This window comes from Camellia sinensis, chromosome 14 (assembly GCF_055761805.1).
Source record: "Camellia sinensis isolate YWXY chromosome 14, ASM5576180v1, whole genome shotgun sequence".
In the NCBI taxonomy this organism is placed as follows: Eukaryota; Viridiplantae; Streptophyta; class Magnoliopsida; order Ericales; family Theaceae; genus Camellia; species Camellia sinensis.
In genome coordinates this window covers 84,693,723-84,837,901 of record NC_138974.1, presented here as the reverse complement: position 1 = coordinate 84,837,901, position 144,179 = coordinate 84,693,723, and the positions used below count along the sequence as shown (strand labels likewise).

Sequence of the window (144,179 nt, the reverse complement as noted above, 5' to 3'; positions counted from 1 at the left end):
CTCGCAACCGGATGGTCATGATGAACCAATCAATGATAGTTCGGCCGAGGTGGGCAGGCTTTCGCCTGATTCCAAGTTATAGGTCGGCGACACATAGCTCGGTTATGAGCATGTAATAGCGACTCTCCACAAGTGACAGGCCGGTCGTGATATGCCACCTAGGCCAATGGTGTGAAGGAGAGGACATCCGCTCCACGCACGCCACTGATACCGTTGGGCAGTCCTGTGTGTACTGGAGGGAGGACTAAGCCTTTACACGCGTAAGGTGGTGAGAGGCGAGCACTGCCACCTGTCCAGGGAAGGACAGCAGAGGTAGTGCGCGCACAATCTTGAGGCTGCATGGCCAGCCTAGAAATATGGAGGAAGAGGGACGTTGGAGGTAAGCGAATTCATCCTATCACAAACTCTCTCTCCAATAACCTTCTTCTTGAGCTAGTGGTCTGACTTGATCGTCGGAGGGTCTTTCCAGCACACCACCGCCGGGCAGCTCACCATTTTCGTGTTGCAGAGATAGATGTCGTCACAAGAAGCTTGAAGATCAAGGAGTACAGAGAACTGAGGATATTTCGCCCCCGTACAATTGGCGCCGTCTGTGGGAATTTTTTGATACTCAACCCTTGTTCTCAGAGCTTCTTCGACCATTTCCATGGCCAATGACGGCGAAGCCCCACTGTCTGTCGTCAATGGCGTCACCCCTGAGTACGTCCGCTTGAGAGAAGGTCCTCTGAATATTCCAGCCATGGTAGGCCTAGAAACTCCTTCGCGGAGTGCGCGAGACAAACGCGGAAGGAGTGCCGATCACTCGCAGAGTCCTGGGGGCCGCAGACGCCGGGGGGAGTCCCAAGCGCAGCGCCTGGAGCACAAACTCAGGGACCAAGACGCCGTCATTCGCAAGATGGCGGCGGAGATGGAGCTACTGAAACGCCAGATCAAAGGGAAGGGTGTTGCTGGAGAGGGCAACCTTAGTGAGCACACCCCGTCCCCTCGTTGGAGCAGTCGCCGCCAGGGGAGGACCCACTCTCTCTCCATCACCAGGAACTATGGGGTTGGGGGCTCCAACCAGGGGAAGAGCAGGTCCCTCTCTCGAGACAACACATACTGCCCCTCACGCCCGACACCGACGTCGGGATCCTCTTTCTCCACACGCTCCAGGGACTTGAGAAACGTATTGGAAGAGAGGGCGCGCTGTCGGGAGGCTCGAAGGGTGCTGGCATTGCAGAGGTTAAGCGCTCCAGTGCGTTACAGTGAGGAAGTGGCGATGCCGCTCCCCAAAGTGATGGCCCCTGTGCTGGAGGACAAAGAGCTGGCGCGACTTACAGCCACACCGCTGTCCCCGGAGATTGAGAGTACGCCACTCCCCGCCGGATTCCACCAGCCAAAGTTCACTTTGTACGACGGCAAAACGGATCCGTACATGCACGTGAGTCATTATCGGCAGGTGATGGCTGGCCACCGGCGCAACGACGCTCTGATGTGTCTCATATTCCCAGCAAGCCTGGGAGAGCTGGGTCTGAAGTGGTTTGAAAGGCTCCCGGAGGGGAGTATGGAGGGGTGGCAACAGCTAGCAGAAGCCTTCGTCACCAGATTCAAGACCAACACTCGAACGCCGAAGGAGGTCGACCATCTCCTGGGCATCAAGATGGAGTCTGGGTGTTCGTTGAAGGCATACAATGCAAAGTACTGGGAAACTTACAATGAGATCCTCGACTGCCCCACCAATCTGGCGATCACTCAGTACAAACGGGGTCTCCCAGTCGGACATAGGCTACGAGATTCACTCACGATGCATCAACCTACAACCATGGAGTCATTGATGCAGCGGATCAATGAGCACATTCGTGTGGAGGATGATACCGCCTCCGTGACCGAGAAGGTTAATCTGGTCGCGGCGGACAGGAGGGTCGCGGGGAAAGTTCACTCAGTTAGGCAGGAGGATAGCCGCCCAAACAACCGGTCGAAAAACCAGCGCCATGGTCCAAACCGTGATGACAGAAACAAGGGGCGCCGAAACGACCGGGCATACCCTCCCCGTGATGCAGTGAAGGATGCCAAAAGAAAATTGAAGGCACGGACTGGGATCACCAAGGTGTTTAAAATCCCTATCTACCGCATTCTGAGCGAGATTCGAAGCGAACCCTTCGTCCATTGGCTGGCCAAGTTGGGGAGTGCCCAGAGAGGCTTCAATTCAAAATATCGCTACACCTTTCATGAAGAACGGGGCACCGAACAGAGGACTGTCTGCTGCTCAAGCAACATTTAGAGGAGTTGGTAGCGGCAGGGCATCTTGACCAATACATAGATGGGGGCATCAAGGCCACGCCGGCAGACCAAGTCGAGCCAAACGGCCTGGCCGCCCTAGAAGCGCCTCCGCAAGGTGTAATCAACGTCATCCACGGAATCATTGAACCAGCCAGGGTTTGTGAGCTGAGGGGGATGATCAAGAAGGCCGAGCACATGAGGGAAGTGCTCTCTGTTCAGCCCGCTGTGAAGAAGGGAAAGACCGAAGAAAGGGACATCCTTTCATTCTCATCCAAGGACCTGGAAAGAGTTCAGATGCCGCACAATGATGCCTTAGTGGTCACTCTTCGCGTCAAGGACTTTGATATCAAGAGAATCTTGATCGACCAGGGGAGTTCGGTCGAAATCATGTATTATGACGCGTTCAAACAGATGAAGTTAGAAGACAAGGACTTGGCCCCTGCGACGTCTCCTTTGGTCGGTTTCAACTCACAGCCGGAGTGGCCAATCGGAAAGATTATTTTGCTGGTCAAAGCAGGTTCAGTAGTAAAGCAAGTGGAGTTCTGGGTGCTCAAAGTTCCTTCCACCTACAACTTGATCTTAGGTAGGGGCTGGCTGCACGCCATGCAAGCAATTGCCTCGACCTTCCACCAAGTCATGCGCTTTCCGGCGTCGAGCGGGCAAATAGAGGAAGTTTGGGGAGACCAGGTGATGGCAAAACAATGCTTCGTTGCGGTAAATGGCAGCCGAGCAGCCAAAGGGTTTGTCCAAATGATCGAGGGGCCCGAGGAAAAAGAGGTCCTTGAAGACGTGGGAAGGAAGGCCGAGGAAAAATCGGTTGAAGATTTGGTGGAAGTGCGCTTTGACGAAAACGATCCAACTAAATTCTTCCTCTTGGGGTCATCTTTGTCCAGCGTCGAGCAAGCGGATTATGTCAACTTCTTGGTTTCCAATTTGGAGGCCTTTGCTTGGACGCCTTACGACATGCCTGGCATCGACCCGAGCTTCATCTGTCATCAGTTGAATGTTTTCCCCAACGCACGGCCAGTCATTCAAAGGACGCGCCGTTCAGCCCTGCACCATGCTGAAGTGGTGGCGGAAGAAGTGAAGAACTTGTTGGAAGCCGGGGCTATAGAAGAAGTGCAATACCCTCGGTGGATATCCAACACGATGGTTGTTCCCAAGAAAAATGGCAAGTGGCGAGTCTGCGTTGACTACAAGACTGTTAACCGGGCTTGTCCTAAGGACAGCTTTCCCCTTCCTCGAATTGACCAGCTAGTGGACTTGACCGCTGGCCATCAGAGGTTTAGCTTCCTGGACGCTTATCGCGGCTACCACCAGATAGCCATGTATAAACTGGACAGAGAGATTACATCGTTCACCACCCCCAGAGGATTATATTGTTACAAAGTCATGCCGTTCGGGCTAAAGAGCGCCGGAGCAACCTTTCAGCGGATGGTTACTAAAATGTTCGCTCCTCTCTTGGGCCGAACAATGGAGGCCTACATCGACGATATGGTGGTAAAGAGTAAGAAGAAGTCAGAACACCTCACCGACCTAGCAGAAATGTTCGCCATACTTAAGCACCATAAGTTTCGTCTAAACGCCTCCAAATGCGCCTTCGGAGTTGGCACTGGAAAGTTTCTGGGTTTTCTGGTTACAAACCGAGGGATTGAAGCCGACCCATCCCAGATCAAAGCGATACAAGAGCTGGAGCGCCCGAATTCTACAAAGGACATGCAACATCTTGTCGGGATGGCAGCTGCGCTGAACAGATTCATCAGCCGGTCTTCGGATCGTTGCAGGCCCTTCTTCAAAACTCTGAAGTGCGTATAAATCGGTACTTCCCCATTATCTCGGTTCTATTTGGTTTAGTGTGTATCCCGGTCAAAAATGCTGGTGTATTTGCTCGGACTTTGAGCTCCACCAGTGGTAACGCTGAAGGGCTTGGTCGGTCCTAGTTTGTTCTGCATTGATTAAGAAAGAATTTCAAGGGTTAGCACGGCATAAACTGCACGGCTCACGCTGGATTTTTTAGCTCGGTGAATGCTTTTGGGTTTTTGGTCGGTCTATCCCTATCTCGGCTGGACGGCACGGCTGATTTAGCCTTCCTGGTCTAGCTCTGATTTTATCTATGGTTTAGTCAAGGCAAGTTTTTGCTCGGTTAGACCTGTTTGTCGATTTTATTAAGCATTTAGCTCGGTTGCGGCCTCAGCGAGCATCCACAAACCATTTTTGCTCAGTTTAAACTCTCTCTACGGATTTAAATGTGCATTTAGCTCGGTTTTGAACAGTGTTCATCCTGTTCATCTCGTTTATCCTATGTTCAAGGCTCACTCGTTCAAACTAAGGGGAAACAGGGGCACGAAAGCCCCCTCCACTCCACCAGTTCCAGTTTTCCTAAGGTATGGCACTATTGGACTAAAAAAGAGGAACCTTAAAGGTCCCAGGCAGGGAACACGAAGCACAGTGGCAGAAAAATGCAAAGAACAGGGAGAACTGGAAAACGGGAGCAGAAAATACAAGGGAGGGGTAGTGTGACTTACCAAAAATGATTGAGAAGTGAGTTAGGCCTCGAGAGCTCGACTGTAACGTCAGGAATGGCAGACACAGCAAGGGGCAGGAACGGTTGGGAGCTTGGAGCGATGGGAGGCTAGGGTTTGGAGCTTTGGAAGAAGATGGAGAGTAAAGGGTTCGAATGACCCTTGGTCTGTGCATAAAAAGGGGGGAAACCACCCAAACGGCGCAGCCGTTTGAATTCTGCGCGTGCAGAACAGCTGGCTGCACGACCCAATGGCGTGAAGCCACGTGGCACTGGAAACGCGGCTGTCAGTACGGCTGTACGACCCTTGACAAGACTGCAGACACGATGGCCGACCAAATGGGATAGCTCGGCGCCAGATATTTCCCCATGATGCTCTGCTCGGTAATGGCGCAATTCAACCGATTAGCTCGGTCACAGAGGTAAATCCAATCACGATAGCTCGGATGGGTTTAAGGGGCAATTGAGAGGGGAGATTTGCACCGAACTGTACGGCCGAGCTGAGATAACGTCAGACGTGACGGACCGCGTAGCGCCGAGGTAATCTCTGTTGACATGGCCAACGGCCTGCCTTGTACGGTCAGAAATATTGACCGGTCAGGCAGGCCGGTGCACCTTGGACCGGTCAGTCGATGTAAAGTGGCTTCGTGCGACGTAGATTGAAGGTAGACCGATTGGAGGCCGGCATGCCTCGCAACCGGATGGTCATGATGAACCGATCAATGATAGTTCAGCCGAGGTGGGCAGGCTTTCGCCTGATTCCAAGTTATAGGTCGGCGACACATAGCTCGGTTATGAGCATGTAATAGCGACTCTCCACAAGTGACAGGCCGGTCGTGATACTCCGGTTAAGTATGCCACCTGGGCCAATGGTGTGAAGGAGAGGACATCCACTCCACGCACGCCACTGATACCGTTGGGCAGTTTTGTGTGTACTGGAGTGAGGACTAAGCCTTTACACACGTAAGGTGGTGAGAGGCGAGCACTGCCACCTGTCCAGGGAAGGACAGCAGAGGTAGTACGCGCACAATCTTGAGGCTGCATGGCCAGCCTAGAAATATGGAGGAAGAGGGACGTTAGAGGTAAGCGAATTCATCCTATCAAAAACTCTCTCCAATAACCTTCTTCTTGAGCTAGTGGTCTGACTTGATCGTCGGAGGGTCTTTCCGGCACACCACCGCCGGGCAGCTCACCATTTTCGTGTTGCAGAGATAGACACCGTCACAAGAAGCTTGAAGATCAAGGAGTACGGAGAACTGAGGATATTTCGCCCCCGTACAGCAAGCATGCTAGACATAGCAACAATCACACTTATGCAACGTGCTAAAGCATAAAAACTTACCCCTTACTCCAAGCCAAAAGAGAAACTAGTTAAAAAAATGCATGATCCTAACTATGCAATATGGCTAATACAACACATACGATATGCAATTAAATAGGCTCGGCTACTAATATGGCATATGAGTCAATTTGATAGTATGCAGTTTAACATGTATTCGAAAAAGTATGTAATCAAGCAATTTAAAATGATGAACCGAGCCCCGGTGCATGCAAGAGGAGAGTAATGCAAAAGAAAGAGGTTGCAAAGTGGTGGCCGAGAAAGTTTGTAGGCTTTTGCTCTGCCTTTCTCTCTTACAGGCTTTTGCTCTGCCTCTCTCTTCCATCTGGGATAAAGTTTTACATATCCCAAAAGCAAACAAACCCAAGGCCGTGTTTTACGCGTCCTGAGATAAAAGAAAAACCGATCGGAATCATATTTCACACATCCTGAGATAAAATCCGCCCAGACTGCATTTCACGTGTCGTGAGAAACAAAAACTGCTCGAGGTTGTGTTTCACACGTCCCAAGATAAAACCTGCCCAGGGCCACATTTCACGTCCTCTGAAAAACAACAAAGAGGTTTGTGATAGATGCACAAAGTGAACGTATGCAATAGATGCACAAAGTGAAGCTATGTGCAAATGAAGCTGGTTGTAATCTTCGCTGTCGGGTTGCTGCCAGAGAAGAAAGAAGAAAAAGATCCCTCTCTCTCTCTCTCTCTCTTTTTGGTTTTATTATTTTATTCCTTTGTAGTTTAAACACTAACTTTAGATAGACTCGTTGTATTAGAAGACTTTTCTTTTGTTTTATTGCTTTGTAAAACAATAATCGCAGTTGGATCCACCAGTTTGAATGATCTCCTCGTATAATGTGTGATGAATGGCATGTGATGAATGGTAGCATTGTACAGGACTTAAAACTATGAATACCTGCTCTTGTATTCGTTCTTGAATCGGATAACGACCCATAACCGGACAAAATATGTAAAATGCAACTCGATAATAGGAAAACAAAATGAAAATAACTCAAAAATACTAAAAGACACTTGGTACAAACAATACTCAAAACATAGTCGCGACATGCCAGAACGAAGGGCCAAATTTTGTTACATCTGCACTGGTCTGGGCCACCACCTAGACCCGGCAGGGCTTCAAAGCCCGAAGACGACCCTTTTGACAAGGCCGTAAGATTTGGGAAAACAAACAAAATGCAATGCAGTGGTTGAACTAGAAGGTTGCCTACGTATCCCTTTGCAAGGAATCAAACCAGCGTAGTTCGAGGGCAAGATGCAAAATGACATGCAGGTAGATTTTGGGAACTGGACTTACACGCTAAGCGAAGCTGAGTAAATCAACAACCTAACGCGTCTCACGTGAAAGGAGGAAAGATGGTGTGAACACCAAGCGCACCTGATGTTTTTTAAACAAGGAAATCAACAACCTACGCGTCTCACACAAAAGAAGGAAAGATGGTGTAAACACCAGGCGCAGCTGATGTTTTTTAATCAAGGAAATCAACAACCTACGCGTCTCACGCGAAAGGAGGAAAGATGGTGCGAACACCAGGCGCACTTGATGTTTTTAACAAATTTACAATCCTAACGCGTCACACACAAGAGGAGGAAATGTGGTGTAAACAAACAGGCTCACCTACTGTTTTTAACCAATTGGCAGTCCAAATGCGTCACACGCGAGAGGAGGAGAGGTGGTGTAAACAGACAGGCTCACCTGCTATTTTTAACTGATTTACAATCCTAAAGCGTCGCATATAAGAGGAGAAGGTGTGGTGTAAACAGACAGGCTCACCTGCTGTTTTTAATCGATTTGTAATCCTAACGCCTCGCACGCGAGAGGAGGAGGGGTGGTGTAAACAAACAGAACTCACCTGTTGTTTTTAACTGATTTGCAATCCTAATGCGTCACACGCGAGAGGAGAAAATGTGCATACCGCACAAATGCAAGGGGGGCTGCATCGCATACAAATGTGCATACCGCACAAATGAAAGAGGGGGTGCATCGCATACAAATGTGCATACAACACACATGCAAGAGGGAGATGAACTCAAGATCCAAACGCGTTTCACGGGAGAGGAGGAAAGTGAACTTGAGATCCAAACGCGTTTCACACGAGTGGAGGAATAGTGAACTTGAGATCCAAATGCGTCTCACACGAGTGAAGGAATAGTGAACTTGAGATCCAAACGCGTTTCACCCGAGTGGAGGAAAGCGAACTTGAGATCCAAACGCGTCTCACACGAGACGAGTGGTGAACTTGAGATCCAAAGTGCATCCCACGCGAGAGGAGTGGTGAACTTGAGATCCAAACGCGTCTCATGCGAGTGGAGGAATAGTGAACTTGGGATCCAAACACGTTTCACGCCAGTGGAGGAAAGTGCACCTGAGATCCAAACGCGTTTCACGTGAGAGGAAGAATGTGAACTTGAGATCCAAATGCGTTTCACGAGAGTGGAGGAAAGTAAACTTGAGATCCAAACGCGTTTCACGCAAGTGGAGGAATAGTGAACTTAACATCCAAATGCGTCTTACGCGAGTGAAAGAATAGTGGTGTAAACAACAGATGTTCTTAGCTGTATCTCATACGGAGAGGGGGAAGGTTTTTACCAAGTAGAAAAATAATGGTGTAACCAACAGATGTATCTCAACGTATTTTATATGGAGAGATGTAAGGTTTCAACCAGGGAGAATAACAATCGTGTAACCAACAGGCGTATCTCAACATATTTCATACGGAGAGAGGGAAGGTTTTAACCGGGTAAATATCACATCCTAACACATTTCACGTAAAAAGCACAAAGGTGAATTCAAAGTCCAAGTGCGTCTCAAGCGAGTGAAAGAGGTATAATAAAATGATTTCTTTTTCTTTCTTTTTTTTCTTGTTTTCAAAAAAATGCCAAAAAGAATTTTTTTTTTATAAATACCAAATACCGCATATAAAATACACACAAATATATACATATACATATTCGGGAATAATCTGTTTGCTTGAATATTCTGTTTGTGGCCATCAGTGGGAAGATGCCGTTACTGAGAAGGCATATTCCGTTTGCTGACGTCAGCGTGCGTACGCACAACACGCAAAAAGAAAGGAAAAACACAAATACATGGATACGGGGGTCGAACCTCTGACCTCAGGCTTCTCCGAGTCCTCAACCACTGAGCCAAACCACTGAACCAAGCCACTTTTGTGACAAAATATTCAGATAAGCATATATATAGGTATACGAGACATATATACATAAAACCAAAACAAAACAAAAGAAACACTCGTTGCTATGGGGGTTCGAACCTCTGACCTCAGGCTTCTCCGAGCCCTCAATCACTAAGCCAAAGCACTGAACCAAGCCACTCTTGTGACAAAATATTAAGACAAATATGTATATATTACATAAATATACACAATATATGCACATATATTTATACAACTCTCCCGCCTCTCTCTCTGTTTTTGTCTCACTCTCTCTTCCTTCATCTTCTTCGAGCATCATGTCTGGTGCGCGATTTCAACAATCGCGGTGCTTGACCGACAGACTATCCAATCCTGCCTTGATTGTCAATGATCGTCTCGGCCTTTCTCCCTCTTTGTCTTCTTCTTCACTCTCTTCTTAAGTTGAGGCCTGCGAGAGAGAGAGAGACAGAGCAAAAGCCTGCAAACTTCCTCTACCACCACTTTGTAACCTCTTTCTTTTGCATTACTCCCCTCTGCCATGGCTTCTTCACACGGTTCTCTCACTCTTTTTCCAGACCTGAACGAGTCCACGATAGAGATGACCGATTTTGACTCCTTTAAACCTCAACCACGGGTTTCTCCTCCTTCCCCTGTTTTCAATTTTCTAGCGATGTCAGTTGAACAAATAATGGCGGCACAATCTGACATCGAAGCAAACTTGTATACGCCGAGGTCATGTGTGAAGACCGTGACTGCAATGTCCAACTTGTCCTGTCGACTACAGAACAAGACGTGTGAGGTACTTCAGTTAAATGCACAACTCTCCCACCTTCAACGTATGTAAAAAGATGCTCGAGTAAAAATTAGTGCGCTAAAAAAGAAGAACAAAGAGCTGAAATGACAGGCCACCTCCGTGGCTCGATTTGGAGTTTCATTGCACAACCCATTTGATGGCTGGCGAGGAATAATCTCCTTCGGAAGCTCTTCCAAGGCTGAGGCAGAGTCTTCAAGAGTTTCGAAGGAGTAAAGATGAAGCGAGACAGCTGATGGTAAAGTCAGGCAACGAAGCTATGTGCAAATGAAGCTGGTTGTAATCTTCGCCACCAGGCTGCTGTCGGAGAAGAAAGAAGAAAAAGATCCCTCTCTTTCTTTCTTTTTTTCTTTTTTTTTTGTTGCTTTTTTTTTCGTTTTTCTTTTATTTTTGTATATATGTTTGTACAAATTTGATCGGGGTTAATCCCTATTAATAAAACAAGTTTTTTTTTTTTTCTCTTTCTCTTTTTGCAAATCCGAATGGCAATTAGTTCCGAGGTAAAAATTAAGCGTCTCACTGATTATAACACAAATCAAAACTTGATGAAATGACAAAACTTGATAAAATAGACGCAAAATGGACGCAAGACAGAGTAATACCAGCCAATCACCTAGTCGGTCGCTCATCGGAAACGCATTCCGGCGATAAAAACTCGATAGTACAGGTATAGGACAGATTACCAGCACACAATATAATAGAACATCTTACGAATTATCGGAACAAAACAAAACAAAAAAAAAAACAAAGTTCCTCCTCTCTTTTTTTTTTGGTTTTATTATTTTTTTCCTTTGTAGTTTAAACACTAACTTCAGATAGACTCGCTGTATTAGAAGACTTTTCTTTTGTTTTATTGCTTTGTAAAACAATAATCAGGGTTGGACCCACCAGTTTGAATGATCTCCTCACATAATGTGTGATGAATGGTAGCATTATACAGGACTTAAAACTGTGAATACCTGCTCTTGCATTCGTTCTTGAATCGGATAACGACCCACAACCGGACAAAATATGTAAAATGCAACTCGATAACAAGAAAACAAAATGAAAACAACTCGAAAATACTAAAAGACACTTGGTACAAACAGTACTCAAAACATAGCCGTGACATGCCAGGACGAAGGGCCAGCTTTTGCTGCATCTGCACTGGTCTGGGCCACCACCTAGACCCAGCTGGGCTTCAAACAGAGGTCGGTCAATGCTGTCTAGCTGTCATGCACTGCTCTTTCTATGCCACTAGTTTATTGCTTTGACCTTTCTTTTCAAGTTTTTTTTTTTTTTATTGTAATAAAAGCAACTTTGATTTGTATTAGAGATTTGGAGAACTTAAAGTTTGAAATCAATGAAATTAAAGTTGTGAGCGCTGAAAATTTTCCTTTTGGTCCAAAAATGGTCTAAGTTGGAAAATGTAAAATTTGAACAAAATCAACTTTTATCAAAACTTCTCAAAAATCATTTTCCAAAATGATCACCACTTGACACGCACGGAATCAATCCTTAAGATATATAATGCCGGATCAAAAGATCATAACTGCCCCTTAATTGAACACCACTGCTCTGCATTGTACCCAACTCTTCTCTCAGAGTAAAGATCACAATCGAACCCTCAAGTAAAGAACAGACAAAGATGACTTGATTAAAAAAATGGGCAGGACAATTGAGCTGGAATTGATTACAACCGAACTTCAGGATGAAGTTGCCTACGTATCCCGAAGATGGGATTCAGGCCTTACGCAGTTCGGTTCAGGTTCACTCGAGTATTAACTCTCTCCTTTTGCACTCTAACTTTTGCCAAGGTCGCCCTTTAGGGTTTTCAACCTTACGAGCTCAGTATTTCCTTTATTTCTACTTTTTTATGCTCTAACTTTTGCCTAGGTCGCCCTTCCAGGTTTTCGGCCTAGCGAGCCTCTCAAGGATAGTATTTCTTCAACTTGTTCATGTTGATCGGTTGGGAAAATTCCAGACCATCTAAGTCCATGAGAATGACTGCTTCTCCTGACCAGATAGACTTGATGATGTAAGGGCCAGTCCAATTGGGTCTGAACTTGCCTCTAGGGTCATGGATGGGAGCTTGGTTGTCTTTGAGCACTAGATCTCCTTCCTTGAGATTCCTAGATTTAACCTTCTTGTTAAAAGCCTTAGCAATTCTGCATTGGTAGCCCTGTATATGATACAATGCCTTCAACCTTCTTTCATCAAACAACATTAACTCCTTAAATCTACTTTGTTGCCAGTTAGCTTCTGCTATTTGACACTCAGCCATAACCCGCAATGATGGTACTTCAATTTCAATTGGCAGAATAGCTTCCATACCATAAACAAGAGAATAAGGAGTTGCCCCTGTAAACGTCCGGATTGAAGTTCTATAGCCCTAAAGTGCGAATGGCAATTTATGTGGCCAGTCCCTATAGGTCTTAACCATCTTCTGCAAAATATGTTGGATGTTCTTATTGGTGGCCCCAACAGCTCCATTGGTTTGCGGTCGATATGTAGACGACTTATGAAAAGCCACATTGTATTTCTCCAATAAGTCCATCGCCTCCTTCTTGAAGTGGGAGCCATTATCTGATATAATCTCGTTTAGGACTCCGTATCGACAAATGATGTTGTTTCTGATGAACTTAGCCACATACGTTGCTTTCAACACTGCATAGGACTAGGCTTCCACCCACTTTGTAAAGTAATCAATTGCCACTAGAATGTATTCATGCCCGTTCGACCCTTTCGGTGTGACTGCACCGATGACATCGATTCCCCAGACTGACAAAGGCCATCGTAAAGTCATGTTATATAGTTTTGACGACGGGATATTCATGCGATTAGCATGAATTTAGCATTTGTGGCATCGCCGAACAAAACCAATGCAATCCTCCTCCATGGTGAATCAATAGTAACCTTGCCTGAGAATCTTTCAGGCTAACATTACTCCGTTCATGTGCACTCCGCACTCTCTCACATGGATGGCCTCCATTAGGCGCTTCAATTCCTCTTTCTCGACACACAACTTGTGCATTCCCAAATGACCTCTTTTATACAGTTTACCACCGCAGATGATAAATTGGATGGCCATTCGCCTTATTTCCCGTTTGTCCTTGGCATTTGCCCCCGGTGAATACGCCTCCTTTTCCAAGAAGTTCCAGATATCGAAGTACCAAGGATTTTTGTCTTGTGCTTCATTTATTAAGGCGATAGTTTCATAGGCCGGTATGTATTTCTGCTCAATGAGGATTAGACGCATCTGAACTCTAAGGGAGATGTCTATCATGGAGGATAGAGTTGCTAAACTATCAGCAAACCTATTGTTCTCTCTCAATAGATGCGTGAAAGTCAACTTTTCAAACCTAGGAATTAGAACATCCAGAGTCTGGTGATAGACTTTCATCTTTTCTTCCTTGACTTTCCAGCCTCCATTTGCTTGAGAAACAACTAAATTCGAGTCCCCGATAATATCTAACCTTTTTGCCCCTAGTTCCAGGGCGGCTTCTAAACCAGCGATACACGCTTCATATTCTACTTTGTTGTTGGACACTTTGAACCGGAGTTTGAAGGCTAGAGGTATGTGGGAGTCATCGGGTGCTATAAGCAATACACCTATTCCATAACCATATTGATTGGACGCTCCGTCGAAGTACATTATCCAAGTCTCCTCTACAACTTGCAGAATAGCTTCATCTGGGAAGAGGTATTCTACCGCTTTGTCCCCTTCTACCGGGTGATCTGCCAAGAACTCTGCTACCGCTCTCCCTTTGACCGACTTGTTAGTAACATACTTCATATCAAATTCGGAGAGATGAAGCAACCAATGAGCTAACCTACTCGTAAGCGTTGATTTCTCAAAGAGATATTTGATAGGATCTAATCTCGAAACCAGAATTATAGAGTGAGCTAACAAGTAGTGCCTCAATTTCCTGGTAGCCCATACCAAGGCTAGGCAAGCTTTCTCTAACGGGGTGTAGCAAGTTTCGTAATCCAATATTTTCTTACTCAAGTAATAGATGGCTTTCTCCACCCTATCCTCAGATTCCTGAGCAAGCATGAATCTCATTGTGGTGTCTGTTACTAACAGATACAAAAGCAAAGGCTTCCCGGCTCTGGCGACGACAACACAGGCGGATTCTAGAGGTACTGTTTGACTTGCTCAAAAGTGAATTGACATCGATTATCCCATTGAAATTTCTTCCCTTTCTTCAAGAGACCAAATAGTGGTTCACAAGTCAAGGTTAATTTGGAGATAAACCGTCTTATGAATTGCACTTTACCCAGAAAGCCTCGCACTTCCTTTTCAGTTCTTGGTGGTGGCATTTCTAGGATGGGCTTGATTTTGGAAGGATCTACCTCGATGCCTCTCTGTGTGATCAAAAAGCCCAGCATTTTCCCTACCGTTACACCAAAGGTGCACTTCTGCAGGTTTAACCTCAATCTGTATTCCCTGTTCCATTGAAAGAATTTTTCCAGAACGGTGTAGTGGCCCTCTCAGTCTTTGGACTTGACTAGCATGTCATCCACGTACACTTCGACCTCTTTGTGGATCATATCATGCAGAATGGTGGTTGCAGCCCTCTAATAAGTAGCCCCAGCATTTTTCAAGCCAAATGGCATGACTCGGTAGTAATACGTTTCCCACGGCATAGTAAATACAGTTTTCTCTCTGTCTTCGGGAGCCATTAGAATTTGATTATACCCGGAAAACCCATCCATAAAGGAAAACAATGCATGGTCTGCAGTGAAGTCTACCAACTCATCAATATGCGGTAGAGCAAAGCCATCATTCAAACTGGCTTTGTTTTAAAGATTAGGCATATATTATTATATATTATTATATTATATGTTTTGGCTTATATAAAGAGGGCAAGGCTCAACAAAACAAAGAGAGGTTTTTGATGAAGGAGAATTAAGAGAGTTAGAAGAGAAAAGAGAGTAATTTTGTCTACATTTCAAACTTGAGCCAAAACACTTCCAAGCTTCCGTAGCTACTAAGGATTTAAGAACACACTTCCTACAATTGAGGGTGATCAAGAGGGAGTCTGTAAACTAAGGAGTTCATCATTTCCTTGGAAGGTGAATTTCACAAACCTTTCATTTTCTTGAATTTCTAACTTATTTTGCTCTTTTATTTTGATTTATTGTTATATTGCATATTGTTGTAATCTAATTGAAAATGGCGAATTGAAGTCTCATATATGTTGTTTTTAGCATGAGAAGGAGATCTTCCGTGCTAAATGGTTTAATCTCTTCGCAGGTTCATTACCAGTGCATTACATCTCTCTCATGCCATGAACAACTTCCTATTTCGGAAAAATGGACTAAAAAATGGAAATGACTAAGAAAATTGATGTAAAAGCAATCAACATACAAAAGAAAATTAGTCATATTGCTTGGGCTTGGCCGGACGTGATGCCAAGTTTATTGTGTCAAGGCTTGTCTAAACACCAATTCATGATGTTTTAGACGAATCTTGAAGCATCACCTATCATCTATTTCTTTAAATTGACAATGATTTCAAATGGTTGATGATTATTCAAAATATGAGCTAGAGATCTATGCTTAATGGCTTAATCTCTACGGAGGTTCATCGCCAACGATATAATCTCTCTTTCATATTAAGAATTGCTTCCTATTTGGCGCACTTCTCATTTAGTGGACATAATCGTCACCTTTGACTTAATGAATTAAAGAATGGAAAGGACTAACAAAAATTGCTAAAATGAATCAACCCACATAAAGAAAATAAAGTATATTGCTTGGATTCGGCCGGACGTTATGCCGAGTCTATTGTGTTAAGGCTTGCCTAAACATCAATTCATGATGATGTTTTAGATAAACTTTGAAGCGTCTTCACCTCCCTCTTTGACTTCAATCTATGATAGGAATGAGGGTTGGTTCTATTCATTTATTAATTTTTGTCCAAATTGTACTCGAAATCATCAAGCAATCAACTTGCTCATTAATTATTTTAGAAGCAATGCCACCCTTCTCTCGAGGCTTTCCAATGAGAGAGAAGTGTGAAAGGGACAAACAGAATTCGGAACACCCTGTCTGCATTGTTTTCACCTCAGGCACGAATAAACATTGTCAGATTTATTGAGCTCAAATCGATTGCGGGTCAGCCAAACCCCAATATATGGCAAACCGTACACTTTTGGTTAGCAGTAGTGATTGCAATAGTGACTGAAGGTGAAACAGAACAGTTTCCAACAAGGCAAGGCAGACAGAGTGGCTTTCGAGGAGCATTACGCGAGCATTGCATATGTATCGTTGTTATAATAAATTAGACAGCCCTTTTAATTGTTTATTCATTTAGATTTGTAATAAATAGTTAATTTGGACACTCAGACATTCGAACCCTCTTGTGTGAGGGCGCAATTCGACAAACCGTTCAGGAATAGCTGATGGCAAACACAGTGACTTAGACATACCAATGCAAATGCAATGTAAAGAAACATATAAATGTAGATAAAATTTCACATCATGAATTTCAAGTCAAGTTCTCTATTTTCCCCAGCAGAGTCACCAGGAACTGTAGCTCGACTTTTTCGCACCCCTTTTCGAAAAATAAATAAGCCTTTATAGTATCGGACTCTACCTGTGGTTCTGAATCTGATTTCACAAGTACAATGTGAAATAGTGAAAACACAAAAAGAGTCTAAATCCGACAATTCTTTTTGAAAAATCGATGTTTGAATCAAATGTCAAAAATTGACTGCTTTGCCAGATTTACAGAGTCGCTACCTGAATATTTTGTTTTGGGAAATTTAGGAAACCCATGACTCGTGCCGAAGGCCACTTATCCATCATCACCAAGATTGTCTCGGTTCAGGAACTTAGGTACGAGAGGGAAAGGTCATGAATGCATTTGAGCACCCTCGGTCACTCGATCGAAGATCAGCCTTTACTAATCATGATGCAATTCTTATTTACATTATATGCTCTTTTTTCGATTATTAGGCTAACTTTACTATGTGATACATACAAGTATAGACTAATTTTGTAAATATTGGAATACTTTATTCATGTTTTTTTTTAAAAACAAAAGTGCTTTGAATATATACCACTTAAAAAAGTGATCGCATATGAACATTATTCAAATTATTCCAATTTAAGCAAATAGCCTTCATCCACAGGCATTCATGCAGTTTATCAATTAAGCATTTAGCCTCATGGCAAGCATGCTAGACATAGCAACAATCACACTTATGTAACGTGCTAAAGCATAAAAACTTACCTTGTACTCTAAGCTAAAAGAGAAACTAGTTAGAAAAATGCATGATCCTAACTATGTAATATGGCTAATGCAACACATACGATATGCAATTAAATAGGCTCAACTACTAATATGGCATATGAATCAATTTGATAGTATGCAGTTTAACATGTATTCGAAGAAGTATGTAAACAAACAATTTAAAATGATGAACCGAGCCCCGGTGCATGCAAGACAAGTGGATGCAAACATGAATAATGCTAAATAAAGCATGATGTCCCTAATCTAACCATTATAAGCGATTAAATAAAAGGGAGAAAGACGTGGGGTTGGAAGACATACACATTATTACAAAATTGCGCCCTCACACAAGAGGGTTCGAATGTTTGAGTGTCCAAATTAACTATTTATTACAAATCTAAATGAATAAATAATTAAAAGGGCTGTCTAATTTATTATAACAACAATACATATGCAATGCTCATGTAATGCTCCTCGGAAGCGACTCTGTTTGCCTTGCCTTGTTGGGAACTGTTCTATTTCACCCTCAGTCACTATTGCAGTCACTACTGTTAACCAAAAGTGTACGGTTTGCCATATATTGGGGTCCGGCTGACCCGCAATCGATTTGAGCTCAAATAAATCCGACAATGTTTATTTGTGCCTGAGGTGAAAACAGTGCAGACAGGGTGTTCCGAATTCTATTTGTCCCTTTCACACTTCTCTCTCATTGGAAATCCTCAAGAGAATGGTGGAATTGTTTCTAAAATCATTAATGAGCAAGTTGATTGCTTGATGATTTCGAGTACAATTTGGACAAAAATTAATAAATGAATAGAACCACTCCTCCTTCCTATCATAGATTGAAGTCAAAGAGGGAGGTGGAGACGCTTCAAAGTTTATCTAAAACATCATCATGAATTGATGTTTAGGCAAGCCTTGACACAATAGACTTGGCATAACGTCCGGCCAAATCCAAGCAATATACTTTATTTTCTTTATGTGAGTTGATTCATTTTAGCAATTTTTGTTAGTCCTTTCCATTCTTTAATTCATTAAGTCCAAGGTGACGATTATGTCCACTAAATGAGAAGTGCGCCAAATAGGAAGTAATTCTTAATATGAAAGAGAGATTATACCGTTGGCGATGAACCTCTGTAGAGATTAATGAATCTTCGTAAAGATTAAGCCATTAAAGATAGATCTCTAACTCATATTTTGAATAACCATCAACCATTTGAAATCACTCTCAATTTAAAGAAATGGATGATAGGTGACGCTTCAAGATTCATCTAAAACATCATGAATTGGTGTTTAGACAAGCCTTGACACAATAAACCTGGCATCACGTCCGGCCAAGCGCAAGCAATATGACTAATTTTCTTATGTATGTTAATTGCTTTTGAATCAATTTTCTTAGTCATTTCCATTTTTCAGTCCATTTGTCCAAAACAGAAAGTTATTCTTGGCATGAAAGAGATGTAATGTCCTGGTAATGAACCTCCAACGAGATTAAATCATTTAACACGTAAGGTCTCTTTCTCATGCTAAAAACAACGTATATGAGACTTCAATTCACCATTTTCAATTAAATTACAATAATATGCAATACAACAATAAATCAAAATAAAATAGCAAAATAAGTAAGAAATGCAAGAAAATGAAAGGTTTGTGAAATTCACCTTTCAAGGAAATGATGAACTCTTTAGTTTACAAATTCCCTCTTGATCACCCTCAAGTATAGGAAGTTTGTTCTCTGTAGCTATGGAAGCTTGGAAGTGTTTTGGCTCAAGTTTGAAATGTAGACAAAATTACTCTATTTTCTGTTCTATCTCTCTTAATTCTCCTTCATCAAAAACCTCTCCTTATTTTGCTGAGTCTTTTCCTCTTTATATAAGCCGAAACATATAATATAATATAATATATAATAATATATACCTAATCTTTATATTATATACATATAATATAATAATAATATAAACATAATCTAATAACATATATATATATATATACATACATGCCTGATGTTTGATGTCGGCAGCCGAGGGCTAATCGACATCAAACGATTTTTTATTATTTTATTTTATAATATATATAATATAATATAAAATATATAATTTATACCAAAATACTAAACATATAATATAATAATATAACTATATATAAAATACTGAACAGATAATATAATAACATTAAACATATAATATAATAGTATAATTTTTTATTATTTTATTTTATATATATAAAATATATAATTTATACCAATTTATATAAAAATACCAAAAATATGAACAAACATATAAAATTATGCAAAATTATAAAAATACTAAACTAATGAAATATTTAGTAATTTAAAACAATTTGACCATAACGGTGAAGGTAGGGATTAAGTTCAAATTCCATCTCTTTTATTGAAAATTCTGTGAGAAACACATTCTACTTGTCATCATCAGGTAATCAAAAGAAAGCGTCAAAATCTTAGGGCCGGTCAAAATGGGGTGTCTACAGTTACTATTCATAATTTTCTCCAAAAACAAGTCACCAGTAAAAGTCCTCTTCATTGAGGCTGAAAGAATTTCAACACAATCGCTTGACAATTGATTGGCAATTATAACTTCTATAAGGACTAATTGATCTGCACGCTTAAATTTACACTATTAACTCTTAAAAGCTAAAAAAAACCAACAATTTGGTTATTAAAATAAAATATAATCAAATAGAATGGATTTTACATTTTTATAGAATGATTATTCCCTTAGTATAATGAAAGGTTTCATTTATAAAAAATTTATTATTAATCTTCTAGTCTAATCAAATATAAAAATAATTATTTCAGTAAATCAAACCCCACCTAAAAGTTCCTTTCAAGGTTCATCTATTGCTTGCCTCTTTCTTGTTAATATTTTTTTGGTCTTGGAGCAATGGTTGATGTTAGGGGTGGCATACGTCGCCTGCAGTCACGGAACTTCTAATTCGTTATTTGTTTGTCAGATTGATAGATTAAAAAAAATTAATTCGCATCTGTCTGTCAATTCAGCAGATGTGAATTGAGCGGATTGACAGATTGTCGGATAGATGCAAACCAGTTTGGCAGTTTAAAATTTTATAAATTTTTAACATAATTCAACTTGTATACTTCCTCAACAAAAAAATAATAATAAAAATATTATATTCAGTGACTTAAAAAAGTTTACAATTACTATATGACTCATCTACATATTACAATCATAGCATGCCTCCATATAAAATATTACATAAAGTATTACGATCTGTGATTCTTAAAATATAAAAACAATTCAAACTACCAAAACTATGAACAGAGCAATAATTGAGATTGTATGTCTCTGTATTATTACATCTATACTTGTTTTTTAAAATAAAAATCAATTAGCATATATCATCTTTTTTATTTATTATTTTTAGAGTTTGATTTAAAAATTAAAAAATATAAATAAATAATAAATTTATTTTTTTCAATTCAAAAAATACATTCAAGTTGAAAACTCTTTTTTAATAGAATATTTTCAACAAAATATTTAAACTCTTTTTCAATTAAAAATATAAATAAAATATCTAAATAAATTGAAAACACAATGTCTTACAAATTATTAGGGTGCTCGCGATTTAGCGGTTTGGTTGCGGCTAAAGAAACTCAAATCCGTCATCCGTCCAAAACTAGACGGATTGAAAAAAATTAATCCATAACCGTCCGCTCATTATCACGCATCCATCTAAAATACGATATATTGATTTGATTCAATTAATTTAAATAAATCGATATATTCCCCACCCACTCCTAATTAAAATTTGTGAGTGGAGAGTCACCAACCCTCGAAGACCTTGAATTTTACTATATTAAGCCATAATATTTTGGGAAATTGGTAAAAAGTTGGCTTTTGGCTTTTTATCAAGTTTTTTGGCTTTTTTGGTAGTGATTTGGGAAGTTGGTAAAAAGCTAGCTTTTTGCTTTTTAGTTTAATATTTATTTATAGTGTCAAATCAAATTAAAATGACCAAAATACCCTTACCCAACATAAAAGAGTTATTTTTTTATTTATTTTTCATAGGCCCTAATTTGTAATTTTAGGACTGCGTTTTTGGCACTTGCCAAATGACTTTTTTGACGTTTTTGGCAGCCATATTTTTGAACATTTTATCCAAAAACGTGACTTTTTACCATGTTCCCAAAATGGCACATAATATACACTTCTATCTTCTTGTTTTTTCCACTAACAGCATATCACCATTTTTTAGATTTTAATAGGGAATGCGTGTCCCTACTTGCATAGGAGAAATTGTTTGGTGGGTTTATACTATAAAACATAGTGTGTACGGTCAAATAATAGGGCATATGATTACCTTATCCCCTCCGCTTCCAACAATGCACAGCATGGCCATGTAACAGACAGGCTACCAAACAACTCTTTACATTATATCACCTTTATGTTTGTTGAGATCGTAAATAAATAATTTATTATTATTAATAACTTGTAAGACACGTGACACTCTTTTACTTATTTAAAATTTATGAAAGATTATGAATCATTAAATATATGTAAAAAGATGATAGAGAACGTGGAGGATCATAGAATATGAATTGGAAGTTAAAGGAAGTTATGGAGACATAAAAATGAAATGAAAGATTATGGAGTGTAAAGTGTGGGAAATTGAAGAATGTAGTAGTTATTGTTGGACAATCTTCACTGTATTTAAAAAGATTAAATTCTATTGTGTACAAAACAACAACTAGAATATTAAGAAATAAAGAAAATGAGAGAATTTGTTTGATTACAAAAATCAAACTTGAAATAAAAAATAAATAAATAAAAACAGATTTTATTTTGTTACAAAAATAAAATTAAAATATGATTTAAATAAATAAAACAGAATAATAAATTAAACAACTTACTTGATTAATTTCTTTAAATAATTATCCGATCAAGTTCAGTGTTTGACACTGTGTCCTTAAGACAGATTCATCCTCTCCACAGTACTTTCAGAATTTGGACGTCTATCTCCCAAGATAAAATGATCTACTACAAACAATAGCAGCACTACAAATTGTTTGCCTAACGAACACACTAAGTGTTTATACTCTCTCTGACAAGAAAATAATGCAGCAAAATGAAGAGGATGTTTGCAGAATTATGAAGGACGAAAATTTGAGTTCTCTAAATCCAAATGAGGGCTGTCCTATTTATAGATGGAATGGTGGCTCTAGGTTTTGAATTGAACATGTATGAAACCTGTTGGTTTTGAAATCAAACAGATTTGAATCTGTTGTGTTACAATTCAAACAGATAACAAAAACGGGAAGGGCCTTGTTTGGGTGTACAGTAAATCCGGATCAGATTATTTTCGGTTTAATACGGGAAGGGCCCTATTTGGATGTACAGAAAAACCAAACTAGTTTAATTTAAATTCTGGATTTTATTTTACCAAAAATAAAATTAAATTCAAATATTTTTTACCCAAAAAGTTTAGCATTGGGCCGGACAAGTCCAACCCAACCTCACACCACGCACCCACGCCCAGGCTGCCCAACAGCGGTGGCGGCGCGCATGTGTGGTGATTTTTGGGTCCAATGGATCTAGCCCATTTTGTCCATAACTTCTCCCTCTAAAACACTTAGGTACCCTTTGGGGCACACCCGAAGTACCAAACTCATGCCTTATAAACCCATTCAAAACTTCCCACCAAATCAATATGGGACAAGCCTTATTCAAACCTTTAAGGGTTTTCCACCAAAACTCCATTTCCATGGAGCACACTTTGGCTTCAATTTCCTATTCACTCGATAATGGTTTTGAACAACCAAATATACCACGTAAATCACAACGCGAAATAGAACACGTTACCATTTTGACCCGTGAAAATCGACGCACGGGGCCCACTTAAAAAATAGACCAAACTTAGGAAAAAATTCTGATTTTACCCAGAATTTTATAACCATTTCCAACAGTTATTAGGTAGATTTTTCCTACAAATGTTTGCCTATACATACCCATTCATGGCTACATTGTAAAAGGATTCAACTCAAATGAAAGATAATTGATTTTTATTTTTTCTTGTCATTTATATTTCATGCACTTTATTTTTAACACTTCCTTTTTAAAGTATAGGAGTAGAGATAATTTTATGCACTTTCTTTTCAAAGCATAAGAGTAGAAAATATTTAATTGTTCACTCAATCACCCCGATTATTTACTCAATCATCTTTCTCCGTCTCCCTCCTACTTTTAATTTTTCTTTTATACACTTGTCAATTTTGAAATCTTTTTCATTGAGGTAAAAGAACTTTCAACACAATCATTTGATAATTGGTTTGAATTTAATTTGTAAGGATTTTTCAATCCTTACTGGTACACTCGCATTTATGGTATTTTCTTTCGTAGAAAAAATAAGCCAATAATGTTACAACAATTCAAACTCACACGATTGCCCTGAGTACCAGTGTCCACTCTGAGTTTTTCAAAACTCAAGGTGAACGATAAATATGAAATCTTTCATACATATTAAAAAAAATATGATGCTCATAAAAGTTTAATAAATTTTACTTAAATATATAACAAAATATATAATAATTTAATTTCCTAAAATTTTAATTGGCATATTTTATATAATTTATCAAAAATTACTAATATCATTGTTATCATAATGCTAACAGTTAACTTGATCTTCAATCATAACAAATCCAATAATCAATTAACATAAAATAAAATAAAAAAATCATGTAATTATTATAGTAAAAAAAATTATAATCATCATCAAACAAATATTTCATTAAGCACAAACTTGAAACCTATTTTATATAACAAATACGATATGAGACAAATAGTAAAAAAACATTAAAAATATATAAAATGTTCAGTAATATAATAGTTCTATATTAATTTCAAAAAATTTAGATGAATAGTTTCATAAAATTAATAAATAAACAAAATAGAGAAGAAAAGAAAATGTCTTCATTGTTTGTGATAGGTGAAAGTCGAAAGAAGATTAATAATGTTTGACTTCAATTAATCTTTGGGTGCTGTGTGTGGCTTTCTTTGCTCTAGGGCTTAGAGCTAAATCTCTGTTTTTTTTTTTTTTTTCTTTTTCGATTCTGATTGCCACGCAAGGAGGCAACGAACAACAAGAAGTATTATAAATTGGTTGGGATTCAAATTATTTACACTTAGGTCTTGTTTAAGAGTAAGTTATTTTAGTAATTTTTTTAGAGTAAACTATTTGAGAGTAAGTTATTTTGGTAAGTTATTTAGGAATAAATTATTTTAGTAATTTTTTAGCTTTTTACGAAATGATATTCAGAAAAGTAGAGAGAGTGATGTGATAATTTATAATAATTTTTTAATTTCTTGATTAAAATGTACAGTTGACAAATAAGACCTTAGTTTTAAGAGTTTTGAGAATATATATTGAGGCCTCAAGTTTTATATTTTAGATTTGGCCTTTTATTCATTTAGTACTTTGAATTTATAATATTGAATTTGGCCTTTTTTAATTGCAGTAATGATTCAAACTCTCGCAAAATATCATTCCCACAACCCCTGCTCACTTGTGATTGGTACAAGTAAGAAAGAGAAAAAATAAAATAAAATAAAATAATACAAACACATCATTGATCCACATCACTATCAGGTGAGGGATCTCTCCAAAAAGAGGTCCCAAACATTTTCCTTCTAATAAATACTTTTGGACCCTATTTTTAGCCTCTCTTTTTTTGGGCCTAAAACGACTTCTTTGTGGGCTTGCTTCCAAAACCGGGCCGGCTGTGTACTAACTTATTTTGAAAAATGAAAAGTGTATGAAAAGATTATACTATTTTTTTGTTTTGGTTTGTCTATTTGTTTCCTCAGCACCTTTAAAAAAATTGGATATATAATTACTCACATCACATCCATCAAATAATGAAAAGTGTATTATTATTATTATTATTATTATTTATTTTTTTAAATATTTTTTTGGGCAATAATATTCTCCGCGTGAAAGGAACAGCTGGGAAAAGCACACGCGACAACCATGCAATTGCCAGGTTGTCCAAATAAGCTCCAAAAACAATCAATGCGAAATTGCCAATGTAGGTGGTATTCCCTTGAAAAATTATCCAAATAATCAAAACAATCACAGAAGAGAATTTCTAGAAAGCCATTGAAAAATAAGACCCTGTTTGGTTTCAAGTCAAAAATAGTGTATTCATATATATATGTATATATTATTTTTTGTGAAAAAATAGTTTTTGAGAGTTTAAAAATTAATTAAAAAATAAAAAATTGGTGCCTTTAGAAAACTTTTTCAAAAGTAGCTTTTAGAAACAGTTTATCAGACAAAATTTTCAAATTGCAACCTAAAAAAGTCTTACCGCGGGAATAAATTATTTTAGTAATTTTTTGATTTTTTATGAAAAAATATACAGAAAAATAGAGAGTGGTGTGACAACTTATAGTAACTTTTTGATTTTTTTACTAAAATAGTTACTCCCCAAACGAATTTATAATTTAAAATTGCAACCAAACACTATTAATCAACTTATTTTAAATAAGCAAAAAAAAATACAAATTATAACTTAAGAAAAGTTCAAATTTTTTGGTCAAATAAGTTATAATTTAAATTTATAACCAAACACCAATCATCAATTTTTTTTAAATAAGTTTTAAGGGACATTTTTGTCTTGTCAATTTATTTATTTATTTTTGGCTCCGCAAAATAAAAAGGAAAAATTATTTATAAGTCCTATTATGGGAACTTATTTAATGTGAAGTCCTGTGTAATTTCTTATAGAGTTTCAAGTCCTATTTAGATAAGAATGTGTTCCATAAGGTCCCATGAGTTATAAATAAATGGTATTAGTGTACTATTATACCCCTTATTTTCATATTATAGGTCGAATGTTGCCTTGATCGTGGATTCTAATGGATTTTGAAAATGTTGCTTGTTTGGATGTGGATAAGACCAATATTGTTGTTAAGGTTGGATGTTGTGTTTTGTTTACTTCTATTGATTTGGACTCTAAGTGGTTGAGGGAAGGAGGTATGGTTTTTGCTTCTCCAATTGGTGAGATTTGTTGTTGTGTGGTGCTGATTGTTCATGTGTCATGCCGATTGTTCATGAATTTTTTTATGAAGTAATTGTACACACCTGTTAGTGTTCTAACATGAAAATTATTCATATGCATTATCGATTTGGGAAAATTATTTATAAGTCCTATTATGGGAACTTATTTAATGTGAAGTCCTATGTAATTTTTTTATAGAGTTTCAAGTCCTATTTAGATAGAAATGTATTCCAAAGGTTCTATGAGTTGTAAATAAATCATATTAGTGTACTATTATACCCCTTATTTATTTTCATATTATAGGTTATTGAATCATTCAGCATATTATGTTTTTTGAGGTTTTTAGGAAAGTGGATTGTGTAGGCTACATCCGTGGGCGTGAATGTCACCTTGGTTGCAAATTCCAATGAATTTTGAAAATGTTGCTTATTTGGATGAGGATATAGCCAATACTGTCATCAAGATTAGAGGTTGTGTTTTGTTTACTTTTGCTGATTTGGACTCCAAGTGGTTGCTTCTCCAATTGGTGAGATTTGTAGTTGTGTCGTGCCAATTACTCATGTTTCACTGTCATCTTATCTGATATGACTTTGACAATCTATTACAGCCATCTATTGGCCACTACTACAAAAATAGTTAAAGATCACACTTTGACAAAAAAAAATATCTCATTTTTATTGAAAGTGTGATAAAAAAAATTAGTTTGATATGTTAATCATACTTAATTTAATTGAGTGTGATAATATTCATTTTTTATGTCACTTTTCAATTAAGTGTGATTATATATATATTTTTTTAATCACATATTCTAATTAAAGTGTGATTATATATACACTACTACTTTTTAATCACACTTTTTAAATAAGTGTGATTAGATATATATTTTTTAATCACACATTCTAATTAAAGTGTGATTATTTATATATTTTTTAATCACACATTCTAATTAAAGTGTGATTATATATACACTACTACTTTTTAATCACATTTTTTTAAATAAGTGTGATTATATATATATAATTTAATCACACATTCTAATTAAAGTATGATTATTTATATATTTTTTAATCACACCTTCTAATTAAAGTGTGATTATATATACATTACTACTTTTTAATCACACTTTTTAAATAAGTGTAATTATATATATATATATATATATATATATATATATTTAATCACACTCCACTACAAGAAAAAGCATCTTTGGCGACTAAAAAAGCACATTTGGTCGCTGAAAGTATAGGTTTTGGCGATTGAAAAAGCATTAGTAGCCAAACGTAAAGTTTTTTGGCGACTAAAAAAATTTAGTAGCCAAAAGTGTAGGTTTTGGCAACAAAAAATCTGTTTGGTTGCCCATATATGGCTTTTACCGACTAAAAAAATTTTAGTAGCCAAAAGTAAGGCTTTTTGGCGACTAAAAAAAAATTAGTAGCCAAAAGTGAGGTATTGGGTGACTAAAAAGATATTTGGTCGCCAAAAGTGAGGCTTTTACCGACTAAAAAAATTTTAATAGCCAAAAGTGAGATTTTTTGGCGACTAAAAAAAATTTAGTAGCCAAAACTGAGGCATTAGGTGACTAAAAAGATGTTTAGTAGCCAAAAGTGAGGCTTTTTGGCGACTAAAAAGAAGTTTAGTTGCCAAAAGAGGTAATTTTAGCCCGGGAATTAAATTTTTTAACGACTAAAAAATAGTTAGTAGCCAAAAGTATAGAATTGGCGACTAAAATTATGTTTAATCGCCAAAAGTGGTCTCTTTTTTTTTTCTAGTAAATAATTTATTTTTACACAAATTATGTTCAATAAAAAATAATTATCTTTATATATATACTTTTATATTAATACGGGTCTATGTACTATATAAATAATATATGTTGCATATATAATCATATGGTGTTATAGAGGTGTAGTGGAAAGAGTGTGTTGTATAAAGTTTATGGTGTGGGAGGGTTGATGGTTTGAATCTCCACAAGAGCAAATGAGAAGCGTGAGTGTAATATTTTTTTTTTCACATCTAAATATTTTTAATCACACTTAAAATGTGTAATCTAAATGTTATTATCCAGTGTGATCTAAATACTATTAATGATCTAAATATTTTTAATTACACTTAAAATGTGTGATCTAAATGTTATTAATCACACTTAAAAGGTGTGTGTAACGCCCTCAAAATTAACCCATTATATATCATTGACATGCATTATTTAAAGAAGACAATTTATTAATTCATTCATCAGAGTATTACTAAATAAAGCATTACATGTAACATCGAATAAAATGCCCTACAGGCTTACATCTTTCCAAGCCAACACTTGGATACAAAAATATGAGTTCTAACTCAATACAAGAAAAGCCCTAGGCTTGAATGTATACATGTACTAATAAATAAAGACAATTAACTAAAGGTAGTCTTCTTCAATCCAGAAGCCAAACCCTCCCAAGCTATGTCCTTGGAGGTAGCTTATCACCTGAACCTGAAAATGATCTTCCCATAAAGGGTGAGCCACAGCCCAATAGAAATATACTAAACCACATATAAGCCATGAATAAAGCAATAGCATTCAACAGATGGTTAACCAAGATAATCAATTACTTCATTTTACAGTCTCATGACACTATTGTCTAAGATACGTTTTACTTTCCAATTTTATCAACATGGCTCAGAACCTGGCCAAACTTACAACAGTGAATCACATATATCATATTCACATCCTTCCAATATCAACAAACAAATGAGACTCAAGCTCAAATCAAACACTTCATACTTCCAGATTGATACACATTTTAATGCTGTATCAATAAAACACTTCTATATAAATAAGCACACATAAAAGTGATGCTAATGGAGTCCATCCCCTATCTCCTCCCAAACAAAATCCGGTTTAGAGGTCCATCCCCTATCTTCCCCTAAACCGTGGAGTACATCCCCTATCTCCTCCCACACACAAAACAATGTATGCAAATGCAATGCTCAATCAATACACGTATTTTCTGTATCAATGCCATAGTCAAAATTAATGACTTAACCAATGTGATTAGTTTCAGTTATTCCTAATCCACATGCAATGTCTACAACAATCACGACTATCCCCCACCGATAGCCCAAAACAGTTATTTCTAAACTGAAAATAACTATGTCAACAATTCAATAGACAAATGATTCCAATTACCCAATTACGCCATTTAATCAATGAATTCCCCAATTCCATGAATTTAACCATCTTTTCCCAATTCCATGAATTAATTATACAATTTAATTTAATAATAAAACCAGGGTTTTTCCCAAAATTTACCAAAGTATCCCCAACATGTTAAAATACCAAAACTTAGAACAAAACCTATAAAATGGAGTAGGAAATCCCTACCTTGAAGAAAAAAAACTCAAATGGTGAAGACAGAGATGAGTGCCCAAATACCAATGTGCTCCAAATCGCCAAATGCTCAGATTAAATGAAAGCCCTCGACTCCCTCTATATATTTAATAAAGCAACTAGGGTAGAAACACCCTCTAAATAGATCAAATCTAAGAAAGAAGGTGAGTAGGGAGAAGGAGAAGTCGGACCTAGGGTTTGGAATCAAAAGAAGATGAAAAAGACTGATCAAAACCCGCTGCTGTGTATATAAACTGGACAGGCTCGCTCGAGCGAAGACTTGGTCGCTCGAGCGACCAGACACAAGAAACTACGCTCGAGCCAAGGAAGCCTTGCTTGAGCCAGCAACCCAAAAGCTCGCTCGAGCGAAAGAAAACTCGATCGAGCGAAGAACTCAAACCCTCAGGTCTGAACCCAGACACACGCTCGAGCGAAGAAACTATAGCTCGAGCGAAGGATGAACTAACTCGCTCGAGCGAAGAAAAGCTCGCTCGAGCCAAGAATGCAAAGCTACAGGTCCATACAGGACGCCATTTCTCGCTCGAGCGACCAAACCCCAGCTCGAGCGAAGAACCAAAACGACATCTCGCTCGAGCGACCAACTCCTCGCTCGAGCGAAACACCAAAAACCTGGACAGCAACACTTGGTTTCTAAACCCAACCCACCTGAAACAAACCTGCCCAACACATCCTATAATTCCAAAAGAGAAAATAAAGGACAACAACAACAATTATACAATGACAGAATCTACGGAACCTAAGTCCGGATACAATAATCAAATGGGAAAAGACCGGGGTCGCTATAGTGTGGTTAAAAATGACCCCTTTTAATCACATTCCAAAAGATCATACTTTAATAAAACTTAAAAGGTGTGATTAAATATCATACATCACACAAAAAAAGTGTGATCTTTATCTGTTTTTGTAGTAGTGGGCATACTTTCACTAACCTCCAATGACGTTACATTTAGGTTGTAATGCTAACCCACATCAACAACGTTATTATGTCTTTTGTGTGTTACGTTCGATTGTAATTTGTCTTTGAATGGGTGTTATGTCGTTATTGTATTCAATGTTTACATACGTGTCACATTACATTACGCAAAATTACGAGGTTTTTAATTTTTTAATTGAATGTGAGTTGAACCCCGTTGTATGATGTCGAAGTTATGGTGGGTTAGAGGTGATGGTGGTTCAATACATGGGTTGGGTTGGGATGTTATATGTTACATTTAGGAGGTTACATTATTCATAATTCAATGGTGGAATGTTGGAATGTCACATTGGGTTTGGGATGCGAAGTATATGGGAATGTCACGGTGAGTTTGAGATGTTACATGTTACGTATACATTGTGTTTGGAATGAGAAGCATATGCAAATATCACATTGAGTTTGGGATGTTACATGTTACATTTATATTTTGAATATCAAATTTCCAAACATATAGATTTAATCACAATCTATGGTAACATTGGATTTCCTATATATGGTATTACTATTAATCAAGTTATTTTGAATTTCAGAAGCATATGGAAATGTCACATTGGGTTTGGGATGATACATGTTACATTTATATTTTGAATTTTAAATTTCCAACTATATAGATATGATCACAATTTATGGTAACATTGAATTTCACATATATGGCATTGCAATTAATTAGGTTATTTTGAATTTCAAATTTCTAACCATATAGATATGATCACAATCTATGGTAACATTGAATTTTCATATATGGTATTATCATTAATCAGATTATTAATCAATTAAGACTGGGGTAGATGTATCAATAAGAAAATCACAAGACCTATTAGATTCTAAGTTTTTTCATAAGACTATATCTTGTATAAGTCTTTTAAATAGGACTTATAAATAATTTATCCAAATAAAAAGGCAACCGAGCTCATAAATTGTACCAACTCCATGACATTTTTTATGGTGATATATTTGGCGTGTTTCAAACTTTTATACAAACAGATATTACACCTCTAATACAATTATTTTATAACCATCTTACTTATTTATAATAAAAAAAAAATTAACAAAAATTCCCCCTAAAATGTCAACAAATGTTACACCTCTAAGACAATTATTTGATTACTATCTCACTTATTTAAAAAATGTATATAAAAAAAATTTCACAAAAATTTCGCCTAAAAAGTCTCTTTTAATTTCCTTCTTTTCTTCAGAAAAGCTCAACAAGATTTTTGATTGATTCCCAACTAAAGAGATAATTGTAACAAGATTTTAAAAAAGTTGTATTTCTACTAAGGCCTTGTTTGGGGAGTGACTATAGTTAAAAAATTAAAAAAATATTATAATATGTCATATCACTCTCTTTATTTTTTTACATAAAAAATCAAAAAAATATTTAAAATAATTAATTTCCAAAGAGGTCTAAGTAGGGTCATCATGTCACCTTGTTTGAATATATAATCACGCTCATCTGTGTGTTTTTGGGTAGGGGTGAGCATGGTCCGGATTGGAGTAAAACCAGAACCAATCCGTTATTTACGGATCCTGAAAAATTGGAACCAATCCAATCCGTTTAAATCGTGGAACCAATCCAAACCAATCCATTTAAATACGGATTAGATCAGTTTAGGACCACGGATTTATATAATTAAATAACAAAAATATATATAACACTTTATTTTCATAAAAATATGAATATAGCACCATATTAGTTTCACAATAGCAATATGTCTTTTCATAATAGCGACAAACTGTTCTAAAATTTAAACAACCATAAAGAAACTAGTTCCACCATAAGTATTTAGACCATTACAAATTAACACTAAAAACTAGCAAACAAAAGTAATAAAAGAAGATACTATGCAAGTTTAGGTTTGGATTTAAGTTTTATATGAAATAAGAGAAGATACTATACAGGAGGGTGTATAATAAAAATATAGACTATTTGTATACGGTCCGGATCGGTTCCAATCCGGAACCGTGGGATTCAATCCGGAACCAATCCGTGAACTACGGATTTTTAATTTTTCAATCCGGAACCGAACCATAGATTCAAAAAACCAATCCAAACCTACTAGATTGGACTGGACTGGATCGGATTACGGATTTCACGGATTCCTTGCTCAGCCCTATTTTTGGGTAGCATATGAACAAAAAGAGGAGTTAGGTATTCGGGTTGCATTTTTGCTCCCTTTAATTTGATTTTTATGTAGTTAAAAACAAAAACAATAAAAAAATTATAGGGTCCAAAACCAACAATAATAACAATATCACTTAAAAAGGCAAAGTTATGTTAATGAATTAATGATTTGGGTTAATCGAAGAGTGAATAGTCAGGTGAGGGTAAAGCAAATGGAACAGGAGAAGGAAAATGGTAGTGCAATCAAATAGACAGCGTATGTTCCTAATCCTCAAAACATTCTCTCTTGAATCTTGGGAATTAGGCCATATTTATAAGCTTTTCCTTGATACTAGAATATCGTGGCCAAACAGTGTAGCAACACATGTCGCGAGATATTTCCATCCTGAACCACCAGGCCTTGATAAACACGTATCCCTTGACATGTACTACTTGTTTGGCATAAAACCTCGGCAAGTGTCACTGTACTATCTGTTTGGCATGAGTGTCAGCATATACCTTTTTGGTACAAACCTCAGCAGGTGTCCTAGTTGCCGCGGTACTTGCCTTCTCAGTTCGATTTCCCAAAACATGTTATCTCAGGACTTATGACTTGCCATCCGCCATACTAGTGTCTACCTCAACAACTTTTCCACCCTTAGCTACTTAATCACAAACTTCTCAGTTTTCTAAAGTGTGGGCCACAACAAAGGTTGTGTCTCGTACCAAGTCCAAAGGGGCTTCTTTAGTCCTACCTGTGCAACCAAAGCAGGTCCTTAACCTAGTATATGGAAAGGAAATCCCTTGTTTTTCGGGCTATCTTACTCCCATCTTCATGGGGTTGTCGTGGTATACTAGCATCCTCGATACTTGCGATCAACTCCAACCAGTAAGCATTAGAACCTACTATCAGCCCTTGGCTATTAGTGCCTTGGCGCCTGTTGTTAGCGCCAAGTGTCTGCGTGTTATCTTGTATGGAGGAGGCCTATCTCAAAGGATGTTGTGCCTCAGGAGATAGTTGCAGAGATTAGAGTTGACATGGCTCATTTTCCTTTAGCAAGTGGACAAGGTGGTGCTGTAACAAAAATAGCGGCACTGAGGTAAGGTCTGCCTCAGTAACTTGACCTCAGTAAGTAGTACCTTAGCAAGTTCTCTTGGACTTCACTCATGGCCCATTTGGCCCAAGCAGATCGGATCTAGTTCGATCCTTTAGTTGACCCATTTCTCTTAGGTTTTGACCCTTATCCATTTAATGATTACTTATTCGCCCAATTGAGGCGACTTTCATAATTAAGTCTCCGTATTAATTTCTCCTCTTCTACAAAGTTTAATTTAGAACTTTTATCTTTCTCTTCTTATTTTTTCTATTGACTTTATGGTATTTCTTTAACAATGAGTTATTTTCGAAAACATAAACGAGTGTTCTTTGTTTTATGAAAAAAACAAAAACAAAAAGCAAATGAACAACCCTAATTTAAGACTTATAAATCACACCTAAACAAAAAACAAGTTACTTTTATTATTATTTGCACTTAGGTACAACTATCAATTGCACCTCATAAATTTACAATTATTTTTCGGAGTTGGCACAACAAGCTGTTATGAGGTTCATTGAGGGCATGTCTTGCAATTTTTTTTTTTTTGATGATCTAAACCGTTAATATTGTAAGGTTCGTTGCATAGATCATTCATGTAAAAAAAAATAAAGTTAATTGAACATCTGTAGCTCCATAACAAGAGTGCATTTTTACAAAAAAATAAAAATAAACGGTTAACATGATTTTAATAATTTTTTTAAAAATAATTAATACTTGATCTTGGAGTTACATACGTCCAATTAACTTGATTTTTTATATGGATGATATATTCGACAAATCTTACAATTTTAACGGTTCAAATCATCAAAATAGGCTCAGAAAAAACTCAAAAGTGCTTCACAGTAGCAACCCTTAGTCCTTTTTTTTATATTTTTCCATTTATTTAAAGAATTAATTACACTAATTTGACTGTAAATTAATCTCATTTTGGTACCTGCACTTTTAATTATGACAATTCTATCTATCTACCGCTAATAAGGATGACAAAACTTGTCATGTTAGTTTTTTTTTTTTTTTTGGTCTCATTGGTGCCCTTTAGGGGTGTAATAATGGCACAACCTGGGCTTGGGCCAGCCTGTGGCAAGCCTTGAGGGCTCCTACCAAAATTCGGGTCGGGTCGGGTCGACCTACGACACAACAAATTAGGCCCAAGTCCATGAGTATTCGGGCCTTGGGAGGACCTGAACAAATTTATTTATTTATTTTTTTTTCCCTCTAAAATTTTATTTTTTTTCAACCAAAAATGACACAAGGCCTCAAACGGGTTAGGTCTCAAGTCAGATTTTGAGTAGGTCTTGAATTGGCCAATGGGTTGGGCCACAAGCCGAGCCAAGCTTCATAATGACGGTCCAAACTTAGGCTCAGGATACCGGACCGGGTTCGAGGTTGGGCCCATTTCGAGCCGCAAGTAAGCTTCAGGCCATCCATAGGTCGCGGGCCATTTTTACATTTCTAGTGCTCTTATACTTTCATAAAAAAATTCACTTTAATCCCTAAGCTTTTAATTATAATAGTTAATTTCCTATACTTCAAATCAAATCAAATGAACCAAAATAAAATACAATAAAATGTAAAGGTCCTAAATATAATTATGCATGGTTTGAGACTAAATATTTTACTTTAAAAATTAAAAATTTATTATAAATTATCGTATCATCCATTTTATAGTTTACATATTTTTTTTTATAAAGAATTAATCCTTTGTTGGAAGAAGTATAAGTGATGTCCCTTTCTAAACACAGGATGAAACTACATATAGCACGCAATCCCCTCATATCCTCCGGGGCCCACCGATTACCATTTATACCCACCTCCCTTCAATTCTTTCACTACACTACAGGTAAGTAAATCCTATTTTCCCTAAAAACTCCGCTGAATTCATTCATTGCACAATCAGAACAGAACCCCCCAAAATTGCAACTATAGCCTATAGGCTCTTTATCCTATAGAGTAATTATCATCATTACTCCCCAACATAATTAGTAGTATGGTATGAGTCTTAATCATTATAATCTCTTTACCATTTTCTTATTCCACATCTAGCATTACACCGCAAATAATTAAAAAATAATATTAATATTAAATAATAATTAAAAATATTTTAAAATGTGTAAGAAGAGTTAATTTGAGCCTATAAAATTAATTGGGTCTAATCATCCAAGGTTGATGGGCTCGAATTTATTTCAAGTCCAAGATTGGTGAACCCGGATTTATCGCCATCAAATGGGCCGAATCACTCTAAGCCTAGAAAGGTTTCGGATCTACAAACTTAGAGACGTACACGAGATCGGACTTGAAAGGGTTCGAATCCATGAACCTATAAATCTGAAGCACTTGGCTTCGAACGGATTCAGACACAATTTAGAAGCCGTTCCATTAATGAGTCCCAGAACACTTGCGGATTCGAAACTTTCCGAGATCTACGTACCAGAACCATGATAATTATGAAATTTGAAATGTATTACCATAAGAATTTAAAATATCAATAATTATAATTAAAGTGAAATGACCAATGAATTTATGACACATGTATTTTTATATTTTATTATTTAAAAAATATATAAAAAATTGGATTTAAAGTTCTAAATTTAATGACGGAGCAATATTTTTATATAATAGTATAGATATATATAGATTTCATACCATAACAATTGAAATTAGAAATAGTAATTATATCATTGTATATTTTGAAATCACAAAATTTAACAAAATAATATTAATGTATTATTGACAATGATTAATAAGATTTAAAAATTAACCAATAATATTTTTATATAATAGTATAGATATAAGTATAGATATAGATTGCATACTATAACTATTGAAATTAAAAATAATAATTACATCATTGAATGTTTTGAAATTACAAAATTTAAGAATACTACTAATATATTATTGACAATGACTAAGAGTATTTAAAAATTAACTTAATTTATGTAAATTAGATTTTAGATTGATTAAAAAATAACACGTGTACTTTAAGTATTAAAAATTCAAAAAATATAAGAAAATTATATTGAGATTTTCAACCTGAAATAGGTCACAAAATTTTTGCTTATGTTATATAATTTGGATTACAAGTTTTAAATTTATTGATCTAATAATATTTTTATATCATGGTATAGATATAGATATAAATTTCATAACATAGTCATTGAAACTAAAAATGGCAATTATATCATCGCATGTTTGGAAATCACAAAATTAAAGAAAATAATACTAATACATTATTGACAATGATTGAGAGGGTCTAAAAATTCGAGTGGTGCTAATTGGTATACTAATTGGTGCGTATAGGTTTATTCTAAAAATTAACTTAATTTATGTAAATTAGATTTTAGATTAATCAAAAAATGACATGTATTTTAAATATTAAAAAATTCAAAAAATATGAAAAAAATTATATTGAGATTTTCAAGCTGAAAGAGGCCACAAATTTTTTACTTCTATTATGTAATTTGGATTAGAAATTTTAAATTTATTGACCCAATAATATTTTTATGAGTAAATTACGACAATAGTCCCTATACTCTAGTCCTTATGTCAATTTTATCTTTATAATTTCAATTGACTTGATTTTGACCCCACATTTATGGCTTTGTCTCAATTTGGTCCAATTAATTACTACTCTTAGTCTTTTTTATGACAAAAAAAAAACATATATAAATAGCACATGTCATAATTTTAAGGAAAAATATAAACTTACTCAACTAAGTGAGTTAATTTCAACAAATTCAATGATAATTTTTTGTCAAAAACACTATTGACATTATCAATTGGATCAAATTGACACAATATTTAAAATTAAAAGTTAAATTTGAGTCAATTGAAAGTATATGGACAAAAATGATATAAGGAACAAAATGTAGAGACAATTAGAGTAATTGCCCTATTTTTATATTTTAGTATATATAAGTGTAGATATAGATATAAATTTTATACCATAACCATTGAAACTAAAAATAGTAATTACATTATTGAATGTTTTGAAATCACAAAATTTAAGGAAATCATACTAATATATTACTAGCAATGATTAAGAGGATTTAAAAATTAATCAATAATATTTTATATGATAGAATAAATATTGATATAGATTTCATATCATAACTATTGAAACTAAAATAATAATTACATCATTGCATGTTTTGAAACTATAAAATTTAAGAAAAATGTTTGGGAGCACTAATTAGTGCTCCCACTAATTAGGTGGCAGTGAGTCCCGTCATTAATGATGTGATGTTTTAACCTTGGAGTTGTATTTTTTTTTTTTTACTTTTTTAATGCATTAATGCTATTAGTGGTAATGTTTTTAGTGGGATGAATCATTGTTGAAAATTTAAAGAAATAATACTAATATATTATAGTATAGATAAAAATATAGACATAGATATAGATTTCATACCATAACCATTGAAATTAAAAATAGTAATTACATAATAACATGTTTTGAAATCATAATATTTAAAGAAATAATAATAATATATTATTAGCAATGATTAAGAGGATTTAAAAATTAACTTAATTTTTAAGCCCAGTAATATAATAATCAATTAAGATATTAAATGTAACACAGTCTTTCATATCTTCTCAATCATTAACTAATCATATCACTCACACTTTATTAGGTCTATAAAATAAATTTAAAAAGTAAACTTGTGTATAATTTCATTTTTTTTAAAATTGGAATTGTTAAATTTAAATAAAAAAATATTGACCAGCTTAAAAGTTAATTTTTTAATTTTTTTTGATTTTTTTAAAAAAACATATAAAAAAAAGAGAAATAATATGATCAAAAAAAATTAAAAAACTAACTTTTAACCCAAATGACTTTTTAAAAAAGTTTGTGTATGATAAGAATGCTAAAACTTTTCAATCATAGCCAGAGACATATATATACACATGAGTTCAAAAGACGTAACACACACTTTACAGAAGTGTGTACGTACATCCCATCTGACAAAAAAAAAAAAAAAAAAAACTAAATTACAAACACACCCTCGACTGTTTACTTAAATTATAAATTATTTATTATGATTTTAAAAATTATATTATGCCTCTTAAAGTTTCTAATTTCATAACAAATATGTCTTTTTATTAATAAATCATCAAGTTAATTAACAATTTTTAATAATGTTAAAATTTTATTTCAATTAATAATTCAGATAATTTTATTATTGTACTGGTAAACAATTATAAATTTCATTTTTTGAATTGATTCTATTAAATAAGAATTTTGACAGAGAGAAGTTATTTGTAATTTTTCAAATTACAAGAGACAATTCATATTTTAAATAAATCTTAAAAAATATATTTATAATTCATAAAAAAAATAAATAAATAAACAAACAAACGAACGAACGAAGAATTGTGTACACAGAATTGGTCACAGGAAGTAGATGCCATGCCCTGACCGTCTTTCAATTTCTCTCTCTACATATTTATATCTATATTATTGTTTAAAATATACAATTTTGTCATAACCATCTAAAAAAAACAACCTATTTTGTCATACAACTTTAATTCTCAAAAACCCCAAAACAATAGTATATTTTTGACAACTATTTATTTGCCTGAAAATTACTGTAATAATGTCTAAAGGGTAAAATCGATAAATTAATAACTATTATTCATTACACATGATTTGGTATTCACTCTCACTTGCATAACTATTCCTATAATGTTTAAAAAATGAAATCACTAATCTAATGATTGCTATTCACTATGCATGGTTAGGGTTACAAATGAATTAAACTGTTTATGAGTTGACTTAGCTCGACTTGTTAACGACTCGGCTCGGCTAATGAGTTTGAGTTTGAACTCGAATATTAAACTCATTTAGTAAACGAACCGAACTCGGGTTTGAATAAATTCGCCTCAGTTATCTTTATTTAAATTCTATAATAAATATATTATTTATATATTAAATAATAAAGAAAAATTTTATAGAGTCAAATTCGAGTTTCATAAATATTATTGAGTCGAGTCGAGCTAAAACACAATTATTTATCGAGCCGACCTTAAGTTCAATAAATGAGCTCGACAAGCAAATGAGCGAGTTTGAGCTCAACAAAATTTGACTCGACTCATTTGTAGCCCTATGCATGACTTTGTCTTCACCCTCACCCGCTTAGCTGTTCTTATAATGTCTAAAAAGGAAAATTACTAAACTAATAACTGCTATTCACTACACATGTCTTTGCCTCTACTCACCCTACTTAGCGGTTATTATAATATCTAAAATGTAAAATCACTAAAAATTAAGGGGAAGATTATAATACACACCCCTCAAAGGGCGTGTACTATATGCACTTTATAAATAAAGAAAAAAATGGTATAAATTCAGACTTTCTGAGTAATAACTAAAAAAAAAAAAAATAATCATAACCAAACATCACATGAAATATTATAAAAAATCTCATGAATCATCACTAAAATATTATCATAATTAAAAATAATAATTATAACTAATAAAAATGTATATGATAAAATTTGCTAAAAATTAAATATAACAGCTATTCACTACACATGACTTTGTCTTACCCGTAATTTTCTGCACACGTTATTGTTAACTTCTTCACTCTATCTTTCTATAAATATATATATTCCTCACAAACAAATTGGACAGATAACTGAAGTTTAATCTGAAAAGTCAAAGTTTGTGATTTCTTTTTTGCTGTACCACATTTTTTTGTTGTTGTTATTTATGTTGCACACATAACCAAATGAGAAACATCAAAATTCAGTCACTCACCATGCACATATACTCTATATAGCCCTTCCCCATCATCTCTGCAATTACTTTCCAATCTGTGAGTTGGGTATTTCTCTCTCTCTCTCTCTCTCTCTCTCTCTCTCTGTTTTTCAACATGGAAAAGTTCTATGTTGTTTTTCTTGTTTTCTCTGTTTTCTTCTTTCTTCCATTCTTTCATGGTGGATTAGAATTAGCCATGGCTAAAACAACCCAAGATGGATCTGAACAGTGGGGTTATGTTCAAGTCAGACCCAGTAAGCCAAATCCTATTCTAGTATTATTTTTTATTACATATTGTCATTAATTTTGATATTTAGACATGGAAATTCTCCAAATAATATACTGATCATGGCTTCTTTTATTGTGTGTTTGGGTTGTACCCAAAAAAAAAACAAAAAAAACAGAAGCCCACATGTTCTGGTGGTATTACAGGAGTCCATACAGAGTTGAAGATCCAGAAAAGCCTTGGCCAATAATTCTCTGGTTACAGGGTGGACCAGTAAGTATATGGGTTCATAATTATATCCCAACAACCCTGAATAGAACCCAATTTTGTGAATTTGTTTTTTGTGTTTTTGAAAACAATTTTCTAAGTTTTTTTTCGTTGTGTTTGGTTCAATACAAAATTATTAGGGTGCTTCAGGGGTTGGGATTGGAAATTTTGAAGAGGTTGGACCATTGGACACTGATTTGAAGCCTAGGAATTCAACATGGCTGAGAGAAGCTGATCTCTTGTTTGTGGTAAGCAATTTTCATTGAGCAATTATAGCAACACAGAATATAGATCACAGAATGTGTTTTTAGCATTAGTGATTTTGATTAAATTGAAATTGTTGGGGTTTTTTTTTTAATAGAGAGATTTTTTTTTTTATAATTAATTTAATTTTTAACATTTTAACCTATATAGGATAATCCAGTTGGAACTGGATTCAGTTTTGTGGAGGATACAAAGCTGTTTGTGAAAACTGATGAAGAGGCAGCAACTGATTTGACTATGTTGTTGATGGAGATCTTCAACAAGAATGAGTCTCTTCAAAAGAGTCCTCTATACATTGTAGCAGAGTCCTATGGAGGAAAATTTGCTGCGACTCTTGGATTGTCTGCTCTAAAGGCTATTGAATCTGGAAAATTGAAGCTTATTCTTGGAGGTGAGTGCTCAAGCAATAATTTTATCTAATGAAAAGATTATAGATTTTGAATTATAGCAGACAACTCAGATGGGTCATCTTTATATTGTTGGACTGGGACTTGGATGCAGTTCTGTTTTCATCATCATTTTTTTTGACAGGGGCAGTGATATACAAAGAAAAATTATCACAGATAATTAATACGGAATGGTTGGCAATCTTTGATTTTATTAATTTAAAGCGAAAAGTCCTTCAAGTTTGGTTTATATTTTCAAGAATGTCATTAATACATGGTATACTGATCAAGAATTACGTATAAAAATTTTGTAAGAAAACATCATTTTCCTTCAAATAGAAATCATTTGTCAACCAACACGGACTAGCTTAGTTGGCCACAACCCATGCGCCTCACTAGGAGTTCTCAACATTCAAGTATTGCTAGGCAAGACTTCCTCCTCCATAAGGCTATATAGCCTTCAATGTAACCAAAAAAGAAACCAGGGTTAATTATACTTTTTACCCCTGTATTTATTTTTAATTTCACTTTAATCCTTATGCTTTTAAATTAAACAATTTGACTCATACACTTTAAGCGTTGTATCAATTTGGTCATTCCGTCCAAATTGTAGTTTCAATTTTCTAAGGTGTACATGTAGACAAAATTAATAGAAATTTAGATAGAATGATCAAATTGAAACTGGACTTAAAGTGTAGAACCAAATTGTTTAAATTGAAACAACAGGGACTAAAGTAAAATTTGAGTTAAAATAGAGGGTTGAAGAGTTTAATAAACCCAAAAAACTATTTTGTCATTGAAGTACTACTAATTTCATCCCTATGTGACAGTGTCTAACTCTGTGATTTTGAATTGTTTTTGAATATGTAGGAGTTGCATTGGGAGATAGTTGGATCTCACCAGAAGATTTTGTGGTGAGTAGTTTTGTTGAATTTGATTATTGGATTGTAATTGTTTTCATGCAATCATTATAAAATGTTTTCCAAAAACAAAATGCAGTTCTCATGGGGTCCTCTTCTCAAAGATGTGTCAAGACTTGACAGCAATGGTGCCCAGAAATCAAACAGGTCTTTATTTCTAACTTCTTCAACTAAAAAACAATGAAGACTTCTATTGTCTAACAATCCCATTTCAGAAAACAGTTTAGCTCAGCAAATTAAGCAGCAAATCGACAATGGCCAATTCGAAGACGCCACAAACTCATGGAGTGCACTTGAGGATGTGATTAGCTCCAGCAGTAATTCTGTCGTACGTGTAGTTCGCACCCCCAAAAAAATGAAATTAATTTCTTAAAATAATCTCAGAAGTGTTTGAATCGGTTAGCCTTTTGGGGACAATTTGCAGGATTTCTATAATTTTTTGTTGGATTCGGGGATGGACCCAGTGTCATTGACAGCTTCTGAGCTATCCATGGGAATTGCTATGAAGCGATACTCGAGATATCTTGATTCCTTGAAGTCTTCTTCTCCTGGTGGTGGTGTTAATCTTGACAGCCTCATGAATGGTGCCATTAAAAAGAAGCTAAAGATTCCAGAAAATGTGCAGTGAGTCTTCTTGTTTCTTGTAAAACAAAACAAAACAAAACAAAAAAGATAATTGAAGGATACTTTATGTGTTAACAAAGAATTGATTGGTTTTCATAATTTTATAGATGGGGAGGACAGTCAGATCTTGTTTTCACAGCACTTGCTGGTGATTTTATGAGGCCAAGGATCAGTGAGGTAACAAACTTAGCATATCATTATCCCTTTACCTAGAAGAATTGTCCAGTTTTTCTACTTATATAGAAATCAATTACAGCATTAGACACATTTCTTTTACTTGACTGTATGGCCCACAAGAAAGAAGAGAAGAATTGTTCAGTTTTTTTACTAATACAAAAATCAATTACAGAATCAGACACATTTCTTTTACCTAAGTGTACGACCCACAAGAAAATGGGACTCACTTCATGTGAGAAAATTGTGTCTAATTTTGAAATTAATTTTTGTATTTTTGAATTTGAGCAAATTATATCAGTAATCCTAACATTTTTTCATTTGTATCATTTTAGTTCTTATAATTTCAATTGACTTAATTTTGATTATTTATTTTAAATTTTGCGTCAAGTTAGTCCAATTGATAACACCATTAGAATTTTTGATAGAAAATTTTCACTGAATTAGTTGAGATTGAGTCACTAAATTAATCAAAATTTATAATTTTGCTATTAAAAGTATGACACTTGTCATTTATGTATGCATTTGCTATAAAAAAATGCTACCAATTGACATCAATATTGGGACCAATTTGATACAGTTAAAAATTCATAGTGAAAATTAGAGTTTGGGGATGCTGCTGCGCAGGGTGCGCAGCAGTATCTGTTGTGCAGTAAAATGGGTTCATTCCGAGACCCATTTTCATAATCTGAACCGTTCACATTTTAAAATACATTAAGTAGAACATGCCTGCAAAAAATCAAATTAATTGGATATTATTTATCTATTCATTCACTCACATTTGTATTCATTTTAATACTTTAAATTACAATTATTATTTATTTTTGTAGATAGAAATGTGAGTGGATGAATAGATAAACGATATTCGATTAACTTGATTTTTTGCAGACGTATTCTATTTGATGTATTCTAAAATGTGAACGGTTCGGATTATCAAAATGGGCTCCGAAATGAGCCCATTTTGCCGCACAGCAGATGCTGCTGCGCGGGGTGCGCAGCAGCATCCCCAAGTTCGTGAAAATTTATCTAATTAGAATTGTAAAGACCAAAATGATATAAAGGTCAAAGTATAAGGAGTAGCAGTCTAATTTTGCCTTTAAATTTTTTCTTTCTCTATTCTTTCTTGCACCCATCCCTACCACTTGTTCAAAAAAAATATATTGTCTTTCTTTTTATTTTTTTTATTTTCTTTTGGTACATTGTTTTTGAATGTCTTGGTCTCGACGGACCTTGACCTCTTATTGAGGTCATAGTTAATTTTATGAATAATGTTAGAGATGTTAAAACTTTTCTAAATTTTTTTATCGAATATTTCATATGAATATGGGACTCACATGGTGTGGGTCTCATACCTATATGAAACATTTGATAAAAAATTTGGCAAAACTTTGGAGATTTTTGATGTTTTTCTAATTTTATTTTATACTTCATTTAATTGCTGAGAAATTGTGCAAAATAGATTGATGACCTAACATTTCTTGTCCCCACTTCTTTAAAAATCTTCTTTTGCTTTGTTTTCCTAATGGTTTCTTCACAATCAAAAAAAAAAAAAAAAAAAAAAACCATTATTAAAGGGATAGACGAAATTATTATAGAATATGAAACATTGTTTTGAGATTTACTTGATGCATTTATTGGTTTACAGGTTGATGAACTCTTAGCTAAGGGAGTCAATGTGACCGTATACAATGGGCAAGTAAGATTCCTTTTTGGGCTTTTATTTCAACAATGTCTGACTATAAAACCCCATGAGATCAGACTTTTCTTGAATTGGAATGGCGTTTTCCATGTTTGACGACATAATTGTACCTTGCAACTCTGGCATTGATATTCTAATGTTGACAAAATACATTATAGGTGAAATTGATGAATGGACACACACACACACACATATATATATATATATATATATATGAGTGTTTTGGAAAAATGATTAAAAGCTGTTTTTTGATTTTTTTAAATTTTTTTTTTGAGAGAGAGAAGTGGATTAAAAGCTGAGAAGTGACTTTTAATCTACTTCCCAAAATAGCCCATATATATTTATATTACTCAAACATATCAAAAATACTTGAGAGTTCTAAACCAAGAGCTCTAATAAGTGGAATCCGTCTATTGATTTGATGTTTTGTTTTTATTTTTTTGTTGCTATCTCATTAGAACCCTTGTTAGAATTCTAAATTTAAAATTATGTATCATTGCTCCAAACAAATACTAGTTATAGTTGTTCAATGATTGTTAATATTGTTTTAATTATTGTTTATGGGTGTTGTCATCAAGTGTGATAAGGTATTGGTTAATAATGTTTTAAATAATTATATATTTTTTATGATATATTTTTAATAAGTGCTCTTAGAGATTCTACTATAGTTTCATCTTGCTAGTCTTGTATTTAATGATTCGAAAGTCACACATTTGTATAGGTCCGACACATATATAATGATGATTCTACACAAATGCTTGTCTATAGAGAACATTAATAATTTTTGGATAAATAGCCTTGACTTCCCTTGAAGTTGGTAGAAAATATATTAATAAATTATGTAATTTTGACATAATTATACCAATATTTTTTTAGTAAAGTTAAAGAGATTGAAACTAATGTATGTTCTATAAATATACATTTCAAGATAAAAGATATGATAATGTATTTTTTTTATTCATACAACTAAGGAATTTTTTATGAAAATAAAGTCAAGTATTATATGAATTAAAATTTTAAGAGAGTCAAAAAAAAATTTATGTATCAGCAATAATTTTTTTTGATAGTACAATTGAAAGTAATTTCCCCTATTTTCTTTGGTGGTTGTAGCTTGATGTCATTTGTGCAACCAAGGGGACTGAAGCATGGGTTGAGAAGCTAAAGTAAGACTCTCTCTCTCTCTCTCTCTCTCTCTCTTATTAGAACCATCACATTTTTACATTTATTTATTTATTTTTAAAATTTCAGGTGGGAAGGTCTCAAAACTTTTTTGAGCATGGATAGAACTCCCATCTACTGTGGAGATGATAGAGTGACAAGGGGGTTCATGAAATCGTACAGAAACTTGCACTTCTACTGGATTCTTGAAGCCGGCCACTTTGTAAGTCTAAACAAATCATTAACAATGCTAATTTTTTTTTTTTTTTAAATAAAAAAAAACAATGCCATATACTAGTATATATATTTAAAATTTTAATCAAAATTACTAATATGTGATTCAAATTTATTTTAAATGTAGGTTTCATTATACAAGATTTGGATCTAAATCACACGTGATCAATCTAAATAAAAAATCATAGTATAAATTTTAGGCACTTAGGTCAAGTTTGGCTATCCTAAATAAGTACACACTTTTTATCTTTTTTTCATCACATCATCTCTCCATTTTTCTACACATTTTTTCATAAAAAAACAAAAAATACACTTAGATCATCCCAAACAATCTCTTAAACCAAGCCCACAATCACATTTTGATTTGGATTTCGCTTCTCCATAGTGGATTCGACCCTTTAATGCATGATTGTTTTATAGAGTGCACTGAATTGACTAGCTCATTCTTTATTAATTCCTTGATAATGATTTCTCTCTAACGACTGGAGTCTAAATACTGGCCTTGTTTCGCAAGTGGGGTTTTGATTTTTGATTTTTTTTTTTTAGTTAAAATTTATAAAATGATAAAATAGGTTAAAATCATGAATAAGGTAAAATGTTATATCAAATTTATAATTATTTTATTTTTTTTCTTATAAACATTGTATCTAACAATAAAAAAATTCAATCATATTACAAAACACAAAAATTTTAATCTATTAAAATAATTAAAAATGAAAATAATTTACTAAATAACCAACTTTTTAACAAGAAACAAAATTTAAAACCCTTTGAATATGACCTTCAAATTTGTTTGGAATATCCTAAATAAGCGTATTTTTTGATTTTTTGGACTAAAAAATTGATGAAAAAAATATGGTTGTTTGGGTTAATTTTTTGACTTTTTATGGAAAAATGTGTATTAAAAAATTGTATAAATTAGTGTGTAGAAAAAAATTATGATTGGGAGTTGTGCAGCAATACTGTTTGACTTTTGATAAATAGTGATAACTTTTTAACTTTTTGAGTAATTTTTTGACTTTTTTTCAACTTGTCAAACTTGGCCTTACAATCAATGATCTAGATTATTTAAAAATCAATCACTTGTAATATTAAAGAAAAATTTATTAATCATATTTTAAGAATAACATTTCCAACAATGTCTCAAAATATTGAAAATGAATTTAAGTGGTTTGAGAAGGCAGTAAAAAATTAATTTTTTGATGTTTTAATATAAAAAAATAAAGAGGTGATATGACTCAGAATAATAAAAAAATCAAAAAATTAATTTTTTATCAACTTGCTAAAACGTCCTAAGAATCACTAAGAATCACGTTTCAAAAGATTTTACAATATAGGGTTTCCTCCTAATACAATCACAGATTGAAGGGTATTATTGGGTCCGTGGAGGTCTACCACACGTCTCGTTTTTATAATTCAAACTGCAATGTGTAGAAATCGTCGAGTACTATATGTCTGTAAAAAATCACATTGATCGAATATCGATAGTTATGTGATCAAATCAGTTTTGTACGAAAAAAATGGACTGTGAAAAATAAATGAAGTACAAAAATCTGATTTGATCACATAACTATCGATATCCGATTAACGTGATTTTTTACAAATATATAATACTCGACTACATATTAAACAATTCAAATTGAAACGAAACTTATAATATGTTTTCACTAACCTAATAGTACTCTCTAATCCGATCACAAACGGGAGGGAATCCGTTCCCTTACAATATTTTCTAGAAGATAATATTGGTGTCATGTCATTGTCACCAAATGTGTTTCTATCATGATAACACTATCATGGCGTAGGCGTAGTTGCTCAAATGGCCATTACCCATCGTGAAATGTCCATATTGTCCTCTGATATTAAAGTTTGGCCTCGAAAGACTTTGATGAGTTGTTGAAGTGTCACAACCCACCAGAGTTGTATTTGTACTAGAAGGATTTGCAATGGTATACCACGTACATTCCTTTAAAGCAATTTGATCACATGTTAATGGGTCCCAATATTATAAATTTCAATGTTAAATGAGTACATAACAATATTAATAATTATATATTGATACTATATCAATAATTATGTATTATAATTATATTTATTTAAAATAATAATAATAATAATTTATTTTAAAAAATTTATTTGTTATTCATTGTAAACAAATGGTTACTAATATTTAATTAATTTAATTTTATATAAATAATTTATTCAAAAAATAATAAAAATTGAAGAATTTGAATTATTTGAACACCCAAAATGTCATACACTAAGCCTAGACAGAGATTTTATAATTAGGTGGGGTTTTTGGAGAAATTATGGGTTAGTCCAAGGGTATCGCATGGCTATATCTCTGATAAACAATTATGCTTTTACTATGTTTCTCAATCATTTAATACAAAATTAAGAGTCTTACTCTTTTTACCAATCATAATGTATATGGAGTAGCACGTGACGCTATATTGTACCAACCAATAACTTCTCGGGTTTCTTTGCCTGTTTTGGGAACCTAGCTAAAAGTAAGTTTTTTTACTTTTTAATTTTTCTAGATTATATTATCTCTTTATTTTATTTTTTTTACATATTTTTCAAAAAAAATAAAAAATAAAAATAAAAAACTAAAAAATCAGCTTTTTAATCCACTACCTAGTGTACACTTTGGCGTACAAAACACACATATGCGTCTATCATCACCATCATGCATTTAATTAGGGTACGTTGCAGAGCATGCATTAATGGTGAGTCATTCATATTGTCAAAAGATCGTAGGGCTTTCCGTGCGGGGAACCCAAATCTGACGGTGATAGAGAAATCTGACATTTTCTGATGATGAAATTGTGCAGGTACCCGTTGATCAGCCATGCGTGGCATTGAACATGGTAGGTACGATCACACAATCACCCATTTCATTACTTCCAAGTAAATGAAATATATAGATGGATAGATTTAAATCAGACGGAGAGTGAGTGAGTGAGTCAACGTGCAAATAAATACAGATTGATCAGACGCTGCTGCTGTGATTCATCACCATCATCAGTGATGGTTGCAATTTATTATGATAGGATGTTTCACACCGAATAAATGAAGTGTGTTTCATTAGGTATCAATCTATTTTATGAAGAATTAGGAAAGTATTTCAAAAAAAAAAAAAAAAATACATTCAAATAATGGAAATGAATTGTTCGGTGTCAATTGAATTGTTCGGTGTCAATTGTTTTTTTCTTTTTGAAAAAAAAAAAAAATTGGTTTTTTCTTTATCTTGTGTTTATTATTAGGGAAATTCCAAGTGATGGAAACTAGAAAAGTAATTACAAAAATATAAAGGTGAAAGGAGATTTGTGCTTTGGTAGTACAAGTGAAAATTTTTGACATCACTTGCATCTGTATATTTTTTATGATTATTTTTTCTTTTTTCTTTTTACTGATTTGTATCCCCAATTATGTCTGTGGAAATGTAATTTTTCCCGAAATTATGGAAAATGTCTTTGTGCCTGAGCTTTCCTGTTTGTTTGTTTTGTTTTGTTTTGTTTTTTTTCACTTAAAGTTCATTTGGAAAGTAACTTGGCTTTTTAGCTATTTTAGCCTAAGACTAAAAAGTCTCGTTTGGAATAAGTTTGGATTTTTTTGACTTTTGTGAGAGAAAGAATGTAATGATTATGGATTGAATGAGATGTTGTCTTATTGGGCTAAAAAATTTATTTTATCTTTTCATGGCTAAAATAGTTCCAAACCCAATCCAACCCTTCTTCCCAAACAAGTGTTTACTAATCAGTCATATTAACTAGATTTATTTACTTACAGATTGTGACTGATAAATTTATCACTGTAAATTTATTTATAAAAACAAGAAATTGATAAATTTATCAATAAGAATTAATGAGTAATAAGTCTCAAAAGTAGAACCTATTGGTAATTTATTTTTATTTATTTTCCATGTGTGTTTTCATTTCTTCAAATTTTAAAATAACATAAATACTTATCAATTTTTAATAAAATTTATATTTTGGATTTTGCAATCCCAAAATATTTCAAACAAGAATTATATTAATTATGAAATTAAAAAAAAAATTACACCATACAAACATTTCGACTTCGCTTTCTCTTTTAATTTTAATTTTTTAATCTAATTGGCCAATATAATTACACAATTTATAATTTCACAAAATGAGAATTAAATGAACACTTTAATGTAAAAATAGTAATTAAAGTGGATAATTAAACATACAGTTAGCCACAGTTAGACTTTACTATGCATATGGTAAATCAAATTGTTTGTTTAATTATCCTATTAAATTTCAATCTAATTAACCAATATAATTGTGGCCCATTTTGGGAAATGGGTTATAATCCACTTTTCGGATTATAACTCACTTCTTCTCTCACAAAAAATTGCTTATAAGCAGCTTTTAACCAAAAAACTGATTATAACCATCTTCTCAAAATATAATTTCGCACAAACTTCATTGAGAAGATTAAATAAGTAATTTTAATATGAAAATAGTAATTGTTACTTTGATGTAGAAATTGAAGAAATCAATTTGTGAAGTGAGACGAAAAGAAGCACTAAAAACAATCAATTTGTGAAGTGAGACGAAAAGAAGCACTAAAAACAATTATTCAATTAAAGTCTCTTGACTCGTGAAATTAACACAACCATCATCCCACAACCATGAGCTCATTACAAACATTAGCAGGGAAAAGATTTTGTGGACAAGGAATGCTACCAAATCAAATTTTAAGTTCCGTCAAATATACGAATTGAAAAAGAATACAATATACTTATGCAGAATAACCGGGCACCATTACAAGCCTATCATTTTTAAATAAAGAATTCATCAAGTCAACTATTAGGCCAAGTTTGACAACTCTAAAATAATCTATTTTTTTTATCTTTTTATCTTTTTTTCATCACATCACCTCTCTACTTTTCTGCATATCTTTTCGTAAAAAGACAAAAAATACACTTATTTAAGTCAGTTATATAAATGTTATTGCCACATCATTTTTCTAACAGATTTTATATACATTTTCTGTAAAAATATATCTTTTCCCTTTCATGATTTATGTAGAAAATTAATCCAGTGTGTCATGGGAAGTTCCTGACATTGCAACAGGACAATGTAAACAAAAGGGCAAATAAGTAACTCAACAGTTATGTCAAAAAAAAAAAAAAAGGTGATAAAAATTATAAATATTGATAATTAAAATTAGTTATCAGTAATAATTTTTAAACATTTTGGTACTTTCCCAACATGTACAAGGCACAATAGTGCATATTCAACAATAAAAATGCATAGTCCCTTGCACATAATGAAAAGTATTCTTATTTATACCAAAAAAATAAAATAAAAAATGAAGGTACTCTTATTCTCACCCAAAAAAAAAAAAAAATATGAAAAATATCTTTGCAAAACTTTCTAGTAGAATAAGTGGGGAACCTTCTAAACTATTTTTCCTTCTCCATTCATGATTTTCAATGAATTCAATGGTTCAAATTGATACACACACCGTTCAAAAAAAAAAAAAATTAATACACACAAACAAAACTTTTATGCATGATATATATATATATATATCCAACCCGTGAACCTTTTTTTTTTTTTGGTTAGTTTTTAATGAAGAAAACGCTATCTTGTGCTGTTCTTTTTGAGACAAAAAAACACGGGATTGCGACTTCAATGCGCTCATGTAAAATCATTATTTCATGTATGATGTGATCCGAATTACATTTGATGTTTTCCATTGAAGGGAAGGATTATATTACAATCTCAGACACAGAAGATATACAACCTTGTGATGTTTTCTTTCTGAATAATGGGAGTTTTAAGAGACTATCCAATTTACATCAAAACCATTTATGAGGACAGAAAAGATTAGGGTAAAAGAAAAATGGAAATTTTTATATGATCGGAATCTTACAACACTAACAGAAGCTACAGTCCAGCTCCCTCTATCTTTTCTATTACTTCCAACCGTGTTTTTCTTTTCCAGCCTTTCATTGTCGCTACAAGGTTGATCAACCCTACAATATGACTTTTACTGTATTCCTGCAAGAAAAAGAAATTCACATGCCCTGGTGGTTATAATCAAAATAGTCATACTGAATAAAATAAATAAAATAGGGTAAATTACAACTATAGTCCATGTAATTTGTCTCTATTATTTTTGCCCTTGAATTTTTTTATATTGTGTCAAATTTAGTCCAATAACATTCTTTTAGAAATTAAATTGAAATCAAGGGGAAAAATAGTCCATTCACTCACCCCAAAGTGATTGAAGTTGGCATCCAATTTGAAATGGCCCATTCCCTTTTGAATGGATCATTTGACCCTCATTTCTATCAATTGGACTAAATTGACAAAATATTCAAACTTCAAAGGAAAAAATTGATACAATTGGAACTACCGGAACCAAATTGAAAAAATTGGGAAATGATACAGAGCTCTAATTTGAGCTCTAGTGATGTGGCAAAGCACAAAAAAGAAAAACAAACAAACAAACAAATGTGATTGAGACCCCTACTCTACCCCCACCCCCCACACACACGTGGGGGTTGGTCATTGAAAAAAAAAAAAAATTTCCAGCCAGTCACACCCACTGGGGGTCCTGGGGGTCACCCCCAGTGGGGGTCTGGAACATTTTTGAAAAAAAAAAACAAAGAACAAACATCACATCATGGGTGGGGGACAGCTCATTAGAGCTCTAGAGCAGCTCTATATTTAGAGCTCTCAATCTTTTTCCGACAAAATATTCATGTGTATAATTTTCCAAATAAAATATCATATGTGAAAACTTCTACCACCCAAGGCAAAATTTTCTCACCGGATGAGCACGTGACCAGTGCACATATTCAGTTTCTGGAAGATAGTATGCCTGCACGAAGAAAGCAAAAAATGGCAGTTAATAATCATGATAGTACATCAAGTTCCATGCATGGTTACAAATGAGTGATATGAACAAGACCGACTTCAGATTGCAACCAACTTAATTGGCTCTGAAATTTCCAGTGATTTCATGTCCCTAAGAACTGCTCTTTTGTTTACCTTGATGAAAGTTTCAACCGTTTGTAATTTTGGTTTCACATTTGTGGGGACAAAATGCTGTAGGCCATTTATCAAAACCTGAAAGGAATACATGAAGCAAGCTATCAAAAAACTAAACCCAAAAAAATAATAAGAAAAAAACAAGCAGACAAAAATATATGGTTTTCTTCTATAGTTCAATGAAAACCTGAAGATCTAATGACATAAGAGCCCGTCCCTCATCAGAACACCTCTTTACTCGTGATAGGCCTTCAATGAGAGTTTCAGCAACAATTTCAACTCCATATTCTAAGAGGAGGTCCTGAACCTGTGATTACAAGGGGAAGAAATAGTAGTTACTCATTTTATTCCCTTTTCCAAGAGATACATTAGTTGATCACATCGTCATACTCAAGTCAACTCCAACTTAAAAAATCCCAAGCGTAACAATTTACGGATGGTTCATATGGTTTAGGTGTTCTTGCCAACCCAACAACAAATGCCCAATCCATGAATGCATAAAAAATAATTCTACTCAAAAGGCTTTGGAGCAACTTCTACCAAGCCTTCAAAGGAAGCACATGGTCAAGCTAAGAAGCCTTGGAGAGCCTTAAAGAATTCATGGAAGGAATGCTAAAGAAGCTTCACCTACATGAAGACTACTCTCAACAAGGCAGGGCCCAAGTGAAGACCAAAGAGATCAAGGCCGAGCCAAAAAGTTCAAGTTAGGTCAATTTCGTCAACAAACACTGGATTTGGTAGACCAAATCTGAAGTTTGATCACTTGGTCAACCAAGTTAGGTCCTGAAACTTGGTTCTAGCCCTGAGTAAGTTTGGTCAACCTCAAAAGAATACTATACATATAGGGTTAATTACACTTTTGGTCCCTAGCCGTGGTTGTGTCATTTTAGTCCCTAACATTTCAGTTGTAGTAACTTCATCCCTAAAGAATTAAATGCAAATTAAAGATGACGCCATCAAATATTAATCGTTCCAAATCAGTGGTGTTTTTGCAATAAAAAATTATACCTCAAAAAAATAAACAGGGTTAATTACACTTTCCGTCCCTATAGTATGTGTTTTGTGTTATTTTGGTCCTCAACATTTCAATTATATGTTTTCTGTTATTTTGGTCCCTAACATTTCAATTGTGCCAAATTTTAAAACGCTGACATTTTTCCGCTAAGGTGTAAGTTTTTGTTCCAAAAATACCCTCTGATTCTGACAATAATACTGATGGCATCAGACATGGGGACCACTTTAACACACATTTAAAACTTTGGGGACAAAATTAAAACAATTGAAATGTGAGGGACTAAAAGTGTAATTAACCCACATATATATTGATAAATAATCAAACTTTATTAATAGTTTACAAAATGTATATTACTGTAACAACTATAAAAAATGATAGTTTACATAGCAAAACGACCTTTATAAACATGCTTCGTTTACTCTAAGCATGTTTATAATACTCGCATAATATATTACCTCCTTTGGAATTCCACCATGAGCAAGTCTCGTCTTGTAGTGCTTAAATTCTCCCAACAGCAAATCAACATACCTATTAACAGAAGTCAGAGCATCAGTCAAATGTTGTTCATGTTTTCGCTAGCAGGACAGAGTGGGAATTTTGAGAGGATGCCATTGAAAATATAATACATATATATAATTCATCAATAGCCAATGCAAGTATTTTCAATGGAGAAGCAATCTTAATTACAAATATTAAAGGAAAAGGTGTTCTTACTTGTATCATTTTTATCTTACAGATATCAGACAGCTTTGGTGTTACCATTGTTGTCAAATCGTGACGCATATCGCATATTGGATTCAGCTATCATGAGATACATCTAATAATAAATGTCTAATAAACAAGAAAGGTAATTCACAAGAAATCATGTTCATGTACATTACAAATTAAGAGTGGAGAAAAATCTATAATACCAAAAAAGTTTAATGTTCCCTATTGGTTCACTTAAGAAAAAGTACAAAGAAAGAAAAACTAATAGTTGCATAAGTCAAGTCACTGTGTTTGCCTTCTGTAGTATCTGAACATATCATGTATAATGTGTTAACATCAATCTGTTTTCAGAAGACACTACATCAATGATGTCAGTTTTCCATAACAATGGATACTTTGAATCATACTGTTGCTCAAACTAAAAGAGCATTTTGTAGGGGTGCAAGATTGCTTATATGTCATTAATTAAATAACAAACTTCTAGGTTAAAAAGAAAAAAAGTTAAAGAAAAAGGTAGTATATAGAAAATTACCCATTATGCTCTAGTCCAAGCTCTTTAACTTCCCATTTGGCATTGGAAATCCGATCAACATACCTGTTAAAATTGCATAACAATGAAAAGTGCACCAAGTGTTTCACAAAAGAATTAAGATTGCAGTTCAATCAAAATGAATAAGTGTGTACATATGTGAATGTGTCAAATTGACGCTACTCACATCATTTTCCTCCCACCGTTCTTGACCAAGTCAAACCACTTCTTACTGATATCTTTCTTAAACACTTTACTGACAACTGCTAGCCAACCAAACTGTGTTTTCTCATGGGTAAGGTAATTATTGGGTAACTTAATACTTCTTCAGGATTTGTTTTAAATAGGTATAATTGGATCGTGACTGATTTTAACCCAATATCTAAATGAGTTGGGATTTTACTTATCCACAGTGGGTAGTTTCAAGAGGTTAATGGGATTGGGTAAACATTGCCATCCATATTTGACATTGCCATCTGTACAATTAGGCTCCATTTTTCCCTCAATCAATAGTACACGAGGTCCCTCACACTGAGTAGGCTTCCACTAGTTAAAATTTTGGGCAAAAATCTGGAGGCTAGATCTGCATCCAGTTCACCATACCCAGCATTCAAACTTAATTTTGGAACAAACCTAGGTCGTGAACCTAGGTCGTGGCCTTTTTCGATGGCCTCAACAATTACAAAGCTAAAGCCAGCAACAGAGTACAATGTCGAAAAGTAAAAAAATTTTGTTGGCAATCACTTGAATATAAGCTCTAAGGTAGAGAGCAGCTCCTGCTTCCAAGGTTAGTCAAGTAAAGGCGAAGAATAGAAATAGAATATTATTCCACCCTTTTGGAAGTTTGAGTTAAAGTGCAAGAATAATATCAGTTTGAAGCCAACATGCCCCTAGAATTTCATAAACAAGGCAGGATTTCCTAATTTGAAAACAGTCAAGGGTCTGTATTGTTAAAATGAAGATCTAAAAAGTTAGGATGAGAACAGAGTCACGGAGATAATGTTCTAGGTTTAAACAATTAAAAAGTGGAAAACAATGAGCACAATAATACAAACACATATCAAGAAGAAGATTCCAGGCAATCACATCTACAAATCTTTACAGCTGCAATCAAGGATTGAGATGGCAACATATAATGCTTTAAGAGGTTAAACAACTAGAGAAGAATACTCAGGAGTCTTCTTCTCCATCAAACTGATTGCAAGGATTTACAGCTGAAGGTTGTCTTCAAGATATGAATGTACAACTCCAAAATTAGAAACTAGGGTAAAATTAACTAGACTAAAACCACTAGAAGGCACATGAAGGCCCATCAACACAACCAAGTCAATTGTGTAGAGGAAGTCGACAGGTTGCTGAAGCCTGAACACAGTGACATGAAATTCCAACTACATATCCTGCAAATATTCAGCTCAACTTCACTTCTATACCACTAAATTTTAAATCCGTATTTTACTCTTTTGTGGAAGATCTTGGATGATCCTCAATTTGGGTCCCATTTTGGTAACTCTTCCTTTCCAATTGTTAAATAAGTCAATTCTGGTTATTTGGTTTCAAGAATTATTACTTAGGTAATATTGTTAAGTTCTTACCGTGGTTTTATTTGTCTCGTTTAAGAATTTCAAGCTGATTTACATGTCAATGTAAAGCATCGAGGTTCAATACATTTGCACTCCAGCAACATATACAATAACTAACATGAGAAAAGCACAAAAAGATATTAATAGATAGTCAAGTGAAAATGAAACATGTAATAATATGTGAAAGGCAATAAGCGTCTTAGTTGACCCATATTAATCAACATAAATCCAGTTAAAATATCCTACTCACTTTAATCAAAAGTAGAATGCTTAATTTAAAATATAGACCAATGGTGGTATCCAGTCTTATTTCGTACCCATTAATATGAAGAAGTAATCTTGCAGTAGTTCTATGAATATGCTGCACAAGATCTGGTACAGAATCCACCTGATAAAAAACCAAAATACTTTCTCCCATCAGCTTTACTAAAACCTGGGGACTAGTTATAAAGATAATAACCAGGTAATGAAAACACATCCTTCAATGGAATGAACACTGAATAATAATGTCATTGACCAATCCAATTAAGAAACAGTTGTACCATACCAGCAATTTGGCGACTTTTCCCACTGAATTAAAGGAATTAAAGTGTAACAAATTTTTATAAAAATAAATAAAAATTAAAAGTTCATTACTTTATCAAAAAACTATTTAATAGTTCATTCAAAATAAGTTAAACTCAATATTACAGATTAGAAGCCAACAGATTAAGTAGGAAAAATAAGCCATGGCAAAGTCAATATTTTAAGATGTTCAGACATGTCTGCTCTCACTCTTTCTTCAAGCACATCATTCATGAAAAATCAGTCCACCCATATACCTATTCAATTTGCTTTAGTCTATTCACATAAAAAAAAAATCTAGTAACATGTACATGAACATGCAACTGACCATGTCAATCTGTATAATTGTATTGACCATCCACAATTTAACCAGTGAAGTTTGGATAAACAACGGTGAAATAATCTACATGCAGCATAGATAAAAAAAACATGGTCTGCATGTGCCTCGATGTGCGCACACATGTGTGTATGGTTGTGAGGACTGTCTAGGGTCGAAAAAAAAATTGTTGTCTGGCAGGTATAGTACCCATAGAATGAATCAATTTATAAATGAATAAATATGTTGTTTGGATTTAGAATAAATCATGAAATAGATTTACCAAATATGCCATATTTCAACAACAACAACAAAAAAAAAAGAAATTTGTCACTTTTCCACGAAAATCCACATTTTTGGGTGAATAATTTTAACAGTATTACAAGCCAGCAGACCAAACTTGAATTCTTTAAAAGAAGTCGCATAAGAGAAACGTACCAAATGTGCATAGAAATCTTCAACTACAGCAGCATTATTTTGCAAAAGCATCAATTGAAGATGAGCTTTAGATCTAAGCAATAATCGAGCAACAATAGATATAGTATCGGCACCTGCACATCTTTCCTGCAGCATGATATAGAAATTGTTACTCTATTCACACAATCGAAGATGGTGTAGCTTGATCTCATAGAGCACCTTAGTTGTATTAAACAATAAATAGTTTCATCTAAGCAAGAAACCACAATAAGTATAATAAAGGCATGAAATGACTTGAATCACCTATCTGATATGTTTCTCCATATCACAAGAATATTTTCAAATGACACAAGTAAGCAAGCTCCTCTGTCTTAGTGGTGCTTCAAACCTCAAACTTCATAATAAGTTGATTATTTGAAGCATAGTTGTCAAATTGAATCACAAGTAGATTATTTGAAGCATAGTTGTGAAATCGAAATCCTAATTTTGCGAACCATGAATCAGATCAAATCGCAAATCGTAGTATTCAAAATGAACTATAAAAAAATGATGTTAAAAATCGTATATATGAAAAGAGAAATAAATTGATTTTGGCACACTTTTTATTGGCAAAAAAATAAATAAATATATATATTGTACTAGAGAATGTACCAAGGGGCACAAGCCTAATACAATCAAAGCAAAAAAGAAAAAGGAAACAGGTATAAAACAAAGACCCCACATACAACAATCCAGACATTCCAACATTCCTAATACAAGCCATGAAAACCATCCACACCCAACAACAGAAATCATTTAATATTTTGCCAACTTCACATAAGGTTCCTTATCAACTTCTGACAACGATTTCCATTTTTCCAACTTGCTATTCCAGTAACAGCAACATAAGTGATTTTCATATGCTTCTCCTTGAATTGCCTCTTGAAATCTTCCATGAAAAAAAAAAAGCACTAACAAGTTTCTTAGGTAATATCAATCCCCTAGAATGGGACAGTTCAATTGAACACCCAACATTAATCTTCTCCTCACACTGGCCAACTAAAGGCCCACTATCCTTCTGTATACAATAGTACTTATATAAGGATATGATTACATCGGGTAATTGAGAAGACGTTTGCTTCCATAGCAAGATATGTAGGTCTAAATCCCACCAATCATAAAATTATTTGAAAACCATAATATATTATTTCTTTAAATTTAAAAAATGAACTTAGGAACCGTACATAGGGTACAAGAAGAATGAGTAAATGGGAAGTGACATCCCTTTATTTTAAAACTTAAAACACTTTAAGAAGATGTGTATACTTATTGTTCAAAAATAAAGAAAAAGAAAAAAACAAGATATAAAATAAAAACAATTGTGAAACCGTTACATCTGACTAAATTGATCCATATCATATTAACCATGTTTATTTCACCGAAATAACAATAGATAATTCATTGGGTGCAAGTTACTTTAGCCTTAAACATCCTTAGAAGATGTATTTTGACATTTTTTTAAGAAAAAAAGGTTAAGATTCTGTTGAGTTTGACTGGATCTTGTTGGATCCTATTAAAAAATTTGATTACCAAAAAAACAACAAATCATGCATAGATATTGATTATTTTCATACTAAACACTTTTAGAAGAATTCTAACATTTTCACACCAAACAAAAAAAGGGGATAGAATCTGTCAGACCTAATAATTCCAAGAATCACATGAATCATAAAATATGAATTGAAATGTAAATCTAATTGTGAATCATGCAATTCACCATCGGTTCTATTCCATGATATATTCCCCCATAAATTTGCATGGAGTTATGCAAACAATAACACTCCCCCTAGTGTTAATCACCCATAATTCTAGTGTAAGGGAAACAACACTTCCTCTTGAGCAGGAAATAGCCAATACAAAGAGGCACACTTGCAAGTTCAGCAACCAAGTTGACTATAATCAGAACAATGAATATCAAAAAAGAATAAGCAACCAAATACCCAAGGTTATACAATGGATGATTAGACCATAAAGGAAGCTGTTAAAATCCACCTACTCTCCACCTACTTCACCCACTTAAACCTACTCCACTAAACCTAACCCACTACACCACTACCACCTCACCTACTCCACTAAACCTAACCCACTACACCACTACCACCTCCACTTCACCTACTCCTTACCTACTACACACTCACCCTCTTCTATATATAGGAATCATGAATCATTGTAATATATATCAATACATCAATCAATAATATACATCAATTTTAACATGGTATCAGAGCGGGTTTAGAACCTAATATTTTCGCTTCACCGGCGGGCGGCAACCCGCCCGCCGGACCTCAACCTATTCCGCTGTCATCTCTATCAACCTATTACGCAAGGAATTACTTAGCCGATCTACTCGAGACCTGTGTTCGCAGAGTTATATACTGACTCTGATCTCGTAGTCGTCGACGATATCTGAAAGCTCTGGAGTACAAGCTTGGGAGGTAAGACCATCGGAGCTCCGGAGTACTGTCACGCCAACTTCAGCAAGTATTACGGCGAGTTTTTGGTCTGACAATCGGTTTTCCGGCAGTTCGCCGGCCAGAGCCCTTGCTACTTCAACACCGGAGTGATGGTGATGGATCTGGAGAAGTGGAGGCGGTTCGGGTACACGAAGCGGATCGAGAGGTGGATGCAGATCCAGAAGAGTGGTCGGATCTACGAGCTCGGCTCGCTCCCGCCGTTCCTGCTGGTCTTCGCTGGACACGTGGCGGCCATCGAGCACCGGTGGAATCAACACGGCTTGGGCGGAGATAACTTGAGAGGTAGTTGTCGTGACCTACACGCCAGTCCGGTGAACCTCCTTCACTGGAGCGGGAGTGGCAAGCCGTGGCTCAGGCTCGACTCCAAACAATCGTGCCTATTGGTCCTCTTTACTCTCTTCCGATTTCTCCCAATTCCCCCCACTCTCTCTCTCTCTCGGGTTAGGGAGGGAGAGGGCCATACACACCCATTTTCAGAGACATCCATCCACACCACACCACAGACTCATTATTACGCATCCCACTATCCCTTTTATTTATTTTATTTTATCTTTCTTCTTTCATAAAAAAAAAAAAAAAAAAAAAAAAAAAAAAAAAAAAAAAGCACCGCCCATGACAGCAATCATGCTGTTCTTATCTCCTTTCACTTTCTTTATTTATTTGTTTTTTTAACAGCACCTTTTGCCCACACCATTTCACACTTTTCTTTTATTTTTCTATATTACCATCATGCACCCTACAATCAACACCATGTGCTGGTTCCACCCACTTTCCTTTTATTATTATTATTATTATTATTATTATTAAAACAAAAAAATAAATAAAAAACAAAAAAAAAATACCAAACCCCATTGCACCCATTTTACAAATTTGCCCAACCAACCATATTTTATTCATCTCAGGGATCAACCCTGATTACACTTTTACACAAAAAAAAAAAACAAAACAAAACAAACAAACACATCCATAGGCGGGATTTGTTTTTCTTATCTACTCTGCCGCCGGTCTCTTCTTCTTGCCTCCGTCCTGGGCGGCCCTTGACGGTGCTGCCTCCGTGTTTCCTACGCCGCCGAGCACGTTCACTACTCCCTGCTCCTCCACTGCAGCATATGGCGGACCTCCAAAACGGAACATCACGGTGGCCTTCCGCTTCAGCTCCTTGTTTTCTGTCTTTAGCACACTTATCTCTGCTCGCGCATCCTTATACATGCGTTGGAGCAGAGCCAGCTGGGAGTTTAACTGTTGCACCTCATTTGTCCTGCTCTGCAGCCGGTGCGACAAGTTTGTGACCGCAGTCATGGTTTCCACACATGACTTCAATGTATACTGATTGGCTTCAATGTCAGTTTGCACTGCCATTTTTTGCTCCACAGACCGCATAGGAAAGTTCAACAGAGCAAACCCTGGGGCGCTTGGTTGAGGTTCACTGGCCCCCGCACCAGTTATCTCTCTTGTTGACTCGTTAAGGTCTGGAAAAAGAGTGAGCAGACCACGGGAAGACGAAGCCATTTTCTGGACAACAGAGTGTTACAGAGTGTCTCTCTCAGAAAACAGAGTGTTACAGCGTATCTCTCTCAGAGATCTCTCTCAGAAAACAGAGACACCAGAGTGTTACAGAGTATCTCTCTCAGAAATCTCTCTCAGAAAACAGAGTATTACAGAGTATCTCTCTCAGAAATCTCTCTCAGAGAACGAAGAGGTTTCCACTGGTTAGTTATGCTTTCAAGCCTCAGCCTCCGCTTCGGTTTATAAAGACCATGATGAAGAGGCAGACACGCGCATCGCGCGCCACTTGACGCCAGACGACAAAACGGGCGCGCAAGCCAATGTGGTCACGCGTCTCGCCATCATGTCCGGCACACCTTTTTATGGAATGGGCGCGCTTTTTGATGGCACGCCTTTTGATGGCACGTTTTTTGATAGATTGGACACCTTTTGAGGGTGCGACTTTTTAAGGGTCCGACAAGACTCTGTAAACTGTCCCGACATTGATTCCGGTTAGCTCCTTTATGGGTCCGACAAGACTCTGTAAACTGTCCCGACATTGATTCCGGTTAGCTTCTTTATGGGTCCGACAAGACTCTGTAAACTGTCCCGACATTGATTCCGGTTAGTTTCTACAAGGGTCCAGCAAGACTCAGTAAACTGTCACAACAACTGTCAGAACATTGTCTGCTACAACGGTCCGACATGACCCCATAAACTGTCTTCTACATCGGTCTGACACCGCCATCCAGTGTCCTCTACACCGTTATGACACCACCATACAGTGTCCTCTACAACGTTATGACACCCCCATACAGTGTCCTCTACAACGTTATGACACCACCATCCAATGTCTTCACCAATGGTCTGACACGACCATACAGTGTCACCTATCCTCTTTTATTTTTATGTATTTTCTTGTTTTGTTACTCTCTCCAAACTCAAGTTGGTTAGTTCCTATCCCCCTTGAGTTTGCGGGGGGCTGTTAAAATCCACCTACTCTCCACCTACTTCACCCACTTAAACCTACTCCACTAAACCTAACCCACTACACCACTACCACCTCACCTACTCCACTAAACCTAACCCACTACACCACTACCACCTCCACTTCACCTACTCCTTACCTACTACACACTCACCCTCTTCTATATATAGGAATCATGAATCATTGTAATATATATCAATACATCAATCAATAATATACATCAATTTTAACAGAAGCAGATTTCAAACTGGAATATATCAAGACTAAGATCCTTTGTAATGCCTAAAGGGAAGTTACATCATCGTTATATATGGCGATGGAGCTCTTCGAAGATTCTTCACTCCAACAATTGACGGAGCATTTGATCTCAATATGCTATAATATCAAACATGGCCATTAACATCAGAATCCTACGTAGGATTGGTGAGAGGGTCTCGTGGATTGCATCGAGGTTCTATAAGATTCTCCTTTCTATTAAAATTAAGGTAAAAATGCAAATAAGGATGATGCATATTAAATAAGATGAAAAATCACAAACCCGGCAATCGTACTTGCGATCCTGCTATAACACCAATTCTACAATGATTTGGATTGTTTTGACAATCTAGGATCGTACGATCCGGATAGCAATTTTGATAACCATGATATCAAAGTTGTTAAAAACCATAATGTTTGTAAGAAAGGAGGGAATATATATATATATAAGGAGAGCAGCCACAACTGTCATAGACCTCTCTTCCCAATATCTCCATAATAAATAATGTCAATTCAAGAATATCTAATAAAGCCAATTAGGCTACCAATCAGAGACTGAACAGAGAACTATAAATCACTGTGAACTAGAGAGACAACATTTATTAGGAAAATGGAAATAAGTAGAGCGTTACTTCATTTATAAATATACCTTGAGCCCAAAAGATGTGCTAAGTGGGTGACCAAAATTGGTATTCTGTGGACTAGCAGGCATCAGTTCCATATGAGTGAGGGATGTATTCATCGACGTTGGGGAAGAGGAAAAAAATGATACAGACTGGGGTTTTATCCATTGATCACAATCTTGTGTTATTCTGTATAATGCTGTCTTTAGTTGATCTGAGGATCATGAAATATAGGGCAATTTATAATCTTGAAATCCCTTCATACAAGACATTAAATAAACATATACAACTTAATAAGCTTTAAGAATACATCATAACAAGAAATAAAAGACAAAGAACCAAAAAAGAAAATTAAAAAAAAAAGACTAAAAAATGAAAAATAAAATAAAATAAACCTGAGAGAGAGAGAGAGAGAGAGAGAGAGAGGGGAGGGAGGGAGGAATACTTACAACTAAGCGAGTCACCCAAGCCCTTTCCACTAGGGAAAGTGTTCTGCTGACCAAATGTCTCAAAAACAAAATGGAAAAAAATCCCAAACAACTGATAAATTCCCTGTAAGAACTGACAGAGTCAGACAGAAGTACAGCAGAACAGAGAGCATCTTTAAGATTGGAACAACATACAGATAGGCAGAAGAAATCAAGGGGAAAAAAGGCTAGGAGCTACCAGTTTACCTTAAAAAACTCAACATTGACTATCTCCAGTTTCTGCATAAGCCTTGCATATTTATCCATCAACCTATCGAAAAACCAAATTCAGTTCACTGCATCTATGGACATATTTAATATTATAATGTCGGGGAAAGAGTATTTCACCTTAGAAGACAGAGTGATGATCCTGTTTGTGCGGTCATTTCTTCATCATTGCAATGAGAAGAATTATTTCTTGAATGATTGGGCTTAGAAATCCGACTTGGGAGTTGACTATCTTCATCAATGAAGTCTGCATGAAGATCTTCATTTTCATCTTCCGAGACAGAATTACTACCATTTACATGATTTGCATCATTTGTTTTTGGAGAAAACTTGTCACTTTGAGAATTCTCATTAATTTTTCCATCAGATTCTCCAGAGTTAGACCCATTTAGTGAAAAGGAATCATGGTATTCTTTGGAACTTAGTTTCACCAAAAATGGGTTTCCGCTTTTAAGCCAATAGGAAAATCCACTCTTCTTAGGACCAGTTTCAACTGAATCTGCTGATTTATTGGAATGCAGCACCCTTTTATTAGAAGAGTTACGTTCAGATGGAACAATCAGGGCTGCTCCATCACCAACAAGCCCAGCAAAACTTACAACTTGTATTGTTTCTGGAGGTAATTTTAGCCAATTCTCCTTTTCCAGAACCATTTTCAGTGCCTGGAAATTAAAAGTTTGATTAGTCATTTTATAAATGCATTCTGACTGCTATTCAATGCAGCACGAGGTATAAACAAAACTGGCAAAAGAAGATTAAACAATGTAAGCAATCATAACATTGAAAAAGATATTGTCACAAGTCAACAGACAAACAAGTGTACTGGAATTGAAAATTGATGGATTTAAAAAAAATAAATAAATTATAAGAGTATGCAACACAATATATATATTAAAAATAAAAATAAAAAGAGAGGGAGGAAGCAGGAAAAATAATGAACGGGATCAGAAAAAATTATACCAATGTGGATAGAAGGGTAAATGGATATTGCTTTGAGTTCATGGACGTGAAGTGCTTAGGGAGTCACCAACCAAAACCCACACCAATTCACATTCGTAGATGAATGAGCACATGGAATATAAAGTGTGTGAAGCAAAGTAAAAGACTAATTTAAACTAACTAGGGCTAAAAAATTGTTCAAGGTAAAAGTTCAACAAATGAAATCATAAAACTGATTGGCATTGATCTAATAGAGGAAGCCCTAATTGAATTAAAGAGCGCCTCCAAAGCTCAACTCAACACTTGACTCAGGAGAGGGAGCTTGTAATCCATTCAACCTAAAACTTTTAAGTATGTGTCGCAATAGGGATACATTTTAAAAGCTAGCACCATTTCTTCGTACTTTTAGCCATAGTTCATCATATCAATTTTATACTTATCCCTCTGAATCTTGGAGCGATTGAATGTTGGCATTTTGTGTATGGTTGGATTCTAAAATTCATGACTATTTTTTTTTTTTCTTTTCATTTTTCAAGAGTTCGACACTGTTTTGCATATATTTCCATTTTCTTTTCATTTATTACTTTTGGTATTTATACACACGATCTTCATCTATTTTAGGCAACAATGAGGTACTAACCATTTTTTGTTGCTTAATTTTGCTAGAGGCATTCATTTACAATAAACTTCTGTTCATATTTAGAATTAATTTATGAACTATTTTCTATTTTTACTACAATTAAAAATAGAAAATGTGATAAAGGTTGTTAAGTACCATCTAATATCATTATAAGAGACAAAATGCAAGATGGAAGTGTAAAAACAGGTTTTAAAATGTGATTGGTCCTTGTACTGAGTCATATTGTTACATTAGCATAGTGTAATGATACTGCCATTAAAAAAAAAAAAAAATCTGCATTATTCAACAAGACAAAGTGAGGCATCAGTAAATCAAGAAAGCATTACCCAAAAACATCTTTTGATAGCATAGCAATGGATATAAAATGAGTTAAATTGCACACCAATCTTGCTATCATTTCTCTCATTCTTTCTTCCTTTTAATGGATATTGTCATCTTTCTACTTCTCATCTCCTGCATTATCTCTTTCCTTTGAATCAAAAACCTTATCTAAAGACACAAGGATAAACAAAGAAAAATATAAATTTTAGTGTAACGGAGATGACAACATCATTTTTCCATCCGTATGACTAATGAATTATTGATGAAAAAAAGGCTAAGTGTTATGTGAATTAAAACCTTAAGGGAATCCAATGTAATTATGCCAAAGCTGCAAGGCTTATTGTAATTTCTCAAAACCTTAGGGGAGGTCAACGTAATTTACCCTAAAATTTATGAACCCATGCAAACGTGAATATGTATATATATAAATGTATATACACGTTATATAAATGCAGACAAATTCCAGAGAGTATGAGCTCTACAAAAATATTATTTACCTGAAAATAAAAAACACAAAAAATAAAAAGGAAATTTTAAAAAAATAATTGAAGTGGAATAGAAACATTTTTTACTAAAGTGAACTGAAACAACAAACTGTGCTTGCAAAAACAGCAGATAATTTATTTCAACAAAATATAAACTAAAAACTTACATATAAATAACATGAAAACAATGCGGACTTACATATATATTTTGCCGATGAAAAGCAACAAAATAGTTTTCACACACAGCCTTCACTTTCTGCCTGAACTCAACTGCTTTAGCTCCACAAAAAGCTTCCCCAGCCAAGATGAAGATGTTCAGGTCTTCATAATTTATCAAAAATTGATGAATGCTGGATGAAGAAACAGCAGCAGAAGAAAGCAACACTGATACACGGCTTGTTGTGAGCTGCCAAAGATTTTTGCGACCTCTCTGTAAGGTCTGCGAAACAAATACTGTAGCATCTTTCCTCAGTTGAAACCATGGAGACCCACTACTTGATGCTTCACTCCCACCATTCCTTGACTCATCAACTGAATCAGAAGAGTTTATACACACAGAACCATTAGTTTCAGTAGCATTAATTGAAGAGGTGGTAGCTGTTGTATGTACTCTGTCCATAGACTCAGAGAGCAAACCATTGTCTTCATTTGAACTATAAGAATTTCCTTTTACTGTATCAACATGCTGAACATCCCCAGAAACACCAGGAACATCACGTTGCTTCTGCTTTATGTGTGGAGCATGGCATGCTGAAACCTGTAAAAAATATATAAAAACCCATATAAAAAATAATAAATAAATAAAAACTACGATATTTTGTGGTCTGTGGGATTCTTGATAAATAAAAACTTACAAGATTCTTAGTTATTTTAAGTACACAACACTCGGGGAAAGTTTCCACATACATACCGTCCATCTTGTTTTAAATGGATAGGAAATGTTCTCATTTCCCCTTCCCTATGGACAAATATATCTCAAAAGCACAATCAAATTAATGTGGGAACAAGAAAAATAAATAAAAAATAACAATTTTTTAAAATAAACCTAACAATTGATAAGTGTTTAGGACTATACATCTGTTAAGTGTTAGGGGTAGTTTGGTCTTTATGTCTTCTTCTTATTATTATAAATAGTTATGTGTAAGGGGGGAACCCAAAGTTTTTGAATCAATATCATATACAGTAGCCGTTTCTCTCTCTCTCTCTCATTCTACAACTTCTGCTTCTCATCTATACATTCAATACATTCAACATGGTATCAGAGCAATATCTTCCTCCTCGAAGATTGTTCCATTCATTCTTCCCTCCTTGTTTCTTGTATCCTGGTACATGTATCAATTGTAAAAAAAAAAAAAAAAAATTTGCACTATGCTCGAAATCTAATGGGTATATACCCTATAATCTTCTTTTGATTTTTTGCTTATTATTGATTGTTTTTTCCAAAATTTTTTGATTTTTCGTCCAAACTGGGTGATTTTTCGAAAGTCATTGTTTGAGCTCTTTTCGGTTGGTTTTTTCCCTTTCCCTCACATCTTGGGGAGCCGATTGGAACCCTAGAGGTTTTGTTGTCCCTGTTTTGATGTATTTTGGCCCTACCTTGGATTTTTTTCTGTGTTTTGGATGGTCTGCTTCGGTTTTCGAGCTCCTAATTGATTTGTTTGCTTTGTTCTGGGATTATCTTGCACTGTTTCAGCCTTAGAAGGTGAGTTGTTGTGCTGGTTAGGTGTTTTTAGGACTTGTTTGATATCATGCTTGTGTTTCGTCACCATCTTTCTCTCATCTCATGGCTAAAAGTGAGGGTCAGGACTCTAAGGGCAAGGAAGAGAGTGGACTAAGCCGTAGAATGACTCTTGGTGACAGTCCTTCTCTCCAGATTAGTCTGGTCAAGCTTAATGGTACCAATTACTTGATTTGGTCCCGCTCCTGTAACCTTGCCATTGCCACCCGGCGTTTGACTGGCTATATTACTGGTAGTACCAAGCAATCTACTGAAGATGATGCTTTATCTGCTCAATGGATTTCTGAGAATGCTTTAGTTATGACCTGGCTGATCAATTCTATGGAGTCTACCAGTAGTCAGACTTTTCTTTTGATGGATACTGCTCACAAGATCTGGATAGCCGCATCTCAAATGTATTCTCAAAAGGGTAATGACGCACAGGCCTATGAATGGAGAAAGAAGATTAGTAACTTGGATCAAAAGGATCATTCTCTTGCAGTCTACTATGTTGAGTTGAGTGGTTTATGGCGGAAGCTAGATTACTACTAGAGTTTCCAACCAGTTTGCTCCACGGATGCCACTATGTTTCAACAGGCTGTGGAGAAAGAGCGGATGTATGACTTTCTTGCTGGCCTGAATTTGGAGTATGATCATATACAGGTTCAGGTGTTGGGTTGCTCTCCGTTTCCCACATTGCGCGAGACTTATGCCCTGGTTCAGCAAAAAGAGAGTCGTCGTAGTGCTATGGTGCTTGTCCCTATTCAGGATCAGTTAGCGATGGTTGCAACCCCAAAGTCACGTGATACTCAGCCTAGTCTACCTCAGGGTGGTGGTGAGGGTCCCTTGGTTGATCAGGACCGGTTAAAGTGTGATTATTGTGGGAAAGATAAACATGATAAAGAGCACTGTTGAAAGTTCCATGGTCGGCCTACTCAAGGCTGTGGTCGTGGTGTTCGTCCTCAAGCACATGTTTCTGAGACTACTGCTCGTGCCTCGGGTAACACTGGTTCTATTTTCCAGGATGAGCTTCACACTCTCAGGCATTTGATGGCTCGACTTGATTTTTCCTCTATCTTAGCTCCTTCCTCTTCTGCCTCTTCCAACTTTGCCTACACAGGTATTTCTGCTAGTGCACTTAGTACCTCTTCATTGTCGCCTTGGATCATTGATTCTAGTGCTACCGATCACATGACGGGTACTTCTAGTCTTTTTCATTCTTATTCACCTGGTTCTAGGCGAGATAATGTTAGAGTGGTTGATGATACTTTATCCTCTATCTCCGACAAGGGTTTAGTTCATTGCACCTCTTTACTTTCTCTTTCATCTATTCTTCATGTTCCTAATTTTTCCACTAACTTACTTTCTGTTAGTAACATTACTACTGCTCTCAATTGCTCTGTAACCTTTTTTCCGACTCATTGTGTCTTTCAAGAACTGGCTACCGGGAAAATGATTGGTAGTGGTAGAACATAAAGTGGACTACACTTTCTGGATACCGTTCGTCATGCATCAACTTTGGCCTCTCAAGCTCTTCAATGCACTTCCGACTCCTCCCTTCGTCTTCTTCATCAGTGGCATTGTCGTTTGGGATATCCTTCCTGTTAAAACCTATCACCTACTTCACCCACTTAAACCTACTCCACTAAACCTAACCCACTACACCACTACCACCACACCTACTCCACTAAACCTAACCCACTACACCACTACCACCTCCACTTCACCTACTCCTTACCTACTACACACTCACCCTCTTCTATATATAGGAATCATGAATCATTGTAATAAATATAACATTATATCAATCAATAATACAATCAATATCTATACAATTCTCTATTTCTCTTTATACATTAAAATTTCTACATGGTATCAGAGCAAGGTTGAGCCTAGCATTTTCGCTTCACCGGCGGGCGGCAGCCTTGCCTTGGCCGCCTGCCGGACCTCTCATCTCTCAACTGTTTCTGCATCACTTCCACTACGCCGCGAAGCACCGGATTCAGCTCCTGGATTCGGTTCAGGTAGAAGTCAACGAGCTGTCTTGATGTGAGCTTCTTGCCGTTTACTTGCTGGAATTGGAATTGGCATCTCATCTGCTATTGTGCCACTTTACATATCTGAGATCTCACCAACTGAAATTCGTGGCACACTTGGATCTGTCAACCAACTGTTTATCTGTATTGGGATTCTTGTAGCATTGGTGGCTGGGTTGCCCTTAGCAGGAAACCCTTTATGGTGGAGGTCAATGTTTGGTATTGCAATGATACCCTCTGTTCTATTGGCATTGGGAATGGCATTTTCTCCAGAAAACCCTCGGTGGCTTTATCAGCAAGGAAAAATTTCTCAAGCTGAAATGTCTATAAAAACTCTATTTGGAAAAGAAAAAGTTGCTGAGGTTATGAATGACTTAAGTGCAGCTAGTCAAGGTTCTTCAGAACCAGAAGCTGGTTGGTTTGATCTTTTTAGTAGCCGCTATTGGAAAGTTGTCAGTGTTGGTGCAGCACTTTTCTTGTTTCAACAGTTGACTGGAATAAATGCTGTTGTATATTATTCTACGTCTGTATTTCGCAGTGTTGGAATCGCATCTGATGTTGCAGCCAGTGCTCTCGTTGGGGCATCAAATGTTTTTGGTACAACAATAGCATCCTCTTTGATGGACAAACAAGGAAGGAAAAGTCTTTTAATGACAAGCTTTGCTGGAATGGCAGCTTCAATGCTATTGCTTTCCTTGTCACTCACTTGGACGGTCAGTGTGTGAGAAGTAAAAACAGAGAGCAGTGAGTCAAGCCTGAAGAAGTGTAAGACAGTAACCTGCACAGTTTCTATTTCAGCACAGAAAGCAAAGTCTCTCTCTCTTCCTTTTAATTAAGTGTTTAAACACCCTACACACCACCTCCACCCACATGGGTTGGTTCCCACTTTTCATCGTCAATATGTTCACACTCTCCTCCATTTGATTCCAAAATCCATTATTTTTATTTATTTTCTCCAAACCACTTTCCTTATTTCCCCCATCTTTCATTTTGATTTCAAATATATTTTTATTATATCTTTCTTTATTTTTCTTTCACATTATTTTTAATCGTTTTCAAATTCCATTCATACCATCTAGCTTTGCACACCAAACCATATTTTATTCTTCTCAAGGATAAACCCCGATCACATTTTTACACACACACACAAAAAAAAAAAAAAAAAAAAACACAAAACGATTTGTTTTCTTTTCTGCAGACGGTCACCCACCGACCTCACTTCCTCTATTCTGCCGCCGGTCTTTTCTTCTTGCCTCCGTCCTGGGCGGCCCTTGACGGTGTTGCCTCCGTGTTTCCCACTCCACTGGGCACGATCACTCCACCCTGTTCCTCCATTACAGCATATGGCGGACCTCCAAATCGGAACATAACGGTGGCCTTCCGCTTCAGCTCCTTATTTTCCGCCTTTAGCACACTTATCTCTGCTCGCGCATCCTTATACATGCGCTGGAGCAGAGCCAGTTGGGCGTTTAACTGCTGCACCTCATTTGTCCTACTTTGCAGCCGGTGCGACAAGTTTGTGACCGCAGTCATGATTTCCACACATGACTTCAATGTATACTGATTGGCCTCAATATCCGTTTGCACTGCCATTTTTTGCTCCACCGACCGCATCGGAAAGTTCAACGGAGCAAAACCAGAGGTGTTTGGTTGAGGTTCACGGGCCACCGCACCAGTTATCTCTCCTGTTGACTCGTTGAGGTCAGGAAAGAGAGTGAGCAGACCACGGGAAGAAGAGGCCATGTTCTGGGTAGCTGAACGGGAAGAAGAGGCCATGTTTTTTGGGTTGCTGAGTGTTTCAGAGAAAGGTTGGTTACAGAATGGCAACAGAGTGTTCCAGAATCTCTTTCTCAGAAACGGAAGAGTTTTTTCAAAGGATTTTCGGCGGTTTCAGACTGGTTTGCACAGCCTCCGCCTCAACCTTGGTTAAATAGCCGAGGCCGACACGCCACTCTGTCGCTCACGTGCCTCGCCGCGTCTCCGGCTCACCTTTTGATGGCTCGACGCTTTCTGTCAGGCACGCCTTTTGATGAAGTGGGCGCGCCTTTTGAGGGCGCGACTTTTGAGGGCTCACTATATATATCCATATATATATATATTTGGGCAGCCTATATACACCATCATACAGTGTATTTTTTAAGGGTCCGACAAGACTCTGTAAACTGTCCCGACATTGATTCCGGTTAGCTCCTTCATGGGTCCGACAAGACTCTGTAAACTGTCCCGACATTGATTCCGGTTAGTTTCTACAAGGGTCCAGCAAGGCTCCGTAAACTGTCACAACAACTATCACAACATTGTCTGCTACAACGGTCCGATATGACCCCATAAACTCTCTTCTACATCGGTCTAATACAACCATCCAGTGTCCTCTACAACGTTATGACACCACCATACAGTGTCTTCACCATCGGTCTGACACGACCATACAGTGTCTCCTATCCTCTTTTCTTTTATGTATTCGTCTATTTTCTTGTTTTGTTACTCTCTCCAAACTCAAGTTGGCTAGTTCCTATCCCCCTTGAGTTTGCGGGGGGCTGTTAAAACCTATCACCTACTTCACCCACTTAAACCTACTCCACTAAACCTAACCCACTACACCACTACCACCTCACCTACTCCACTAAACCTAACCCACTACACCACTACCACCTCCACTTCACCTACTCCTTACCTACTACACACTCACCCTCTTCTATATATAGGAATCATGAATCATTGTAATAAATATAACATTATATCAATCAATAATACAATCAATATCTATACAATTCTCTATTTCTCTTTATACATTAAAATTTCTACACTTCCTTAGTATTTTAGCGAAACTTTTTCCTTCATTAGTTCAAGATTGTCCTAAGAATAACTTTGTTTGTGATGCTTGTGAGCTTGCTAAGCATAAATGTACTTGTTATCCTTTAATTAATAAAAGAAATGCTTTTCCTTTTATGCTTATTCATACCGATGAGTGGGGTCCTTCCCCTGTGGTTTCTGCTTTTGGTTATCGGTGATTTGTCATGTTTATTGATTGTTATTCTCATGTGACTTGGATTTATTTACTTTGAACTAGAAACGAAGTTTTCTCGTGCTTCAAAATTTTTCATAGATGGTGTCTAATCTCTTCAATGCTACTATCAAAATTCTTCAGAGTGATAATGGGACGGAATATGTTGATAGAGCTTTCAGGACATATCTCGAGGAGCATGACATTCTTTATCAGACTAGTTGTGTTGGCACTCCTAAACAAAATAGAGTGGCTCAACGCAAAAATGGCCACCTCCTTGAAGTTGCTCGCTCTTTCTTATTTACCATGAAAGTTCCCAAGTCTTTTTGGAAGGATGTTGTTCTTACCGTTGCTTACCTTATTAACCGTATGCCCTCTAGTGTCATCAACTTCCAAATTCCTCTTGAACTTCTTCCTGTGACTTATCCCACTTCTTCCCTCCCGCCTCGGGTTTTTGGTAGTGTCTGTTTTGTTCATCTTCAACGTCGTACTCGTGGGAAGCTTTATCCTAAGACTGTCCGGTGTGTCTTTCTTGGTTATTCTGCTACTCAAAAGAGCTACAAATGCTATAACCCTCACACTCGTAAGCTTTATGTTAGTATGGATGTCACCTTCCGTGAATTTGAGTCTTTTTTTCCTTGTCCTCCGCTATCTCCTCCGAAGGAGTGTTATGGATGAGATTGCGGATGAGGAGGCATCATATCAGCATGAGTTGTTTTTTTCCCTTCCTAATCAGCGAGCTGTTATTTGTGGTGAGGGGGAGCCTAAGAGTTCTGTTGATGAGTCGTTTGATATCGGTGGTCGTTTGGACAGAGCCGATCTTAAGACTTATTCAAGACGTCTGAAAGAGCAGACTTTTCTTGTGTCACCAGGTCAACCATCATCTCTCATGCCAGTTGAACACCTACTTTCCACTGACTCTACAAGTAATGATCCCCAGCCTATTTCTCCACTAGTTGTTGATAGTCCTGTGTCTCCTTCACCAGTTGTTGATAGCCCTGTTGCTGATGATTTGAGTCTTCCTATTGCTCTTAGAAAGGGTGTTAGAGCCTGTACTGGACACCCCATTTCTAAATTTGTGTCATATGATTCGTTGTCTTCTACATATTGTGCCTTTGTTTCATCTCTTTCTTCTGTGTGTATTCCGCAGGGTTGGAAAGAAGCTATCAACGATCCTAAGTGGAAGGTAGCTATGGTAGACAAGAAGAAAGCTTTGAGTAAAAATAACACTTGGGAGTTGGTGTCTCTTCCTAATGGAAAAAAACTAATCGGATGTAAATAGGTGTTCACTATTAAGCACAATGCAGATGGGACAATTGAACAGTACAAAGCAAGACTAGTGGCCAAAGGATTTACCCAGACATATGGAATAGAATGTCAAGAAACTTTTGCCCCTGCAGTGAAGATAAATTCCATTCGAGCTATTCTTTTGTGTGCTACTAATTTGGGATGGCCTTTACAGCAACTAGATGTGAATAATGCCTTTCTTCATGGGGACTTGAAGGGGGAAGTATATATGGATGTACCTCTAGGATTCTCATCTCAATCTACAGTTGGAAAGGTTTGTAGATTGAAGAAGGCTGTGTATGGTTTGAAACAATTTCATTGACCTTGGTTTGGTTTAGGTATAAGCAAAGCAATGCAGATCACACCTTGTTTGTCAAACGCAATGTACATAAGGTAACAGTGCTTATTGTATATGTGGATGACATAGTTGTAATAGGTAATGATGAGAAGGAGGTGACCCATCTCAAGATGCAGTTAGCCAAAGAGTTTGAGATCAAAGACCTTAGTTCATTGAGGTACTTTCTTGGGATTGAAGTTGCCAAATCTGATAAAGGCATCTTTATTTCTCAAAAGAAATACATTCTAGATCTTCTTGAGAAAACGGGCATATTGGGATATAGACGAGTTGATTCACCGATTAGGACCAATCATCATCTTTGTAGTGGGGTTGGTGAGCTTGTAGAGAAGGAAAGGTACCAAAGACTTGCGGGAAGACTGATATATCTATCTCATACTCGTCCAGATATTACTTTTGCAGTTGGGATAATGAGTCAATTTATGCATGATCCTCGTACAACTCATTTGGATATAATCTATCGCATTTTGAGGTACCTTAAATCTGCCCTGGAAAAGGAATTTTGTTCTCTAACATGGTCACTTGAGTTTGGAAGCATTCACAGATGCAGATTGGGCAGGCTCTATAGGTGACAAACGCTCTACCTCCAGTTACTGTGCTTTTGTAGGGGGCAATCTAGTCACATGACATAGTGAGAAGCAGGAGGTAGTATCCAGATCTAGTGCTGAAGTTGAATATAGAGCTATGGCACATGGAACATGTGAACTAATGTGGCTTCAATCTTTGTTTAGTGATATAGGGCTTGATTGTAGTGATCCCCATGACTTTGTATTGCGACAACAAGGTTGCTATTAGTATTGCACACAATCCTGTTCAACACGACCGGATTAAGCATATTGAGATTGACAAACATTTCATTAAGGAGAACTTGAATAAAGGTGTGATATGTATGCCTTTTGTTAAGTCTAAAGATCAACCGACGGATGTTTTTACTAAGGGTGTTAGTAGTAAGGTCTTTCACCCCATTTGTTGCAAATTAGGCATAAGAAACATCTTTGCACCAACTTGAGAGGGTGTGTAAGTGTTAAGGGTAGTTTGGTCTTTATGTCTTATTCTTATTATTATAAATAGTTGTGTGTAAGGGGAAAACACTAAGTTTTTGAATCAATATTATATACAGCAGCGTTTCTTTCTCTCTCTCTCTACAACTTCTTCTCATCTATACATTCAAAACATTCAACAACATCCATCCACAGACGAGGAAACTGAGTGCAAGAAATAAAGATGAATGTGAAGAAGTCGTCAAAATAATGTCAAACTCAAACAGCTCCATTCTAGTAAAACCAAGATAGGACAATATCACTTTTTTTTAGCAGCAGAACATAACGTTGATATTGACATTTTGGCACAAGTAAAATAATGTAAGAATTTATGTATTATTGATTGATGTCTTGATTGATAGATTACAAGATTGATAAATTACAATTCCTATACAATCTATATATAGAAGAAAATGTGGTAGTAGGTGTAGTGGAGGTGATAGTGGGTTAGGTGAAGTGGAGTGTGTAGTGGAGTAGAGGTAGGTGAAGTGGAGTGTGTAGTGGAGTAGAGGTAGGTGAAGTGGAGTGTGTAGTGGAGTAGGTGAAGGTAAAGATGGGAAATTCTAACAGCCCCCCGCAAACTCAAGGAGGAGAGAAACTAACCAACTTGAGTTTGGAGAGAGTAACAAAACAAGAAAATACATAAAAATAAAAAAGGATAGGAGACACTGTATGGTCGTGTCAGACCGTTGGTGAAGACACTGTATGGGGTGTCATAACGTTGTAGAGGACACTGTATGGTGGTGTCAGACCGATGTAGAAGACAGTTTATGGGGTCATGTCGGACCGTTGTAGAAGACAATGTTGTGACAGTTTACGGAGTCTTGCTGGACCCTTGTAGAAACTAACCGGAATCAATGTCGGGACAGTTTACAGAGTCTTGTCGGACCCATAAAGGAGCTAACCGGAATCAATGTCGGGACAGTTTACAGAGTCTTGTCGGACCCATAAAGGAGCTAACCGGAATCAATGTCGGGACAGTTTACAGAGTCTTGTCGGACTCTTAAAAAGTTGCACCCTCAAAAGGTGTGCCCAATTTTGTCAAAAGGCGTGCCATCAAAAAGCGTGCCCAATTCATCAAAAGGCGTGCCATCAAAAGGCGTGCCATCAAAAGGCGTGCCAGTTTGTCGGGCGGCAAGAGGGGCGCGATACGCGTGGCTGCCTCGGCTATTTAACCAAGACGAAGGCTGAGGCTGAGGCATACCATTCTGAAACCTCTGAAACCAACCCTTCGCTGAAAAAACTCTGCCTCTGCGGAGAGAGAAACTGTGGAACACTTTGTTGCCATTCTGTCACCAACCCTTCCGAACATTACCAGTCTGAAATTGCTATTTTCGCTGAAACACTTAGCAACCCAAAAACATGGCCTCTTCTTCCCGTCCAGCTACCCAGAACCTGCTCACGCTCTTTCCAGAACTGAACGAGCCCACAAGAGAAATAACTGGTGCGGTGGCCAGTGAACCTCAACCAAACACCTCTGGTTTTGCTCCATTGAACTTTCCGATGCGGTCGGTGGAGCAAAAAATGGCGGTGCAAACTGATATTGAGGCTAATCAGTATACTCTGAAGTCATGCGTGGAAACCATGACGGCGGTCACAAATTTGTCGAACCGGCTGCAGAGTAGGACAAATGAGGTGCAGCATTTAAATTCCCAGCTGGCTCTGCTCCAACGCATGTATAAGGATGCGCGAGCAGAGATAAGTGTGCTGAAAGCAGAAAATAAGGAGCTGAAGCGGAAGGCCACTGTGATGTTCCGATTTGGAGGTCCGCCGTATGCTGCAGTGGAGGAGTATGGAGGAGTGAACGTGCTCGGCGGCGTAGGAAACACGGAGGCAGCACCGTCAAGGGCCGCCCAGGACAGAGGAAAGAAGAAGAGATCTGCAGCAGAGTAGAGAAGAAAAATCCCACTGTGGGTGTTGGGTGTGTTATGGTGGTTTTTTTTTTTTTTTTTTTTTTTTTTTTTTCGTGTAAAATTATGATCGGGGTTGATCCTGACATGAATAAAATAAGTGTGTTTGGCAAACTCGAATGGTAGGTGTGGTAAGGCAGAAAAATCAACTGGAATGAATTTTTTTTTTTTTTTTTTTTTTTTTTTGTGAAAATAATAATAATAATAATAATAATAATAATAATAATAATAATAATAATATTAATATGGAAATCATGGAGTGGGCGGTGGTACAAAAATATTGTGTAGAAAAAGAGGGAGATGGTGGAAAAGAGAGGCCACTCATGTTATTAAAATAAATTAAGGAATTAAAAAAAATGATATTGGTTTTGTTTTCAAAAAGATGGATTAAAATAAATATAAAAAAAGAAAAAGAAAGTGGAGACCATGATGAAAGGTGGGAACAAGTGTGCTGGTGCTGTGTTGTAATGGTCAGAAAGAGAGATAAGAAAATAAAATAAAATAAATTTCAAGGTGCTGTGTTGTAATGGCATTGAAATATCCACCATCATAAAGAGTATCAGTGGTGCTGCATATGTTTATGAGCATTATTTGAGGCCTTTCTTTCTTAACCCACAGCAGACTGTTAACGTCTAGTATGTCCCAAGGAAGAAGGACATCTTCAGTAAGCCAGATGACATTCTAACTGCTGCTGAGAAGTACATAGAAGAACATGGCCCGGAAGCATTTGAGAAGCTTGTTAGCAAGGATAGGGAAACCAAGTTCAGGAGTAACAATTACACGTATTTTGATGAGGACCACAGCTATTGAGCCTTGTTTGGCTGAGGGAAACACCTTTTTTCCGCTGCTGTTAGGAGTATCTTTCCGGTGGAGAAGCTGCTATGGACTATTTGGGGAGAGTGATGTCGAAAGCCGGAGCCTTGGATCTCGCCACCAGCGTCGGCGGAAAGATCGAGAAAGACGATGTTCTCTCCGCTGTCCAGAAGTATGAGCAGTATCACGGCTACTATGATGCCGAGAGAGAATGAGATGTTATGAAGATATGATGAGGAGGTAGGTATGTAGTAGACAATTCTAGCGGACTAGGTTGAGGTCCGGCGGGCGGCCAAGGCGAGGTTGCCGCCCGCCGGTGAAGCGAAAAAATATTAAATTCTTAACCTTGCTCTGATACCATGTAAGAATTTATGTATTATTGATTGATGTCTTGATTGATAGATTACAAGATTGATAAATTACAATTCCTATACAATCTATATATAGAAGAAAATGTGGTAGTAGGTGTAGTGGAGGTGATAGTGGGTTAGGTGAAGTGGAGTGTGTAGTGGAGTAGAGGTAGGTGAAATGGAGTGTGTAGTGGAGTAGGTGAAGGTAAAGATGGGAAATTCTAACAAATAACAACATAAGTAAAACAATCAGCAAGCTAAACTTTAATAATCAGCAACCTTAAGATTAAGATTAGCTTAGCTCTTCTCTTACCTACTCTTCATCTACTTCCTCTCATCTGCTACTTCTTGGAGAAAGCAAAGATATATTAGTACTTCCTTTTTTTTTGGCTGCATTTTATGGTTTCAATTTCAATAATTTATCCCCTTTTATGAAACTAGATTGTGTCTTTTATTAATCTTTATGTTTATCAAAAACATAAAAAATGAAAAAATATTTTTGATTCTTTTATTCTTTTTTTTTATTCAAGATTCTTTTATTCAAGTATAAAGAATGTCCTATTTAAACCTAATTCTCCCCTTGTTAACATGCTCTGCCTGAAATTGTAGAGTAAATCCATTTACTTGAAGAAAAATATTAAGGTTAGTTATATTTTAGCATACAAAAGTTGCAAAACAAATTATATAGATCTGATTTTTAAAGTAAACATCCAAAACTAATTATATGATACGAGTAAGTCTATGTGAACAGAAACCAAACACGGAATGGGACACAAAACTCTGTGTTCCTAGCATGACTGATATGATACAGATCAATTACAGCACCAAATTTCACAAGCAGCAATAGCTAGAAAATGTTTAATATCAGTTGAATCAGCACAGACAGTGAACTGATATGTACCAATGATAACAAATGATTTAGGAAGAGAATTTTAAAATTTGTAGACAAAGTAGAAATGTATATATATAATCACAATCTACAATATAAACAGAGTAATTAACACCAAATGACCCATAATACAGTGATGACGATAGTTTTTACCTTATCCGCTAGTTGAAAGCTCATGATTGCATGATATGAACTCATCAATTTAAAAAGGGCAGCTAGTGTTGTCAATAAACATTGCCTAAACTTGGATTCAGGTATTTGATGGCATAGATCACTGTAGGTAAGTCTGGAACTGGAAGATATTTAAAAACTAAATCAGAATCAGCATGGTTTATGCTAAAACCAAACAATGTATGCAGAGACATAAAAGTAATACCTACTACTTTGCATATTGGAAGTTTCCAGGTCCTGCCAAATTTAAATAGTATCTCAGTGAGAATGTCGTTCAATGAAAAAGTGTGTCTGCGTGTGTGTGTGTGTGTCATTCAACCATTATTTAATTATCCACTCTATCAAGGGCTATATGCTCACATAATTAAATAATTCATATATTCCGCTTCTACCATTTCCATTTACGGTGATCATCATCACTTGTAGATGACTCAAGGTTATAATTTTGCATGTAATACAGTGGCATCAAAATGATAAACATAATGATATACTTGGTTCTATTGATCTTAAGGAAATGTAACACACAAACCACGCCTAGGCCAAAGAAGTCCAAATCCACAAACTATCTCCAAAAGGACCTGACTCACGAAAGAGTGATGGAGACTTATTGGCTCACTAGGGTGGGACAACTACTGGATGTGGGCCGAATACACTTTTCTGTCCTTCGATCTTAAAGAAGTATAAAAGAAACAGAGAGAAACCATATCGGAACAAAAATAAGTCCAAACGCATGCACTACCTCCAGAAGGGCATAACACTAAGATGACTGGAGAGTTATAAGACCCACTAAAGTGAGACAACTATGCGATGAGGGAGGGGATACACTTTTCTTTCTTTTGTTCTTCAGGAAATCTACAGACTGACAAACTACACCTGGCCCAAAGAAGTCCAAACCAACACAAACACAATGATATGCAAGTATCTTGTTTCTTTTCACTTTGTTAATCTCCAGCTGCTTCACTAATGAATTCAATTGATAATAGAATGCAGCAGCATACCTCCTGCAAAATATTTTTCAAGACAGAATGGGTTACTGAGAGAACCTCCTGCATAAAGAAGCTTTGTATCTTTTCAGCAAGACCAGAAACATCCCCAATCAACGCATAAGCATCAACCACCTACAAAGCATTGAAACGCTCGTATCAAGAAAAAAATGAAAACAACAAGAATGCTGAACAACAAATGCATTACAATCTAAGAAGCAAGAACACACCAACACATCAATTTTCAAAAAATGTAAGACACGACACATGAGGGACATGCACTAAATATATGGTTTTATATATTTATTATATGTCATATATATGAATATTTCATTCAAAGATAATAAAAATTGTAACACAACACTTTATTCTAAAGTTTAAGGGAAGAGGATTAATAGGTATAAATTGTTACTTTCTTTTTTCTTTTTACCATTGTATTGGCTAAGTTACTTATACTGTGTTTCGTGTGTGTGTGTAAGCAATGGACATGTGTGTCCCCCATGCATCAGAAGTGTGTCTTGGTCTAAAACTAATAAAAAATAATAATATAACACATTTGGCTATATGCCCAACACATGTCAAGAAGTGTCCGATGAGCATTGGTGTTGGACATGGACATGCGCCTTGGAAGTGTCCATGCTGGTAACAAGTCCATTGAAAAAAACTAACCACGTAATGAATGCATAAAAAGATGTCAGAGAGAGCAGAACACATCAAACATTGCAACAATGATTAATCTCCAATCAATAATTACTATGGTGATCTTGAAGAGGAGGTGTTCATGAGCCTACCGCCGGGATTTGAGCAGAGACTTGGAAGCGACAGAGTATGCAGATTGAACAAGTCATTATACGGACTCAAACAATCACCAAGAGCGTGGTTTGAACGCTTTGGGAAGGCAGTTATCAGTTGTGGCTTCTCGCAGAGTCAAGCAGATCACACAATATTTTATAAACATTCAAAAAACAGTAAAATTGCAATTTTGATTGTTTATGTTGATGACATCATTTTAACTGGTAATGATGAAGCAGAGTTAGCAGCCCTCAAAGAGAAACTCGCAAAAGAATTTCACATTAAGGATCTGGGAGCCCTCAAGTATTTCCTCGGAATGGAATTTGCAAGATCCAAGGAAGGTATATTCGTTAATCAGAGAAAATATGTTCTTGATCTCCTTGGAGAAACAGGTATGCTTGGTTGTAAGATGGTGGAGACTCCGATCGAGCCTAACTTGAAGTTACAAGCTGCTAAGGCTGAAGAAGTCAAAGAGAGGGAACAATATCAGCGACTTGTCGGGAAATTGATTTACTTGTCTCATACGCGGCCTGATATTGCCTTTGCAGTCAGCATGGTAAGTCAGTTCATGCACTCACCAGGGGCAGAGCACTTTGAGGCCGTTTATAAGATCTTAAGATATTTGAAAGGAACTCCAGGGAGAGGCTTACTGTTCAAGAAACATGGACATCTTCAAGTTGAAGTATACACAGATGCAGACTGGGCAGGAAGTGTTACAGACAGGAGATCAACATCCGGATACTGCTCCTTTGTAGGTGGGAACCTAGTTACATGGCGGAGTAAAAAACAGAATGTGGTAGCTAGAAGTAGTGCAGAAGCAGAGTTCAGAGCTGTTGCCCATGGAATCTGTGAAGTAATGTGGATTAAAAGAATTCTTGAAGAATTAAAGCTTTCTCACCCGACACCTATGAAGGTCTATTGTGACAACAAAGCAGCTATATCTATAGCTCATAATCCAGTTCTACATGATCGCACAAAACATATAGAAGTGGATAAACATTTCATCAAGGAGAAAATCAATGTTGGCATAATCTGTATGACCTACCCTCCAACAGGTGAACAATTAGCTGATGTGCTTACGAAGGGACTACGCAAGAAGCAATTTGATAAGCTGACTAACAAGCTGGCTATGGAAGATATCTTCAAACCAGCTTGAGGGGGAGTGCTGGAAATTTGTGTTAATGCATATAATAAGATAGTGGCATATGATAGTGGTGTTGGTGGTAGATAGTGGCATGTATAGAATATGATAGTGGTGTTGGTGGTAGATAGTGGCATGTATAGAATATGATAGTGGTGTTGGTGGTAGATAGTGGCATGTATATAATATGATAGTGGTAGATAGTGGTAATATATAATATGTAAGTGGCATATAATGGGTTATAATGATGTTTGTAATATCTCCTATATAAGGAGTGTCATTTGGTCTTGTAAAATAAGAAGTTTTGAATATAACAGAAATATATTCCTTCTTCCTCATATTTTCGGAGTTCTTCTTCCTCATATTTTCTAAGTGAATTGTAACAATTATTTAATAATACCCAGTTTTGACTATTGATTAATGATATCTAGTACTGAATACTGATATGAACAATAAAATATTCCAAAAAAAAGTAAAACCAAAAGAATTTTAACCTAGAATGATTGAAGCAGAAATTGCATTCCTAATGCAAAATCCAAAAAATCAAAAATAAAAAGACCAACATGCGGCAAACAGAGTATAAAAGCAAAGAAAGAATTGAGAACTGTAACCAATTTCCCCAAGAAATAAAATTGATAAGACCAAGCATCTTCTGGTTGATATAAAGTATACGGATCATTATACAGGCCGACAAGTTGAACATCTCAATAACAATACCAGATGATGCAGTTAAATCACCATACATGTTCCATATTGGCCCATGTCTAAGAGATATGATAAACAGAAATATCCATTTTGGAAAGCGACAACATGAGAAGGAGATGGGAGAAGTAGACTTCTGTGCACTACATTCAAGTATAATATAGCATTACACTTGACTAAGAAAATAATGATCCAATACAAAGCAAGAGGCTGGTGTACTGACAGTTATATAGCCATCCTCTTTGAAGTCTTGGCACACCCCTAATAAAAGTGAATCCAGCTTTTGAAGAGTTTTTCCCAGCCAAACCTGCAAGGATATTACGAGACCCAAAACATTAACAACTTTTGCATATGAACTATGAAATAACAAATGTTCGTCCTATCATCCCATGGCCAAATGGTTCTCAAGAGAAAGCTTAAACGAAGCCTACATATACCACAGGAAAGACATAATCCAAAATAGGAGAAGGCAAACATAAATGATTTTTTACTTCAAATAGTTTCGTAGTAGGTACTCAATTTTCACCTCAACACCATGGCTCATCTCTTGTATGGCCGAAAGCTCAGAAAAACTATCTAAAAGCTGCAAATACTCGGATAGGACTTGGAATGCCTGCACAATACATTAAGTATTTGGTAAAGAAAAAGGAAAAAGGAAATTATGAGACATGCACATTACCAATAAAATACATGCAAACTAAGTAAAGAATTGGAGAGTTAAAGTGCAATATTCCACAAAATAACACCAAAACCGACATCCAACCTTAAAGAAGTTTCCTTCCTCAACATGGTTTTCAAGCGCTACTTGCATGTCCAATGCATGACGAAGTTCCGTTAAAATTGGAAGCATGTCCTGCCAGTCACAACATTTGTTTCAGGGAATAAATAAACAATTTTATCAGATCACCCATTCACACTGTAAAGCATGATCAATTAACTGTAAAGAAGGTTCTAAGGCATTCAAAACAACCTAATTTGAGCAACATCATGAGCAACACTAATCACTGACAAACTAACCTGCACTTCCATTTAATAGTTGTGAGAAGATCGCATTTAGAAGAAAGACGGAAGAAAAGGCTTGTTCATAAAAACATCAGTGTGTTTGGTTTCAATTTTTTGAATTCAAATTGAATTTTTTGTTTTTCGTATTTTTTTGTTTTTAGTGAATATTTTTAAAATTTTAAGCAATTTTTTTTACTTTTTTAGATGCACATTACTTAGATATATATAAAAAGTAAAATATTTGTAAAAAAATATTTTAAAAAATCAATAAATACACAAAAATACGAAAAATGTACTGAATTCTCTTCTTCTTTTTTTGTATTTTTGGTATTTAGTGAATTTTCTAAAGATTTTTTTCACAAATATTATACTTTTTAAGTGTATTTATGTTAGGTGTATCTAAAAAAAAAATTGCTTAGAATATTAAAAAAAAAATAGTGAAAACAAAAAAACACGGAAAACAAAAAATTTCAACTTTTTTGAAAAGTGAATCCTGAAAATCCAAACCAAACAAGCTTATAGTAGTACTAAGTACTAAAGTTGTTTACTCTGAAGGGATTCATCTCTAGATGCTAGAAGCTTGCAAAGCTATGGATTATAAAATTCATGGCACTTTAGCATGTGTGATTAGTTCAAGAACTTGCATCATTTCCATCCAAGACTAATCTTTCAGGGTAGAAGGGCAACCTGAAATGTACCCTGAATCAAACAACACTCTCCCCTGAAATTCAGATGCAAGAAGGATGGAAGCATCTTGCATTTTTTGAGCAATTGCAGAATTACCAGGAGGACAATACAAAGTCTTAAACATTGTTACACCAGCAATTGTCGGAAAATACTGGACCACAGCCAGATGAAAGTATCACATTCAATTATGGAAGAACAACATTTTTCAATTCGAACACAAATAAGAGTAAATATAATTTACGGAAAGATTGTATGAAGGCAGCTCAAAAATATAATCTAATCATACAGGAAAGATTTGAAAAGGCAGAAACTGTGTAGTGCAACAAATAGTCAATTTGATAGTTTCCAATGGAACCATTTCCACCTAAACAACTGAAGTCAAAGGACAAGAATTGGAAAATAGAAAATTACATCTAGCAAAATTTGCAAAAGGAGGGACCTCAATATCAATATCTTCTTTGAGAACAAGCCTCCACTTATGGTTAAAAAAACAAAAGGCAAAAGGAAGAAATATTTAAGATTGATTTTGTTATAATGTCTAGGGGGAAAAACAGGAAATACCAGAAGAACTTGCTTCTTTTTGGAACTTGTTGTGACGATGAGATCCCTTGATACCTCATTCCTTGATGAGGTTAGATGCCTTCTCCCATTCTGCAATACCAAATGAACAGCAGTGATGAAAGCCATAACTTTGTGATGTAACATATTGATTGATTAATAAATAATAAATATCATCCTTACGATGACAAACCACAGTAGGATAATTAAAAAACCTTCAGTTGTGTAATCAACTGAATGACTTCACCATGTTATAAGTAAATTTGAGCTAAGCTGGTTAAGACATTTATCTGCAATACCATCACCTGCTTACCATGCAAATGACATTAGCCACCTTCAAGTCTTTCTCCAATTCCCTCACCAAATGCATCCCCTTCACTGACCAAAAACAAGTATTATTACCTAATTTAGAGATGACACATTTTGGAAGACACATCTTTATAAAGTAAGACTGTTAACACTTCTTTACCTCAAGCAACATAACAGCATTAATTACTATAAAAAAGTATCAATACTGCTTGATTTACATAAATGCCAAGCTCATCATCATCTACATTTCCAAAATGATTAATCAAAATAACGCAGCGACACGTAGAAGATGACCTCTTCCCATCACAAGGTGCATAGTGCACTGACACCATATTTCAACAGATATCGTCATGGCAAAAGAACACATTGGCTCTATAATAACATTGTCAGAATGGCATGGTACTATGGTAGTTACCATCACTAAATTGAAACCAATGGAAAGGGGACCCGATACATGTGGTTTAAGGAGAATTAGTGCATCCATAAGGATTTTTTTTCAACTCAAAAACGGGTCGGCCCACCCATTATAACCAAAAAGAAAAAAATTAATAAAAATAAAAAATAATACACGAGAAAAGAGTAGGTGGCCCTACGTGGATTTCCCCCCGACTTTTCTCAATAATTTGCTGCCTCTATGTTCTTTTTCCATGTCTTCTCTTCCACCATGATACAGAACATGGCATTAGAGCAAACTTCGTTTAAATTGCAATATGAATCAATTGCTTCCTCTGTGATACCAAAAATGATTGTGAATGTGGGATACTAAGCTTAAGTCCTTGAAATAAAGAAAAAAAATTGCATCAAATGTGTAGGGAAAAAGAGGAGAAACCCATTCGCTATCTTGTTATACGTATGAGGGAAATTCCACATCTAACTGTTGCTGCAAATGACTATTACTATTCAGCGTCTGCTGCTTTTTCACTTTCCCAGCAATTAAATTTTGTTTATTTTTGTTTCAACACATTCCATGATGATGGAAAAAGTAAAAACCTATGTTGCTTTAAAATAAAATGATAAATGAAACAAGGAGCAGCTGGTGGGTGGGTGGGTTAGGTAGGTTGGGGAGGAAGAAAAGACAAGAAAAGCAGAATGCCCATTCCTCCAGGTTTGACAAAGATGAGAGGGATTGGAGAGCTATTTATGATGCATAGTTTGTTTCTCTTCTGATAGGTTTCTTGTTGTTTATCTTCATGTTGAGAGGACTCCTTGTCCTCATTATGACCTTCTTTATCTATAAAAATTTCCTTTGTTGCTGATCAAAAAAAGAAAAGAGAGGGGACTGTCCCCTTAGAATTTCCCCAACTTTGGATCCCCATACACCAGTGTCTGAACTTGCCCATTAAATTATTCAAAAATTATCCATTGGTTCATTATCATCAGATAGAAGGTTCAGTAACTCTCATACCACAAACAGAGAATTATTTTAATTCAAAATTATATGTATAATTTTAAAAACAATAATTCTACGGACACTGAAACTACCACATAAAATAATCCTGACCAAACACATCAGATCATGAGGTCCACCACTAAAGATTGCTCCACTCACATCATTACAAGTGTATTTTCTGGTGGTGGGTTCTGTGTCCTTAGAATTATTGTTTTAAAAAAATTGCCCAAAATAGCCCACTGCTTTCAAATCAAAGTTGAAGGGTAATATGAGAGCTATTGTGTAGTGACGCCAAGGTTCAATTCCCACTGACACTAGTAAAAAAAAGGAAGAAGAATAAGCTGTGAGGGAGGGAGAGAACAGACATCACACACTTCTAAATCAGCTAAAAGGAAGCCTTCTCATGTCTCAGACTTGGGTATTCTCTAATCTAAGGCCCAACCTAGGCATCCCCTTGCTCATGTCTCAAGACATCATACTCATCATACTCATCTCGTCATGATACTTAGTGTTGATGTGACTACTGACAAGAATGTGACCACTTTAAGTTGATGTGGATCCCCATTCAACTACGCAATAATGGAAAATAAAAACTCTTCCAATCGTCTAAATAAATAAACAAAATAAAACCAAAAATTTAAGCTACATCAAGGGTAAGTCAATACTTTTGGAAGATCGCTTTCCTTTCTCCAAAATTTGTAGCAACAATGGCCCAGGCAGCATAGGATTAAATGCTTGTAACAGAATCTTTCTTAGTAGTTGATCTTCAGTCTTCACTAAAAGAAGAGCTGGTACAAACTACATGGGCCGCATGCTGCTATGACACAAGCATGCACCCATAACTCCATTTTATACAATTAACATTGTCATGTGCAGTGTGCATCACAAGCCAAAGGAGAAGTGTAAAGCACCAAGCTGCACAATAAAATTCTTGTTCCTACCTAACCATAAACAAATACCGGCAAACTCAAATAGTGAACTTTAGTACAGCCAGGGCAGACAGACTTCCTCAACGGCCCATTTTCCTCTTTGTTGCAAGTCTGTAGGCACATTCAATGTGGCAAGCACTAAATCCAAAGAGGTGGTTCAGTTGCATGACATTCCTCACACATTGAGCTTACGTGTGATCATCCATCAAAATGAAAATTTTCCTTAAATATGACATTAATGTGATAAGAAGCTAGTGCCATATTAGATATGACATAATTGTAGAAAAGTATCATATTTTCTCACCAAAAAGCAGTGCCAAAGGGTTTAATATACATCGGAAACATAAAATAGAACTTTTTAAGCAAGTTAAGACACAATTTTAAAAAATTGAACACATCAATAGCAATATATAGAGCTAATAACTTCATGAAATGTGAAATAATTTTATGTCAAGAGTCTAGAGATTAAAGTATTTTAGAGAACAATCAAATAAAGGTGGGTGAACTTTGGCAAGAAACTTACCCATTTCTTCATGATGCTCCATAACGTGGCGGGACAAACGTTCTGCTATGCTATCCAATTGTGCTAATCTAACAGTGGCCTATAAAAGAATGGAAAAAAGATTGATCTATAAATAGTGGGATAAATAAAGTAGTGCAAGTATAAGCACTTACAAAAGAAAACCAGCTTCCCCCCCCCCCCCCCCCCCAAAATAAAAACAAAAGAAAGAAACCACACAGCATATGGGAGAGTGGAGGGGTGAAAGAAGAATACCAAAAAAAGATAAACTATTCAAGCTCATAAGGTGGAAAAGCACATCTTTCAATTAACCAATGAACACCAAAAGAGAAAAAAATCCCACCCTTCAATTACATGTCACCGGGGACACTTTGTGTGCCATATTAAATGTACAAGCTAAATTTGACAAGTGCATAGATCTTATGAATCATGACTACAAGCATAAGTACAAGCAAAACTGGTGCCACAAAACATGCCTTGTGAATCCTTCTCTCAATAAATAATTAGTACACCTTAGGTGATCCTGCGCGCCAATAAAAATCAGATTGATGTAAATCTAGGAAAAGTAGCATATTGTATTTTAAGCTGCGTACTTCATGACCTTAGCCATACCATCAATGGAAAAGAATTTAAATATATATATATATATATTGAGCCAGTGAAACAGTAAACAATATATAGCACCAAGCAAACTACTAAGCATTTCTTTATCCATTAAGTATTAAATCAAGATTGTGTACGATTTCAGCATATAGCGGATATTCTAATGTGTGATTGGGCTTACAAGAAAATTAAGTCACCCTACTGTTTGATGCATAACATTTAGTACACAAGTTGGCACTTGGCAGGAATTTAATACAGGCATCAACATACTCACCACGAAAAAAGAAAAAGAATCATCTATTAAAAACTATGATGGCAAAGCCCTTTGGTTAATTGGTACTGTTTGGCATGTCTTTTCTAACATGCTGGCACCTAGAAGTCCGAGAGAAGTAATGATTTATAAAATCAACTGACAACAGATCAGGCAAATAACTGCATAAATGTGCATGGAAATATGATGAGATGCACACACAACATGAGCCTCCCTCCAGTATAAAACAAATGACAAAAGAAACAGACTGGTGTTTCAAATCCTATATAAAGCATAAAGGGCTCCGATTTCCATGGGACATGTAAAAGTCCCATTGTTAGAGAGAAGTGTTCAAAATGGAGAATATATAAAAAAAAAAAAACAAGAACAAAAACAAAAACAAAAACAAAAACAGCACCCAATTAGTACACATTAATGTGTGTTTGGAAGGGAAAAGATTGGGTACACACCTAACCTTTGGCATAATACACAAAGTGGTTGCTCCAAGACTTGAACCCATAACCTCAAGGTTATTAAGCCAAGATTTTACCATTGAACCAATGGTCAACTCTAGCATGGAGAATATGCAACAAAGAAAAATTCAAATATTACCTTTTCCTCAAAATATGCTACGTCATTTTCTTCAGACGGCATATGCTCTAGAACATGTCTTACGGGATCAAACTCCTGCATACAATAAAATTCCACCAGCTTTCAGTAATATGTCAGAATTTAAACTGGCAAGACAACCATAGACACAAAGCAAAGTGCTCATGTTCAGATGAAGCAGCAGAAATATTGTGAAAACACTTGAATTAGGTTGATCACAGAAACTTTAATTAGGGGGTATTTCCAGATAATTCAGGTCTTCGAAGAGACTGTGAAGCATGTTGTTGATGATAATAATTCCATGTTGTGGATTCAAAGGTCTTATGAACAGGAGGTTTATTTCTTGAAGTTTTGAAACAGGTGGCTGACAAGAAGAATGCTAAACATATTGCGAACTAAAACAGGTAAAAACAGCGAGTATGCTTTTTTTTGGTGTGTATTGCCGGAGGAGCCTACCCATAACCCCACCCAACCCAGATGAAAACAGGATCGGATCCCAGGTCCCTGGTACAACTACAAAGAGATATTAACATTACCAGGTAAGCTAGCTGGCACCTTTAGGTAAAGAAAACATTAGCACTCTTTGCAATAACTAAAAAGAACTTTGTCATATGAATCAATTACCTATCTTATCAACTAAAAATTAATAAATCAAAAGACAGTATAGGACATAAGCATGCCACTTGCTGAAACCAAATTGACAATCATGAGCAAGGAAAACCTCTTCGTAAAATTCTTCCTCAAGCTCCTCCACTACTTGACCATGGGGCTTGCTTCCATATATCGAACTCAACTCTTCAGAGCTTGATGGAAGACTATACCTCTGATGAGGGGGTAGTCCAGCAAGAGCACGAGCAACAGCTGCTGCTGCTACAGCTCGTGCAGGAACCTACAAGATAGATAAGTCAATCATAATCAAATAAATAAATTACAGTACAGCAATGGAATATATACAAGCCAAAAAGCTAAATACAAATTACAAATTGTTCCTTTTTTTTCTCCTAAAACAAGGAAGATGGGAGGAGTTATGAGAAAAGTCGTACGTTTTCGGAAGCAGAGTCATCAACCTCCTCGTTAAAAATAAGGAATATGCCTAGCTCAATAAACTTGAATGCATGATCTCTTAGTTGACAAGTCAATTGGTTGGTCACTTACTCTTGATGGTTTAATTCAACCTTATTCATAAAATGGTGTTGAGATCCATACCATTTCAAGATTCTCATTCAACATGTAGAAGTCTAAACAAAGAGAAAATTTGAGAAGCCTATAACTGATGAACGACCTTTAGAGACTTGTGGCACAAAAGAAGGATAATCATGTGATTTCACCATTAGCGACACTATAGACACTTCTATGAACATTCTTAGAGCATCACACTATGTTCAAATTTCTGTATTTTTCTGTATTTATTGCGGATAATTTTAATGGTCTCACATTTTTGGAAACAAGTAGTTTTTATTGATAAGTAAACTAATTTCATCATGAGCATATTGAATTGCTTATTAAAAAAAAAAAAAATCATTTTGAGCATCAGAGGGCACTACCCACTAAAATTCAAACCAGCATCTATTTTATTTAGTTTTTAGATAATATTACCAACGGAAGATAGAAGATTAGACACAAGTTCACCCATGGCTGTTTCAATATGATTTTTCCTCTGCCTCCTCATGGTGTGCTAGACTTTGCCTTTGCAGCTCTTCCTGAAGAAGTAGTTGTGGAATCTCAATCAGCTAGTGAGCTAGCCACTCTTGCCGCAACTAATTTATCTAGGGCACCTCCAAAACCTTAACTCATTTCCTATCCTTTAACCTCTAACCTTCAGACTCCAAAACCAATAATTAATTACTTTCCTAAATTTATAGAAAAAGAAATTCTCAGCAATTCCAATAACCATTCACAAATAGTGGAGAAGGACCTATTTGAGGCCAAACTAATAAGGAAGGTTGCCAAATTAAAAACCAATTTTAATTCCTTTAATTTGGTTTATAAATTGTGGACATGCAATCGGTCAACTGCATGTAAATCTCAAAACTAACAAAGAAGAATGCGATTTTTGTCGTGAATAACCTTGAAGAAAACTCTCTTCAAGAGAAAAACCACAAACAAACCCAAGACTACAAGACTCAAGGTAAAAGGACTTGCAACCCAAATCCAATAACCTCACTCAAGCAACCTTTACGTCAAGCTCCATGCTTGCACTCCACTCCTTGTGGCTCTAACTCCAAAGAATGCTACAAGGAACTCCTCGCTCCAATCTCCACTCCTCACAACTCCATTACTCAACAACCAATGGATGGGCATCTCATGCAAAGTGTTTGTGCAGAGTTTTTATCGTAAAATATAAACTATAATTTCACTAATGAATTTTTCACCAAAAGGCTCTAGTTCATAGTTTTAGAAAATATGGTTTCAGAGATCACAAGGCTAGCCTGAAAGCTTAAGATTTTCTCTCCTTCGAAGTACATTTCCTTATATTACAAAGAAAACCAGGTATCAATTTATAATAAAAAAAATAATTATAGACCTAATTAGGTCAACAATTGATCCAAACCTAGAGCCCGCTTGAGCGCTGATCGAGCAAGGCAATTTGGAGCTTTTTGGAAAATAAAAAGGTGCTCAAGCTTGAGCTGGAATCAAGCCCACTTCATGTGGGACCTTCTGGAGTTGAAACTCCAAGAATCCACCTAACCAACTCACTTGGGTTGTTATACATGCCAACACAAATGTTGTACATAGTTTCTAAGAATCCCATACTTCTTTTAAGAATTAGAAGATCCACAACCTCCATATTTAAATTGCAAATGAAAATCTCATTCCACAAGTAATTTAGTTTAATCTTTCTACACCTATATCAATCTTTAAAATGGAGAGTAAATTAAAAATTTGGAAAAAAAAAATGCAGAGAGTTGTAGAATTCTTAAGAAACAATGTAAAATTTTAGGTGAGAGAAGACGGCATGACAATTCCATGACTATAATGATGGATTTTGCTCTAGCAAATGTGGGTGTTTTGCAATGTTTAAGGTGGTATGGATTGAAGCAAATAACATCGTTAGCTATAAGACACCATTTTGGTTTCCTAAAATAAATTATTGGCAAAGTCCAAGGATGTAGTGAGTGGTGCATGGTGGTAGAAGACAACAATGGTAATTGTTGTGATGATGGTTATAGTGTGATCACTTGCTAAAGATGGTTTTGTTGTTTGGTTGTTTTTGTTTCAGCCATGTGGCATGGGTGTCATGTCGGATGGTTGGGTTTGATGAAGAGCGGAAAAGAGAGAGAGAGAGAGAGAGAGAGAGAGAGAGAGAGAGTTGAAAGATTGGGCGACAATGGTCTTGTGAGGCTATGCTCGCGAAGTGTGGGTGGCGGTGTTTCGCACTTATCATCATTCATGGGGATGATAATGGTGCATTTGGGTAAAGGGAGATGACAGCATGGAATCACCAAGTTTACTCAAGAAGTAAATCAGTAATTTAGGAATTTATTATGCGAAAAAAGTCATTTTAGATAGAAAGGATAATATAATAAATTCATTACTTTTGTTAGAGTTGTTTTCATCAAATTTTGATAGGGTGGATCAATGTAATTTTGTCAAAACATAGGCGTGTGACATAATCATATTAAACATCAAGAAAGGTTCATGTAATTCACCCTTTATTTTATCAGTCTTAGTCTTGGCTCCTTAAAGATGAAATTTTAATATTCAAAGGTCATGTTTTCTAAGTTGTCCTCAATAACTATTCAAGACAATCAAAATATTTTCAATTTTGAAACCAGACCCTTTTCGTCCCCTCTTCCAACCACACGACCAAATAAAATAAAACTTGTAATCCAGCCTCCAAGTAATGTGATGTAATAAGATTTAGTTGTCTATTAGAATGGCCAGCTGTGCATGAGCTAACCATAAGTGCTTGGTTGGGTCTTTAGTCTACAAGTAGGAGGTTTAGGCTCATTATAATCAGTTTGTGACATTTTGAGATTGTATCTATTGAGCTAACTGCTCTTTATCCCTAATTTCAGCATTTTCTCTCTCATGGAATCCAATTCCTAAATTGGTTTCATCATTATGTCTCTACCTATAAGGGGTCTGTTTAGTATAGCTTCTCGTAAGTTGAAAGCCAATCATCATAACGAAGAAACTAAAAGCATCCTTCTCTCAACTTTTCAATAATCAACTCTTTCAGCTTATTTAAAAATGTAAGTAGGTACACCGAATACTTTGGCACAAATTCTCATAATAAATAAAAATTATAAGTAGCCCCAATAAATGGCCTCAATGCCATTTATATCCGTTCTTATAAAAAAATAAATAAAAAAAAAAACCATTTATATTCTTTTCATCACATTACACCTCATTTCATTTACATCTGTTTCGCTTTTCTAATAGCTGCTCCCTCAAGTCTACATGTTCAAAGAAGTTACATGCAACTATGTGCTAATTGAGAAAATTAATTGTGGTAATTTTTTTTGAAATACCTCAAGACACAGTGATGCAGGTAATACTAACACATGAGTTGCCACACATATTTTTACTAAGCACACCACTCTTATCATAACTGCAACAAAAGTGTACCCAAACGACCTAATCTGCTGATGAATTTCGAGGAGTAGGTAAAGAAACCCAATTTCCAATCCAACCAATAAAATTCAGTCAAACCTCAAATCAACACTAGTAAAGGTAAAAAATAAATAAATAAATAATTTTAACTAGATGCATAATTCCCTCTAAGTTCACCAGCTCAATTTAGTCTATTAATCGATATGCAAAATAGAAACCCAAGTCAACACTGATGATGTTGATCAAAATTCAACACTAGCTGTGAGTTCATTAACTCAATTTGGGTACCTAAAAAACTACATTACTGAAGAAACCCATGTAGCAAAATACAAACCCACGTAAATATGTACGTAAAATAAGCATAATGAGGGATTAATTACCTCGGGACGATCGGAAGTGGAAGGAAGGAGGCCGAGAGATCGGGCAGAGCGAACTGAGCTGAGAAGCTTCTCTCCGACCTTGGAGAAATCCATGCCGCCCCCTTGGAAGAAGAGCAACGAAGCGAAGAACAAAACCCTAGTTCCCTCGAAACCCCCGTCGCTCAAATCGCCATTGAATGAGAATGGACTCAGCGGAAATAATGGTGGTGATGGAGATGAATTTGACTGCATTTCAATTCAGAGCTCCCAAATCAAGCACTTGAAACTCCATTCTTTCAATTTCAAGTCTTTTTGGGTTTGTGACGTCGGTGATTGCAGAGGTGAGAGATCGGATCTAATATTGAATTTGGGATTTTTTGGAGAGAGAGAGACAGAGAGCGTATGTGGTGTTTGATGAATCGTTTGTTTGGTGGAATTTTCGTTGTTTTTACTTTTTTTAATCGCTTCGTAGACTTTAGTGTCATGTGTTTCCTTGTTTTTGTTTTCTTTTTTCGTTTTACACTTGCCGTGAGGTTATGGCAATTACGGGATTTCAATACTTACATTAATGTCTTTTATTTTTAAAATTATTGTCAAAATATTTAAGAGTACTCTTATTAACACCTATTAAAAAAAAATTTGGAGCCTTCATTTCTTTGGACCTCAATCTTAAATCTTAAATTTTAATAATATTTTTTTAGACACTCCACTTATTATCAAATCTACCCATGTTCACAATAAAATGCGCATCCACCTGAATCCATTCCAATTCCCTCTCTTCTATCTCTCATCAGTGATGTCTCTTTTCTCTCACTCTCTCAAACACTTTTTGTTTATATGAGAGAGTGAAGATTTTTCTCTCTCTCTCAAAATCCCTTCAAAACCCTAATTTTTTCTCTCTCTTCTCTCTCCAACATTAACCACATCTAAAAAGTGGTTCATGAAAACACAATGCATTTACTTGTGAGGTTAGTGTTCTTCGTCGATTAGGATTTCGATGACGTGGGTCTCTTTGGAATTTGCCATTGATTGGAAAATTCAGATGAGAAAGTGAAGATTGATGCGAATTGTATGAATAGAAAACAATGTATATATATATGGAAAACTAATCTCCATAATATTTCCATAATATTTTCAGAATAGAAAACTAATCTTCATATTTTCACAATGAAAAGCACACCTACCCAATTTGTTCACCACTGTGTAGCCAAAAAAATATATTTTATTCAGAATTGTTTTGTCGAACAATAATGATCCTGTCAGCACTATATGTCCGAACAAAATTTATTCATCACTGTGTAACTTGAATCCATTCTAATTCACAACTTAAAATAACATGAATTAAATCCATTCAAAATACATAACTTAAATTCATTCCAATTCACTCTTTTCCATTCTAAGTTAGTTTAACAAAGAAAATTACATAACTGACTATCTGCATTAATGTTCGGAACTTATGTATTCAACGAAAAGATTATGTTCAGTACTGTGTTACCGAACATAATTGTAACAGTCAGCAAACCAGTACCGAACAGTTCAAACGAAACAAGAACGACCGAAAACGACCGAGAATGTTGTCATCGTCCTCCATTGTTCTACACAATGAAATAAGTGATGAAGTATACGTTATACTTTAAGCAAAACTTTCAAGTTCAATAGCGTTGATGATGGTGATGAAGATGACACATTCAGGATTTAAGATGATTATGAAAAATAATAGATTTAGGGTTTATGTTAATTGGTTATGAAAAGTAATAGGTTTAGGGTTTACAAACATAGAATACATATAGTTGGAGTTGGAAGTGGGGGTGGGGATGTGGGTGGGTGTCCAATATTATAGAGTATTAGTTATTATTGATAGGTGGGTGTTCCATTTCATAATGTCTTTTAATGTAATTTTACTTTAGGGTATAATTGTAATAAAAAAAATTATAAAATTGGGGGTCCAAAAAATTTTGACAGGTGCTAATAGTAGCACTCTTATTTAATAGAATTTGTTGATACTGTAAGTTATAATGGTGCTTTTAGTACCTTATAAACTATTTTTGATCTTCTATTTCTTTGAAATTTTACTTATAAATTTTGAAATTTCTAAAAAAAAATTTCTCTCTCAAATAATATCAAAATTATTATTGTGAAAACATTCTACCCATTGAATGCACACACCCCACACCCCCATACCCTAAATAAATGTTTCTTCCAAAAAACCCTAACAAAATCCACCAAGAATAAGAAGAGCCAATGTGGTTACTGTCTCTGTTGCCTCATTCACCATTGTCACGGTTGGTATGCGCTCTCTCTCTCTCTCTATATATATATAATTTCTTAGTTTTATCGTAATAATTTATTCTCTTATAGGAAAAAAAATTATAATAATTGGTTTTGTTAGTAGTTATTATAAAAGTGTGAGTTCAGCAAAGAACTACGCAGCAATATTATCAAAGCAACCTGATGAAAAAATAACTTTCGAACTTGATAATGGATTTGGACTACTTCCGATAACTTCTGCAAATATTAAAAATTTTGACCATTTTATGTGTTATGAATTTTTCATGCTCGGGCCTATATTCCCAAACTTAAAAAAATGAAAATTTCAACAAATGTTAACAATTTTGACCGTTCATTGTGTTAAGAAATTACATGTTCGGACCTACATTTCCGAACATTACTTATTTGTTCGGAAACACCATCCCAAACAAATAAGTAATGTTCGGACCTATATTTCGCCAAAGGGCTGCCACCGTTACCGCCGAAATATTGTCATTGCTGGAGAAGTGTAGGTAGTCAAATGGTTACCATTGTTACCGCCAGAATATTACCGCTAAAGGATTTTCAAAATTTTGAGGGTGGGTGGGTTTTGAAGGTGGGATTTGGGAAAGATGGTTAGATAGTGATGAAGGTGAGTGCTCTCACAAACCCTAATTCATAATATAATGGGTGTGTAGGTTTGATTGTGAGATGGGGTGTCAAAAAATTAATGATGTCATTTTTAATAATTTTATTTGAGGTTATTATTTGTAATAAAAAAAATTAAAAATTGGAGGGCCCAAAATAATTTATGGAATGCTAATAGCAGTACTCATTATAATATAAAAAACGACGAAATTATCCATTAGTGATCTTATCTATTCAAATGAGAAATCTTACTTTCATCTCATGAGATTTTGCATTTATATTATCCAAAATCTATACATATTTTAGTATTATTTAATAAAAAATTTAAATTTCATGACATATTAAATAAAATCATTAAATTGTTAAGACATTATTAAAGGGAAATGCTAGGTTTCATGAAGAATTTTCATGAAAACTGTCATGAAAACCATCTGCACCGTTAGATTAGGTATGTGTCTCATGATCCAACGGTGCAGATGGTTTTCATGACAATTTTCATGACAGTTTTCATGAAATGTAGCAGGACCCTTATTAAATCATTTAATGGGAAAAAAATTTAATCTTCATTGATAAAATACTTAATAATAAACAATATCTCTAAAATTAATATTAGATAACATCCTAACAATTTAATATAAGGCTTATTCTACACTACATAAACAACGTAAAATTTATCATTTAAATAATACATTTATTATTTATTTTTTTTAAAGTTGAAATAAATGGATTTTTTTCCCGACAAATTTGCATTACGTATTTGTTCATATGTTAAAATATTATTAATTTATCTTTTGTCAATCATATATTATTCTCAAATTTTTATTTTTATTTTGAATCATTATATTTCTAGCTGATGCATATTTAAAAAAAATGTAAATTAATATTTCTCATACGATTTAAAAACATAAAAAAATAAATATAGAAGTAAATATATATATATATATATATATATATATCTTATCGCCTCACAGTAAATTAAGATTAGTTGATAGGGAATGACGGATTAAGAAATCATTTGAGAATAATAAATAATTCAAACAATTTATCATTTCTTACATTTAAAATTAAAATTAATCTTTACTTGAATGAAAAACTTATTTCAAAATAATAAAATACTCATTTAATTTGTTATGTTTGATACTTAAAATCTATTTCTCCATCTTTATTTACCTCATTTAAATTATTTTTATTAAATTAAATCTTAAAATTAATTTCTCACCTTCATTAATGTTTGTTGTAGAAAAAAAGAGTTAAAATTACATTCATATTTTGAAAAATTATGAAAAATAAATAATAATTTCATATATATTTAATAGGATAAATTAAATTTAGTGCATTTAAAGTTAGGGAATTTTTTTTTAAGGCCCCTAATATTACGATTTTACAAAATAAAGGATATGCAATATTTTCATAGTAATTAAGGTTCCTTAACATTTCACAGAGAATATCAGAGGAATTTTGAAATTTCTCTGTGAAATCAGAAATTTCGCTATGAATTGAAATTTCTCTAAGTTATGACCAAAATTTATCTGAGTCGGGCAAAATTTCTCTGAGTTAGACAAATTTTTCTGAGTTGAATTTTCTTTGTGAAACTGTTGAGGGACCTTAGCTAATAAAAAAAAAAAGTCTTTGATCTTTCCTATTACACAAAGTTGAAGAGGAATATTTTACTAATTTTCCCTTACAGTTAAGATTAATGTTTACTTTTATATTTATTTTTAATTTTTGTAATAATGTAAAAAATATTAACCTGTGTTTTTTTCTAATATGCATCGACTGAAAATTTAATGACTCAAAGATAAAAATTAAAATTTGAGAAAAATATATGGTTGAGAAAATATAAAATAATAATTTGCATACATATTTATAAACAAGTAATGCAAATTGTCGGAAAAAAGATAAATTCATTTATTTCAACTTTAAAAAAAATTCAAATAATAAATGTATTACTTAAAATGATATTTTTTTCATTATTTATGTAGTGTGGAATAAATTTTATATTAAATTATTAGAATGTTATCTAACATTAATTTTAGAGAGATTGTTTATTTTTAAGTATTTTATCAATGATTTTTTTTTTCATTAAATGTTTTAATAATGTCTTAACAATTCAAGGGTTTTATTGTATTTTGCATGAAATTTAAGAATTTTATTAAATAATGCTAAAATATGTACAAATCTTTGATAATATATATGCAAAACCATAAGAGAGGTAAGTGTAATTTATCCATGTTGATAATGAATGAGTTAGTTTATGGGTGTTTTCGTCTTTTCACGTTCAAGTCAAAGGGTAATATGGTGATTTTCACACCCAACTAATGCATTTTGTACGAACTTAACTGATTGAGAGAATCTTGATAATAATTTCAAAAGTTAAAGAGGTTAGTATAATTATTGAAATCATATGAGAAGTCTATGTAAATGTAAGAAATCTCATGAAAGATAAGTTTAATTTACCTCCCTTTTTTTTATCCCTTAAATTACGCTGACCCGTAGATGAATTACGAAATTATAGATGGTCTTATAACTATTCCTATTTCGCAATTATTATATATAATTAAAATCTTTCATTACAAACATATAGAAGAGAAGATCAATTTTAATAGGTCAAATTAAAAACACCCTCTTGAGATTTGGTGAAAATATAAATTTCTCTTTAAGATTTGAGAAATTACACCTTGCCCCTTGAGGTTTATATTTTCATAACAAATTGTCCCATGAGGTTTTTATTTTCATACAGATTCTCCTCTAATTTGTTATGTAAATTTGACCATCAGGGAATAATTTGTAATTTCTCAAACCTCAGAGAGGAATCTGTATTTTCAACAAATCTCGAGGGGGGTGTTTGTAAGTTGCCCATTTTAATATAACAATAAACAAAACTGACCCAAGTTGTGAGATTACTTTCGTGCCGTTTGATAACATTTACGTTTTCAATTTTCAGTTTTTTTTTACAAAAATTTAAAAAAGTCAAATAAAAACTTGTTTGGTAAAATTTTTAATTTATAAATCAGTAGTCTCAGTTATAAATTTGGCAAAAAAATGAAAACACAAAAAATGTGTTTCCGTGTTGAGTTTTGAGTTTTTAGTTTTTTTTTTTTTTTACCACCCAACACTAGCCACCATCCGCCACCATTTTCCACCACCGTCTTCCGCCACCACCATCCACCAACCACCCCCCACCACCACTCACCTACCACCACCACCCACTACCCACCTGCCACACACTCGCCACCACCACCCACCCCTCACCGCCACCACCACCACCACCCACCACCTACCTACCATCCGCCCGCCACCACCCACCACTCGCAACTACCATCCACCCGCCCGCCACCACCACCCACCACCTACTTGCCACCACCACTCACCACCCACCTGCCACCACCATCCACCACCTGTCACCACCAGCCACCCACCATCACCAGCCACTTGCCACCCACCCGCCACAACCACCACCACCAACCACCCACCCGCCACTCATCTACCACCACCACCCATCACCACCCACTCGCTACCACCCGCCACCGTCACCCACCCACCCACCAACCACCACCACCACCCGCCACCCACCTGCTACCACCACCCGCCACCGCCACCACTATCTACTCGCTATCACCCACCACCCGCCACCGTCACCCACCCACCCACCATCCGCCACCCGTCACCACCACCACCACCACGCACTCGCTACCTCCCATTACCTGCCACCGTCACCCACTCACCCACCACCACCACCTGCTACCTACCCACCACCACCACCTACCACCACCCGCCATTCGTCACCTGTCTGCCACTACCACTCGCCACCACCCACCATCCGCCACCGTCATCCACCCACCCACCACCACTCACCATCACCATTTTCAACCACCATCTTCCGCCGCCACTTGTCACCACTTTCCATTTCTCACTCTTTTTTATATTTTTAAATTTTTGTAAACATTTTGTTAATTACCAAACGCGTTTGTAGTTTATGTTTTTTTAAAAATAAATAAAAAATAAACAAAAATCAGTTTATAAATTTTTTGTAAATATAAATTGAAAACGTAAACGTTACCAAATATACCCGGTGCCGTTTGGTAACACTTACGTTTTCAATTTTCTGTTTATATTTACAAAAATTTTAAAAACTCAAATAAAAACTTGTTTGGTAAAATTTTTGATTTATAAATCAGTGGTCTCAGTTTATAAATTTGGCCAAAAAATGAAAACAAAAAAAATGTGTTTCCGTTTTGAGTTTTCAATTTTTTTTTTTTTACCACCCAACACTAGCCACCATCCGCCACTGTCTTCCTCCACTACCATCCACCACTCACCTGCCACCACCACCCACCGCCCACTGGCCACCACCACCCACCCCTCACTGCCACCACCACCACCACCCACCACCCACCACCCACTTACCATTCACCAGCCACCAGCCACCACCCGCAACTAGCATTCACCCGGCCGCCATCACTACTCGCCACCTACTTGCCACCACCACTCACCACCCACCGGCCACCACCATCCACCACCTGCCACCACCAACCACCCACTATCACCAGCCACCTGCCATCCATCCGCCACCACCACCAACCACCCACCCGCCACTCACCTGCCACCACCACCCACTCGCTATCACCTACCACCCCCCACTGTCACCCATCCATCCACCAACCACCACCGCCATCCGCCACCACCCACCACCATCCGCCACCCACATGCTACCACCACCAGCCACCACCACCACCATCTACTCGCTATCACCCACCACCCGCCACCGTCACCCACCCACTCGCCATCATCACCCACCCGCCACCACACACCATCCGCTACCCGTCACCACCACCACCATCACCACCCACTCGCTACCTCCCACTACCCGCCACCGTCACCCACTCACCCATCCACTACCACCACCCGCCACCACCCGTCATCCGTCGTTCGCCACCCACCTGCCGCCACCACCCACCACCCGCCACTGTCACCCACCCACCCACTACCACCCACCGTCACCACTTTTCACCACTATCTTCCGCTGCCACTTGCCACCACTTTCTATTTCTCACTCTTTTTTATATTTTTAAATTTTTTAAAACATTTTGTTAATTACCAAACGCGTTTGTAGTTTATGTTTTTCTAAAAATAAACAAAAACCAGTTTATAAAATTTTTATAAATATAAACTGAAAACGTAAACGTCACCAAACATCTTTATTAAATTCTTCTTCATCACCATATCTACACTTTTTGCCATCACTCTCTCTCCATTCCTATCTCAATGCACCTCTCTTGTTGTCTTCTCTTTTTTCATTATTCCTCATGATGCACTTCTTATACACCCTGGGGCTTTGACACACAACCACCACCTTATCTTCGCCTCTTCCCTGATGTATTCCTAACCGTTCACTACCTTTTTCTTCCCCTTCTAATGTACTCTTGACTCACCCTCTCTAGTGTTGACACAACTACACAATCACCCTCACACGATTACCATTACACAATCACCTCTACAGATATCCATTCTGTACATCCAAAATCCTCTATTTTTTTTTTATCACCTTTGCAACACTCATCACCGTCACCGTCACCGTCACCTTAAAATCAATCATATGATTTTCATAGATTATAAAGCCTTAAGTGGTGTTTGGAAGAGTTTTGAAATTATAATTTGAGAATAGAGTTGTATTTTGAATTTGTGAGTTTTAAAATTATGATTTGAGTGTAGAAAATTTGTTTGGTTAGAAATTTTGAAAAGAGTTTAGAATTTTTGATGTGACATATGATATTTGATACAAAAACTTACAGCTCATAACCAAACACACAACTCAAAATTCTATTCAAAGCTTATAAAAAATTTTAAAAAATTCTGATTTTTTTATTTATTTAAAATACAAAAAATAACATGTGCTAATTGTAGGGGGAAAAAAAAAAAAAAGAAGTTAGCACTCTTCTATTCAACCGGGAGGACACGACCAGTTAATCCAAATTTTCCAACCTTGGAAAGAGTTTTCAAAAGTGAGTGTAGAATTAATTTTTGAAAACTCTAAACAAACAGGACACTCAAACTAGGGGTGAAAATATGTTTGGAGAAGCTAACCAAATATAGCCTTAATTTTTCTCATTTTTATTGGCTGATGTGTTTGACTTGTGGTTTCAATTTTGAGATTGATGTGTTTATTCTTTTGGTCAAAGGGTTGAAGGTGGAGGATGAAGAAGAATGGAGGTGGATGTCAGGGCGTGAAAGTCCCATGATGAAAATTGTAGAGGTGGGCCGCGTACCGTGTTGCGTGAGGAAGAAATAGTGGAGTGGAGTGGGGTGGGGTGGGTGGTTCTTGAGGGGAAGAAAGGATTGGTCGAGCAGTGGTGGCTTTAGTGTCTTGGACAAAGATGTGCAAGGCCAAATAATTCAAATGACAAGCTTGAACAATTTTAACAACTTTTAAATTATCCATCATCAATAAAATACATTATAAATTATATTGTTTGCATATTTTAGTTTTTTTTATTATTGCTTTTTATATAAAAAAAATATGTTAAAAAATAAAAAGAATATCTGATGTTTGGACTTTTTTTACTATTTTAACATATTGCCAAAACAACCTAAAGTTTCTAAGCATGTTTAGGTTTCATCATTCTTTATCAAAACAAAAATAATTTTACAAATAAACATATCCTAAGGTCTCATTTGGGAACGTGTTATTTTTGTAACTTTTTGATTTTTTGGTTAAAATATGATGTAAAAAAATTAGTATGCTTTAAATGACTTTTTAATTTTTTATAAAAAGATATGTAAAAAGTAGAAAAAAAATAAAATTTTTAATTTTTTAATATAAATTATAGACTTTTTAATTTTGTATTAGGCCTTTTATTCTCAAATATGGTGTTGTATTTTAATATTTTTCCACAACTTTCATTTTATACTAACAAACAACTTGTTTGCATTGACTTTTTTATGTTATTATTGGGGTTTGGATTGACTTAAAAGCTGCCATTTTCATGTGTTTCTTCTTCTTCTTCTCATTTTTAAGAGCTTTTGCGGTGGTTTTTGACCTTTTTATTTATTTATTTATTTTATTTTACCAAAAGCTATAACTAAAACATAGGAAGAAATTGGGAAAAAATTAATAAAAAAATAAGTAAGAAAAAGCAAGTTTTTGTTAAAAGAGTATTTAAAAAAAAACTCAATTTTAAAATATATAAAAAGCAAAAAATCAAAAGAATGCTAGTTGAAAAAAATGTTTAAGAAACATTGTGCATTTCATTGACTTAAAAATGGGGTCATTTTGTTAAGTTATCGTTTAATAATATTATTAGTTTATGTAAATATTTGAAAAGCAAATGAAAATACAAAATATATATAGCTGGTCAATTACTTAAAATGATGATCAAAGATGGAAAGTGAATGAACATGATAGCTAGACGTGTTTGTCGAAGTGTCGCCAGAAGGTGGCTAGATGTCATAGCCCGTGACCATTTCATTGTCAAATCTTACCGAAGAGTCTATGGTGGCTGGTAGCTAGAGATAGGAGTAGAGAGCATACATTTATTTTAAAAACAATAGAATTTTTTTTTTTCTTATTTCTATAAATTTTAAAAATTTTGAAATTAATTTTATCTTTTTAAGCAGAAATAGATTGGATTCTCTCTAATCCAACATTAGATTAGAGAAGTGTTGTTACAGGCAATGAAACTCACCATGTCCTACTTCGTAAAATAATTTTATCTTAATTAATCTAAACACTCAAAATTTTAACTCTAGCCGTCCTAATCATAACCTAATTCACGTACATCATATTCTTACTTTTTATATATATATATATATATATATATTTTAAAAGGGTCAATAATAAGAGTGGTGATTCATCCCACTAATTTTTGGACCACTAATAGCTCTAATGAGCTTTAAAAAAAAAAAAAAAAAAACTCAAGCCAAAATATCACATCACTTTGGTAGGGGCCACTGTGCCACATCATTAGTGATGCTCTAGAACTCCCAATTTAGTACTCTAAAACATTATTCCAATAATAATTGCTATTAACTTTTGGAGACAATAGAAACTTCGACTTGAAAGGACGAGCATATACTTTAGGTGGAGCTTTTTCTTTTTAGCAGCTTTTATGCTAAAAATGGGATTCAACCTCCCATTGATTACTAAATGGCATGCGATAAATGACAATTTGATTTTCACCTTTTACCTAATGTCCACTTTTATAACCATTAACTCTCCAAATCTATACATTGCCTCTTTATTTTAATTTAAGTTTTATTAATAGGTGTCCTTAGCATAAGAAATAGATTTTTTTTATAAAAAAAATAAAATATATATATATATATATATGTTTTATTGATTTTAAAATCAATACAATTTTTGTAACTTTAACCTAATCCCAATACATATTTTAACATAATCCTAATATTAAATAATGTCATAAGAACACTCTTTAGCATTTATCTTTAGTTTTAATTTAATCAATAGTACTTATTAAAAACCTCAAGATTTGGTTGAGTAGTAAAGACTTACAAAAATTCAGGATTTTTAGTTCGAGTTATATCAGTAGGCCACTGGAGACTTGCTTGATCATTAATCTCAAGGTTTTGAAATTAATCAAAGTGCACATAAATTGGCTCAAACGCCTGAATATCAAAATAATATAAAATAATATTTATAAAATGTGAGATTCCATCCCCAGAGTGGTGGACCAAAACTACGATGTTAATGATTCTTGCACTTGTGACTACGAGCTTTAGATGATGACTGTAAATTCTAGGTGCCTGAACTACGAGACTGTCCATAAGTATTCTTAGTACTCATGCTGCTGACTGTAAAGGGGCTAAAATTAAGTATGGACTTAAGTGGTGAGGTTGCCTCTATTAGACAAGCACATGTGATTAAAGGAGCATAAGCTAAAATCCAAGGGAAACGGGTTAACTAGAAGGCCGAACTAGGTCCAACTCGCCAAAGGTCCGAATAGGCTCCGTGCAACAAAAAGGCTAAGGAGAGTTGTGGAGGCAGTACTTGCAGGGATCAAATTGTTGAGGGATCTTATCTCAGCGTTGCTATTTTTAGTGTTGTCGACGTCGCCATTTGCATTTACTAGGGGAAAGAGTTCCCGCAGCAACCACAACCGCCGCAACTACCTATCAAAGGAAAACTCCACAAGGGTAATAACAGCCTTTGAGGGAGGCTTCCCTTTCACAAGTTGAGGTTGATGCTTGGAGCTGACAATAGGCCCCAAAACATTATCATCCTAGAGTCGATAACAGACCCCAAAGCATTACTAGCTCAGTGCTGATAGCAAGCTCCGAAGCTCAATAGCTTGGCCCTAGGACTGAACATAGAGTTATCCAAACCGCCCAACCAGCCCAACCCTAACTGATCTGCATACAAATGGGTGGTTTCGCAGACACAATGCGGGTGGATGTGGTTTAGAATATGACATAATTGCGGGTTGCGAGTTTAACCTACACTGCACCCGCAGGAATCTGCCTGCACTTAGCATTTTTTTTTATATAAAAAAACCTGAACCGTTAATTTCATTCATTCTATCTTATATATTTTTGGCCAACATACCAAATCCTAATTTCATGATACAAAAAGAAATGTTGTAGAAAACCTTGTTTTAGAACATTGTTTTTTAATGTTTTTGTTTTTGTTTGTTTTTGTTTGCTTTGTGAAAATTGTAGGAAATTGAATCTACTTCTTCATGGAGGGGAAATTGAATCTGTTAATTACTTTTGAAATTGAAATCAATCTTATATTATATTGACTCTGGAAATTGAAAGTGAATATGAAAATTGAAAAAAGTCCAATCCGCAAACTGCCCGCATATCTGCGAACCCTATTTGCACAAACCGTAACTCCACTGCGGGTGGTTGCAGGTTAAATTTTCCCCAAACCACATACATGTGAGCAGGACCAAAATGATCAAATCGTCTAAAATCAAACTGCGAACACCCTACTTGGCCCTGATAGCATGCCTCAACGCTTATTGATTGGAGCTGATAGCAGGCCTAGAGATATTAGTATACTGCGGCGACCCCACGAAGATGGGAGCAAGGCAGCCTAAAAGTAAGGGATTTCTTTTCCATTTACCCAGGTCATGGACTTGTCTCAGTTGCACAAGCAGGACTAAGGAAGCCCCCTTGGGCTTGTGTAGACGTCCCCGAACGCCCCGGGAGGAACGAGCTCCCGTTCTGTTCGATATTATTGGGGTCACTACAGCTCAGGACTCTCAAAATTTGTCACGGTTCTAAATCTGAACTAAAGAGGCCAAATCCGGCAAATCGTTTTGAGAAAACAGATTTTTGAAAGAAGTGCCAAACATGGACTGCTTTGCCAGATACAGAGTCACCACCTAAATATTTTAATGGGAAATTTAGGAAACTCTGACTCGGTGCCAAAGGCCACGTGTCCGTCATCACCAAAGTTGCCTCGGCTCGGGAACTTGGGTACGATTGGGGAAGGTCACTTTGTGAGCACCCCCGCTCGCCCGATCAAAGATCGGCCTCTACTAACCATGATATCTATTTTTGAAAATTTTGTGTGTCCTTATTCCGGTTATTAGCCTAGGTTACTATGTGATGCACACGGCATATAAGTATAGACTAGGTCGCCTGAATTGGAACAAAACATTTCATGCTTGTTTATTTGAAAGATGATTTGCTACTCGCAAGTAGGCTTAAAATGCAGATTTTGCCACCCGCAGGTGGGCTTAGAAAAGATAGTTTTGCCACCATCTAGTGGGCTTAAAACAAATATTTGATGAATTGTCCCAATCCAAATAATCCAACCTTCACCCACAGGCACTCAGGCAGTTATATCACATAAGCAATTAGCCTCATGGTAAGCATGCTATTCATGGCAGTCACTCACACGCATGCAAGGATGCTAAAGCATAGAACTTACCGAGTACTCCAAGCCAAAATAGAAACTACATTAGAAATCATGCATGATCCTAAGTATACAAAAATGCCTAATGCAACACATGTAAAAATGCAACTATAGCAGGCTCGGCTATTCTAAACATGGCACATGGAATGCTACAGCTAACATGTATTCAACTTGGAAATTGAAATACAAATGCAGTTAGTATGGTGCGCCGAGCCCGGTGCATGCAAAACAGATGAATGAATGCAAACATGCTATCATACTGTATGCTAATTGAAATATGCCCTAATCTAACCATCATAAGCGGATAAATAAAAGGGAAGAAAGACGTGGGGTTGGAAGACATACAACACACACACGCACACTTATTACAGTTATGTCCTCGCGCAGAGGGTCCGAATAAATAATACAGTCCCGAATAAAAGAATATTATAGTCCAAATAATACAGTCCAAATGATATACAAATTCCTAATTAATTAATCAAATTAACTAAGAAAGCTGTAAAACTGGCGTGCAAGCCAGGGACTGCCTTGCTCCTGATGAATGATGTATGTTTGGGCTGCCTTGCGCGGAAATCCACTGGGATGCCCCAATTAGCCTCTGTTTACACCTTTTCTTGAAATGCGCGCCAAACTCCAAAAAGTTGCTGATTCTTCATTTTGCTGCAACAGAGAGCAGGAAAGGGACATAGCAATGTATTTTCACAGATATATGCATGCCTCGATCCTCGTGCCACCAATCACGCATATCGATGCATGATGGCCGAGGAGTCGAATTGCACAATTTAATATGGGATGAATGCACATGAAAACACAACAAGACCTAACTCCATCATGGATGATCTGGAGTGTCGGTGACTGGAGAATTGAGACACATTCTGTCACTCGGAGTACGAAATGCACCTCGTTTCCCGTGCCCGGGCTAACTCCTATCCCGAACACGATGCAAAATGCATGACATGCATGAATGCAACTAAGATACAGCCTAGCATGCACAATGCTATGAAAATGAGACGCCTCGAAATGCGTGCACACAGGCACGCAAATCGAGAAAATGCATGAATGCGGTCTAAGATACAACCTAGTATGCGCAATGCTATGAAAATGAGACGCCTCGAAATGCGTGCACACAGGCACGCAAACCGAGGAAATGCATGAATGCAATGCAATATGGCCAAAATGGCATATAGAATGCAACATGGACTTATACTAACATGAGAGAGCCTCAGCCACACTCAGGCCTCGTTTGGGAAGTGGTTATTTTAGCCAAAAAGCCAAAAAACCAACTAAAACTAGTCACATCATCTCTCTACTTTTCTGTACATCTTTCGTAAAAAGCCAAAAAGTTACTAAAATAGCCTATTCCCAAACGAGGCCTCACATGAGAGGCCGATGGATGAAAATGAAGTGCCTCGAAACGCGTGCACACGGGCACGCAAATCGAGGCAATGGCATATGTAATGCAATAATGGCTAAAATGGCATATAGAATGTGACATGGACTTATACTAACATGAGAGAGCCTCAGCCGCACTCACATAAGAGGCCAATGGATAAAAATGAAGTGCCTCGAAATGCGTGCACACGGGCACGCAAATCGAGGTAATGGCATATGCAATGCAATAATGGGCTTACACCAACATGAGAGAGCCTCAACCACACTCACATAGGAGGCCAATGGATGAAAATGAAATGCCTCGAAACGTGTGCACACGGGCACGCAAACCGAGACAATGGCATACGCAATGCAATATGGCTAAAATGGCATATAGAATGCAACATGGACTTACACTAACATGAGAGAGCCTCAGCCACACTCACATAGGAGGCCATCAGATGAAAATAAGACAACTCGAAATGCGTGCACGCGTGCACGCAAACCGAGGACCAACCCTCAGGCACTGAAATGCCACTCTAATGAGACATGGCAAAGACATGGAAAATGATATGCAAACATGCAATTCTCAGTAGCAAAATGAGGGGTAAAATAGCCCCGAAACGAGGCGAAAGTACACCCAATGCATGGAATTTCTCCCAAAATGCAAGATTAAGTACGTGAAATGGCTTACAGCTATACAAAGCATGCACAATATGGACATGCAATGAATAGACAGTAGTAAGGCAGCCCCAAAATAAGCATTTTTCCAGTTCAAAGCATGGCCAAACAGCAAACACAAATAGGGCAAAACTAGCATGCAAAAATGGCCCTAAGTATGAGATTATGAAGCAACTCACAGCTGATGACTCCAAACAGGTTAGGGCCCTTCAACAACATTGAAGAGGGGCCCAAAATAAGCCACTTTACAGAACTGTAAAAACCTCAAAAACAAACATAGATATGGATAAGCTCTTATGCAAAAAAATGGGCCAAAAGGTGGCCAAAGAAGCAAGTGGTATATGCAAAGCCCAAACTGAAAAATTCCCTTCTACAACATTGAAGAGGGACCAAAAATATGCATATTTACAGAACTGTAAAGACCCCAAAAACAAATATAGATATGGCTAAGCTCTTATGCAAGAAATGGGCCAAAAGATGGCCAAAGCACAAAGTATACTAAATATCTATCAAACAGCCAAAGGCCCTTAATGAAACATGAAGAATGGGCCAAAATAAGACTATTTTTAGCTCTATAAAATGACCAAAAATGGAAGCATAATGGGCTGCCAAAGCATGCAAGAAAATAGCATTCAAGGAAGATATTGAAGCAAGTGCAAGATGGGGGGCTCAAACAGGGTTGAGCCCTTAATGAAACAAGAAAATGAGCTCAAAAAAATGACCTTTTCAGTTTTGGTCGGAGCTCAAATCAGTAAGCACGTATGGCTAAGAGAAGATACCAAAATAAGCTCAAAAAAGGAAAAATACTACTTACCCTTGAAGGCTTGACTTTGGTTGCCTCTTGGCTTGAGTTTGTGGCTCCTCAAGCCTTGGAGAACACCTTCAAACTTCTGGAATGGAGGATGGAAGGGTGGAGGTTGGTGGTGTAGAAGAAATGGTGGTGTGGGACTTGGAGGTTTTTCAAGGAAATTAGAGAGATGGAGGGAGATTTGTGTATCAAGGCTTGAAGACCAATTTTTCTAACCCCTCATACCAATGCTTGCAGCTGGTTATAAGGACCAAAAGGAGGGGGAGCATGGAAGGAAAGGGTGGGGGAAAAGGACCAAGGCTTTCCCCCACAAAATATCTCCCGGATTGAGATACTTTCTGGGGGAAACAGCTATACAGCTGTAAAGTGCCTTTTGTGAGGAACATGGCCGGCTGGTTTTTGGACTTGCAGGTGGCCGGTCGGCCACCTCCCCTAGCCGGCCGGCCAAGGGTCAAAAAGGCCAAGTTGTGTTAGTGGCCGGCCACCACATATTGGTGTCCTCCCATGTACCCTTATCACAACCCTGTGGTTCGAATTTGGAAACTGTAAAACATGAGAGAGAATAAGCCATTTTTAAGAGGGGTTCAAAAGGGTCAAATGGAATTTCTGGCCGGCCATATGATATTAGGATCCTCCCATGTGTGTACAACACAAATATGTGGTTTGGGGTTGAAGGAAGTGGCCCCAAGGTGTTCAACATTGGCTCGGGAGTGAGAAAAACGGGTGTCGGAGGGCGAAAATGGAATATAACTGGTTGCCAAAATAATTGCTGGCCTCCCATCCTCCAGTGACCTTCTTGGTGATGAAACAGAGGCACCTGCCAAAAATGAACGAAAACCGATGCAAAACGAATGCTCGGGGGCCAAAACACGCAGTTCGGGGTCCCGAAAATGGGCTGCCAAGAACCGAAAGTGGCGTTCGGCCACGAAGTGGGTTTCTCAGACCCCAGTGTCCCTCAAAAGGGAGCAAATAAGATGTATGCCAAAAATCAGGGCAAATGGAGATGGTTAAGCGGTCCCGAACCGAGGCACATGGCCTAACGGCTCTGAAAACCGGGAACCGGGCTCCGAAATGGGCAAAATGGCCTATAGCCACAAAATGTAGCCCACGGCCACTGAGAGATGGTCTACAGGACCTCTCCCTCCCCTCAGAAAAAGAAACAGAGAAGACCGAGCCTAGTTCGCAAACCGAGGCAAGGCATATAAGAGGGTTCGGGAGTACGGAAGCGGGGCTCACGGCGGCGACTCTGAGGCTTTTGAACGAGCATAATATGTAGTATCACCGAGCGCTCAACTGGTGACGTCTAAGTCTTAAGGTCGGTCAAAAATGGGGTGTCTACAGCTTGGTATAAGGCACAACTCTTGTTGTGGCCCATACCCTGGAAAACTAGAGAGTTTGTGGTTAGATGGTAAGGGTAGATGAGTCGTTATGGTAAACACAAACATAGTTGATAGCAAGCTATAAAGTCTTGCGAGAAGGCAGGTGCAACAGCAATTACTATCGCTACAAGTGCACTTGTTAAGGTTCAAAATGGAAGTTGATAAGATATGTGCCAAACAGATAGTACAGTGGTACATGCTAAGGTATTTGTGACAAACAGATAGTACATATTATATGCAGAGGGGCACGTGGCTACCTTAGTCTGGTGGTTCAAGACAGAGTATTCCATGTGATCCTTAGTGACACATATCATCACCTTATTTGGCCACTTGGTATTCTTTGGTACCTAGGAAAAACCTATAAATATGATCTATTTTCCCAGGTTTAAGGAGAGCACTTATTAGGATTTCGGGGATATGCTGCTAATTTGTGCACTGCCATTTCTTTTTTCTTGAACTACTTGCTCCATCTTCACTTGGCTACTCATTATCCGGTTAACTCAGATTTGTTAGTTTATTAACATAGTTTTGCCTCTCCGATTACTCTTATAATCACCGTTCACTTCGAAGCCCATACACTGACTACCTTTCCATTGATAGTGTAAAGCAAGATGATCTTTTCTATTTATTCAAGCCACCCTTGTAGATCTTCTAGGTGCTACTCTTGTTTTCTCTCGTCTGGAACCAAAAAATGGAAAAGAAGATAGCTATGCTAAACACCCTTAGGAAAGATTATTAGTACTTTGGCAACACAAATGTTCACAAGTTTCATGGGCCTTAAAAAAAAAAAATCTCAAATTTTTCCTCTTCTTTAGATTGCATGTTTTTTTATTGACAAACTCTTGTAGGCTCACATTTGTACTTGTTGGTATTTGGGTAGGGATTGGACTCAAACTGAGTGTTCACAAGTGACTTGACCTCTTCATATTCAATCGTAACTTGTAGGTATTATAAATACAACTATGGTTCAAGTTAGCATATTATTCCATCTTACAACTCGTGAGTGTGTGTTGTGTTGTAAAATCAATATGTTGTTCATTCATCGTAACAGTATTCTCGTCACTCGAGTAAAAGGATATTGGATCACAGAAGTGTGTTAACATATTTCTTTTAGCTTAAATTACTATCTAATTCGCTTTTACTTGTATATTTGCTTATGATAAAAATAAAATAATTAAAATAGCTAGTAATAGGAAAAGAAAAATAAGAAAGATATGAAAAGCAAACATGAAGTCATATTTTGCACTAGGGAAGAGTTGCCTCACTTGTGAAAGGGATGACTTTTTGTTGCGTTGAGGGATTATATTTTTTATTTACATTTGTTGCCATATTTAAAATTTTAAACTCTACACTAGCTCCTTTCTTCTCTGCATATTTTTGCTTGTTTGAGATACTAAAATTATTGTTGGACATGCTTAACTTTGCATAATAAATTAGATGTAATTCTCATGCAACAGAGGCGCTGTTTGGGAAGTGGCAAATGAGGCTATTTTAGCCTCAAATGAGATATAAGCCAAAAAGCCCACTTTTCATTCTTTTTTATTAAAAAATAAAATAAAATAAAATAAATAGGTTCACTGCCGTGTCAAAGTGACAAGTTGTTACACCACGTGGGAAATTACGGTTTTGCCCCTTCTCATCAATTTTAAAAAATATAATTTTAGGGACAAATTTGTCATTTTAAATTCAAACATCATTTCAACACACTTTTCAATACAACAACTCAACTAAAAATCTATCTCATCTTCCCAAACACAAAAACTAAAATAGCCAAAAAATCAAAAAGCCTCTAAAATAGTCACTTCCCAAACGAGGCCAGAATGTGGCCAAATGGGTTGTAGAGGACAATAAAGGGATAAAAAAATGGTTTATATTACATTTATATTAGCAATTGAGACAAGCAATACTTATACAATTTAAATAAGTAAAAATAAAATAAAATATTTATTACATACTGTATGTCATTCAAATGATAATAATTTTTTTAATAAATCAAAAATCTAAGGTTTGAGTTTTGGGCCATGCTCCAGACCCCAGTTGGGGCAGACTCCCAGCACCCCACACACACGTGGGGGGCAACAAGAGCAGGATACAAAAAAAAAAATTGGACCAATGAGAATTCACTAGGGGTGGTGGGGTCTCCCTCTTTTCCCTTGAGTTTTATTGCTTATTTGAATTCTATGGGTTATTTTTTGGGGGGATTAGTATCCTTGGGAGTGTTGGTGTGTGCAGGGGTGGGGCCACGTTGGGCTCAGGGGTCACGTGCCCCCCTTGAGTTTTGGGATTTTTTTTTTTTCAAAACATAAAGAAAATATATTAAATAAAAAAATATATAAAAATATTATTTAAAGTGAAATGTCAATGACATTTTTAAAATTATGAGAACAATAATGGTTATTTTGATTGAAAATAAAGAGGCTATAATAAGTCATATTATTATCTATAAAAATTTCAATATAATGGTGATGTCTATCATTATTGACATGCAAACATAATTAATTTCAATGAAGATATAGAATTTATTGGATTATTAGTTACATTTGACATATGGAGTTTATCCTTCATGTGTTTATTTCCATTCATAACTAAAATGATCACTATATAAATTATAATCAAGCAACACATCTTCAATTATAAAAATAAAAAAATAAAAAAATTACAATAGGTTATAACTAATATCAGAATGAGTCATAACTAACGATTACTTGATATAGAGTCATAACTAAAATAATAACCATAAGAAGTTATAACTAAATTATATCTAATGCTATAATGTGTTATAACTAAATATCACAAAAATCATAATTGCGACATATGATAGACACTTTTTTTACGGTATGTTTTATAGAATTTCTCTACTAAAATATATCATTTATGTGTCAACGTATCTTCTTTTTTAATTTTCTAATCCACCTATAAAATAATTACTCTCCAAAATTTGTTTAAAATTTAATCTCAAATCCTTTAATTTAAAATTCACATTTATCCAAATGAACTCTTAACATTTAAGTTTAGTAATATCTCATTGTTGTTTATTATGAAAAAAAATTAATCAGTGAATTTGGTTTGAGCTTTTTGGATTAAGTTTTTTGAAAATTGAATTTTTTGATTTTCGTGTTTTTTTATTTTTATTTTTAGTGAATATTTTAAAATTTTAAACATTTTTTTTTATATTTTTTTAGATGCATCTTACTTAGATGTATCTAAAAAGTAAAAAATTTGTAAAAAAATATTTTTAAAAATTAATAAATACATAAAATCTAAAAAATGTACTGAATTCTCGTATTTTTTTTATTTAGTGAATTTTTAAAAGATTTTTTTCACTTTTTTTTACTTTTTAGGTATATTTATGTAGGTATGTCTAAAAAGTAAAAAAAATTGCTTACAATATTAAAAAAATCAGTAAAAACAAAAAAATAAAAAAGTAGAATTTTCTGAAAAGTGTTTTTAGAAAGATGGAACCAAATTATCATTAATTTGTGCCCCCTCTGCACTGAATTCCTCGCTACGCCACTAGGTGTGTGTCTATGGCGATGAACACCCTTTTCTAGCAAGAGTATAAGGCTGTGTTTTGTTGTATTTTCTAAATACATTTCTACTCTTTGTTTTGAGTGCTTTATTTGTTTAGAGTTTTTAAAAATTAATTCCACACTGACTTTTGAAAACTCTTTCCAAGGTGGAAAAATTTGGACTAACTGGTCGTTCCCTGGACATCCAGCCAGTTGACCGGAACAGTACTATTTTTTTATTATTTTTTTAAAAACAATTGGCACCTATTATTTTTTATATTTTAAATAAAAAAATTCAGAATTTTTAATTTTTTTTATGAGTTTTGAATAGAATTTTGAGTTGTATGTTTGGTTATGAGTTGTGAATTTTTGTATCAAATATCATATGACGCATCAAAAATTCCTTACTCAATTCAAAACTCATTCACTAAACAAATTTTTCACACTCAAATCATAATTTCAAAACTTACAAACTCAAAATATAACTCTATTCTCAAAACATAATTAGAAACCTCTACCAAACGCTACCTAAATTTTTTTCCCCTGCAACTGGATTAGGCCATCTCCAACGGTGCATCAAACCTTGCATCAGATTTGAAATTTGATGAAAAACTCATTTTTTCTCACTCCAATAGTTTTACCAAATTGATATCAAAATGAGATTTCACCAAAAGTTTCACCAAAATGAGAATGCGCTGGGTCTTTCACCAAAACACTATTCATTATCGTTGTATTTTCACTACCAGACGACCAATTTTTGCAAAATTTTGTATAGACTTTACACTAGGAGGTCGACCAACCGGACGACCCCGGGGTTGACCTCCCGAATGACCCTGAGCTTTTTCTTTCTCAACCAACATCAGCCATGGATACAATTTTTAGGTTTGGAGTTTATGACTAAAAACCCAACTTCTAACACCCACTTTCTTCTCCCAAACAACCTCAAAATAAGAAATCCCACTGACCCCCACCTTTAATATCAGAATCCAAATCATAGGTACCACGAAAACCCCTAATCATTGTACCATCACTTGATAAACTCGTGGGTTGATGATAAAGAGGGGTTGATTCATACACCCATCTCCGAAACACGGAAATCTTCCAGGTTTAAAAGCGAGTACCTTCTTCCCATTCTCTGGACACAAACCAGACATTGTGTCATAGTTTCTATTTTTCAACATAATCATCCAAAATTGCCATGGTTCTGAATTTGGGCTGTCCAAAACTTGGCATAAAGAACCCACATAAAGCTCCTTCTCCATTGCATAAAGGTCTAGATTGCTTAGAGCTTTTTGGGTTAAACTAGGGAATGGCTTCCCCACACCAAGTTTGTTATCTGCCTCTGTTACTTTGTGATTCAGAGAATAATCTGCTTCTTTACAACATAGAACCAGAACATCTTAGAGAAAAAAAAACAAAAAAAAACAAGTTAGAGCTAGTCGTATCAGGAGGAAAGGTTTTGACAAGAGTAATTAGGAGGGGAGAAAAAAAAAATTCATAAGCCTTACCAGTCGACTCGCCGGTCGACCAACCGGACGACCCTTTCCCTTTTGGTGCACACTGTTGGAGCTAGCCGTATCAGATTGAAAAAATCAGCTATTTTTTACTCAGATTTGGTGAAAAAAGTAATGAACCATTGGAGATGCTCTTAGGAGACTAATTTTATCTCCCACAAGAGTTATAATGAAAATTTTATTTAGGCCTTATTTATTCTATTGTTTGGATGCATTCAAGAATAAATGTGGTTGATAGTTTGAAATTTTCACATTGATATTTTTTTCCCCAATATAAAATATTTTGTTAATTTCTAACCAAAATAAACTCTTAAATTGCATTGACACACAATGTTACCTACTAACATAATCCTCATCTATTCGCCTTAATTATGGCCATCTAAAATTTGACTTCAAATTTTTTAATTCCTTTTTATTTTTGGGTAGTTATACCCCAATGGAATATTGAAAAAAATTACATATTCATAAAAAAATTATTACTGATTTATAATTATTTTCCAAATTTCATGATTTCCAAAAGAAAGTATGATGCTTCTATCCCACCAAAGCAAAAAGAAAAACATAAAAAATCAAATGATCCTAATGCCTTATTTTTTAAGATTGTTATTACCACATTATTCTAATAATTTTTTTAATTTTTATTTTATAAAAATTTTATTTGCAGATAATTTTTTCTAGTTAAAAATTAGGTAACGTTTGGTAGAGTTTTTTAAATATGATTTTAGAGTAGGAGTTGTATTTTGAGTTTGTGAGTTTTGAAATTATAATTTGAGTGTAGAAAATTTGTTTGGTTATAGTTTTTGAATAGTGTGGAATTGAGTGTAGAATTGAGTTTTGAAAGTTTGATGTGACATGTGAAGTAAGAAAATTTGTTTGGTTATGAGTTTTTTTATGAGTTTTCAAAACTTAATTCAAAAAGTTATAAATCATAATCAAACACACAACTCAAAACTCAATTGAAAATTTTAATTAACATTCATAACCAAACTCTTTTTAAAATTCAATTCAGAAAATGAATTAATATTTTTTTTTTCAATTAATTTTTTTCCAAATAATTTTTTTTTGTAATAATTTTTATTGCAATTATTTTTTTCAATTTATTTTTTTCAATTAATGTTTTTCAGTTTATTTTTTTTTCAATTGTTTTTTTAAAATTAATTTTTATAATCAATTTTTTTTCAATTATAATGTGTATGATCCCATTGTCATAAAATAATAAAAAATAAATATAAATATTTTAAACATGAATAAACATATTTTTTTGTTTATGTGTATTAAATTTAGACAATAAATATTATGTTTAAAGCAAACGCGTTTGTAATTTATATTTTTTTTAAAATAAATAAAAACTAATTAATAAAATTTTTGTAAATAGAAATCAAAAATATAAATATTACCAGACGCTACCTAAACATTTTTTCATTTGTTAAATTTTATCACTTATATGAAAAATCCGTAAATCTATACCATTTTTTTCACCTTCATTATTGTACCTTACTTGTCAATTTCACTGTCAATTGCACCCGTGAAAGAGAGACCCATGAAGTGGAAGTACCATCAATAATGTTAGTGTGATGGGTTTGACATTGAAATGACCACATTACCCCTCTTTCAGTGAATACTAAATTCATATGTTAGAAAAAAATAAAAAAGGACAATATGGTAATTTAACTCATATTCTGCAGAACCATTAGCCCTCTGCAAAACCTCAGTTGGTCAGCTTTGATAAAAGAGAAAGAAAAAAAAAAAAGCCAAAATAGTTGGTTAGTTTTGGATCAAAGTAAAAAAAAAATAAAAAATAAAAAAGGACAAAACTCAGCAATATATTTTTGACCATTTATTTAACTGAAGCTCTTTATATCACTCTGCTAACCAACAATTTCATTTCACAACTTTCAGCAACACCATCTTCATTTCAACAACTTCGTTACTTCACAACTTTCACTAACTTCTTCACCATTTTCATTGACATTCATTATTCAAATAGTATCAAAATAGTATTAATATCCGAACCATACAACCACCTCCTCTACCGCCTACCTCAATTAATTTCAAAAATTTAGTCTATATTTTTACAATTCATATCCGTGTAAACACATGAGACCAAGAGCTTTGATCAAAGGTTCCTTCAGATCTGTTCACAATTTTAGAGTTGTAGAAGTAAGTCGAACAGTGCAGCAAACAGGTCGACTCGGCGGTCAACTAGTGGGTCATCCGGTCGGACAACCGGTGGGTCATCCAACAGGTCAACCGGCCTCACCTGGTTCAACTTCCAGCAAGTCTAAACCCGAGGCTGAGCTTTGGCTATCTGTTGCTTACCTTTTGTACACCATTTTCAAACATTTTGCTATACATTTTTGTTACCTTTTGTTATCCTTTTGCTTACGTTCATAAGTCATGCTGAGAACAAAAAGAGCCAGACCAGAATGTGGCCAAACCTCTAACCCTCTACTACGCCAACAAGAGTAGACTTATCCAACTATTGATTTTCTTACATACAATCATGAACAAGCTTATCCTAATTTTGCCAACCGACCAATTGTTACCAAGAGAAGGGTAAATCTACCTTCTCAATATGATCCTTTGTTGGTTGGCAGACTGGAGACAATGGGATGGCAACCTTTAACCAATTTACCACAAAAGGTATATCCACGTCTTGTGTATTTATTTTACCTTCACTTAAGACCTACTGAGGTAGCAGTTGGAGAGAATAGTTTGACATCTTACGTGAAAGGTAAACTAATCACACTGAACCCCCACACTTTGGCACAAATTATTGGAGTTCAGTTAGGAGATTTGCAAAGTCATTTTCAAAGTGAGGCTGACTTAGTTAATATGGTCAGTGATGTAAATGAGGTTTATACTACAATTTGTGAGAACCGATTTACTGACACTAATTTACAAGCACGACATTTAAAACCCCACCTTTGTATTCTTCATCGATGGATAGTCGAAAATGTTACTCCCAAAAAGGTACATTTTGATGATGTTCCATTTTATAATGTTTATTTGTTATATTGTTTTGAAGTTGGATAAATATTAGATTTATGCTACATACTACTGCAGAAAATGGTAGTTGCAAATCTTGGTACTCTCAGTGGCCGGTCACTATCTTTTGGAGCTCTGCTAACCAAAATTTTCAAAGCTCATCATATCAGCCTTGTAGGTGAAGCATATGTGAAAATCTCTTCACCAATTTCAGAGTATACACTAACTCGAGCTGATGGCGCTGACAGCTTATTGGGATTTATTAATGTTGCAAACTCACCAATAACTGATGATCCCGAAGACCCCAATGACAATGCCATGCCACCAAATCAACAACCCCAATACTGCACTGATTATTTGGTGCTGGAACTAGAACGATACAATCAGCGCGTACAATGGGAACAACAAATGAAGAATTAGTTCAAAGCATTGGGTAATCGGTTCGATGCATTTGCCATCGTGCAGAACTCACTAATTCAACAATTTGGTGATTTTCGTGTAGACACTGAAAGATGTGATGAAGTCACAAGCAACCGCATTGATCAGATTGACCATCGAGTGACTTAGGTCTACCATATTACTTCCTTCCATCTCCACCACCACCTGACAATGACGCTTAATTTGTTTCGATGAGTGATTAAATGGTTGGCGTATATTATGGTTTTTAGTTGTGTTACAGATGTACTTGTACTTTCTGTTCTTATTTGTTTGTTTCATTTTTCTTTCTTTCTTAATTTTTTGGTTCATGGATATAAGCACCATTTGTCGTTGTATTTTGTTTGTATTTTTTTTTTTCCGTATAATTTACTGATGTCTATTTTTATTTTTAAATGACGCACCTATCTGTTTATTTTAGTTTGTTTTTATTTTTTTTTCCATAACCAAACTCTTTTCAAATTTCAATTCAAAAAACATTTATCAACAAAAAAAATACTGTTAACCAAATTGTTCTTAAAATTTAATTGAAAAAATTAATTATTAACAAAAAAAAAAAACAATTATAACCAAACTGTTTTTTTTTAATAGCAGTTAATTGAAAAAACACTGTTAGCCAAACTGCTTTTTTTTTTAAAATAATAATTTTGTTTTACTGAAATATTTTAATACTTTACAACAATTTTTTTTTATATTCTTTTAAAAATTATGGTTGATTTTGTAGAACACCAGTAGGGTAGATGAATACCAAACTGTTTTTTTTATTATATTATTTTTGTTTTACTGAAATATTTTAATATGTTACAACATTAATTTTTGTAATTTTTTTTTTTTAAATTATGATTGATTTTGCAGAATACTAATTTAGTAAATGAATGTTAAAATGTTTTATTATTATTATTATTATTTTTTTACAGAAATATTATAATATATTACAACAAAAATTTTTTTTTTTTATATAAATTACGGTTGATTTTGTAGAACACTAACGAGGTAGATGAATTTTGAAATGGTTTTTTTTTTTTTAATAATTTTGTTTTACTGAAATATTTTAATATTTTACAACAAAATTATTTTTTTTATATTTTTTAAAAAATTATAGTTGATTTTGTAGAACACCAACGGGGTAGATGAATTTTAAAATGGTTTTTTTTATAATAATTTTGTTTTACTGAAATATTTCAATATTTTACAACAAAATTATTATTTTTTTATATATTTTTAAAAATTATGGTTGATTTTGTAGAACACCAATGGGGTAGATGAATTTCAAAATGGTTTTTTTTTTTAATAATTTTGTTTTACTGAAATATTTTAATATTTTACAACAAAATTACTTATTTTAATATTTTTTTAAAAAAATTATGGTTGATTTTGTTGAACACCAACGCGGTAGATGAATACCAAACTTGTTTTTTTAATTATCATTATTATTATTGTTTTACTGAAATATTATAATATGATACAACAAAAATAATTTTTTTAATATTTTTTTAAAAAAATTATGGTTGCTTTTGTAGAACACCAACAGGGTAGATAAATTTTTAAATGGTTTTTATTTTTACGCGAACAAGAGAAGATTTATCCAACTATTGATTTTCTTACGTACAATCTCACGTACTATTATGGTTGATTTTTTAGAATACCAACGCGGTAGATGAATTTTAAAATGTTTTTTTAAATATTTTTGTTTTACTAAAAAATTTTACAACAGATTTTTTTTAATATATTTTTTAAAATTATAGTTGATTTTTTTTATATATTTTTTAATTTTTTTTTTAATATTTTCAAATGTTTTACACATTAAAAAAAAAAGTCGAATGTAATAATACATACAATACAACGAAATTCACATTATTTATTCACGTCACAAACCTACTCATAGCCAACATGATTCTGCTACATCGCAGTAGCAATTGCATCCCTGAAGTTCAATTGGTAAATCAACCCATGTTGTGACATATTAACATAGTCAGCTCGGCCTCCAACAAACCTGTCTACTGTTGCTTCTGCCGCCATTTCATTATCAGCTTCCATGAAGAATGGGTTTATAGTTGCCTCACAACATGCAATCACGAGGGGTCCTTGTCTTGTTGACTTGTAATTTGGCATGGACTGCAATATTGAAAAGCGCTTTTTCAAAACACCAAATGTTCTTTCCATAACATTGCGTAACGACGAATGTCGATGATTAAACAATTCATTGGGTCCAGAATAATGACGACCATGAAACTCTTGCAAGTGATAGCGTTGGGAACAAAATGGAGTAAGAAATCCAGGCATGTTCGTAAAGTCGGCATCCACTAAATAATACTTGCTTGCATGTAAATAATGTAGGCAATGCTATGTCAAATACATGTACACAAAAATCAACATTTAAGACAGTACAGTGCGTTATTTGGTGACACTCACCATGGGATGGGTGTGGGAAATGTAGATCAACTCTTGTAATTAAGTCAACTAAAATTGCGTTGTCGTGGGCGCTACATTCCCATCCAGAATTGATAAATATGAACAACATGTCAAAGTCGCAAGCTGCGAGTACATTTTGTGATACTGTAGCTTTGCTACCACAGAATGTATTATGTCTTGAGGTTTGGACCCACGCATCCACCAATGTACCATTGATAGTACCGACACAATCCTACTTGAAATATATTAGTTTGACATTAAACACGAAACAAACCAAGATATTACTTGTAAAACATAAAAAAAAAAGAAAAAAATTCATTACTGTTATTGAAAACTTACAAGATAAACATGTAGTCATACATTGAATCAGGGACAAAATCCCCTATCATTTAAAATTTTTGTCGGTATCTTATCTTGGTTACGTTATTTGATAATTGTTGATGTAAGCTTGCACAGTGCCTGCATAATGATTTTGATGTGCTGACAAATAGTTTCAGTGGAGTGTTGAAATCTATTGGCTAGTAGTCTATGTCGGTCATTTTGTGCAAAAGTGTATAAAAAAAATGCCAAACGATTCATCGATACTGATATGCATATGTTCAGTTTTGACAAAGCCATTTTGAAGTAAGGTGTCTTTCAATAAAATGAATGTTTGGACATCCATTCTCATGATGTCCATCATTGTTTCTAGATGACCATTTAATAAACTGACGATGTAATCATCACCTTTGAATGGACAAGTTCGCTACAGTCGTCTACTGGTTGACCCATTCGTATGCTCATTCACAAAAGCAATCATCAAAAAGTCCATAAAATCTTCAATAACCTCATCCTCTTCTGATGACCTCTCCATTGCATTGTTCTCCGTGTCGGATGACATATTGTTTCGTCTACATAACAATAACGTATGATTATAAAAAAATGATTAATAACATGATAATTGTTACCATTATTAGTGAAACTAAAATAAACCACTGCCTACAATTTGTCAGCCTTAATTATTTATCGAACTAGATGGAAACATACATGCGAAGAAAAAATATATTAATATTTAGTCATATTGTCATTACTACCTTTTCATATTGTATGCTGTGTGTAAAATTGAAAGTTGAAGCAGAAATAAGAAAACAGACATAAAAGAACGTAGAAGAATAAAATCACATCTAAATGTAAAACAGAAACAATTTTAAAAAATATAGAAATAAACAGAGGAAAGTGGATAAAAAAGAGCATGTCATCAGGTGAAAAAAAGATTAATAAGAACAACATAGATATCATCAAATCATGTTGGACAACCACAAAGAGAACCGCAAGCTCAATCAAGCCACAACTTCTCATTTCACTGTAAAGTTAGGATTATAGCTAGGCGCATATGGGCAGGAGTACACATAAAAAACCTCCGCCATTCCTTGTCTTTGAATAGTGTCAGTGCCCTAATGTATTGGATCGGTGGTATGTCCCCAAACTCTAACAGGGCATCTTAAAATGCATCAAGAGAATAGTCATCACCACCTGCACTTACAGCCTTTATGTCTGTTGATCGGGTATGGGAATGTTTCGTTTTTGCCTGTACATAGGTAGTGAAAGCTAAGCAGACATCATCAGAGCCACTTGACTGTGACCTTTTAGAACGACCACTATCAATCTGGTTATTTGTAGGGCCCCTCTTGTGACTTTTTCCCTTCGATAGTGCTATGTACTCATCGTCGAATAAGTCAACAGTAATAGGTTCAGCCGCATTACTCCCACTAGCTCTAGGTGACCAAAATTTATTAAGCATTTCATCATCTTCATCAGAGTCAGGGGCTCCTTGTGTGGATGCACGGGCCAGGGCCGCTGTGGCACAACAGTTTTCAACAATTTCGGCCATTTCTTGAAAATACTCAAATCCTTTTATCCTAAATTTCTTAACATTTTTTGTTGCCTACAACAATTGAAAATATTAAAAATAAGTGTTCTGTATGCGTGATCAAATGTTACAAAAAAATTTGAAAAGGGTTCAAGTTAATTCAATGCCTTATCCCAAAATTCATCGGGTGCAACAACCGTTCCTACAATGGGATCCCATCCCAGGTCGGTCTATGCCCGGAATCGCTTGAAGGTTTGGTAATTAGCTTTCAGTCATTGATATTTTTGTCTCATCTGTTTTGGTGTGTATCGAAACCCATACAAATTTTGCAACTCAGTTGCAAAATGATTCCAATGCCTAACTGCCCACAAAGTACTACGACCTGTTGTTTGATTTTTTTTATATCTCGTCTCTCAACATGTTTATTAGCTTCATTTCAATTATGGAACTCCACATTCTTGTGTCTTGATTGTTATCACAATTGTTGCCATCCATCTAACAACACATAATTTATATCTAAACAAATCTGAATTGGATATTAAAAAATAAAAATGCAAGAATCATCTCCAATTATGTTTCGATAGGAAAAAGTTTTCATCAATTGAAATTGTTAACAGTGTTGGGAAAAACAGATACAACAAAAAAAAGCAGAATATTGCTAAGAAAAAAAATTCATCAATTGAAGTTGTTAACAGTGTTGGAAAAAACAGATATAACAAGAAAAAGCAGAATATTGCATGCAAAAAGTTTGTGAAAGAAGTGTATACAATAGACAATAAGCAAAAATAAGCAGAAAGAGAGTAGAAGAAGAAGATAAGCATCAAAGGGAGTAAGTAGCGGTCGACCCAGAGGAGAGGGAGGTATCCTGGCAGTCAACCGGCTGGAAGACCGGTGGGATGACCGGCCAGTTGTCCTGGCAGTTGATCGGTTTGACAGATCAGAACCATTTCTGCTTCCCAATTATTACATAGCAGATCGATTGAATGATATATGACTAGCAGATCGATTCAAGGATACACGTACCAGAGCAATATGAGTGGAATAGTTGTCACCGGTGACGGAGTGGGTACAGTTGGTGGATGTGCGCTTCTTTGGTAGGCGTCTGATTTGAGAATACGCTTCACAAATTTGGCCTGACACACATAAATTGGGAATGAATATGGGGATGCTTAAAGAAATCAGTGAGTTGTAATTTAAAATTTGAGAGAAATTTGTGATTTAGTTGACCTCAGTCTTGTTGTTGTTTCATTGCTTGGAGAGTGAATCTTCCACAACGCACAAACTGCAACTTACTTGATTTGTGAGAGCTGCTAGATGCGATTTTATGGGTGGAGAGAGGGTTTACAGACATAATTTAGATTTGAAGATCTCAGTTCACAGAGAGTAACACGACTCGTGAAGAATCTTGAGCTGTGATCGTTAAAAGAGAGAAAGATGACTCGTGAGGTTCAACTTTAAATTTATTTCCAAGTGAAGCTTTTTAGAAGTTCAAGTTTAAATTTTTTTCACGTGAAACTTTTCAAAAATAGAGAATATCGAACGCACAGAGTATGTACTGTTGGAAGCTTTTTACAATGGAGAAATGAAGAGAGAAATCTACCAAACGGGAAGTGGAGATGTATTTTGAATTGTATGGTGGAATTACGATTTGAAAATTGTATCCAAACGTGAAACGCAAATGTACGAGTGAAAATATATGTGGAGAATACAATCAAATTTGCTAATGCAAGACCCTAACTCCGCAACCAATAAAATTTAAGACTTATGGCAGGATGTGATGTGACAGATAAGTTATTTGTTAATCGGGACATTATTAAGGGATGCTCTAATAGTGTTGTGATTGTTAGAAAAATGGAACTCACAATTTTTTATTAGATGATTAAAAAATAAAAAAACATGATAAAATATTTTGCAAAGATGATTAAAAATTGACTTTTTATTTTTTTTTTATTATTTTATATGAAAAATGATATGACTCAAAATAAATTAAAAATTAACTTTAAGCTTTTAATTCATATTCTCAAATGACCCTAATATTTGTAATTAGTGAATAATCCCGTCACGTGAGACGTGAGGCCCGTCAGCACCAAATAATTTTTGACGTGGAAAAGCTAGAACCAAATGTTTGACCATTGGGAAAATCTAAGAAGAAGACCATTTAGCAACTAGTGTAGGATTAGAGAGAGAGATCGCATCAGAACTAACCTTTTCGTCACTACTCTTTTGTTCCCTTGCAAATAAATAATAACCACCCCTTAACGATCCCCACAAAACCCAAAATAAAAATAAAAATAAAAATAAAAATAAAGCATCACATAATTCACACCTCAACCAACCCCCATAACCCAAACCAAACACAGATCTCTCTCTCTCTCTCAATCATTCTATTTTTTTTTGCTTTCGGGGGTTAACTAACAATGCATCGGAAGCCATTGGAGAACGGAGTCGAAGGCGATGATGAACGAGAAGAGGCTGAAGATTCGGATGAAGATGAAGAAGAAGATGAAGAGGAAGAAGAGGAGCCCAGGCTCAAGTACCAGAGAATGGGAGGCAGTGTGCCCTCCCTCTTGTCTACCGACGCCGCCTCTTGTATTGCCGTTGCGGAGCGAATGATTGCTCTCGGCACTCACGCCGGTTCCATTTATATTCTTGATTTCATCGGCAATCAAGTAAGTTTTTATTGTTTTCTTTTTCAATTGAATCACTTCTTCTTCGTCTTTGCTTATCAATCGCAATTGGTTGCCATGTGACTGCTCATCGTTTTATGGTGTTTCTTGTTTTGATTATCAATTTGTTGTTTGATTTGAACTATCCAATTCTAAATTGTATTATTCAAAGTTATTTGGAGAATGAACGTAGGTTTATCATGTGACGTGCCAAAAAAACAAAAAAAAAAAAATGTTTATTTTGTGAATATGAAGCTGTGAAATTGCTTCAGTAGCTCCTTTGTTTCATCTTGGCTTTAACTATTTACATTTATGGTTTTATGATAGTTGTCAGCTTCATTCTAGTATGGTATTCTAGCAGCTTTAACTATAACTCATTAGGTCTATTTATTGTTCTGACAGTAAGATACCACTTATTTGAAACAACAATCCTAGGAACACAAAGATAAAAACACATAATAATACACAGATGTCTCCTTTGATGCCTCACAAAGGCTGGTCCCACATCACGTGGGCCCCACCCCTTTGTGTTTCATTATGGGTTTGGTGCTCTTTGCACTTATTGTATTTGAATGAATGAAATGAACAATTCATAAAAAGACTTTATGTGGGATTCTTTATATTCTATATTTACTTACTGTGTCAATTGCCAATTATTGGATGATTTTTTGTTGTGTGTGTGTATTGTAAAACAACAGGAGTGCAAAATAGCCATTAAACTTACTAGTAAATTAGTACTTCATCTGAGGTGGACCGAGAACTATGGAGTTGCCTCTGGCGATTTTTGAAGTTCATTGGGTGATGCAAGATATAGTTCCTCATCTAATGAAATGCTTTGATGGTAGATGTAAGGTGAAGAGGAAGAAGAAGGTGTAGGGGGTTGCCCCTTGTGTCTTAGAGCATCTCCAACCTATCCTCTATTTTTTCATTTTTGAAAGATTTTCACCTCCAACCCATCTCCTAAATCCATCTCTATTTGGAAAGAGGATGGGTTAATCCTCCATATTTGGAAGGAGGATGAAAAATAGAGAACCACCTCTAAAGTACTATTCATTATATTTTTTTTATTATATTAATTTACAAATAACTTTTGATATGCAAATTTAATTTTTATAAAATTGGCATCATTAAAAGGGTGAAATCATACATTTAAAATGAGTATAGTATTTAATATATTTTACAAAAATTTCAAAATTAAATATTTGTTAATGAACAAAAATTTTTGATGAAATATTTTTGAGAGAAATTTTTAGAGAAGAAAATGATGATTTATGGTTGGAGTTTGAGTGAATAGTGAGATACTCTATATTCACTTTTTGAATAAAAAAAAGTATTTTCATCCTCTAATTAAGAGTGTTGGGTTGGAGATGATAGAGAGAAACAGATTGACATACTTTTGAAGATATTGTTTTGGGAGTACACATGCTTAAAATGTCTTTGTTGCACAACCTTCATTTTTGGTGTGAAGGAGTTATTTGTGGATCCTCTTATTCTCTTATAAAGTTCATAGGTGAGCTCAATATTTGTGTTGAGCACTTATGAAATGCGTAGAGCTTTTTCGCATCTTTTTTGGTGCAGAGGCTGTGGCCCTTTTGGCACATTCTTAATACATGATGCTTTACTTATATAAAAAATGCTAGTATATTAGGACAATATGGCAGTGCTTGGTGCAATGGTAAAAGCTTAGGTTGCTCAGCGTGAGAATGTGGTTTGTGTCTCAAAGCATCCACTTTATGCAAACAATATCAAATGTTAGTCTTGTCTCCAATTTTACCCCTCCCAACATCCTCATTTAACAGGGATCAACATTGGGTTATTCCTTAAGTAAATTAGAAGGACAATCTTTTGAGAATCAAGAAATCAATATGTATTTGGAAGACCAGATCTATTGAAACAAGTATATGGAAAAGGGAATGATTGGTCTTGTTTCGTTACTATGTGGTTTCAGGTTTTTCTAATCTATATCATTCTTTTGTAAATTGTCAGGTCTATCCCCCTTATTCCTGTCCTGTATAAAATTCACATTTGTATATAATGCAACTGACCAACCATAAGAAAAATGGGACTGTGCTTTATTTTTATGAATATAAGTTGTTTTGTGAAGTCCTGTTTACTTGAGTATGCTTTTTAAATCGTTTATACTGTCTTTACTATTTATTTGAATCCTCCTTGCAGGTCTTATGACACGAAAATTTTGTCCCATAAGGCATATCCAAGTAAAAGAATAGGACAATTGTGAATCAATTTTAATGATATTTAAGTTGTACACCAACTTTGTGAGAGTCGCAGTCCTAAAACTTTGTCAGAATCAGTCTTAGGCATTTGCAATTCACATTAAACTAACTCATTCTTTCAAATATATAGATGTGTTTTTCTTTAGCAACCAAACTTCCCTAAAGATAGTAAATTTTGATCCCAAAGCCCTTTTTGTTTCCAAGAAAGGAATAGATTATGAAATTGCACCATTGTAATGCCTTACTGTAAATGTATTTATCAAGAATATGATATTCTTTTTTGATAACTAATACTAATTACCTAGAATATGACAATGAATTCTAAAATAAAAATGTGTGCCTTTTAATCATCTGTAAAAATATGTAGTTACAAATGTATTTAATTCTTTTAGGCAAATGTTAAGCATAACATTGCATACATTAGCAAAAATCTTTAAAATCCGTGTTGTCAAATCTGCATAAGAAAAAAAAAGAGAAAAAAAAAATACTGCAAGAATTTGTTTTGCTCTTCTGAAAATGAACTTTTGGAGCTTTTGGGTTGTGTCATAAATTTAGAGTACAGGGTTGTACATGCTGGAGCTTCACTTAGTGTCACAAGCCTGTCTGTGGAGCTTTCAATTACTGTATTAGCTCAGAGAGTGGATTTTTCTTATTTTTTTAGCTTAGCTTTACTAAGCTGATAGAATGTTGCATGTTGTTTGGTTGCTTGAGATTGAAAATAAGTTCCCCCCCCCCCCCCCCCCCCCCACACACACAGGTAAAGGAATTCTCTGTTCATTCTGCTACTGTCAATGATCTTTGCTTTGACATAGAAGGTGAATACATTGGAAGCTGTTCAGATGATGGATCTGTTGTAATAAACAGCTTTTTTACTGATGAGAAAATGAAATTTGAGTATCATCGCCCGATGAAGGCGATTGCTCTGGATCCAGATTATACAAGAAAATCATCCAGAAGATTTGTTGCTGGTGGTTTAGCAGGTCATTTATATTTTAATATGAAGAAGTGGATAGGCTATCGTGACCAGGTTTGTTATAGCTTGGGCATGTTCCTTATGTAGTGCAGAATTAATTAAAAGTTCTTAGTGAATTTTTTTTGGAGGAAAGAGTTTTTTGGGTTCATGAATGATATATTTATTTGATTTCCAGGTTCTGCACTCTGGTGAAGGCCCAATTCATGCAGTGAAATGGAGAACAAGTCTCATTGCTTGGGCTAATGATGCAGGTGTCAAAGTTTATGATACTGCTAATGATCAGCGTATAACCTTTATTGAGAGACCACGAGGAATCCCACGCCCTGAGCTTTTGCTTCCTCACATAGTTTGGCAGGTCAGTAGTGGTAACAAATGTAATACTTCTATATTGAAGTAAATAATCAATGGGACTAAATATAATATATATACTAAACTAACAAAACTTTAATACCCTCATTACAAGAGAAAGACTTACTCTTAAGAAAGATAGAGAATAATAGAAATATAAAATACATATTCACATCTCCCTCAAACTGAGGATGCGAGCGAGTGCAGAAAATATCGGAAGTTTGCCTAGAAAAAAACGAAAACGAGCAGCAGTGGGAGTCTTTGTAAAAAAATGGGCCAACTAAAGGGAGGAGGGAACAAAAGGGAGAGTAATAGTGTCAGCTTGAAGATGCTGTCGAACAAAGTGACAATCTATCTCAATATGCTTTGTACGCTCATGGAAAACGGAATTGTGGGTATTCTGTATAGCACTTTGATTATCACAATACAACGGAGGTTAGGGAAGAGATAGAAACACCTATATTGGAACGAAGCTGACGAAGCCAAATTATCTCAGAAGTAGCATGAGCCATGGCATGGTATTCTGCCTCAGCAGTGGAGCGAGCAACAACCGATTGTTTCATACTTTTCCAAGAGATAAGAGAATCACCTGGAAACACATAAAGGCTAGAAGTAGATTTGCGATTAGAGATGTCACCAGCTCAATTAGCATCAGCATAGGCACAGAGAGCCAAGTTCGAAGAGGAAGACAACAAGAGACACTTCAACAAGGTACCACGAAGGTAGCGAAGAGTACAGAGCAAGCCAGCCCAAAGTGTGAAACGAGGAGCAGAAACAAACTAACTAAGTATATGGACAACATAAGAAATGTCAGGACGAGTAGTAGTGAGATAAACAAGACACCCAACCAACTCACGATACATAGTGGGATCCGCAAAAGAAACTCCATAAGATGCAGAAAACTTGGCATTCAACTCAATAGGAGTGTTGTCATTTGTGAGATTGGCACGAGAAAGGATATCACGGGCATACTTAGTCTGAGACAAAAGATACCCAGTAGGAGAAGTAGCAACCTTAATACCAAGAAAATACCGAAGAGACCCCAAATCCTTCATCTCAAACTCCTGAAACAACTAGTGCTTAACCTCCTGAATAGTGTCAGAATCAGAGTCAGTGATGATCATATCATCCACATATAAGAGAAGGAGAACAAGGCCAGCAAAAGTACGACGAACAAATAGAGCACAATCATGAAGACTAGGACAAAATCCAAGCTGAAGGGCAACGAAGTGAAAGCGCTCATACCAAGCACGAGGAGACTGCTTGAGACCATAGAGAGCACGACGAAGATGACAAACTACACTGGGAGGGTGAGAGAGGCCAGGTGGAGGACGTATATACACTTCTTCAGCAAGATGCCTATTAAGAAAAACATTCTTAACATCTAACTGAAACAAAGGCCATTGATGCGCAACAACAACAGAGATAAGAGTGCGAACAATAGTCATCTTAGCAACGGGAGCTCTGATACCGTGTTAAGTTACCAATTTTCCCAAAAGCCTAAGCTGTTAGGAAATGTGCCCAGCAATGTATATCAAGCTATTTAACACCCTCCCTTACGTGCAACCCCATGTTGCATGTGGAGAGACAAACAGAGAACCAAATAGAAGGAGAAGCAAACAAACGGGGACATAATACCAAATGCTAATGGAGAGATTTGAACCTAAAACCTCTCTTAACCAGAGCTCTGATACCATGATAACAAATGTAATATTTTCTATATTGAAGTAAACAATCAATGGGACTAAATACAACATATATACTAAACTAACAAAACCCTAATACCCTAATTACAAGAGAAAGACTAAACTACCCCTAAGAAAGATAGAGGATAACAGAAATATAAAACAAATATAAAATACATATTCACAAGTAGAAGATTGCATAGCCATATTATTGGTACGTGCACATGTATGAAGTTATTGCAACTGCAATTGCAACAATAGTCTAGAAAGAATAGCAACATCAGAGTTATTGTAACGCCCTGAATTTACTTACAAGCTTACACCACAACAAGCATAGCCTTTTATCAAAAGTCATCTTTCTCATTGAACTAAGATCAAAAAGTTTACGATCATTATGGTTTACAAATTCAAAACTTTGTAATCTCATCCCCAAGTTCAATAAATTAGATGACTTTACAACAAAATGAGCTTCAAGGGCATACAAAATAAAAACTACGAAAATATAAAAGTCCTTATACAAAATCCCAATGCATGACAATCAAAACGTTCTCTGGCCTACTTTCCTCAAAAGAGCACTTGTTTGCTTCTTATCCTCACTGAGGTGGAATGTTGTCATTTCCTGAAAAATTAATTAGGGTTGAGCAATTGCCTAGTAGGAATACATTTAACCAAGTATTTAATTATTTGAATAAGCTCATGGCACTAATGTAGAAACAATACAGAGAATTCAGTTATAAGGGATGGGTCAAATAGGCAAACAAATTAATCATTAAATAATTCACCTCTGCACATTGCACCTAAACACCATCATACAAGAAGGATAGCACCATGAGTCCTTTACAAGAGTCCGAGTCAAAACATAAATCATTTTCTTTAAAACAGTCTCCCACATTTACCAACTATTATACGGCAGGACGTGCACCCAAAAGCATTTTTAAATTGGAAACAACCCCTACATTTACCGACTATTATACGGTATGACGTGGGTACCCAAAATCATCCGTTTTTTCACTTTTATCGACTACAATACGGCAGGACCAGTGGACGCCCCAAAATATTTTCCCCGCGCGGGTACCAACACAACTCACCCTTAAAACCGACTCTTGTCTAGGACTCGTGCCATAAACAAACACCAATTCACCAACCATCATTCAGTTAACAAACATTCAATATTCCATGAGATAATACACAACATAGCATTCCACAAGAACCGATGTCCAATCCATAATCCCACAACAACCATATCATATATTTCTATCTCTTTACTTTTCACACTTTTCACACATTTAAGCCCAAGTTAAATACCATTCTCTACTTGAGTTGAAATTAGGGTTTTAATTAAATTTGTGGGTTTTTGCCGCTTCTTCAAATGTATGAATTTACTTGTCATTAATATGCCTATTTGTGAAAATAATTTGGGAAATTCATAATGAAAGTTGAGTAAAACACTTTATTGGTGTGAAATAGTAATTTACTCCAATTAAGTCATCAAATTGGGTCATAATCCACAACAATACCATAAATACCTCTTCAAAAAAGAAAATACTAGGTTAAAAGTAACCCTACCTTAGGCTAGGAGCACAAGAACCAAACCTCTAGAAGAATCCTTCGCAAAAAAATCAATAATCCAATCGGTGAAAATGGTGATCTTCAAGTGTTCTTCACTCCTTGCAAGAGATTTAGGTGGGATTTTGAGTGAATGAGAAGTATTTTGGGATGGAACTTAGGGTTCCTTAGAGAGAGGAAGAGGAGAAAGAAAATAGAAGAGAAAAGGGTAAAGAAATGATCTAGAATCATTTTTTTAAATTGCTGATATCGCATAGCTCACTCGAGCGCAACTTCCTACGCTCGAGCGTGAGACACAAACTTGGAAAGCTTGCTCGAGCGACAAATCCTTCACTTGAGTGTAAAATGACAAGTCCCAGAAGTTTTGTAGAGTTACAGTGAACACAACTGGGAGCCAGCATTCTCCGCTCGAACGCAACTTCCTGCACTCGAACGACCCGCCTGCAAACTCAAGAGATTCTGAGAGCTGCAATTCTTTGATCGAGCGTAACTTCCTTCGCTCGAGCGGACACCTGGACAAAATGTCACAGTTATCTAGATTTTGTTTTTTAATTTAATTCAATTTTTTTTCTTACCTCCAAATAGAAATGTAGCACCATTGTATTAATTGAAGACTGCTTGAAATTGCATATTGTCTCTCCATCTTATTCAGGATGATACTCTCTTGGTAATTGGCTGGGGAACATCTGTGAAAATCGTATCAATAAAAACAAATCAGAATAAAGGTGCGAATGGGACTTATAGGCATATTTCAATGTCTAGTTTGAACCAGGTGGATATTGTGGCATCATTCCAAACCAGCTATTTCATTTCTGGAATAGCTCCCTTTGGTGATTCTTTGGTTGTTTTAGCTTATATTCCGGGGGAAGAAGATGGAGACAAGGAATTTAGCAGCACTATTCCATCACGCCAGGTATTTGTCTTGCTCATTTGTGTTTTCTAAATAAAGTAGATTCGTGATATGAAACTTGCACCTACTGAAATTTAGAGCACTCATTTCCATGTGGCATTGCATATTATTTGTTTCTATTTTTTTCTCCTTGCTTTTGATCTTTATGCATTACTCATTTCACTTCTTGCGTTCGGTATGTGGGCATTTTGTATCAATTCTAACCAAGAGAAATAGGAAGTTTTGAACACTTTTTTCTTTTTCCTCAATTTCCTCAATCACAACTTCACAAGTAAAGGGAAAATATTAAGAAATAAGTTTCATGCTGCTTACAGGAACAACTAATAGGACTGGTCGTCGTATAAAATTTAGCTTTCTGCAGTTATGCTTCACTGCAAGAGCGGTTAATCATTTTCGAACATTGAGATCCTTTTTTTTTTTGGTTAGTAAAAGTTAGGTTGTGTTCTACTTCTAGAATTTTTGTACTAATTTGCTTGTGTAATTTTGCAAAATTTATGTGTGGACTTTTAGATCTCAATTCTCTTGTAATTTGTAAGATTTTTTTGTTCTGTTCTGATGTGTAAGGATAGTGCAAATGTACTAGTTGGAGGCTGCATTCCCATCTGTTTTCGAGATTGCCGTGGACAGGGATGCTGCAATAGTGAGAAAGCTATAATAAATGTTAATGTGTTAATTTATTTTAAGCAGGGAAATGCTCAGAGACCAGAAGTGCGTGTAGTCACATGGAATAATGATGAGCTTGCAACAGATGCATTACCTGTCCATGGCTTTGAGCATTACAAGGCAAAGGACTATTCCCTTGCCCATGCTCCATTCTCAGGTAAAGTGTACAGGAATTTGTCTATTTGCATTTGAAAAGTGAAAATAGTTGTAATGTACAAGAATTTATGTACTTGCATTTGGATGTAGGTAGTCAGTGGGCTGCTGGTGATGAGCCATTATACTATATTGTATCCCCAAAGGATGTAGTTATTGCAAAACCTAGGTTAGTATCAACCTTATCCATTTCTTAGTTTGTATTGGAATGCAATCTTTCTATTGAAAATTAATTGCATCAATCTTTATGCTGTCTAATCTGTGAAGTAAGAATTCACCTCTTGCAATTCCATCACTGCTTAAGGTTTTACCCAACAAGTGTATTTGATGATATGATTAGTATGTCATCAGTAGGAGTTATCCATTTTAAGTTCTTTCCTGCTTCTTATCTTTCTTATATGTCTAAGCATTGATGCAGGACAGCGCTGTTAGGGGCTGTTCTGGGGCTGTAAAGTGCTGAAATTTCATAAAGAAAGAAAGAAAGAAAGGAGAAGGAGAAGATAGGTCTAAGAATCACTCTTAGAATCCCTTAGGCATCATACTTATGGTTGATTGCATCACACAATCCACAATAAAGCTTCAAAGATCTGAAATTTTTCTAAAATATCAACTCTATTAAATTATAAGTATTACATGACTTTATATAGAACTAGGAGACTTCTTAAACCAACTAGAACCAAAAAAGGAAACTACTAAAACTACTTTGACTTTCAAACTAATTTAAGGCCAAATAAGAAACATAAATAAAAACCAATTAAATAACTTAACTCATAGGACGACCCATAGGACAACCCATGGGTGACCCCTATAGCTCATTTCAACAAATATAAAAATTATCAAAACACCCTTGACCTAAAAATCCTAGAAAACATAAAAATAATGATGAAATAAGACTAATAATACTGGAAATATGATTATGTATGTTTCCTATCGGTTTCTCTTTGAAATCATGCCAATTTCCAAATATCGCAGCTTCTTTGAATTTATTTTTCCTTGAGCTCTGCATCAAGCATCTAATGCAGTTTGATATCCACGTAAACTATAGGCTCTTCACCATTAATAATCTAAATTTGGGTACTTCATGTTTGTTAATGTGGAAATGTAGAGAATAAGAATGAGAGGGTAGAAAGAAGTGAAGAAAATCAGGAAGTGCTTATCGAAAAAAAAAAAAAATGGTGAAACAATTTATGGAGGTGCATTATTTAGCTTTACATCTTTTGTATAATTTTTACTAAATGTTCAATCTAAGAAGCACGAAGGCAACATGTCTTGTCCAACAGCATGTCGAACTCCGACACGACATGACACTCATCGGACACTTTCCAACACTTATATTTTAAATTTAAAATTATTATTTTTGACTTAAATGTTCATATATATGCCATATAATAATTATTTATCTTTACATATGACATATAATAAATATATAAAATTATATATTTTGCACGTGTCCTACATATTTTTGAAAATTTTCATGTTGGCATGTCCGTATTGTGCCAGGTGTCCATGTCCATGCTTCTTAGTGTTTATTTTCCCCAGATTCTTGATTAGGTAAATCTAGGGGGAAAAAAATTTATATGTTCTTCGTTAGGTTTTCACAATCATAATATATTTGGTATACATATATTGCATATATTATGATTGTTCTCAATCTTTTAAACAAGAAGTTTTTTTATTTAATTTTTTTATCAACTTTTTGAACATATTTGGATTTTAATTCATGACCCCATGTGAAAATCCTTGATGGCCTATTGTCTATGTCCAATCCTAATACGGTGAGTGGATGGCCTAAAAATGGTTTTAGTCATCTTGATAGAAAAATTGGAATTTAAACGCTTAATTTTGATTACTTGACTACTTGCATTGTTTTGTTGTTACCATGTTGTCTCTTTTGCCACATAAATTTAAAGGTCGTAAACTTTGTTGATGTACAAATGTAATATCTTGTTGATAGGGATGCAGAAGATCATATTTCTTGGCTTCTTCAACATGGATGCCATGAAAAAGCTTTAGAAGCCGTTGAAGCTGGCCAAGGGCGGAATGAGCTTCGTGAAGAGGTAATTTTGTTTGATTTTGGTTTTGTGGATCATTTATATATTTGTGTTGTAATCGGTGGGGTCATAATTTTGTATGTACTAGTGCTCATGGATTAACATGTACACATGTACATATGAAACATTATTACATTTGATTTGTGAAAGGAAGATAGATTTTAGATGTGGCCTTGGTGGTAGATGTGGCCTTGGTGGCAAATGAGGTGGTGGAGGAATTTAGAGGTCTAGGGAAGAAGGGAATTATTTTCAAGGTTGATTTTGAGAAAGTATATGATCATGTGGATTGGCAGTTTTTGGATTTTGTAATGGATAGGAAGCATTATGGTGAGTGATGGAGATCTTGGATTAGGGGATGTTTGTCAACGTGTAGTATGCTAGTTTTAGTTAATGGCAAACTCGTTGAAAGTTTTAAGGCTTCGCGAGGATTACCACAGGAGATCCATTATCACCTTTTCTTTATATTTTGGTGGTTGAGATCCATTATCACTTTTTCTTTTTATTTTGGTGGTTGATGTGTTAGGAAGAATGGTTGATAGAGCTATAGCGGTAGGCATTTTTGAGGGATTAGAGGTTGGGGGAGAGAGAGAGAGTTAGTGTGACTCACTTGCAGTATGCGGATGATACCATCTTTTTTTCCTCGGGGGATGAGAATCAGATAGTTAATCTTTTTTCGTTATTGAAGCTTTTTGGGGTAATCTCAGGGCTTAAGATTAATTTGGAAAAAAGCAGCGTGGTGGGCATTAATATGCAACATAATCAGCCCCAGAGAAGGGCTTCAGTTCTAGGATGTGGTATAGAGACACTTCCGTTCAAATATCTGGGACTTCCATTGGGGGGTAATCCTAGGAGTGAAACTTTTTGGACTCCAGTTGTGGAAAATATCTGCAAAAGGTTGGAAGGGTGGAGCAAGGCTTTACTCTCGTGTGGGGGTAGATATACTTTGGTTAAGACAGTTTTGAGTGGAATTCCCATCTAATTTTTTTCCTTGTTCAAAATTCTAGTGAAGGTGGCAAGGTCATTAGAAAAGTTGATGAGAGATTTCCTTTGGAAAGGTAAGGATGAAGGGAAGAAGGATCACTTGGTGAATTAGGAGATAGTTTCATTCCTAAAGGAGAAGGCGGGTTTGGCCATTGGCAACATTGTGCTAGGAATTTGGCACTACTTGGCAAATGGTTATGGAGATTTCCAATTGAGAGTGATTCATTATGGCATTATGTTATTAGAAGCAAGTATGGGATTTAGGATAATGGTAGGGATTCACAGATGGCTTTGAGGGGAACTTCTCGTGCTCCTTGGAAGTCAATTTCTCACATCTATCAACTTTGGTCTCGTTATCTTTCTGTGAGAGTAGGTAATGGGAAACATGTTCGATTTTAGGAGGATTTTTGGATAGGTTCCTCCTTTGCCTCAGATTTTCCGCATTTATATAGAGTGGCTCGATCTCATAATTGTTCTATTGCTTCCATGGCTTGTTCATTTGTGGCTCCAATCTCTTGGAATTTCAATTTCTCGAGGAATCTCAATAATAGGAAGATTGTAGAGTTGACATCTTTGTTGTCAAGAATTGATCATTTCTCCTTGGTTCCTCTTTTGGAGGATACGAGGATTTGGACTCTTTATTCATTGGGTATCTTTTTTTGACAAAATCAGTGATAATTCTCAAGTTCATCAGTTTCCTTTTTGTAAAAGAATTTGGAAGGCTCGTGTTCCTCTTAAGGTGAAGGTGTTCATGTGGTCCTTGGTTCAAGGAGGCATTTTGACAAATGATACAGTACAAAAAAGGAGGCCTAATCGTTCTCTAAATCCTCAATGGTGTATTATGTGTTGTAAGGATGGTAAATCCTTGGATAATTTATTTTTGCACTGTCCAGTTGTTTTGAGTTTATGGTATAGATTGTTTCTTTTGAGGAATGTTATGTGGGTGGCCCCAAAAGGTAGTGCACATATGCTTCTAATCGACATTCGCATTTTGGGATGATCGAAGAAGGCCAAAGTGCTTTGGTTTTGCACCGTCTTTGCACCTTTTTGGGTTTTGTGATTGGAAAAAAATGCGTGGATTTTCAAAGATAAACCCCAGGATGTGGATTTTTTGTGGGATAAAGTTTGTCACTTAACTTCTTTTTGGGTTTCGGTGAATCCTTTTTTAAGGGGAATTCCATTATTTTTGTTAGCTAGAGATTGGTTCTCTGTGTGTGATTTGTAGATTTTGTTGATATAGGGCTTGTTTGGTTTGTATTTGAGAAACATGCTTTGAGATAAAAAATACGAAAATTTGTTTGGTTTGGTTTTTTTTCAAAAGATATTTTGAAAGATTATTTTGAGAGAGAGTTTTGGAAAAAGTGATTGATTTGATGTGTATGAGAGAGAGATTTGTTTGGAAAACTTGTAAACCAAACAAGTTTTGGAAATTTTTTTTGGAAAAACTTGTTTGGTTTGATTATTTTTGAAAACTTACTTGTAGAGAATTTTTCCCAAAATTTTTTGAGAAACACAAACCAAACAAGGCCATAGTCTTTGTTTGGGTTATGTATTTTCTTTCTTTGCTTCTTTTTTGTAGAGGACGCCTTATCCTCATTTCTTCTTTTTGATTAATCAATAAATTTTTGTTGTTGATCAAAAAAACTATGTGTATATCTAAAAAGGCATATAAGGTGCACCTGAGGGGCACACCTTAGACTGTGATGAGCAAACTTTTAGGAGTGCTGCCTAAAAATGAAAACCTCGATGTGTTTTGCCTTAGCCTTGCCTTGAGGTGAGCTTCAATTACATCTTCTAAATTTTTTGACCAAATCAGGGAAAATTGAGTGTGCCTGGGGGGTTTCCTGGAGATTGGCCCCAGGTACTTTGGCTTGGGGCCAAGGTATCACGTACATTAGCCACAACCAACACATGGCAGTGTTCGGTTGGTAATCAAACTCAATCTCATTTATGTGCTTTTGGAATACAACATATGCTATTTTCCTTGTCAATCTTTTTTTCTAATCATGATGTGACAATTTATTATTTATTCCTTCTGTATTTCCATTTATGATTTCCTTGTGGTCAGTCATTTTTGTAGCCTTGGTATGGCTGTTTTGCAGATCTCCTGCTGTGTATATATATTTTTTTGTTGAATTTGACTCTCAACTTTTGTCCTGGAAATATGTGGATGATAACTTCCACTTTTTACCCATTTCCTTCCACAGTTATATATTTTATTCTGATATCAGTAACACTTTTTGATCCAATTTGTCCACTACTTGCTCAGGTGGGGTCAAGCTATCTTGACCATTTGATTGTGGAAAGGAAGTATGCTGAAGCTGCATCGTTATGTCCCAAATTGTTGCGAGGATCTGCTTCAGCATGGGAGAGGTACTAAATATTGTTAAACATACGATTCTTCTGTAAATTTATATTTATTTACTGCCAGTGGGTTATTTCCCACAGATGGGTTTTCCACTTTGCTCATCTTCGTCAGCTTCCCGTATTGGTTCCATACATGCCAACTGAAAACCCAAGGTTACGTAATACTGCTT

The 144,179-nt window shown here is 35.5% G+C and overlaps 5 protein-coding genes, 1 long non-coding RNA gene and 2 pseudogenes across 12 annotated transcripts in view; 5 read left to right on the top strand and 3 right to left on the bottom strand.

Moving 5' to 3' along the window:
* The first annotated feature begins 2,454 nt into the window (after positions 1-2,454).
* Positions 2,455-4,074, top strand: LOC145807138 (uncharacterized). Its single transcript, XM_082905071.1, has 2 exons — positions 2,455-3,462; positions 3,580-4,074. The coding sequence occupies exons 1-2, from the start codon at positions 2,455-2,457 to the stop codon at positions 4,072-4,074; spliced, it is 1,503 nt and encodes a 500-aa protein (XP_082761197.1).
* A 36,196-nt stretch (positions 4,075-40,270) lies between these two features.
* Positions 40,271-50,108, top strand: SCPL51 (serine carboxypeptidase-like 51). The gene is made up of 13 exons (XM_028215515.2): positions 40,271-40,924; positions 41,075-41,169; positions 41,304-41,411; positions 41,578-41,818; positions 42,684-42,727; positions 42,813-42,880; positions 42,956-43,061; positions 43,158-43,357; positions 43,465-43,534; positions 45,177-45,227; positions 46,341-46,393; positions 46,479-46,611; positions 49,457-50,108. The coding sequence occupies exons 1-13, from the start codon at positions 40,786-40,788 to the stop codon at positions 49,538-49,540; spliced, it is 1,392 nt and encodes a 463-aa protein (XP_028071316.1). The 5' UTR covers positions 40,271-40,785; the 3' UTR covers positions 49,541-50,108.
* Positions 50,109-52,280: 2,172 nt separating this feature from the next.
* LOC114273718 (coiled-coil protein) lies at positions 52,281-97,239 on the bottom strand. 5 transcript variants are annotated; one of them, XM_082907292.1, is made up of 26 exons: positions 96,714-97,220; positions 92,498-92,665; positions 91,780-91,854; positions 90,318-90,396; positions 87,480-87,544; positions 87,170-87,259; positions 85,683-85,772; positions 85,446-85,532; positions 85,143-85,226; positions 82,300-82,419; positions 81,507-81,538; positions 81,284-81,422; positions 68,366-68,486; positions 67,929-68,260; positions 65,465-66,006; positions 65,324-65,387; positions 65,099-65,201; positions 64,676-64,863; positions 58,807-58,932; positions 57,806-57,876; positions 55,912-55,974; positions 55,127-55,199; positions 53,844-53,963; positions 53,657-53,734; positions 53,436-53,486; positions 52,281-52,660 (listed from the first exon to the last, which is right to left on the bottom strand). In XM_082907292.1, the coding sequence occupies exons 1-26, from the start codon at positions 96,942-96,944 to the stop codon at positions 52,547-52,549; spliced, it is 3,306 nt and encodes a 1,101-aa protein (XP_082763418.1). In that variant the 5' UTR covers positions 96,945-97,220; the 3' UTR covers positions 52,281-52,546. The 5 variants fall into 5 exon arrangements, with proteins under 5 accessions (XP_082763418.1, XP_082763420.1, XP_082763417.1 ...); XM_082907294.1 differs by having other exon boundaries at positions 87,480-87,539; positions 96,714-97,141; XM_082907291.1 differs by having other exon boundaries at positions 67,929-68,486; positions 96,714-97,239.
* LOC114298056 (putative galacturonosyltransferase-like 7 pseudogene) lies at positions 61,039-61,877 on the top strand (annotated as a pseudogene).
* LOC145808008 (plastidic glucose transporter 4 pseudogene) lies at positions 71,165-72,658 on the top strand (annotated as a pseudogene). The gene has a single exon (XR_014351476.1). The product of XR_014351476.1 is annotated as a plastidic glucose transporter 4 pseudogene (transcript).
* On the bottom strand, positions 73,951-74,236 carry LOC145808009 (uncharacterized). The gene is made up of 2 exons (XR_014351477.1): positions 74,135-74,236; positions 73,951-74,092 (listed from the first exon to the last, which is right to left on the bottom strand). It is a non-coding gene; the product is annotated as an uncharacterized LOC145808009 (long non-coding RNA).
* A 27,811-nt stretch (positions 97,240-125,050) lies between the features above and the next one.
* Positions 125,051-125,434, bottom strand: LOC114273774 (uncharacterized). Its single transcript, XM_028215586.2, has one exon. It carries the CDS (start codon positions 125,432-125,434, stop codon positions 125,051-125,053), a length of 384 nt encoding a protein of 127 aa, XP_028071387.2.
* A 4,136-nt stretch (positions 125,435-129,570) lies between these two features.
* Positions 129,571-144,179, top strand: part of LOC114273719 (vacuolar protein sorting-associated protein 41 homolog) — an 18,553-nt gene continuing 3,944 nt past the window's right edge. For both annotated transcript variants that reach the window (XM_028215519.2, XM_028215517.2), the window contains exons 1-9: positions 129,571-130,081; positions 133,070-133,339; positions 133,461-133,640; positions 137,537-137,797; positions 138,482-138,614; positions 138,704-138,779; positions 140,565-140,667; positions 143,912-144,015; positions 144,091-144,179. The exon at positions 144,091-144,179 is cut by the window's right edge and continues 5 nt beyond it. In XM_028215519.2, coding sequence (XP_028071320.2) covers positions 129,830-130,081; positions 133,070-133,339; positions 133,461-133,640; positions 137,537-137,797; positions 138,482-138,614; positions 138,704-138,779; positions 140,565-140,667; positions 143,912-144,015; positions 144,091-144,179 — 1,468 coding nt within the window. In that variant the 5' untranslated portion in view covers positions 129,571-129,829. The remainder of the gene's footprint in view (positions 130,082-133,069; positions 133,340-133,460; positions 133,641-137,536; positions 137,798-138,481; positions 138,615-138,703; positions 138,780-140,564; positions 140,668-143,911; positions 144,016-144,090) is intronic.

Excerpts from the sequence above, each read along its gene's own strand:
- SCPL51 (XM_028215515.2), top strand. The coding sequence starts at position 40,786 with ATGGAAAAGTTCTATGTTGTTTTTCTTGTTTTCTCTGTTTTCTTCTTT. Across the intron at positions 43,062-43,157 it reads GCTCCAGCAGTAATTCTGTC|GATTTCTATAATTTTTTGTT; the intron begins GTACGTGTAGTT and ends GACAATTTGCAG. Across the intron at positions 45,228-46,340 it reads TGACCGTATACAATGGGCAA|CTTGATGTCATTTGTGCAAC; the intron begins GTAAGATTCCTT and ends TGGTGGTTGTAG.
- LOC145807138 (XM_082905071.1), top strand. The coding sequence starts at position 2,455 with ATGAGGGAAGTGCTCTCTGTTCAGCCCGCTGTGAAGAAGGGAAAGACC. Across the intron at positions 3,463-3,579 it reads TCTGCGTTGACTACAAGACT|ATAGCCATGTATAAACTGGA; the intron begins GTTAACCGGGCT and ends GGCTACCACCAG.
- LOC114273774 (XM_028215586.2), bottom strand. The coding sequence starts at position 125,434 with ATGCCTGGATTTCTTACTCCATTTTGTTCCCAACGCTATCACTTGCAA.
- LOC114273718 (XM_082907291.1), bottom strand. The coding sequence starts at position 96,944 with ATGCAGTCAAATTCATCTCCATCACCACCATTATTTCCGCTGAGTCCA. Across the intron at positions 85,773-87,169 it reads AAAAGAAGCAAGTTCTTCTG|GACATGCTTCCAATTTTAAC; the intron begins GTATTTCCTGTT and ends TGTGACTGGCAG. Across the intron at positions 65,202-65,323 it reads TCAATGTTGAGTTTTTTAAG|GGAATTTATCAGTTGTTTGG; the intron begins GTAAACTGGTAG and ends CAGTTCTTACAG.